General features: G+C 42.0%; 2 protein-coding genes across 2 annotated transcripts; both read left to right on the forward strand.

Annotated features, from left to right (window-relative positions):
- The first annotated feature begins 48,798 nt into the window (after positions 1-48,798).
- Positions 48,799-93,385, forward strand: LOC145505242 (uncharacterized). Its single transcript, XM_081486999.1, has 6 exons — positions 48,799-48,936; positions 49,696-51,960; positions 81,061-81,167; positions 86,280-86,353; positions 87,921-88,087; positions 88,681-93,385. The coding sequence occupies exons 1-6, from the start codon at positions 48,799-48,801 to the stop codon at positions 92,356-92,358; spliced, it is 6,429 nt and encodes a 2,142-aa protein (XP_081343125.1). The 3' UTR covers positions 92,359-93,385.
- A 17,455-nt stretch (positions 93,386-110,840) lies between these two features.
- Positions 110,841-117,239, forward strand: TCHHL1 (trichohyalin like 1). Its single transcript, XM_081495202.1, has 2 exons — positions 110,841-110,993; positions 111,700-117,239. The coding sequence occupies exons 1-2, from the start codon at positions 110,856-110,858 to the stop codon at positions 114,193-114,195; spliced, it is 2,634 nt and encodes an 877-aa protein (XP_081351328.1). The 5' UTR covers positions 110,841-110,855; the 3' UTR covers positions 114,196-117,239.
- The last annotated feature ends 4,657 nt before the right edge of the window (positions 117,240-121,896 follow it).

Below are 121,896 nucleotides of genomic sequence, written 5' to 3' on the forward strand. Positions count from 1 at the left end.
AGTATGGACCTACATATGGTGAATCTGGGCCCAATATAAGAAGACATGGATTCAGCAACAGTCAGTTTAAGAGAGTAGATACTTCTGGATACTTCTCACAGACAGTCCTCAACCTCTGCAATCTAGATTCAGTACAAACAAACAGTAGAGATCTAATTTTACTCAGTCCAGTGATAATGAAGGACAATAAAGAGACTGGATAGACTATTCCCAAAGCCCACCTGAATATAGGCATGTACAGTCTGGATCTAGCACAAGAAGAAGATGGCTCTAGCCATGGACAGTTAAAAGATAGGCCAAGAACTCATCAAAGATGGGTATCCACTCAACCACTCAAACTTTGTTCAACATATGCGAAAGAAATGGATCCGCTTGTGGACAATCAACAGGCAGCACCAGAACTTCACGGTCAGCTCACAGACAGGCACCATGAACATATCCCAGATCCACCTGGTGCAGACGTCAGCGGACAGTTATACTCAGACCAATTATGATGAAATACAATCTGAAGATATAGTAAAAGTCAGAATAAACCCACTGGCAGTCAGTATAGACAAAGATAGTTGGACTCAAACACAAGAGAAAAACTAAGATTCAGTCTTAGAAACTGAAGAGATAACACTATAAGCCCTATAGACTCTAGGGTTAGACAGACATCCATTAGTGGTCAGTCTGGCTATACAAGTGGATGGTCAGGATCCAACACTAGAAAGAGAAAAACAGCTTAAACAGACATGAGACAGCTCTGGGCAATCAATATCTCCTCATAGCCACACATAAATCATGGACAGTTTAAGTCTAATCATGGAGAAGCTAAATCCAGTAAAACAGAAAGACACAGAAACACCTATGAACACCTGGAAGATAGTGCTAAATGCTTAGAGTCCGCTCCTAGATAATCACCACTAACACAGTCTGGAACTAATACAAATAGACAAGAATCTGATTATAGTCACCCTCAGCTGGTGGAGGTGAGTGACAATCAGGAGACTCAGATGGAGACCCAGCATTAATCCCTAAAAAATCTAGATCCAGCAGGAAAAAAAGAGCCACAGACAGTCAAGAGAAGGCAATGGACATTCAAGGACTACATCCACACAGCCTGCTGTCAGTATTAGCAGAAAATAGGCATCCAGTTATAGTCAATTTAGTGATAGTGGTGGACAATCAGGAGATTGACTAGACAGCTTCCACTAGTGGTCAATCTGAGTGTAGTCATGAGCAATCTTGGTCCAACACAAGAGGAAGACAAGGTTCCAGCCATGGAGAATTAGAAGACAGGTCTAGACATTCAGGATGTCAACACAGCCAGACAGCAATTCAAGGACATTCTGGGTCCACCCAAGGATAATATGGTGCAGTATAACAGAAAGACATGGCTATGGACGGACAATCAGGAGATGTCTCTAGAGACTCTTATAGACAATCTGCACATACAAGGTCTGGATCAAGTTAAGGCAATGTCTACTGAGAGTCCAGTTACAGTACTCACAACACACAATCAGGAGACATACAGAAAGTCAACATCAGTCTGTGCATGGTCTGAGTATGATTATGAACAGTTGAGAAACAGGAAGTCAGAAGACTAGAGATCTAGACACTCAGAGTCTCACCAAGAACATAAAAGCACTGGAAGTCAGTTTGGACTTACTCATGAACAGCCCAGATCCAAAAGTAAACAATTTAGCCATGGGCAAACAAGACATAGCTGTGGACATTCAAGATATACTCATACACAATCATCATTTACTCAGTCTTAATAATTAAATCATCAATTATTGAGTCCATTATCAATAGACAAGGAGCATCCAGTTATAGTCAGAGATACTGAAGGGCAGTCAGAAAACAGGGAAAGACACTATTCCCCTTCCCATGATGTGTCTGAGAAATGGCCATAGGAATCTGGGTCTAGCACAAGAGAAAGAGATTACTCTAGCTGTAGGAAATCTGGAAATAGGCCTGTATTTTATCAAGAGTGGACATTTATTCATAGGTGAGCAAGGTCTACCAAGGTGATTAGGTTTCATCACAAGATAAAGACAAGGATCTATTTATGGACAAATTGGGTTGTATCATAGGCAATCATCATTTACACAGATTAGATTCAGAACAAGAAAACATCAGGGATCCAGTATTGGTCAGGCCAGCGATAATGAAGGGCAGTCTAAGACTCAGAGATGCAGTCAGAATAAACCCATGGATGGTCCAAATCCAGTTTAAGAAATGAATATGAATCCACTTATGGCCAGTCACTCAGCAGTTTATACATTCAGGGTCTCATCAAGGTCAGACACCTCAATGGACAGCATAGACAATTCTCTTGGCAAAGTCAACTTAGGGACAGTGCAAGGTACAGATGAAGATGTTCATCAAAGTGGCAGTTCTGAGACAACAAGTAACAGTGGAAGCAAACAAACAAAAAGTTTTTATTATAGCCACACTCCAGTATATAAATAGAGCCATGTGCAAAGGAACCATTATCATCATGACCAAGAAAACACCTAACTCTTAAAAAAAAAAAGTGAAGGCATGAAGAACAAAAATCATGGAATTTACTGTGAAAAACTTCTTTTTGAGGACATAGCTATTTACCTCTATCCTTTTCTTTAATAGTACAATTCCACTTTAATCCTTCCACTAAGTGTTAATCTTATTTAAAAGGACAGTATATACTTGTCTTCCTCAGTTAGCATCTGATAATAGTATAAGTTAAAAATTTTAATGATTTTATTTAAAATTTTTGATTTGTGGGGTTAACTAGAGTTAAATATGAGCACTCATTTTGATATTTGTGCCAAATTTGATATTACACATGACTCTTAAAGGTGATGTATTAAAGGTGATGTATTATAGCATCAACCAGATCACTGTGACTGCAATACCTTGAATTTATAGACAGAGCCTTCAAGTGTTTGGTTAGAAGGTCAGAAAGGAAACTGAGACCCAATCAGCTTTACACTCATTACATTCATTACATTCCCTCTTTTTCCAGTCCCTCTTCCCTTCTGCCTGCCCCCTCCTTTCATTCTCTCTCTCTCTCTCACACACACACACACAAACACACACACACACACACACACACACAATAAATGTTAAAGGTTCTGGATCTGACTTGCACCAACCAAGGTCTCAGCTTACCCCTCCCATATCTGAAGCTCCAACATCCTTTCTGCTCTTTCCCATACTAGTAGGTCTTTTGTACCACCTCTGTAACACCTGGAGGATCCCTAAAAATACACCTGGAGCACTCCCATCTCTTCATTTTGACAGACCAGGTCTGCATGCAGAAAGCCTAATGTAGTTGCTCAGTCATGTCCAACTCTTCGCAACGCCATTGACTGTAGCCCTCCAGGCTCCTCAGTCCGTGGGGATTCTCCAAGCAAGAATACTGGAGTCGGTTGCCATGCCCTCCTCCAAGGAATCTCCCCAACCCAGGAATTGAACCGGGGTCTCTTGCATTGCAAGCAGATTCTTTACCAGCTGAGCTACAAGGGAAGCCAGGAACTAAGGGACACAGGCTATAAATGGCCATGTCAGTAAGAGAATCATACAGCAAGTTAAGGAAATGGAAACACACCAGTGAAAGACATTGACAGAATGCTGCTGCTGCTAAGTCGCTTCAGTCGTGTCCAACTCTGTGCGACCCCATAGACGGCAGCCCACCAGGCTCCTCCGTCCCTGGGATTCTCCAGGCAAGAACACTGGAGTGGGTTGCCATTGCTTTCTCTGATTGACAGAATAAGAGGATACAAATAAGAATGAGCTCTGGAGTCCAACTAACTAGGGCATTTGTGAGAACTTGAAGGAAAAAAACAGAGAGAACTAAGACAAGGAAGCAACTGAATAGGAAGGAAGGTCCTTAAGCAGTTATTTCAGGGCCTGAGTCTGGAGCTGAATGATAGATCATGGTGCCTGGCCCAACTCCTAAATAAACCATGATAGACTGTAAAGTTATATCAGATCCATTTTTATTATTTTGAGGTAGAAAAAATGACCCTTACACCTTAAGAGAAGGATATGAGGAGAAAGGCTTCTTGGCCAGTTTTATATTACAGCTGACTTCTTTTGACTCCATTTATATTTTTCCAGTAGTCATGTATGGATGTGAGAGTTGGACTATAAAGAAAGCTGAGCGCCAAAGAATTGATGCTTTTGAACGGTGGTGTTGGAGAAGACTCTTGAGAGTCCCTTGGACTACAAGGAGAGCCAACCAGTCCATCCTAAAAGAGATCAGTCCTGGGGTCCTGGGTGTTCATTGGAAAGACAGATGTTGAAGCTGGCCAATACTTTGGCCACCTGATGCGAAGAGCTGACTCATTTGAAAAGACTCTGATGCTGGGAAAGATTGAGGGCAGGAGAAGGGGATGACAGAGGATGAGATGGTTGGATGGCATCACCGACTCAATGGACATGAGTTTGGGTAAACTCCAGGAGTTGATGATGGACAGGGAGGCCTGGAATGCTGTGGTTCATGGGGTCGCAAAGAGTCAGACATGACTGAGCGACTGAACTGAACTGAATACCCCAATCATGACCAGCAACACTCTCTGCTTGTTCTGTCTCTATTTTTACAGTTTCCTCATTCATAGATTCTAAACTACAAAGAGCTCTCAGAAACTTCATGAGGAGATGGGGAAAAAGGAGAGGAAAGGACAAGCAGAGATACGTTCCCTAGCATATTTCAGACCCAGCTGATGGCGAGAACAGTGTACCTTGCAGACAAGAGTGAGTATGTGAACAGGGGTGGGAAGAAAACTCACTGTTTATCCTCACCAGTCTTATTTGTTTCTTGGTAACTTTTTTTTAAGTCAAAATTAGAATCCTCATGAACTGTCCCCCAAACCCTTCCTTACCCAAGACAGGAAGAGTTCCCCATTCCCTAGTTATTCTTAGAAAGAAACAGATTTGAATCTTCCTTCTCCACTTAACAACTGGGTGACTAAAAACAAGTTTCATATTTTCTCTTATTGTGAGGATTAATAGAATGATGTACATAAGGGCACCGAGCACTGTGCTTGGCATAAAGGGGAACATAATTTCCTTTCTTCTACCAACATATAAGGCACTGAAAAACCTAGAACGTGTCACATATCTTAAGAAATCTCTTCTCCTGAACCCTGTCACCTTCAAGGGGAAAACCAGCAACCAAACCAATGGCAGACTCGGGAGGGGGATTTCATGCCCACCCTGTCAATGTGGAGAACTTACTCTGATAAAACCATGAATCTCGGTTTTCCAAAGGACTTCTGTGACAATCTACAACAATTCTTACATTAGTAATTCTCATAAAGTAGACAAAAGGCCAAAAGGCCCATTCAACATACCTGTTTTTTCATGACACAAACTGAGAAATAAAGCTCAGCAAACAATGGTTGTTGATTTTGGAGGAAAATCAGAAAATAAAGCAGTGAAAGGATTAAAACTGCTTACATAATACATGAAAGTTCCTTTAATACCCCCTGACAAAAAATTCAACTACTATGCAAAGACTTCATTGAATTTTCAGCCAACTTCCCAAAGAGCTCACTGCATTTTCAGCTAACACAAACATTGAAATTTTCTTCCTTTAACCAAGTCAAACTTTACCTCCCTTCCATGATCACTTGTTCCCTTTCCTGTAACCTCATATACACTAACTTTCACAGACACACATGCATTTCTCTCCCAACAGTTACTGGTCTGATGTCCCACACAGCCCAGCCCTTCTCCTCCCTCTAAATTCTCCTCACCTGTGAATCTTCCTGACAAGCAAATAAAGAGGGCCAGCAGATGGCAAACTACAGCCCATAGGCCCTATCTAGGGCATCATTAGTTTTTATACAACCTATAAGCTAAAAATGTTTTCCACATTTTAAGTTGAAAAAAACTTGTGATGTGAAATTATGAAATTCAAGGGTCAGGTCAATCAACAGGTTATACTGAAATACAGCAGTGCTCACCTGTTTATACAGTCCTTTAATGCTGTAAGAGTAGAGGTGAGTAGCCCATCTGGTCTGCTGCTGCTGCTAAGTCGCTTCAGTCATATCCGACTCTGTGCGACCCCATAGACGGCAGCCCACCAGGCTTCCCCATCCCTGGGATTCTGTGCAGTCGTGTCTTCTTTCAAACTTGAATTCAGTATACATCCAGAGTTCTCAGGGCCAAAGGCTGAGAGAAAGAACTCAGGCTCAGAGGGGCAGTTCAAGGGAACCAAGAAGAGTCTCCAAGTCCACAAGCCTACATATCAGTGTCCAAGAAGCATAATTTCCAAACAGGAAGACATAAAATCTCCAATCAAGAGATTGGAGAGATTTCTAAAACTGTGAATATAGGTGGCAAGGAGACAGTTCTGGGTGAAGGACTAAAAGTCTTGGTGGGGTATGTAATCAAAGCCAAGGAGTAGAGGATAAAGCATAAGCCTGGTCTCACAGACCTGGTCCGGAAACAGGCTACAGGGAGTGCAGACTTGTGACTGGGGGATAACCAGGGACATCATGCATCAACTGGCAACAAAAGGAACATATATATCAAGACTGGGTGACTAAGTCTGATAACCTGACTCAGCTGTAAGGTTAAGCTGTAGGTACAGATCATCAGTGGGCTTGTTTGGGGAAAGCATCAATACTAGATGAAAGAAAAGAAATAAAGGTCAAAAATGTTCATGGATAGGTTATTAGTCCCTTAGGTACAGGAACCATGCCTCAGTTCTATCCTCCACAGCATGAAGCAAATACATATTTATTGATTACATAAAAAAGAAAGATCACAGAGAAGTTTGGTATTACCCAATTGGGGAAATACACCAAGCCAAACTAAGTCATCACTTAAGCAAGCTATGCTTGCTTTAAAAAAAAAAAATCTACTTTTATACAGAGTACAGAAAAGACTGACAAACAGGGATAACGAGGAGTTGGAGGAAAGACATAATTGCAGGTTTACAGGAAATCTCCAACACCCTGGAAAACAAAGAGTGGTAAAGGAAGATGCAGCTAGAAATTGGGAGGGGTAACTGAAGTTGAACGGTTCTATGAAGACCTACAAGACCTTCTAGAATTAACACCCAGAAAAGATGTCCTTTTCATTATAGGGGACTGGAATGCAAAAGTAGGAAGTCAAGAAACACCTGGCGTAACAGGCAAGTTTGGCCTTGGAGTACAGAATGAAGCAGGGCAAAGGCTAATAGAGTTTTGCCACGAGAACACACTGGTAATAGCAAACACCCTATTGCAACAACACAAGAGAAGACTCTACACGTGGACATCACCAGATGGTCAACACCGAAATCAGATTGACTATATTCTTTGCAGCCAAAGATGGAGAAGCTCTATACAGTCAGCAAAAACAAGACCGGGAGCAGACTGTGGCTCAGATCATGAACTGCTTATTGCCAAATTCAGACTTAAATTGAAGAAAGTAGGGAAAACCACTAGTCCATTCAGGTATGACCTAGATCAAATCCCTTATGAGTATACACTGGAAGTGACAAATAGATTTAAGGGACTAGACCTGATAGACAGAGTGCCTGATGAACTATGGACAGAGGTTCGTGACATTGTACAGGAGACAGGGATCAAGAAAATCCCCATGGAAAAGAAATGCAAAAAAGCAAAATGGCTGTCTGAGGAAGCCTTACAGATAGCTGGGAAGAGAAGAGAAGCAAAAAGCAAAGGAGAGAAGGAAAGATATTCCCATCTGAATGCAGAGTTCCAAAGAATAGCAAGGAGAGATAAGAAAGCCTTCCTCAGCAATCAGTGCAAAGAAATAGAGGAAAACAACAGATTGGGAAAGACTAGAGATCTCTTCAAGAAAATTAGAGATACCAAAGGAACATTTCATGCAAAGATAGGCTCGATAAAGGACAGAAATGGTATGGACCTAACAGAAGCAGAAGATATTAAGAAGAGGTGGCAAGAATACACAGAAGAACTGTACAAAAAAGATCTTCATGACCCAGATAATCACAATGGGGTGATCACTCACCTAGAGCCAGACATCCTGGAATGTGAAGTCAAGTGGGCCTTAGAAAGCATCACTACGAACAAAGCTAGTGGAGGTGATGGAATTCCAGTTGAGCTATTTCAAATCCTCAAAGGTGATGCTGTGAAAGTGCTGCACTCAATATGCCAGCAAACCTGGAAAACTCAGCAGTGGCCACAGGACTGGAAAAGGTCAGTTTTCGTTCCAATCCCAAAGAAAGACAATGCCAAAGAATGCTCAACTACCGCACAATTGCACTCATCTCACCCGCTAGTAAAGTAATGCTCAAAATTCTCTAAGCCAGGCTTCAGCAATACGTGAACCGTGAACTTCCAGATGTTCAAGCTGGTTTTAGAAAAGGCAGAGGAACCAGAGATCAAATTGCCAATATCCGCTGGATCATCGAAAAAGCAAGAGAGTTCCAGAAAAACATCTATTTCTGCTTTATTGACTATGCCAAAGCCTTTGACTGTGTGGATCACAAGAAACTGTGGAAAATTCTGAAAGAGATGGGAATACCAGACCATCTGACCTGCCTCTTGAGAAACCTGTATGCAGGTCAGGAAGCAACAGTTAGAACTGGACATGGAACAATAGACTGGTTCCAAATAGGAAAAGGAGTATGTCAAGGCTATATGTTGTCACCCTGCTTATTTAACTTATATGCAGAGTATATCATGAGAAACGCTGGGCTGGAAGAAACACAAGCTGGAAACAAGATTGCCGGGAGAAATATCAATAACCTCAGATATGCAGATGACACTACCCTTATGGCAGAAAGTGAAGAAGAACTAAAGAGCCTCTTGATGAAGGTGAAAGAGGAGAGTCAAAAAGTTGGCTTAAACCTCAATGCTCAGAAAACTAAGATCATGGCAACTGGTCCCATCGCTTCATGGGAAATAGATGGGGAAACAGTGGAAACAGTGTCAGACTTTGTTTTTTGGGGCTCCAGAATCACTGCTGATGGTGATTGCAGCCATGAAATTAAAAGACGCTTATTCCTTGGAAGGAAGGTTATGACCAACCTAGATAGCATATTTAAAAGCAGAGACATTACTTTGCCAACAAAAGTCCGTCTAGTCAAGGCTATGGTTTTTCCAGTGGTCATGTATGGATGTGAGAGTTGGACGGTGAAGAAAGCTGAGCACCACAGAATTGATGCTTTTGAACTGTGGTGTTGGAGAAGACTCTTGAGAGTCCCTTGGACTGCAAGGAGATCGAATCAATCCATCCTAAAAGAGATCAATCCTGGGTGTTCATTGGAAGGTCTGCTGTTGAAGCTGAAACTCCAATACTTTGGCCACCTCATGCGAAGGGTTGACTCATTGGAAAAGACCCTAATGCTGGGTAGGATTGGGGGCGGGAGGAGAAGGGGACGACAAAGGATGAGATGGTTGGATGGCATAACCGACTCGATGGACATGGGTTTGGGTAGACTCCGGGAGTTGGTGATGAACAGAGAGGCCTGGCGTGCTGCAATTCATGGGGTCGCAAAGAGTCGGACATGACTGAGCGACTGAACTGAACTGAACTATACCACCTTTGTAAGCAGCCTCAGCTTTGTACAACCTCAGTCATGTCATTTCACTTCTCTGAGCCTCAGTTAGGGTAAATGTCACTGCTCCAGGGAATTTCCAAGTGGTACTATGGTAAAGAACCTGCCAGCCAGTGCAGAAGATGCAAGATACTCAGGTTCTATCCCTGGGTTGGAAAGATTCCCAGAGGAAGGCATGGCAACCCACTCCAGTATTCTTGCCTGGAGAATCCCATGGACAGAGGAGCCTAGTGGGCTATAGTCCATAGGGTTGCAAAGAGTTGGACTCAACGGAACTGACTTAGCATGCACACATGTAACTGCTTCAAATAAAAACACACTTACTTTTTACCCAGATCTCTGCTTAGCTAACTTCATTTCTTTTGACTCTGATCAAATCTCACCTCCCTAATGAGCCCTATCCTAGACACCTTATTCAATACTGCAACCAGCCTATTTCAACAACCTCACCCACACACACTCTGATTTACACTTTTCCATAACATTTCTAACATACTGTATCATTTATCTATTACCTTTACTGCTGCCTGCTAGAATGTAAGTTCCATGACAGCAAGGCTCTTTCTCTGTTCCAGTTCATTGATATATATCAAGTCTATGAATAGCATCTGGAACAGAATAAGCATCCAATAGATATTTGAAGAATGAATCAAATAAAGGCCAAAATTTGATGAAAGGAAAAAACTACGGTAAGAAATCTCCTGCCCACACCCTCAAACATCCCTAAATTAAACCCCAAAAGGCAAACGCAACCGCGGTTTACTAGCGCCATCTGCTGGCAATCCTACTTAGTAGCTACCTCAGCAATCAGTGGCACCCCATTCCAGTACTCTTGCCTGGAAAATCCCATGGACGGAGGAGCCTGGTAGGCTACAGTCCATGGGGTCGCTCAGAGTCGGACACGACTGAGCGACTTCACTTTCACTTTTCCCTTTCATGCACTGGAGAAAGAAATGGCAACCCACTCCAGTATTCTTGCCTGGAGAATCCTAGGGACGGCAGAGCCTGGTGAGCTGCCGTCTATGGGGTCGCACAGAGTCGGACACGACTGAAGCGACTTAGCATAGCATAGCAGCAATCAACCTGACGAATTTCCAGTGGGGAATGGAGTTGCAGGGAACTTCTCCTTTCAGCAAGTGAGGACACTCAGGCTACCCATAAAAAAAGAAGAAAGCTAGACTGCCCATCAGCAGCTTCCAAAAGTTTCTGGAATGGTGGTGAAAGTCACTCAGTCATGTCCAACTTTCTGTGACCCCATGGGCTGTAGCCCGCCAGTCTCCTCTGTCCCTGGAATTCTCCAGGCAAGAATATTGGAGTGGGTTGCCATTCCCTTCTCCAGGGTATCTTCGCAACCCAGGGATCAAACCCAGGTCTCCCTCATTGCAGGCAGATCCTTTACAGTCTGAGCCATCAGGGAAGTTTCTGGAAGAGAGTTAAAACCTCCTCTGAAGGACTATATGCCCCAGTGTTTCCTAATCAGTACCACATACTGAGTTCTTAAGTGTCAGGTACTGTTTAAAGAACTTTCATCTATTAATATGTTTTATTCGTACATCAGTTGACACAAATACCATGACTACCATTTTATAGTTGAAGAAAGTTTCCTTTTAAAATAAATGTTTTCGCTTAAGTAGTGAAACCATTTAAATTAACATACTGATAAGAGAAATCAAGACGCGTGTGCTCACGGAACCTGGGGAGCCCTAGGGCATCTGTGACAGGTGTGACTGACCAACCATCCCTCCTCTCAAGCCAGGCGCGACCTCAGTCTTGGGCTCTGGATCCCAACGCCTCCCAGTTCATCCTGGCCACCTCAGAAGAAGGTGGACGTTCCCCAGAAGGCCATGTGACCCTAGGATGCTCCCAACAGCCTCACTTGGCTGAGTCAGCCAGACCCTGACCCTCTTTCCGGAAGTAGCCTTCTCTACTTTCCCCGGGTCAGACAAGGCCACGCGCACCAGTGTCTCTGAGGCATATAACTGAAGCAGGGCCTCTCGCACTTTCCAAACACACCCCCAGTGCACGAGGCAGCTGGGCTGCCTGACCAGCCCCGCTCGCTCCCACCTCCTCGGTTAAGAGGGCTCTGCTTCTAGGATCCTCCGCATCTTGGAGGGCGCCGTGCCAGAGTCCCGGCCTTACCTCCCTTACGAACCCCAGCAGCCCTTTCAGGATAACGAGCGGCCTTGGCACCCCAGGGCTCAGCTCTGGGCCTCTCACGGCGCCCGGGTCTGGGAGCACCGCGTCAGCCCTCCAGGGGAAGGGGCACAGCACCAAACAGTAGGATAAAAGCCCGGGGCTTCTGGGACGGCGGGCAAGTATGCCCCCTAGTGGTCATGCGGGGCGTCAGGCTCGTTCCTTAATTGCAGCTCTGTTGACACTGTTTCCCAAAAGGAGGATGCAAGATGGTTTTAGGTGCCACGTAAGCTTTTTGGAAATGCTTGAATTATTTACTCTTGAGTGTTTTAAAAAGAAATTACTAGTATAACAACCCCTTTTCTAGAATATTATTTTGCTTTGAGACTTTTTTAAGTGAGAGATTAACATTGGTTTAAAGGAAATAATTGAATAAATATTACATGGATGTTTCATTAAAGGGCTTCCCCTGATAACTTAGTTGGTAAAGAATCCGCCTGCAATGCAGGAGACCCCGTTCGATTCCTGGGTCAGAAAGATCCTCTGGAGAAGGGATAGACTACCCACTCCAGTATTCTTGGGCTTCCCTGACGGCTCAGCTGGTAAAGAATCCGCCCGCAATGAGGGAGACCTGGGTTCGATCCCTGGGTTGGAAAGATCCCCTGGAGAAGGGAAAGGCTACCCACTCCAGTATTCTGGCCTGGAGAATTCCACGGACTGTATAGTCCATGGGTCACAAAGAGCCGGACTCGACTGAGTGACTTTCACTTTCAACATTTAAATCAGTGCACTTTGAATACAGCAGGTTGCTATGCATAACATCAGTAGATCTTATCCAATCAACTGAAAGCGTAAAAAGAATAAAAACACCCACCAACCTGAGTCAAAGAGCCAACTCATTGGAAAAGACCCTGATGCTGGGGAAGATTGAGGGCAGAAGGAGAAGGGGGTAACAGAGGATGAGATGGTTGGATGGCATCACCGACTCAATGGACATGAATTTAAGAAAACTCGGGGAGATAGTGAAGTACAGGGAAGCCTGGCATGCTGCAGTTTGTATGGTCCCAAAGAGTCAGCCATGACTGAATGATTGAACAACAACGACGATGACCTGAGCAAGAGGGAATTCTCCAGTGGAATGCCTTCAGACTTCATCTGTACCACGGGATCTCCTGGGTCTCCAGACTGAAGACGCTGGGCTTTCCTGCCTCCATAGTTGCCTGAGCCAATATCTTATAATAAAACTTTTCCCACATACATATGAATGCTACTGGCTCTGTTTCACTGAAGAATCCTAATAGAGTTCAGTTCAGTCGTCCAGTCAGGTCCAACTCTTTACCACCCCATGGACTGCAGCACATCAGGCTTCCCTGTCCATCACCAAGTCTGTCACTGTTTCCATTGTTTCACCATCTTTTTGCCATGAAGTGATGGGACCAGACGCCATAATCTTAGTTTTCTGAATGTTGAGTTTTAAGCCAACTTTTCACTCTCCTCTTTCACTTTCATCAAGAGGCTCTTTAGTTCTTCTTGGCTTTCTGCCATAAGGGTGGTGTCATCTGCATATCTGAGGTTATTGATATTTTTCCCAGAAATCTTGATTCCAGCTTGTGCTTCTTCCAGCCCAGCGTTTCTCATGATGTACTCTGTATATAAGTTAAATAAGCAGGGTGACAATATACAGCCTTGACGTACTCTTCTCTCAACTTGGAACCTAATAGAGTAAGTCATCTCAAATAGTTTTTCCAGCTTCCACCAAGGTGGAACTGTGAGGAGGACAGCAGGGGAAAGAAAGTTTGACTCCAATATTTGATGCTCTGAAGTGCTGAGGGGGTCACTCTATTCTCTGTTCACAAGGCACATTCACCCTGGCTTCATGGCTTCCATCCTCCTTCCCTTCCCACCAGGGCCCTTGCACACCTGGTCTTAGAGCACTCCCACTGATCACTCTTCCTGGAGGAGAACTAAATAGTAAAAAGTAGGTGGAGTCTGGACCAGGTAAGGATACATAGTTTCCTGGCTCTGCTCTCTGATGACCTTGTAACATTTGCTTATCAGAGTCCTTTCCCTCCATGGAATTCTGTTGTATCTGTAGGAAAAGAGGGCAAGACAACAAGATGTCTAAGATCTCTGGAGTCCTTTCCCTCCATGGAATTCTGTTGTATCTGTAGGAAAAGAGGGCAAGACAACAAGATTTCTAAGGTCTCTGGAGGATGTGAGTGCCTTTCCCCATGTCTGGCCCCTTTCCATCCTTTTTGTCTTTGCCCCTGAAATGGTAGAAAGACTTGTCTGATTGGTAAAATAGTAAGGGTAATTGGCTCAGGTCTGCCATCCTTTTACTGGGAGCTACAGAGATCCTCCATGGCATAGCAGGGACCTACATAAGTTCAAGGAAGCCTGCCCAAGCCCAGGACTGCCATTAGGTGGGTAACTCTGCCTAACCATGGGATCTACCGTGAGTCATGAATAATCCCCAGCAACTGATCTAGAGCCACAGCCTATAACTGAATGACTATCAGTAAGAAAGTGGCATTCTGGCTACTGTATTTTCTTCCTGCTTAATATTCCAATACTGTTCAGAAATAGAGCAGGAGGAGGTAGGATGTGATTTATTGACGTTCTGTGGCAGAATGCAACAATTCCTTCTAGCCTCTCTACCACTTTTATTCAATAAGACAATGAAAATATCCAGTGAATAAATTCTCTCTAATGTCACCCTTCATAAGTACTATAAGAAATTGGAAATGCTTGATGGTAAACATTATACAACTATACACCCTCAATGGAAAACATATATTGGAGTAAGACAGAGTACCTGAAGAACTATGGACGGAGGTTTGTGACATTGTACAGAAGGCAGTGATCAAGACAATTCCCAAGAAAAAGAAATCCAAAAAGGCAAAATGGTTGTCTGAGGAGGCCTTACAAATAGCTGTGAAAAGACGAGAAGCTAAAGCCAAAGGAGAAAAGGAAAGATATGCTCATTTGAATGCAGAGTTCCAAAGAATAGCAAGGAGAGATAAGAAAGCCTTCCTCAGTGATCAATGCAAAGAAACAGAGGAAAACAATAGAATGGGAAAGACTAGGGATCTCTTCAAGAAAATTAGATACCAAGGGAAATTTTCATGCAAAGCTGGGCATGATAAAAGACAGAAATGGTATGGACCTAACAGAAGCAGATGATATCAAGAGGAGGTGGCAAGAATACACAGAAGAACTATACAAGAAAGATCTTCATGACCCAAATAACCAAGATGGTGTGATCATTCACCTAGAGCCAGACATCCTGAAATGCAAAGTCAAGTGGGCCTTAGGAAGCATCACTACGAACAAATCTAGTGGAGGTGATCAAATTCCAGTTTAGCTATTTAAAATTCTAAAAGATGATGCTGTGAAAGTGCTGCATCAATATGCCAGCAAATTTGGAAAACTCAGCAGTGGCCACAGGACTGGAAGAGATCAGTTTTCATTCCAGTCCCAAAGGAAGGCAATGCCAAAGAATGTTCAAACTACCACACAATTACACTCATCTCACACGCTAGCAAAGTAATGCACAAAATTCTCCTAGCCAGGCCTCAACAGCACATGAACCGTGAACTTCCAGATATTCAAGCTGGATTTAGAAAAGGCAGAGGAACCAGAGATCAAATTGCCAGCATCCGTTGGATCATTGAAAAAGCAAGAGAGTTCCAGAAAAACATTTACTTCTGTTTTATTGACTATGCCAAAGCCTTTGACTGTGTGGGTTACAACAAACTGTGGAAAATTTTTAAAGAGATGGGAATACCAGACCACCTGACCTGCCTCCTGAGAAATCCGTATGCAGGTCAAGAAGCAACAGTTAGAACTGGACATGGAACAACAGACTGGTTCTAGATTGGGAAAGGAGTATGTCAAGGCTGTATATTGTCACCCTGCTTATTTAACTTATATGCAGAGTACATCATGCAAAATGCTGGGCTGGATAAAGCACAAGCTGGAATCAAGATTGCCGGGAGAAATATCAATAACCTCAGATATGCAGATGACACCAGCCTTATGACAGAAAGTGAAGAAGAACTAAAGAGCCTCTTGATGAAAGTGAAAGAGGAGAGTGAAAAAGCTGGCTTAAAGCTCAACATTCAGAAAACTAAGATCATGGCATCTGGTCCCATCACTTCATGGCAAATAGATGGGGAAACAATGGAAACAGAGACAGACTTTATTTTGGGGGGCTTCAAATCACTGCAGATGGTGACTGCAGCCATGAAATTAAAGACACTTGCTCCTTGGAAGAAAAGTTATGGCCAATCTAGACAGCATATTAAAAAACAGAGACATTACTTTGCCAACAAACTAGCCTAGTCAAAGCTATGGTTTTTCCAGTAGTCATGTATGGATGTGAGAGTTGACCTATAAAGAAAGCTGAGCATTGAAGAATTGATACTTTTGAACTGTGGTGTTAGAGAAGACTCTTGAGAGTCCCTTGGACTGCAAGGAGATCCAACTAGTCCATCCTAAAGGAAATCAGTCCTGAATATTCATTCATCAGAAGGACTGATGCTGAAGCTGAAATTCCAATAATTTGGCCACCTGATACGAAGAACTGACTCATCGGAAAAGACCCTGATGCTGGGAAAGATTGAAGGCAGGAGGAGAAGGGGACAACAGAGGATGAGATGGTTGGATGGCATCACCGACTCGATGGACATGAGTTTGAGTAAACTCCAGGAGTTGGTGATGGACAGGGAAGCCTGGCGTGCTGTAGTCCATGGGGTCGCAAAGAGTCGGACACGACTGAGTGACTGAACTGACTGACTGAAGAGCTTTTTCAAGATCCCTCAAGAAACGTACATGAATGTCAAAGCATCAGTGGTTTATTCAAACTTAAAGGTAGGGATCTGTAGTAGACCATTTTGGTTCAAATCCACTCCCTCTCTGTGACTAGCTATGTGACTTCAGGTAGGTCATTTAACCTCTCTCCATGCCTCAGTTTTTATCTATAAAATGAGGATGATAATAGGAACTTGAAAGTCTTGCTAAGCACCATAATAATTCTGGTATATTTAACACGCTGAGTTAGTCCCAGATCCACAAGCATTTTACCTCTAGAATAAAATCTGTGGGACCAAGAAAGGAAATTGTTCACAGAAGTCCTGTGTGCTCAGTTGTGTCCAACTCTTTGTGGTCTCATGGACTGTAGCCCACCAGGCCCCTCTGCCCATGGAATTTTCTAGGCAAGAATACTGGAGAGTAGGGTGCCATTTCCTACTCCAGGGGATCTTCCTGATTCAGGAATCAAACCTGTGTCTCTTGTGCCTCCTGCATTGGCAGGTGGATTCTTTACCACTAGCCCCACCTGGGAAGAAGTCATGGGAATAGTCAAACTAAAACAAATGTGAGCTTTTGTGCCAGCAACAAGGATAAGTTTCTAGACAAATCTGAATTATAAAACAGGACTATCTTCCCAGGATGAAACCCTCAGACTGCTATCAGAATGACTAACTTAGCTTCCAAACCAAGGCAGTGCTTTGGGACACATGACACATTTCTGTGCAATGAACACAGAGCTGCGCTCTCTGATGACCTGGCTTTAATTCCTCTAAACTGCCACCAGGTGTCCACAGACACTCATACATCCCCTCTTTGGCTCGTGAGTCAACAGAAGTGGAAGCTGGAACAGAGAGGGGAGTACTTAGCCCAAGGACGCATGGTTTGGCAGTGGACAGTAGAAGACTCTGTAGTGGAACCCAGGTTTGAGTGGCTGGTTAGTGCTCAGCCCAGCTCGAAAGTGCTCCATGGCTAGGAGGACAAACAGATTTCAAAGCAAGAATTCAAGGCCTAGCAAGAACCTAAAACTTCATCATATCACCATCACTCTGACTTTTATTCTCTTCCAAACTTTCTGGGTCTATTCATTTTGGCCTTGATCTTAAGCTATTTCAACCTTATAACCCTCTACCTCTCTAATAACCAGGTCACACTCCAAAGCCAGGTCTGCAGTCCTTCGGGTAAGAAGGAACATTAGGGGTGGGCCCATGCTCCCAAGCCCACTATGTAGGAAATGGGTTGAAATTCATCTCCTTTCAACTCAGACTGAGAGGCCATTCAGCCTTCTCAACCCAATGTGTCTCATCCTCTTCAAAGTCAGAATCCTGCCACCAGCTCCAGCTCCAGCTCTGTCACCTGGGGGAGGCCTTACTCTTCAGGTCTGGCTCTTTCATAATGCCCTCTAGTTTCTTCTGACTTGGATGAGCTCCCAGGCCCAGGGTGTCTGTAGAGATGAAACTCCTCTTTAGATTTTTCATGATCAGAACAATCAGTACACAAAAATAAAAACAATAATGAAACATGAGCAACAAGACAAAAAATAATACTGTTATCAGTTGGTCTCTTGCTATTCATGAGCCTGGGGAAGGAGATCAAGTTTCTATTTCACTACTGCCATGCAGTCTGTGCCCGGGCTGTCACTACTCTAAGGCTGGCAGGAGGAGTCACACTGACCTGCACTATCGGCTGCCACAGTGGACATCCAGAGCTCTAAGAATCAGCCAGTGGGCCAGCCTTGGACAACTGAGACAGCCTTGGTTCAAGCTGGTGCTCAAGGCCAGGGAAGACATTAAAGAGAAATGTAGTTTCACTGCTATGAAGGGAAGACCTTGATAGCTGTGAAAAACTGCCACCCAGACATTGCATTCCCCACAACTGGCTAAGCCAACAGAGCCCTGCCTCAAAACTCATCCAGAGCCTTCCCCAACACTCTTTTCGTGAAACTTTGGCCTGTCTCTGCCTGTGTCTTCCTCAAAGAGAAGAAAATGGGGTGCAATAGGCAGACTGGAGGTGAGAGAATGAGTTTGATTATTTGATAATTAAATTAATCAGCACCACAAAGCCATGAACTGGATCTGATCTTGTATCCCCCAGACATGTGCCCAGGACTCAGCATAGAGCAAGCCCACATAAATGTCTGTTAAATAGACAAACATAAATGAATGTGACCAATCAGTTCTGAGTGCCAGCTTTATGAGAGGAGTTGACAAATTATAATGTAACCAGAGCTGGCAGCCAGGATTGTAAGTGTTCTGGAGATCCTGTCATATACACAAAGTTAAAAGAACAAAAGAGATAGAGTCAAGGAAGAGGAGCTACAAGAGGAAGGCTGGACAACTGTTTTCTGAAATCACCTGAAGGAAGAATCCGATGGACCCTGATTTACATTGTTCCAGAAGGCAGAATAGAAGCCAAGGAACAGAGTTCCCAGGTAGCTTTATAGCTCCAAGTAGATGGATATTCCCCATAGCTGTAACTACCCAGGTGTGGGTAGTTCCCAGGGCCTCCTCCATCAGAGGGAATGACCACACAGAGGCTGGACACCACCATGGAGAAGGGCACCAGGACAGGCCTCACCTGGTAAGAGGTTCAGACAACAGACCAACGGCTGAGATTGCCTGTAAGAGTCCAGATTCATTTCTTCTTCCCCCAGGAGGAGAACAAGTTTTCATGTGACATGAGTCCTATGGGGCTCCAAGTGAAACTATGAAAAGGGAAAACCTAAATTCAGCATCCCTCACTTACCTTTTCAGAACCCTTATCATCTCTGCTTATAAAACTCCTAACACAAACACTCTTGTCTTAGATGTGAGTAAACAAAGAAAAGAACTTAAGAGTGTTAATGTCTTGAATTCCCTGGTGGTCCAGTGGTTAAGACTCTTCTTTCACTGCCAAAGGCCCAGTTTTGATCCGTGGTCAGGGAACTATGATCTCACAAGCCACATGCATGGCATGGCAAAAAAAAAAAAAAAAAAGTCTTAAAAAAAAAAGAGTGTTAAAGCTTTAATATGCCAATTCGTGTTTTGAAAGAGGGTGCCTCAAGAAGGCAATGAGCAAAACTAACCCTGGGTTTGCAGCTTAGTATCATTTGAATGGGGAAGTCCTCTGGAGACCTTCTGATCAATCAGCATGTCCAGCATAGTGCTAGTCAGAGGGCAAAGGAATTGCACTGGGAGGCAGAGTCCTTGGTTTTTAAGTCCTCACTCCACCTTATACTGACTATGTCAGTTAAGTTTCTGGTTACCTACTTAGCTTCTCTGAGCTTCATTTTCCTCATCTGTAAAAAAGTGTTACTGCCCTCCTTCTTGAACACAAATATGCAAAGAGCAAACAAAAGAGGTCTGAAGGAAGACAGAAGTTATCAACTCTGACCCAGGGATAGGGCTGAGCTGAGCTAAAGGCCACGCCTGATCCCTGCCTTGAGCCCAGGGTTCTGTCCCCACTCAGGAGGCCCCTCTGTTCTCTTTCAACATCCCAGGTATGCCCAAAACCTCTGAACTTACTCCCTTCCACAACCACGTCAAGCACTCCAGAGATTTCCTCAACCTCTGCCTTTTCCATCCCTAGAGGCATTTGTCTGCTTCAGAGGGCGATGATTCCCATAAACCAAAAACCAACTGAGCCAATTCAGGCCACTAAAGCTTTGGGTTTCTTTATTGAAGTGCTTGGGCTTCCTTATTGCAAATAAAGAGCTTCATTACTCTGTTGCCAAGAACTGACTCAGAACAAATTAAAACTGATTCCCACAATGACCTGATGACCTTGCTGATGATGTGACAGCACAAAAAGAAATCAGATAAATTTCAGAACTAAAGACTTTCAAAAATTGAAACATAGTTGACTTACAATATTATTTTACTTTCATGTGTACAACATAGTGATTCAACATTTTTATAGATTATGATCCACATAAAGTCATTATAAAATATTGGCTATATTCCTTGTGCTGTACATTACGTCCTTGTAACTTATTTATTTTATACCTAATAGTCTGTACCTCTTAATCCCCTTCACCTACTTTGCTCCTCCCTACCCTTCTTCTCTCTGATAACAAACAGTTTGTCCTCTGTATCTTTCAGTCTGTTTCTGTTTTGTTACGTTCATCCCACTAAGGATTTAAGTATTAACTGAGATTCAAGAAAACAGGATCTTTGGTTATTGTCTGTCTGCTTGTTCGTCTTGTCCCTGGACAGTTCCAGTATAAATTAAATTAGGGGTGGGCTAACACTTTCTATAAAATCCAGATAATAAATATTTTAGGCATTTGTGGACTAAAAGTATATCACATACTTTCTTATATATAACAAGAGGGAAAACAAATTTCTACAATCTTTTGATAAAATTCAAAATATAAAAAATAATAATTGAATACAATTTTTTGTAATATAGGTCTACTACTACTGTGTGTGTGCTCAGTCATGTCCGACTCTTTGCAACCTCATGGACTGTAGCCAGTCAGGCTATTCTGTCCATAGGATTATCCTGGCAAGAATACTGGAGTGGGTTGGCATTTCCTCCTCCAGGAGATCTTCCTGACCCAGGGATCAAACCCATGTTTTCTATGTCTCCTTCACTGGCAGGTGGAATCTTTACCAATGAGCCACCTGGGAAAACCAATGAGAAAAATTGCAATTCCTATTTAAGGAATAATATTTCATTTAATTGAAGCTCAAAGTTATTTTTTCCCATCACCCAAAATCAATTGCAAATATTCATCTCCTGTTACTGACATGTAATGAGAGTTTATATATTTTAAAATGTCTTCTCACATGGATACATATTGCCAAATACTGATATCAATCTACAAATATCAATTGAGCAATTCACCTTTTTTAGAAGGTATTAATAGACTTCTACTAGATTGTCACCCTGCTTATTTAACTTATATGCAGAGTACATCATGAGAAACGCTGGGCTGGAAGAAACACAAGCCAGAATTAAGATTGCCGGGAGAAATAACAATAACCTCAGATATGCAGATGACACCTGCCTTATGGCAGAAAGCAAAGAAAAACTAAAGAGCCTCTTGATGAAAGTGAAAGAGGAGAGTGAAAAAGTTGGCTTAAAGCTCAACGTTCAGAAAACTAAGATCATGGCATCTGGTCCCATCACTTCATGGGAAGTAGATGGGGAAACAGTGGAAACAGTGTCAGACTTTATTTCTTTGGGCTCCCAAATCACTGCTGATGGTGATTGCAGCCATGAAATTAAAAGACGCTTACTCCTTGGAAGGAAGGTTATGACCAACCTAGATAGCATATTTAAAAGCAGAGACATTACTTTGCCAACAAAGGTCCGTCTAGTCAAGGCTATGGTTTTTCCAGCGGTCATGTATGGATGTGAGAGTTGGACGGTGAAGAAAGATGAGCACCGAAGAAGTGATGCTTTTGAACTGTGGTGTTGGAGAAGACTCTTGAGAGTCCCTTGGACTGCAAGGAGATCCAACCAGTCCATCCTAAAGGAGATCAGTCCTGGTTGTTCATTGGAAGGACTGATGTTGAAGCTGAAACTCCAATACTTTGGCCACCTCATGTGAAGAGTTGACTCACTGGAAAAGACTCTAATGCTGGGAAGGATTGGGGGCAGGAGGAGAAGGGGACGTCAGAGGATGAGACGGCTGGATGGCATCACCGACTCGATGGACATGGGTTTGAGTAGACTCTGGGAGTTGGTGATGGACAGGGAGGCCTGGCGTGCTGCGATTGATGGGGTCGCAAAGAATCGGACATGACTGAGCAACTGAACTGAACTGAACTAGATTCATTTCTTGATATTTGCCACGACTGAGTGACTGAACTGAACTGAACTGATAATGTTTCTTAATGAATTTAATCTAAAGTTACAAGGGAAAACAGTGCTTAGCTGTGAAACTTATGCTGCAGTGAAGTTATTCAAAGACAACTAACAATGTTTGAATCATAAGTAATGTCATACTGTTTTGTGGACTTCCTGTTCTGTCCAAAGTTTAAATAAGAAATTGCATTTTCATTGCCACACACATTAGTAACAGATATTTTCTGAGTTCAAACTACATTTTCAGCAGTGTTTTCCTGGACCTCAGTGCAATTGTAAAGGAAATTTCTGTTTTTCAAAATCCATTTAACTGTGCAATTCAAAAGCTTTCTCCTTAATCTTCAACTGATAGGAGTTACTCTTTAATATGATGCCATGTTTTAAGGCAAATATCAAGAAATGAATCTAGTTCAGTTCAGTTCAGTTCAGTCGCTCAGTCATGTCCGACTCTCTGCAACCCCATGAATCGCAGCACGCCAGGCCTCCCTGTCCATCACCAACTCCCAGAGTCTACTCAAACCCGTGTCCATCAAGTCGGTGATGCCATCCAGCCATCTCATCCTCTGTCGTCCCCTTCTCCTCCTGCCCCCAATCCTTCCCAGCATTAGAGTCTTTTCCAATGAGTCAACTCTTCGCATGAGGTGGCCAAAGTATTGGAGTTTCAGCTTCAACATCAGTCCTTCCAATGAACAACAGGACTGATCTCCTTTAGGATGGACTGGTTGGATCTCCTTGCAGTCCAAGGGACTCTCAAGAGTCTTCTCCAACACCACAGTTCAAAAGCATCACTTCTTCGGCGCTCAGCTTTCTTCACTGTCCAACTCTCACATCCATACATGACCACTGGAAAAACCATAGCCTTGACTAGACGGACCTTTGTTGGCAAAGTAATGTCTCTGCCTTTAAATATGCTATCTAGGTTGGTCATAACCTTCCTTCCAAGGAGTAAGCGTCTTTTAATTTCATGGCTGCAATCACCATCTGCAGTGATTTGTGAGCCCAAAGAAATAAAGTCTGACACTGTTTCCACTGTTTTCCCATCTACTTCCCACGAAGTGATGGGACCAGATGCCATGATCTTAGTTTTCTGAACGTTGAGCTTTAAGCCACCTTTTTCACTCTCCTCTTTCACTTTCATCAAGAGGCTCTTTAGTTCTTCTTCGCTTTCTGCCATAAGGCAGGTGTAATCTGAATATCTGAGGTTATTGATATTTCTCCTGGAAATCTTGATTCCAGCTTGTGCTTCTTCCAGCCCAGCATTTCTCATGATGTACTCTGCATATAAGTTAAATAAGCAGGGTGACAATATACAGCCTTGATGTACTCCTTTTCCTATTTGGAACCAGTCTGTTGTTCCATGTCCAGTTCTAACTGTTGCTTCCTGACCTGCATACAGGTTTCTCAAGAGACAGGTCAGGTGGTCTGGTATGCCCATCTCTTTCAGAATTTTCCAGTTTATTGTGATCCACACAGTCAAAGGCTTTGGCATAGTCAATAAAGCAGAAATAGATGTTTTTCTGGAACTCTCTTGCTTTTTCGGTGATCCAGCGGATATTGGCAATTTGATCTCTGGTTCCTCTGCCTTTTCTAAAACCAGCTTGAACATCTGGAAGTTCACGGTTCACGTATTGCTGAAGCCTGGCTTGGAGAATTTTGAGCATTACTTTACTAGCGGGTGAGATGAGTGCAATTGTGCGGTAGTTTGAGCATTCTTTGGCATTGTCTTTCTTTGGGATTGGAATGAAAACTCACCTTTTCCAGTCCTGTGGTCACTGCTGAGTTTTCCAGGTTTGCTGGCATATTGAGTGCAACACTTTCACAGCATCATCTTTCAGGATTTGAAATAGCTCAACTGGAATTCCATCACCTCCACTGGCTTTGTTTGTAGTGATGCTTTCTAAGGCCCACTTGACTTTGCATTTCAGGATGTCTGGCTCTAGGTGAGTGATCACACCATCATCAAGTCTGCCACAAAAGCTAATTTCCAAAGCCTTTTGTGTTCAAAAACAGTGGATGAAGATGATTCTTCTCATTCAATAAAAATTTTAATCTCAGCCTGAACCCAAAACATCACAATGAAATATGGCCACTTCTAAGCCACTGAACTGTTGTGTGGTAGGGCAAGTGAAGGTATTCAGCTTCTGTTTCTGACCCCAAAATCCCAGAAGTGAGCATGACTAAGCTTATAAGAGCAAATGAAGTTCACCATTGACACCACTGGTTTCATAATGTGAAAGATTCAAAATTTTCAGAGTATCTGCTGATGAATAACACCATAATTAATCACAGGCTTTAATTATACATTTTCACAAGCTTGAAAATTTTTCTAACTCAGCCCTTTTCTTCTCCACATGTATTTTTACCATCAGTTGTCACATAGTTTAGCAGATTCCACTTCAGGAATTAGTATTTTCTTTACTTTGAAAAGATCCTTGCAGGTAGTTGTTCCACAGACTATTCACAGAGGGTAATTCTTGAGTCACTTCAAACTCAGTATTTACTCCTCAAAGAAACAATTGAGCAGCATCAGAAACATCCATCAACTCTCAAGAATAACAGAAAAGCATTCAAAATTATTTGCTTTGTTTTTAACTGAATATTAATATTATTTCCTCAATCTTTTCCAAAAGCCTAGTCTTCTCAAGCAAGTTTATTTTCTCTGGACATATTTCTTTACCTGCTTCAATTGAATATGATTTAATTAAGTTAACATAGGTAAACAGCTTTCCTCACTTGACTAACAGATGAGCCACTCAGAAATTTACTTTGGATGCTGTTCTTCTTTCATTTTTTGTTGAGAAATTCTGCTGTGAAAAAATATTTCATTTTAAATCCTAATTTTTCTACTTGCTGCCTTCTATAAGTTAGGAACACTATGATGAATATTTAGTCTGATCACATCAAAATATATCGTATTGTTTTAGCATAGCTATTGTGTCACTGCATAATAAATGAAATGCTTTACCCTCTAATCCTATAGCAAGTCCAAAAGTAAAACCCTACCCTTCACTTAGGTGCGTGCATGCTCAGTTGTGTCCGACTCTTTGCAACCCTGTGGACTGTAGCCCGCCAGGTTCCTCTGTCCATGGGATTTTCCAAACAAGAATATGGGAGTGGGTTGCCATTTCCTCCTCCAGGGGATCTTCCCAACCTAGGGATGGAACTCACATCTCCTGTGTTTCCTGCATTGGCAGGCTGATTCTTTATCACTGAGCCACTGGGGAAACTTAAAAGTGCCTTAAAAATGTGACATTTGAAGACTACTTTTCTCTCCCTTTTTGCTTTAACATGATGGGTGTGCATTGGTAATAAAAAATAAAATAAAATGTTACAGTATAATGGTAAGCGTGGCGCTGGAGACACTGTCAAGTTGTAACCACGCTACTGCAATTGGTAGCATATCCAGCAAGGGTGTGACGCTGCCACAGCACAACTGCAACCATAAACAACATGTAACAAATGAGCATCACTATGTTCCAACAAGCTATTTCAGTTCAGTTCAGTTGCTCAGTCGTGTCCGACTCTTTCCATGAATTGCAGCACACCAGGCCTCCCTGTCCATCACCAACTCCCGGAGTTTACCCAAACCCATGTCCATCGAGTCAGTGATGCCATCCAACCATCTCATCCTCTGTCATCCCCTTCTCCTCCTGCCCCCAATCCTACCAAGCATTAGGGTCGTTTCCAATGAGTCAACCCTTCGCATGAGGTGGCCAAAGTATTGGAGTTTCAGCTTCAACATCAGTCCTTCCAATGAACACCCAAGACTTATCTCCTTTAGGATGGATTGATTGGCTCTCCTTGCAGTCCAAGGGACTCTCAAGAGTCTTCTCCAACACCACAGTTCAAAAGCATCAATTCTGCGGTGCTCAGCTTTCTTCACCGTCCAACTCTCACATCCATACATGACCACTGGAAAAACCATAGCCTTGACTAGACGGACTTTTGTTGGCAAAGTAATGTCTCTGCTTTTAAATATGCTATCTAGGTTGGTCATAACCTTCCTTCCAAGGAGTAAGCGTCTTTTAATTTCATGGCTGCAATCACCATCAGCAGTGATTTGGGAGCCCAAAGAAATAAAGTCTGACACTGTTTCCACTGTTTCCCCATCTATTTCCCATGAAGTGATGGGACCAGATGCCATGATCTTTGTTTTCTGAACGTTGAGCTTTAAGCCAACTTTTTCACTCTCCTCTTTCACTTTCATCAAGAGGCTCTTTAGTTTTTCTTCGCTTTCTGCCATAAGGGTAGTGTCATCTGCATATCTGAGGTTATTGGTATTTCTCCCAGCAATCTTGATTCCAGCTTGTGCTTCTTCCAGCCCAGCGTTTCTCATGATGTACTCTGCATATAAGTTAAATAAGCAGGGTGACAATATACAGACTTGATGTACTCCTTTTCCTACTTGGAACCAGTCTGTTGTTCCATGTCCAGTTCTAACTGTTGCTTCCTGACCTGCATACAGGTTTCTCAAGAGACAGGTCAGATGGTCTGGTATTCCCATCTTTTTCAGAATTTTCCACAGTTTATTGTGATCCACACAGTCAAAGGCTTTGGCATCTATTTCTATTTCAGAAACAAGCTATTTATGTACCTAAAACTTAATTTCACATGATTTTTATGTGTTACAAAATAGTATTCTACTTTTGATTGTTTTGTAATCAGTAATATAAAAATCAGTTTTGGGTCCCGGGTCTTGCAGAAATAGGCAGCAGTCATTGATTGGCCCACTACTACAGTTTGCCAACCCCTAAATTAGATGATGGTATTTCCTAAAATGCTATCATTGTAGTCAGGGCTGCTTGGGGTCAGGTAAAATGGACCCGAAAATGTCTAACTTCCCCACTGATCTGAGGATGCACCTCATGTGTCCCAGACTGTGGACGCTGTAAGGCAATCAAGTTCATGAGTCGGGTGAGCATCTGAACCCAGCATCCTGCTAAGCATGTGAATGAGGTGGGGAAGGAAGGTGGGAATAGAAGAGAAGCAGGAAATGGGAGCTGCTCTCAAGGGGGTGCAGTCAAATTTTGAGGATTATACTGACACATACAGACACTAAGAGGATGAGGACTGTTAACATATGCTCTTAACAGTGACAAAGGTCTTTTGAATGTAGTTGGTGCCTAATAAATATTTGGAGAAGGCATCAATGAGTAAATAATACATAATATGACCAGCTCTAAACTAATCGGAGCTCACTATGGCTGCAATGTTAAGCCTATAGGTTCTGGGGTCTGACTGCCTGGGTTAAATCTTGCTCTGGTTATTTACTACCTCTACAACTTCATATAGATTATTCAACTACTTTTAGCCTTACTTCCCTGTCTGTAAAATGAAAGCAATAATATTATCTATCTCATAAGCTTGTTGTGAGCATCAGATGAGATAATGGATATAAAGCACTTAGTGTGGAGTTTAAAAAGCTCAATAAATAATACCTTAAAGTATTATTATTAGAGAAGGAACATTACTTGGAGCCTTACGGAATTAGAGCAGCTACCTGGAAGAGGTGGATGTTAAAAGAACATGGATGAGGAAGAGGAGAAAGGTAAGTGCAGGCATGGGGTCAAGGACACAGCTTGGAAGCTGGGTTTGTCAGGCAGTGTTTACAGCCTTGGGTTTCCTGTTGAGTCACTTTCAGGCCAGTGCTCAAAAGAGGAGGAATAAGGGCAGAGTTGCCTCATGTTTACCCAATAGACAACCAAAAGCACAGCTTGGGGAGAAATAACACCCCTTTGAGATGCCTTGCCTGGACTTATGGCCCATCGACTTCCAAAAGCACAGCACTAGAGAGGCCAGAGCCAGGGAAGCCAGCGAGTGGCTCTCACGAACAGGTGTACCTCATCTTTATCATCCATGGCAACAGCGGCCAATATTTGTTGAGCATCTGTGAGCAGGGCATGGTGCCAGAAAACAAGGAGGTAAAAGACATTTTATGATTTCAAAGAGACTATAACTTACTTTAGACAGTATAGCAGAGCACAACATACTCCAATAATACTTTCTGATAATAGGAACCATAGGCCTCAGGGGCCCGGGGTTCTGACACCAGCACTACCAAGATGTGCATCATCATGTACACAATGGGCCTCCATTTCCACACTATAAACAAATCAAATCTGATGCTGTGGTTTTCAGACTGACTTCAGATTCCCTTCCTCAAAGTAAAGCTTGTGTGTATACATGCTCACTCACTTCAGTTGTGTCCGACTCCTTGCAACCGTATGGACTATAGCCCGCCAGGCTCCTCTGTCCAAGGGACTCTCCAAGAATACTGGAGTGGATTGCCATGCCCTCTTCCAGGGGATCTTCCCAACCCAGGGAAGCTGGGATCGAAGCCGGGTCTCCTGACTTGGAAGCAGATTCTTTACTGCTGAGTCATTGGGGAAGCCCAAAGCAAAGCTTAGGATGTATTAAAGATAAAAGAAGTTTGTTGGATGGATATAAGCTGAAGGGTCTTTCCCATCAGGCTCCCTCACCTTAGCCCATGACAGGTTCTAGTAACACAATTTGAAAACCACTGCATTCAAGGTAGGCAGTGCTGGTCTGTCACAGCTTGAAGATTCTCTCCAGTGGTAGATGGTGCTCTGAACCAAAGGGCTGTGCAAAGGTGTGCCTCCCCCTGTGACCTCAGGGAGAGGTCAAGGAAGGATTCAAAGTGTGTTTCCTTGGGTGTGGATATTGAAGGATATGTACATTTCAAGAGATTGAGAAGAGAATGAAACAAAACAGGGCATCAGAATCCTGGCCCCTTGAGGCCTATGCTTCCTATTACCAGAAAGTATTACTGGAGTACTACTGTAAATACAGAAATTACAGAAAGTATTACTGGAGTGACAGACTTTATTTATTTATTTATTTATTTATTTATTCTGAAATCACTGCAGATGGTGACTGCAGCCATGAAATTAAAAGACGCTTGCTGCTTGGAAGAAAAGTTATGACCAACCTAGACAGCATATTAAAAAGCAGAGACATTACTTTGCCAACAAAGGTCCATCTAGTCAAAGCTATGGTTTTTCCAGTAGTCATGTATGGACGCGAGAGTTGACCTGTAAAGAAAGCTGTATATAAAGAAAGTAGTCATGTATGGATGTGAGAGTTGGACGGTGAAGAAACCTGAGTGCCGAAGAATTGATGCTTTGAACTGTGGTGTTGGAGAAGACTCTTGAGAGTCCCTTGGACTGCAAGGAGATCCAACCAGTCCATCCTGAAGGAAATCAGTCCTGGGTGTTCATTGGAAGGACTGATGCTGAAGCTGAAACTCCAATACTTTGGCCACCTGATGCAAAGAACTGACTTATTTGAAAAGACCCTGATGTTGGGAAAGATTGAAAACGGGAGGAGAAGGGAACGACAGAGGATGAGATGGTTGGATGGCATCACCGACTCAATGGACATGAGTTTGAGTAAACTCCAGGAGGTGGTGATGGACAGGGAGGCCTGGCGTGCTGCAGTCCATGGGGTCGCAGAGTCAGACACGACTGAGCTGAACTGAACTGAATTACTGGAGTATGTCATGCTCTGCTGTACGTCTAAAGTAAGTTATAATCTTTGAAATCATAAAATGTGTTTTACCTTCTTGTTTTCCGGCACCATGCCCTGCTCACAGATGCTCAACAAATAATGGCCACTGCTGTCATGGATGATAAAGATGAGGTACACCTGCAGAGAGCTCCTGAGTCACTCACTGGCTTCCTTGGCTCTTCTCTCAGGATTCACAACTGAGAAAAGGTGTGGAGATGGGCCCAGGGCTCAGCAAAAACACAACTTAACTATAGCAGGAGAGTTCTAAAGGGGAAAATGGAGTCGGAAATAGGAACTAGGTCAGGTTAAGAAGACCCATACCTAGGAAGGCCCCTTGCTGCAAGGCTGCACGCCCATCTGGCCAGTGAGGACCATGGTCAGGGGACACAGCGGCTATTGAGGCGCCTGCACTGTGTCTGCTGTGACTGAGGGTGGCCCTCAGCAAACTTCCCTGACACCTGCCACATCCCTTGCCACCATGTACCTGAGCTCTGTTGTTACAAGGCCCTATAAGGGGGTGGGGCCCAGGGACAGGGACTTAACACCCCAAGCAATTAGGCCCCAGATTTCCCAAATATGCCCAGCTTGAGCCTACAGAGAAACAGAAGTATCGCCATAGGGAAATTGGTGAGGCTTAACAATGCATTGTGTCAGGTAGATGCCCTAATTCAGGAGCTAAAAGCTTTTAAACTATCATGAAGTGTCCTTAATCCCCAAATGCTCTTAATCTTCTGAAACACCCTTGTATTCTTAAGAGCGTAAGGGTGGCAACAGCTATTATCCTCATTTAACTAGGAAATAGAGGCCAAGAAAGAATCAGTCATGAAGCCTAAGACAACAAGAAAGGTGAGATGGGGAGGAACTCGAAATCTGGGGAGACATTCAACAAAGAAAGGAACTGGCAGAAGGCCAGGATAGAGGACTGGAAATGAAGAGAAGGCACACTGACTCAGTCTCCCATCTCATCTGGAAAGCCTTCTCTCACACCCTCTGGAGAGGATGGTTCCCTGCTCTGTGCTGCCTCAGTGCCCTGAAAGTGTCCTAACACAGCATCCCTCACGTTATTGGGACTGAAAGGTCCACCAAGGCAGGGGTTCTATCCATCTCATTCACGGTGTGTCCCAAGTGCCTAAGCTTTACTGAATAAACTGGAAGGACTTGGAGGGGAAAGGAAACGCTATAACTGATGCACAGAGAAAAGAGAACTCAGAAGCATGTGGCTAAATGTCTGGCCTCTGACTGGGGCCAGACCAAAAACTTCAGGCCACTATCAAATGCAGCCTTCCCCAGCCACCTGATTACAAATCATAACCTGTCCCTGCCCCCACTCCACCATCCCAGCATGTCCCATCCCTTCTCTTTTTTTCATTTTTGTCCATAGTGTTGCTGTTGTTCAGTTGCCAAGTCATGTCCAACTCTTTGCGACCCTGTGGACTGCAGCACGTCAGGCCTCCCTGTCCCCCACCATCTCCCAGAGTTGTACTTGCCGTAGTACTTGGCACCAACCAACATACTACATATGTTATTTATGTGTTTATTATATTTCTTCCCATCCTAGAATGTACAAGATGTATGAGGACAGGAACTCACTGATGTAACCCTCATTTCTAGAACAGTGTCTGGTGCACAGTAGGTTATCAATAAATGTTGGTTCAATGAAAGAATCATGGAACAAATGAACTGCTCTCCAACCTATGGTTCATAGTAATCCCCAAACTTTTCAAATATGAACACTTCCTCCATGTTTTCTTCCCTGTGTCACATTCCAAAGGGCCCACGGGCAATGTAGATCTGGTGTTCCCCACTCTGTCTCTTTCTGACCCTCCCTTCATCCTCTTTGCTCTCAACAACACTTACTCCTTGCCTATTGCTTCTCTCTTTCATTGCACTGGCATATAGAATCATCTAAAACAGTCAATCAGAAACCAGCCCTGTGTGCATTTGCCCAAGATTCTACTTCTAACAGAGGCAGCAGGGGTGAAATGAAGTAAAAGTATGGAAACTTCTGCTGCCAGATGGCTAAGGACAGTATCAGAGCTTCCAGAAATCTATGAATGGATTCTTATTCTTCAGCTAGCATCATTTGTTGGAGCGAAGAGTCCCCTGAAATTACGGCCTGTTGTATAAAGCAGAACTTCTTTTTCTTTCTCTCACCTTTCTCAAGCCTTCAGGTATGGGGACTTCCTTATTCTATTAAGTGTTTGTGGAATGGCTATATTCATGTAATATAGGCCTTTCTTAACCTACGGTCTTCCATGTAACCCCTTCCCTGCTGTTATTCTCTCCAAATGAAGAGACTTAATTTTGCCATTCAATTATGTCAACAGTGATTTAGGGGACCCATCACATGACTGGCACTTTTCTAGACCCTAGGATTATAAGATTCTTACTTTCTAGTAAGGAGGAGAGACAATAACTGAGAAAATATGCAATAAACCAGGTGATAATTGCTAAGAAGAAAAATAAATCAGAGTAATGAAATAGAATTAGACGATGATGACTAGCAGGGTAGGGGTGGGGAGGGGTTCTACCATGCAACCAGGAAGCCTCCTTTGATAAGGTGACATTTGAGCAGAGACCTGAAAAAATGAAGAATCATACCATGTGACTATCTGTGGGAACAGGATTCCAACCAGTGGGAACAGCAAGTTCAGATGCCATGAGGTAGGAGGTTCTTTATTATTACCTCCTAGTCACCTTTTCTAAAATTTTCAAATTATTTCTTACTTAGAGTATGCAGGTGACACTAGTGGTAAAGAATCTGCCTGCCAATGCAGGAGACATGAGACATGGGTTCGATCCCTGGGAAGATTCCCTGGAGGATGAAATGGCAACCCACTCCAGTATTCTTGCCTGGAGAATCCCATGGACAGAGAAGCCTGGAGGGCTATAGTCCATAGGCTCCAAAGACTCAGACACAACTGAAGTTACTTAGAACATAGCATATAAGGTATACAGTCCAAAATTGCACTCAACTATTTCAGGGACTGGTCCACCAAAACCTCTTAATTATAATGATGATTTTAAAAAAACCACAGAGGTTACTGAGTGCTAACTATGGGCCAGTCACTGCCTGGTTCACCCAGCTCATAAGCACCAGAGCCAGCATTCAAACCCCAGGCCATCTGGCTCTGGCACCAGGGAGATTGAGGGTAGTCCTGTGGTTCATTTGCAGTACACATATCAGTGACATCCATCATTTGGGTCTCCTTTTTTATTTCATTTATCCTTAGGACATTCTCTGTGCTAGGCACTGTGCCATGAGGGAGGGACACAGAGAGGAATACGCCAGAGATGGAGCCCTTGAGCCCTTGGGAGGGTCACAGTTCAGCAGGGAGGAGAGGTGCAGACAGCTGGAGCGCCACACAGAGGCTGAGCACTGCAGATGTGGTGATGTAGTGCGAGAAGAGGAAGCCTCCAAACATGCCTGCATGGAGGCACAGCCTCAAGAAGCAGTGAAGGAGTTCCTGGGCCCCACTCCTGCATCATGTGAACAGCTCAGAGCCCGCTGCTCCCTATGGATAATTTGGGCTGGTTTTAGTAACAGTAATAACCATAACAATAGCCACTGGTGTCAAGTTGATCACACACCAAGGATTGTGCCAAGACTTTTACATACAGAAAAAAATATTGAAAGCAGCTAACATTCCTCCAGAGTCCACTCTGTCTTCACTACTCTCCATGCTGGGATGGAGACAAGACACCCTGCAAAGACCACAGCATCTGTATGTGCACATTCTAAACATCTACTGAGTGATAAGAGAAAAGATGTGTATGGGGTCTACTGAGATAAGCCTAGAATAAAAATATTGGCCTGCCATTATGGACCAACCTTCATGCTTTCTGGGAAGATCAAGGCAGAGGGACACTGACATAGATGGGGAGTTGATAACAAAAGCAAGCAAAGGTTGGTTTCCCAAAGGAAATGCTCCACGTGAAGAGGAGGTGCTCCCTTCTCCTGGTGTCTGAGACTGGGCCCCCCATGTGGGGAGGCATGGCCTGGTGGGGGAAATCCGAGAGGGTTACAAGGAAGGACTGAGTAACATCTGAATCAGCATGTGCAGATGAAGGGGGCTGAGAGTCTGCAGACCCAGGACTGGAAGCAAGATCTTCTGACATCAGGTCTGGCTTTTCTCCCCTACTGTGCAGTTTACAAGCTTCACACTTTAAATATTTTTCACTGAATGTTTTTTTTGCATTTGCCTACAAATGAATTTCATGTCACTTTCCAGTCCACTTTCTGGACTAAAGATATGGTCACTAAAGTCATATTAGTCACTGAGAGAATGACAGAAACAATCTGTCCTTGCTTCCCTCTCTCCTCCCACCTCCCATTCATGATCCTTCCATGGTGGAAACTGCCCCCCTCTTCTTTGCAAGATGCATTGCTCTCTACGAAGCATGAGCCTTACCAGGAATGCTAGGTGGCTACGGGAATGTATCATGAAGGAAGAGGTTATGGCAATGGTGCGAGTGTAGCTTAAAACAGATACTCTACAATGGTTTACTTTCCGTAGCCCATGCCGTCAAGATTCAAATTAATGGCACAGATCCTATTAGCCTCACAAAGTTCCTCCACTGCTTCTCAAATAGGGTAGTTTAAAGCAATATCTCACCATGTGGGTGGCTAATATATTAAATCATTGTAGTAATTAATCCTTGCCCATAAAGTACTTGAGCTCCTGACACATCCTGTAAATGGAGACCTAAATAAACTCAGGAGTGTACCCAAGTCAGTCAGGACCTCTGATGCCCAACGAGTTTCCAGAAGGTGATGATAAGAGCTGGGACGCTTCGGAAGGGAAGGAGAGCACCCACTGACCACATCCTTCCCTGTCCTGAGCGCTACATGAGACACTTTCACACTTGAGCTCATTTAATTCCTACAACAATCCTGAGCAGAATTGGGATTCCCAAACAGGCTTGAATTCCTTCCGCCTGGAACTGACTAGAGAAAAGAGCAGAACAAACAGTCTCAGAACAAGGAAGACTCCATGTTACACATATTAGAACACTGAGATTCTAACCATCACTTTACCACTGAATTTTTGTGAGACCTTATAAAAATCACATGGTCTCTCCCAGGCCTTAATATTTCCCTTTTCAAAGATAGAGAGGCTCCGGGTACTGGAAACGTCTTATTCTATGGAATCTGAGAGGCTTAGGAAGCAGGGGCTCCGATCCTTCCAGAAAGCAGGGAACCTTCCTGCACTCACCTTTGCCAACCTACCTCCTCACAGCAGAGTCAGGCTCCAGAGCCCCCTGTTGAGGGGGCTATAACCTCTCCTTTTACATACCAGTAGGAATGGCTGGCAGGCTGCACAGATTAATAGATGAGAGATGCTCAGATAGGCAGCCAGGCTTCGATTGACTTTGACCAGCCTAGGCAACATGTCACAACAAAATCCTCCTTCTGCTGCCACTTTTCCTCCCCTATCCCCTGAACTGTGGCCACCCTCCCCTCTGCTCCTGGGATAGGAAGGTGCTGCTGTTTCTGGATGCTGCAAGGAGCTAATGATTTCTTTCCTGCGGGGTGACTGGGGCCACGTAGAGCATCTGTGACCACAATAAAGAGGTTGGAGATGAAAGGGGCATGATTAGGCAGAACTCTAATGGCACAGTCGTGTGGTAATTGAGCCAAGTCATGGCTGGGGCACACAGAAGGGTGGGAGGCTGCTGGGGCATAGATGCTGAGCCAAGAGAGAGACAGAACTTGTCTGAGCTAATCCTGCTGCAGGGGAAGAATTTTTTTTTAATTTTTATTGGAGTACAGTTCATTTATAATACTGTGTTAGTTTCAAGTGTACAGCATAGTGAAAGGTTATACATATATTCACTCTTTTCTAGATTTTTTTTCCCCCATAGAGGTCATTACAGAGTATTGAGCAGAGTTCCCTATGCTCTACAGTAGGTCTTTATCAGTAACCTATCTGATATATAGTAGCGTGTATATGTCAATCCATATCTCTGTGGGAAGAATTAATTATGATAAAATGTTGCTCCTCTTCCAATCCTGGCCCCCAGCTCTGCCATAACCTCTCCTTAGAATCCTTTTTTATTGTTAATGGGTCTGTCTTCCTCACTGAACATTTGTCAAGATGATGAATGAATGAATCAGTCAATGAAGAAAATTCGAACTTGGCCTCTAACCCCTCCATCCTTCCTTCTTGTTTCCTAACTATGTTAAGAATTTGTTAGGTGGAAGTGACAGGTAGGTATATTATTCAAGTGTCAACTGCCCTCACTTTGGGGACTAAGTAATAAATCACAGTGGATTGGGGACAGCATCCCTCCCAACTTCCAAATAATTTCCACCAAAGAAAGCCCTAGGTCATCTGCTAGTGACCTCTAATACTCTTTCTGTGCTCTGCTGGCAAAAGCCTCATAAGGATTCGTCCCTTTACTGAAGCCTTTGCAATAAGTTCCTTCAACCACCTGCTTTTCTCCTCCCGCTCCCTCAGGACCCTGATCCAGCATTCTACAGCTCCCGACAGCTGAGGGAATGGGACTCAGGCATGAGTTTCTTGGAGACAGTGGGAAATCTGCCCCTCTAGGGAGCTTTAGGATTTGTACCTGCCAAGGATGACCTGGGCATTGACCACATGTGGCAAACATGCGGCAAGATGACTTCTGGAGGCCTGATGAATCTGACTCTCACGTAATACTGCTTTCAGCTTCCCTACTCCAGAACTCCCCATACACATGCTGCCCAGTGTCACAGATGCACTCATCTACTGGTGAGAGCTATGCTCCTGGGTTGTGCCTCAGACTGACCCCACCTGCCCAGCTGGAAACCACAGTATCCAGCTATTTCTAAAGAAACTAAAACTGTTCTTCTGTTCTCTCCCTGTCTAAGTCCTTTGCCATTTCCAGACCTTCTGATTTATCACAGCCCACCACTGTGGGCTTACAAACCCATCTACCTGCTCCATGCTCTGTAAGGAGCTATAATTCTCACAAAATATTCTCGTCACCCCAAAGAGTCAAACCACAAACAAGCTCTAAATCCCAAATCAGAACTCCCCATGGAGCACAGACTTGTAGAGATGGAAAGTCATCCATTCAGCCACACGTTGGGGTCTATCACTGTGGCAGGGCACATGGGAGGCATTGGAGGAAGGGAACCCAAGGTCTCTGACCTCAGAAATTCATTTTCTAATTCAGAGAGAAGAACTACACATGGGAAACAGCAGAAAGTGATAAAAGACCATGCTGAATTAGGGTTCAACTGTATGTTTCAAAATCCTACTCTACCAGGTGCACAGGAGCCAGAGAAAATCATCCAGTCTCATACTTAAACAACACCTCTCTTGTGATGGCAAAGCAGACTTTGTGGGAGACACACGAGGGATTACCAGGCCGTCTTGTCCCTCAAAGAGCTCAAAGTCTAATGAAATAGCAGACAGGGGCAAAGCCATCTACAGAATACCAAAGAGAACACTGTAGACACCCTGAAAGGGCAACAATGTGGGGGGAGGGGACAGAGAACAGAGAAGAGAGTGCTGATGAGGAAGACTTGGAAATTTTTTTTATAAAAAAGGTAAGTATTTAAATGTGTTTAAAATAGGCAGCACTTTGATAGATAGAAATAGAGAGCAGTGTGAATAAAAACAGAAAAAGGAAAAGTGCAGGATTTAGTGAGAGAACATCAAGAAGTCCCTTGTGGTTATAAAGAAGTCAGACTACGTGAAACCACAGAGATCTGCTTGCCGTGGAGAGCCTCCAACAGCATGTTAAGAATTTTGGATTTGATTCTGATGGAAAAATCATAACCATTTATTCTTTTGGAAAACTGTAAGCCTTCTTAGAACAGAAAATCACTCTAGGGATCATGTTAAAGAATAAATTAGAAAGGGAGGCTGAAGGCAAGAAGATGTGTTGATAGCTACACAACAGTCCTAGCAAACAGTAATGAGCTCTTCTCCTGAGCAGCGGCAGGAATGGAGGGAAAGAGGAGAGAGACAGGGAGTTGGGACAGATCTGAGACTGCAAAGAGACCTCAGGGAGCAGTCTCGCAGAGGTGGGAAGATATCCAGTTCACCCACTCATGGCTTCCAACCTTCCCACCTCTTTGTTTATAAATAAGGAAACTGAATCACCAAATGGAAACGTCTTTTCCAAGTTCATAGCAAAAGTGAGTATGGGGTGCTGATGAGAACCTTGGGCCTCCAATTCTCAGTCTAAGGGCTCACTGAGGCACCAAGGTGAGGGAACAGGAAAAGCTACAGGAAAAATAATTATTATGATTAGTGACATGTCAGACTGAGAAAGACAACTACTACATGTTATCAAATATATGTGAAATCTAAAAAAATAAATCTGGAAGAGATCTGACTGTTCTTCAAAGCAAAACAGGCAAATGCCTGAGTATTGATTTCTACATGCACAGGTTCTCCAAACTCATCTCTTCCCATCCTGATGGAGTTGACTCAAGGGGTGGAACGGTAGGGGTGGGGAACTGAAAACACTGAGGGGACCCCAAAGGAATTGCTAGTAATACCTAAAATATGATTGGCACTTAACAGAAAATATGTTTACCTACCTTCCCCACCCCATTTCCTCCACTCCCACTTTACCTCAGGACACATTCATTCTTTTGGTCAACAAATCTTTATCAGGTGTGTACTACTGTGGGTTCTTCGGTGGCTGCTGGGTTGCAAGGTTGCACAAGACACCTGGGAGTTATAGAGCCTTAGCAGTAACGTGAACCACCTGCCTCTGCCTAGGTGTACCTCAGCCAAGCTGGCTTATCCTGTTGGCATCTTCAAGACAAGACCTTTAAACCAACAATCTCTCTCTAGAAAGTTTTGTAAAAAGCACTCAAAATGGTTTGACAATTCCTCAAAAAGTTAAACATACAGTTATCATTTGACCCAGCAACTCCACCTTCAGATGCACACCCAAAAGAACTGAAAACACATGTCCACACAAACACCTTTACACAAAATGTTCACAGCAGCATTATTTATAATTGTCAAAAGGTAGAAACAACCTAGATGCCTATCAACAGATGGAAGGATAAACAAAATGCAGACTATCCATAGAGTGGAACATTAGCCTTAAAAAGGAATGAAGTACTGATTCATGTTCCAACATGGATGATACTTGAAAACATGCTAAGTGAAAGAAGCCAGTTATAAAAAGCCACATATTGTATGATTCCATTAATATGAAATTTCCAGAATAGACAAATCTGTAGAGATAGAAAGTAGATCAATGGGTGTCATGAGATGGAAGAGGGCAAAACAGGGAATGACTGCTAATGGACACAGTTTCTTAGGAGTAATGAAAATATTCTACAACTAGATTTTAGTGATGGTCGCAAGTACTAAAAAACATTGAGCTATACACTTTAAATAGGTAAATTGTATGGTGTGTGAATTGAATTACATCCTAATAAAGCTCTTCAATGAAAGGAAAAAAAAACAAAACCCTTAGAATCCTGACCTAAATGATCCAAATTCTGCCACATGTGGCCAACTTTGAAGACATCTGTTTTGGCCTGTGGCATTATTAAACATGACCTAGGAAGTACCTAAAATGCCATGGGTTGTGCTCAGCAATGGCTTCTGACACTTTCTAGCTCACTTCATTGGGGGGAAATATGGCCTGAGATATTGAATGATGGGATCTTACATCCAAAAACAAACCCTATAGTAAAAGAGAAAGCTAGGCTATTAGCTAGCTATGAAGAAGCCCATCTCCAGACTAAATCCTGTGCATTAGACCTCCAGGAACCCTAGAACTCCTTCCTTTGACTCATAACACATTTTCTGACGGTGGAAATATTGCTGAAGCTAGTGTTATCTTAAAAAACCACTGACTCTCACAGATGTCATTAATAGGGAAAATGGCCTGTAATTAACAGAAGGGTAATTCATCTGCCAGGAAAGATTTTTAAATGAGAACTTATTTATACAGATGATAATAAATGACTTTTCAATATCAAGAAATCTCAAAGAGTTTTACATCTATTAATTAGTCCCACTCCTCTCCATGGGGAGGTATTCATTTGCCCCATCTGCAGTTTGTCTACTGGCTTAATGCCAAAGGGCTAAGCAGGAATGGAGGGACCTTCCTTTGTAATATGAACAGTCATCCTCCAGATCCTGTAGATTTCATCTCATTAAATATGCACCCAACATCTCAGCAGAAGGAAAAAGGAAGTCTAAGAGTTCCATGATAATTATCCTTAATGATTTGATTAAAATAGGACAAGGAGACTCCCTGAAAAACTCTATTAGCTCAAAATAGTACCTGTCACACCCACTGGGCACTTCTGCATCCCAAAGAAATGGAAACGAAAGGCTTCCAATAGGGTCACAAGCCGTAGCAAAGGGGCAACTGGAGAAACTTCTTCAATCCCATTCTGTCCACTATAAAGGCAGAAGGATATTTTTTCTGTGTAGTATAAGCGTCCATCTTGTCTCCCCCAATAGATTACAAGCTCCTCCAGTGCAGAACCATTTAGGTACTGGAGAAGCATAGGAAAATAAATATTTGCCTGGTTAAGCATCAGGAGGTTCTCCTTTCAAGGCTGGATTCCTTCATAGCATGTCATTAAGAAGTTACTTTGTTCTTACTCACTTCAGCTTTTGTGGAAAGCTATGTCTCTCATTGGAGAGGAGATTGCCAACAAGAGCTTCGGAATCAAGAAGAAGCTGCATGACCTTAAGCAAATGATTTATCCCTCTCTGAACATCAGCTATCTTGTTTGAAAACTGATAATAATCCCTGCCTCATGGAGTTGTTGTGGAATTAAACAAGACATCATATATGAAATGCTTAACATAGAGCCTAGCACAATAAATTGCAGTTTAAAAGCATCTTGCCTTTGAGATGACATGTCAACATTCCAACATGAATTTAAATAAAAGAAGCAAAACACATTGATAAACAATGAATAAAAACAGCATTGGTCCTCATGCAATTTACAAATGCTAAGTAACAGAACACCATAATTTTCCTCTGGTTTCTCACAGAGGAAGACTGAGGAACACCAAGTTCCTAGCCCTTTATCACATTCATGAACAGAGTAAAGTTAAAATATAACCTCTGAAGCCCTTACTAATCCTAAAACTACAATCACAGCATCTTAGAATGCTAATGCCAAAAAAAGTTTAGAGATCAGTCCAACACTCTCCTCTAATAGACAAAGAAACTCAAGATCAAGAGATTAAGTGATTTGCCCCAAATGACCCAGTCTGTTCCATGATTTCTTCAAATATGTGCTATTTCTAGCTCCTGCATTCTTCTTTTTTCCCTCTAATTTACCTCTCTCAATACTCTTATCAATGACAGGAGCAATTTTACTACAAAGAAGGAGCCTGTGTTTCCCATCCTTCAGTGAGATTGAAAGTTCACTTAAGGACAAAGACTGTGTCTTTTATCTCATTGCCTACAAAACTGCCCTCCACATTCTCACAAATCCCCACTGATTAACTGATTGAGCAACATACACAGTTCTCTGCTTGTCTTATAAGGACTTCCTAAGTGTTAAGTGCGTGCAGACATAGCAGATCCTACTGTTAAGAACATAATCTTTCTCTCGACTACAACATCAAGCAGAGAACTCTTCATCTAACGTGAAGAAACAGTTCCTAGGGAGCCCTGGAAGACACCAATAGATAGGAGCCTCAACTTTGCCCCTTTCTGTCACAGTGGCTATTGTCTTTAACCCCTATTCACTTCACCTCTACTCCCTTTACTTATCTCTGGGATCACCAAAACTTCTCTGGGTTTTTGGTTCTAATAGACATATTAGAAGAGACATAACTCATAAGTTGAGACACAAAAGCAGAAGGAGAATATTTACATGACCCAGCTCTCAATATTAAAGTTGTGACCAGCACTGCAAGGACTCAAACAGCAGAGGATGCAGGTTGGAGGTAGGGTGACAGAACTTCACAAGGCAGAAACCCTGTGGAATGTCAGTGGAGGAACAGAATCTTCCACCTTGCTCGGCCCACTTGAGAAGTCACATTTCTGTAGTACACCCCAGTTCTCCCAGTTACACAGGCTTGAAGATTTGGAGCTCCCTATCCCCTGAGTTCTGCACCTTCCCTGCCCTTATCTAATGTCCCCAAATCCCATCTTTCCTTCTATCATCTGCTGCTGCTGTTGTTGTCATTGTTCAGTCGCCCAGTCATGTCTGACCCTTCGCAACCCCATGGACTGTAGCATGCCAGGCCTCTCTGTCCCTCACCATCTCCTGGAGTTTGCCCAAGTTCATGTCCAGTGCATCAGTGATGCCATCCAGCCATCTCATCCTCTAATGCCCTCTTCTCCTTCTTCTGCCCTCTTCTACTATCATCAGCTATCTCCCTATCATTTTGAACCTCTGCATCCAGGTCAAAGCCTTTATCACTTCCCACATGGGTCATACGATAAACTCCTAACTGGTCTCCCTTCTTAGATGTTCCTCTTTCCAATCCATCCTGGACAGCACAGTCTAGAGTAGTGGTGCCCAACGTTTTTGGCATCAGGGACCAGTTTCATGGAAGAAAATTTTTCCACAGACAGGGAGTGGGTTGGGGGTGGTTCAGACAGTAATGTGAGTGATGGGGAGCGGCAGATGAATCTTCACTCACTTGCCCATGGCTCATCTTCTGTTGTGCAGCCCAGTTTCTAACAGCCCATGGACCAGTACTGGTCTGCAGCTCGGGAGGTGGGGACCCCTGCTCTAGGGTGACCTACTTCACCCCAGGTTGCTCAGAACTCTCACAGTTTTGGCACTGCAAGTCTCATTTCCTGGGGAAACCCCACTAAAGCCAGGGGCAGAGGGGGCGTCTAGGAAGACAGCTGGCAACCTGATCACAGTCAGGTTAACTGACCACAGTCTTCCATCAAACAATGTTTTGATCATGTCACTTTCTTGACTAAAATGTTCCCTGCTCCCCATTCCTCATCAAAATAAACCTGAAAGCAGGCTCCAAAGCTGCCTTAGAGAATGTGTAAGAAAGCATATTGAGCTGGGTAAGGGAATGAGGATTCCAGGCCTGGCTTTAGCCAAAGCCCTGTGAGACCCTTGGCAAAGTCACTCAGTCTAGCTGGATCTCAGTTTCCTCATCTGTAAACTTAGGAGGCTAACAATATCACTGATGAACATAGATGCAAAAATCCTTAATAAAATTCTAGCAAACAGAATCCAACATCATATTAAAAAGATCATACATCATGACCAAGTGGGCTTTATCCCAGGAATGCAAGGTTTTTTTAACATCCGCAAATCAATCAATGTAATACACCACATTAACAAATTGAAAGAAAAAAACCATATGGTTATCTCAATAGATGCAGAAAAAGCCTTTGACAAAATTCAGCATCCATTTATGATTAAAACCCTCCAGAAAGCAGGAATAGAAGGAACATATCTCAACATAATAAAAGCTATATATGACAAACCCACAGCAAACATTATCCTCAATGGTGAAAAATTGAAAGCATTTCCCCTAAAGTCAGGAACAAGGCAAGGATGCCCACTCTCACCACTACTATTCAACATAGTTTTGGAAGTTTTGGCCACAGCAATCAGAGCTGAAAAAGAAATAAAAGGAATACAGATAGGAAAAGAAGAAGTAAAACTCTCACTGTTTGCAGATGACATGATCCTCTACATAGAAAACCCTAAAGACTCTACTAGAAAATTACTAGAGTTGATCAATGAATATAGTAAAGTTGCAGGATATAAAATTAACACACAGAAATCCCTTGCATTCCTATACTCCAATAATGAGAAAACAGAAAGAGAAATTAAGGAAACAATACCATTCACCATTGCAACAAAAAGAATAAAATACTTAGGAATATATCTACCTAAAGAAACAAAAGACCTATATATAGAAAACTATAAAACACTGATGAAAGAAATCAAAGAGGACACAAACAGATGGAGAAATATACCGTGTTCATGGATTGGAAGAATTAATATAGTGAAAATGAGTATACTACCCAAAGCAATCTATAGATTCAATGCAATCCCTATCAAGCTACCAATGGTATTTTTCACAGAACTAGAACAAATCATCTCACAATTTGTATGGAAATATAAGAAACCTCGAATAGCCAAAGCAATCTTGAGGAAGAAGAATGGAACTGGAGGAATCAACCTGCCTGACTTCAGGCTCTACTACAAAGCCACAGTCATCAAGACAGTATGGTACTGGCACAAAGATAGAAATATAGATCAATGGAACAAAATAGAAAGCCCAGAGATAAACCCACGCACATATGGACACCTTATCTTCGACAAAGGAGGCAAGAATATACAATGGAGAAAAGACAATCTCTTTAACAAGTGGTGCTGGGAAAACTGGTCAACCACTTGTAAAAGAATGAAACTAGAACACTTCCTAACACCGTACACAAAAATAAACTCAAAATGGATTAAAGATCTAAACGTAAGACCAGAAACTATAAAACTCCTAGAGGAAAACATAGGCAAAACACTCTCCGACATAAATCACAGCAGGATCCTCCATGACCCACCTCCCAGAATATTGGAAATAAAAGCAAAAATAAACAAATGGGACCTAATTAAAATTAAAAGCTTTTGCACAACAAAGGAAACTATAAGCAAGGTGAAAAGACAGCCTTCAGAATGGGAGAAAATAATAGCAAACGAAGCAACAGACAAACAATTAATCTCAAAAATATACAAGCAACTCCTGCAGCTGAATTCCAGAAAAATAAACGACCCAATCAAAAAATGGGCCAAAGAATTAAACAGACATCTCTCCAAAGAAGAAATACAGATGGCTAACAAACACATGAAAAGATGCTCAACATCACTCATTATTAGAGAAATGCAAATCAAAACCACAATGAGGTATCATTTCACACCAGTCAGAATGGCTGCTATCCAAAAGTCTACAAGCAATAAATGCTGGAGAGGGTGTGGAGAAAAGGGAACCCTCCTACACTGTTGGTGGGAATGCAAACTAGTACAGCCACTATGGAGAACAGTGTGGAGATTCCTTAAAAAAACTGGGAATAGAACTGCCATATGACCCAGCAATCCCACTGCTGGGCATACACACCGAGGAAACCAGAATTGAAAGAGACGCGTGTACCCCAATGTTCATCACAGCACTGTTTACAATAGCCAGGACATGGAAGCAACCTAGATGTCCATCAGCAGATGAATGGATAAAGAAGCTGTGGTACATATATACAATGGAATATTACTCAGCCATTAAAAAAAATACATTTGAATTGGTTCTACTGAGATGGATGAAACTGGAGCCCATTATACAGAGTGAAGTAAGCCAGAAAGAAAAACAACAATACAGTATACTAATGCATATATATGGAATTTGAAAGATGGTAACGATAACCCTATATGCGAGACAGAATAAGAGACACAGATGCATAGAACAGTCTTATGGGCTCTGAGGGAGAAGGTGAGGGTGGGACGTTCTGGGAGAATAGCATTGAAACATGTATATTATCATATGTGAAACAGAACACCATTCCATGTTCGATGCATGAGACAAGGGCTCAGGGCCGGGGCAATGGGATGACCCAGAGGGATGGGATGGGGAGGGAGGTGGGTGGGGGGTCCAGGAAGGGAAACACATGTAAACCCATGGCTGATTCATGTCAATGTATGGCAAAAACTATTACAATATTGTAAAGTAATTAGCCCCCAACTAAAATAAATAAATTTATAAAAAAAAAAATTAGGAGGCTAAGACTATATTTCCTTTCAGATACAAAATTCTGTAATTCTACTCTTCTGTATACCCTCTGCTCTAGCCAGACTCATCAACTCACTCTAATCCAAACACACCCTATGAATTCTCACCTTTGTACCTTTGGTCTTTCCCTTCTCCCACTAGGATTTCTCCATTTTCTCATGCCCACCTGAATCTTCAAGGAACAACATAAACCCCCACCTTCCAAGGGAAGGCTAGGCTCAGCCCATGACGATTCCATATGCTCCTGGGGTTTCTAACACTCAGCACTTATCCTGTCCTGTTCCTTGTGCTCAAAATCCTTCTGTATGTGAAGCTACTTTACTAGAAATGGACCAAAATATCTCTGTTCTTTTGTGATTCCTTTTCAGAATCCTGAGCACACAGTGAGTAATAGCAAGTGCCATCACTAAAAACTGACTGATGTACAAATACCTAGGAAAAAGTCCAACCAGGGATCTAGATGTAAGAAAGGAGAGGTAAATCTAGATTTTTTTTTTTGCACTTTACACAAGATTTTCAAATGCCTCCATAATTCAATAGTTCATTTACTCCATAAACATTTACTAAGAATGTCCTGTGTTGAGACATTGCTGGCATGTCACAGGTGCAGTGATGGAGAATAGAGACTCAGGTCTCTGACAAGTGGCTCTATTCACAGATATCATGAATTTCCACATCGTCCTTCAATTCTAACTTTTTAGCAAGAACTTAAAAGTCTCCAGTGGTGGCAGCTCCACCATCATCACACCCTTCCATTCCAAAATTGGTCATATATCTAATTCTCCCTCTAGCCTCCAGAGCCGTTAAATGAAAAATTTTAAAAAGGGAATACCCTGGTGGTCCAGTGGTTAAGAAGCCACCTGCCAGTGCATGGGACACAGGCTTGATCCCTGGTCCAGGAAGATCCCACATGCTGCAGAGCAACTAAGCCCATGTACCACAACTACCGAAGCCCAAGCACCCAGAGCCCATGGCTCCATAACAAGAGAAGCCACCGCAACGAGAAGCCAGGGCACCATAACAAAGAGAAGCCCCCACTTACAACAACTAGAGAAAGCCTACGCATGGCAACAAAGACCCCGCACAGTCAAAGATAAATAAATAGTTTTTTAAAAAAAGAAATGTAAAAAATATTAAAAATAGATCAACAGATTAAAATACACATATCCACTTTCACTGGGCTTCCCAGGTGGCACAGTGGTAAAGAATCTGCCTGCCAATGCAGGAGACATGGGTTCAATCCTTGGGTCAAGACGATCCCCTGGAGAAGAAGGATAACACTGTCTCCTGTATTCTAGCCTGGAAAATGCCATGGACAGAGAAGCCTGGCAGTTGAAAAGAGTCAGACATGACTGAGCATGCACACACACACACACATACCCCTACATTAGCAAAACAACCTGAAACAAATCTCTTCCAATAATTATGTCCTGGCTCTCTACCTAGAGTCTCTAGTCCCTGCTTTGACAGATTTTTGTGTCGTGACCTGATTAGTATCCTTCTTTGGTATGATTTGACTGTTGCCCTCCATTAGTCTTGATAAGTGACACATGCTAAGGATGTACTTGGCCCATGCCTCTGTCTTTTGGGACCCCTGCTGCAGGCATGATTGAAGAAGGAAATGGCAACTCACTCCAGTGTTCTTGCCTGGAGAATCCCAGGGACGGGGGAGCCTGGTGGGCTGCCATCTATGGGGTCGCACAGAGTTGGACACAACTTAGCAGCAGAAGCAGCAGCTACAGGCACGCATACACACATATTCCCCTAATTAAAAGGGGCCAGGACTTGAACAGTGTCACCTACTGTAATGACAACAGATTCCTGAGTAAATGGGAGAAGTAAATAAATCAAACGGTTTGCAGAGGGAGAGGTCAAGCTGGGCTGGGCCCAGAATGATTCAGGTCCTGCCACAGAATGGGTGTCTCCTGGGATAGTCTAGTAGGACAATTAAAACCCCTATAAATAGGCTGGGTTTGCAGGTGTCCAGTATCCTCTCCAGCTTCTGAATCTTCTGTTGATACCTCCTCAAGCAGGTAAGACATGCATGGGGAAGCAACAGCAGAATCCAAGAGCCTCTTGGTAGGGGCTGTGATGTGCTGGGCTGAGGAGGTCAAAGACTACTCCCTGTGGCCTTGGGTACCTTCCTGCTTCCTTTTTTGCCTCTATCTGAGAATACGATAGCTCATGGTTTTGGGGGGAGGGATGTACTTCTGAGTCTGTAAAATACACATGCCATTGTTTCTGTGTGTCCTAGGCATCCCAAAATGAAGGACTAGAACTCTTGGTGGATAAATTAGTCCCCCATAGCGGAGCATTTCCCTTTTGTGCAAGTTAGGCCAGACCCAAGAGTTTAGGGCTCATTAGGGCCAAGGCCCCAGACCATGGGACCACAATAATATTCAAGTCTCACTGCAGTGAAATGCCATAAGGGACTCTGCTTGTGCCCTGCAATTCATCATTTGCCGCTTATCCTTAGAGGCATCACTGCTTGCTTTTGGAAATCCAGTGCTTTGCAGTTAGGACTTCAGTCTAGAGGCCTGCAAACTCAGTAACTAGAATTTTTACATCATAGAAGAAATATTATTGAGATGGAAATCCCAAAAGACTCCAGCCTCCCAACACAGTTATGTAAACCTATCTGACTGTACATATTTCTTCTCATCTATGCAGTTAATTTAGCTGGCTATTTTTATCTATAAAAGCTTTTGTATCCACTTATTCTACTTGCAATATATTTATAATATTCCAACATGATTATCCAGGCCAGAAGCACTTGCTGGAATTTAGTCTCTCGGAAAGCTTCCTTGGCACATGGCAAGAGACCTCTAGCCTTCTTCCCCACCTAAGTGAAGCTCATTAGAAGACTGAGGCCTATTCAGAAGGATCTTTTGAGTGCCCTCTTCAGTATGATGGTCATTGGTAGAAAATTGTGGCTTATCATACTGGCTTCTGGCCCTACCTCTATGGCCTTCCTGATCTCCCTTCTTTTTTGTTCTAATATGGCGTTTCAATCAAGCAAGTCCCATATGAAGTAGAAGACAGAGCATATAAAATCCCTATAATATTTTGTATTCTAGGATATTGTCTCTTTTTATAGCAGGGGACACATAATTTTCACCTTTGTTCCATTGTACACATGATATTTGGAGTCTGACTGTGGGTCAAAGAGAGTGAAGAGTATAGCTAACAATGAGCTCTGTCATTTCTTAAACTTTTTTCCCTGACCAAGAGGGGCCACTTTTCCTCTGGAAATGCTGTTTCCTGGTCTTCATTGTAAATACAGACAAAACAGTGTTTCTTCTTTTAGGTTCCTCAATCTTTGCCAAAATGACCGAACTCCTAAACAGCATACTCACCGTGATCAAGGTGTTCCAGAAATATGCCAAAGAGAATGGGGACTCCACCTCACTATGCAAGGAGGAGTTGAAGCAGCTGCTCTTGGCTGAGTTTGGAGACATCCTCCAGGTAAGATGCTCAGACTCTCAGCCCCATGGAAACAAGTGTGAATTACACTGACACCTGCCTTTAGAACTTTATGCTTTTTATTTGTTCATGATCTACCCTGTAACTAAAAGAATTTCAGGCAGCTCCTTAGTAGTTCTCTTCCAGAACACACACACACACACACACACACACACACACACACACAGATACAGACCTCCTTGTATTTTAGTTCAAACAAGAGGGAGTACAGCTTCAGGCTGGAAATCATTTCTCAGGAGAAAATCTGAGATTTGTATCTTGATTTCTATATTTAAGTGCTGTCCACACATCTCAGTCATTCATTTGTTCAGTAAAGAGTCACTGAACATCTGCTACATACCAGCACCATTCTGGGCATTGGGGATGAATAAACAAACATGAATAAAACCAGCTTCCCCTCCCTCCAGGATCTCACAGAGTGGTTAGAAAAAACAGATGAACAAACAATTACAACATAGCACAGGATGGAATACGATAGCTTCCTCAAACGACTCAAAGTAATTATTAATGAAGCTGATTTTAAATAAGTGTATCTATCCCTACTGTCATGCTCCCATTTGTCCAGCAAGGGATGAGATTCTGATAACCAGCTTATCAAAGACTAGAACCAAGCATAGGCCACTTTAGAGTAGTGGTTTCGCAATCGAAGGTTTATGCAGGACTAAATGGACTGGGGCACAGATATTGACACTATCCATAGGAGAACATCTGATTTTTTTTGCTTGTTTTATCTTCACACAGAGACCAAATGACCCAGAGACTGTGGAAACCATCTTGAGCCTCTTGGATAGAAACAGAAACGAGCATGTTGATTTTCATGAATATCTCCTGATGGTGTTCCAGTTGGCCCAAGCCTGCTATCATAGGCTGGATAATGAATCACGTGGAGATAGAACCTCTCAGCAAGAAAGGAAGCAGGAGGGAACACAAGGCCATAAGTTTCCAAGAAATACAGGCAGAGAACACAGGAAGAGGGATGAGGGAGAAAGGCAGGATTCCCACCACAGTCAGTCTGAGAAACAAAGCCAGGATACCCACCAAGATCAATCTGAGAGAGAAGACAAGGACTCTCACTATGGTCAGTCTGAGGGACAAGACAGGTACTCTCACTATGGTCAGTCTGAGGGACAAGACAGGGACTCTCACTATGGTCAGTCTGAGAGACAAGACAGGGACTCTCACTATGGTCAGACTGAGAGACAGGATCAGGACTCCAGCTCTGGTCAAAGACTGAGTAATAAATCTGGCAGTGCCAATCCTGAAAGACAAGGCTATGTCTTTGCCCTAAATCACTATGAGAAACAACTTCAAGATTCTCATTATGGCCAATCTGATAGGTTTGGACAATGGTCAAGCTATGGCCAGTCTGGAAGACTTAGAGAGGATCCTCAGTATAGCCACACAAACCAACAGGAATCAGGCTCTTATAATGAACAGTCTGGAAGGCTGGGTCAGGAATCAGGCTGTGATCAGAGAAATAGGCAAGAACTGGATTCTCACTATGGCCAGACAGACAGACAAGGTATGAGCTCTCACTATAGCCAGACAAGGTCAGACAGACAAGGCCAGAGTTACCATTATGATAAGACAGACAGACAAGGCCAGAGCCCTCACTATGGTCAGACAGACAGACACGGCCTGAGCTCTCACTATGGTCAGACAGACAGACAAGGCCTGAGCTCTCAATATGGCCAGACAGACAGACAAGGCCTGAGCTCTCAATATGGCCAGACAGACAGACAAGGCCTGAGCTCTCACTATGGTCAGACAGACAGACAAGGCTTGAGCTCTCACGATGGTCAGACAGACAGACAAGGCCTGAGCTCTCACGATGGTCAGACAGACAGACAAGGCCTGAGCTCTCACGATGGTCAGACAGACAGACAAGGCCTGAGCTCTCACGATGGTCAGACAGACAGACAAGGCCAGGGTTCCCACTATGATGAGACAGACAGACAAGGCTTGAGCATGCAATATAGTCAGACAGACAGACAAAGTGTGAACTCTCAATACGATCAGTCAGAGACGGGGGAAACTAGGCAAAATAGGTGCTTCCAAGGGAGCGAGGGAACAAGCAGAGACTCACATGTTGAGCAATCAGGAAGGCCAGGAAGACCAAGTCAGCAGACTCAAGGACAGGAAGTAAACCAAAGTCAGGGACCGAGATTCCAGACTAGGGAAGGGCAGCAGAACAGTCACCAGGCATGGGAGTCTGAAGAGGATAGCCAACACAAACTAGTAGCACAAATTCAGCGAGAAAGGCCACCCTGTCACAAAGGGAGAGACTGGCAATCACACAGTAGCGAGCAGGGCCACAGACAGGTCCAGACCAGGCAGAGTCATGGTGAGAAGCAGAGCCACCAGGTAGAGGAAGAGCAGGGCCACCAAAGCTGCAGTAGACACAGTCATGAGAGTCAGGAAACTCCATGTGAGACACGGGACAGGGAAACCCGTGAAGATAAGCAGACTCATCAGAGACGAGACAGGCAAACCCATGAAGATGAGCAGATCTGTCAGAGACGAGACAGGCAGACTCGTGAGGATCAGCAGACCAGTCAGAGACAAGACAGGCAAACACATGAAGATGAGCAGACCCATCAGAGACGAGACAGGCAAACCCGTGAAGATGAGCAGACCCATCAGAGACGAGACAGGCAAACTCATGAGGATCAGCAGACCCATCAGAGACAAGACGGGCAAACCCATGAAGAGTATCGAAACTGTCAACGACAACAGGACAGGCAAACCCATAAGGATAAAGAGAGGTATCAAGAATCCCAGTATCAACAATCCCATGGGACCCAGAAAGGATGTGCCAACAGAGAAAAATTCCATATGAATGAAGATGGCCAGAGTCCAAGTTCCCAAGGAAGACGCAGTGACCTGGCCTTCCATCCAATCCAGAATGCTGGGAGGCCCCAAAGAAGAGAACAGGGTGGAAGTCACCCTATCAAGGCAACTATTGCTCCCAATCCACTCTATGACTATGTACAAGAGCAGAGAGGGGTTTGGCACTAGGCTGTGCATTTTACCAAGAGCTAAAGCAACACAAAGCCAAGGAAGAAATCTACACATCAAGTTCATTCTTACTTCTCCTTAAGAGATTGAAAATGTGTATCTTCATTCTCTCCTCTACTCTATCTAACCACAAGGATGCTTTTAGGAACTAGTATTCACTTCTAGGGTATTTCAGTTCTTTGATCAGCAATTCCAGGGTGCTCTGGTTGGGTAAAATCTGAGTGGTAAATTGGGTGAAGTAATAAGATCCCAATTTTGATTAGTTTGGGGATTTAAATCATTTCCCAGTTTGTTCTCTGTGTAGGTGGGACATGATTGGATCATGAAAAGGTAGGAATTTCACCCAAAAGTTCAGAAACAGGAAAGGCATTCCGAAGATATACATTATAACCTGAGGAGAGGACACCAGGATTTAGAGAGCTCTTGTGGCTAAACCATCAAGAATTGCAAGCCTCGTAGCCTACACTAAAATGAAATACAGTGAGAGGCTGCTAGATGTCCACAACACCCCCATGCCCATGTCTCTACCCCTCATCAGGACTGGCCACTAAGCTCCTATCATGAAAGCTGATTGGATTGATTCCAGTTTGATGCCTTTTAGTTTCTGATCACACGAAACAGAGAGAAAACATGTCATCTGTTGGCAGATTCCAACGAGCCAACACTGTTGATCCCTAGCTCCTGGAGCCTGAAAACCTTTCATGAGAAAGCCTATGGAATTGTATTAAAATACCCAATAAATGATCGGTGAGCATCAACCTCAGTGACTCTTTTCCTTCTTCACTATGGGGCCATTCTATCTTCATTTGTAGGCATTTTCCAAGGATAAGGACTCATTTCTCCACTTCTAAGATCTCTTTGTTCTTTGAGCTTCTGGGCACTTAAAAAAATAAGAATCAATATGAAACAAATAACAAGGAGTCAAAAGGAACTTATCTAAACATCATCTTCAGCTCCTTCCCCTGCAGAGGAGTCAAATTTGACCCCTTCCACTCATTCAGCTCCATATTCAAGTGATCATTGTGTGTACGTGTGCTTAGTTATTCAGTCGTGTCTGACTCTTTGAGACCCCATGAACTGTAGCCCACCAGGCTCCTCTGTCCATGGGATTCTCCAGGCAAGAATACTGGAGTGGGTTGCTACTTCCTTCTCTAAAGGATCTTCCTGACCCAGGGATTGGACTCAGGTCCCCTGCACTGTGGGCAGATTCTTTACCATCTGAGCCACCAGGGAAGCCCGCAAGTGATCATTAAGCCTTGCCAACTCTACATCCACCACACCTCTTAAATCTCTTCTCACTTCTCCATTTCCACCACCTTAACCTCCCTTCTCTTCAGTGACCTGAAAATAAAGTTCATACTCCTTAGCATGGCACACAGGACCTCCACAATCTAACCCAGATGACCTACCCAGCCTAATCTCATGAAAGACTCGTCCAAGGAGTATTTAATACTTTCTCTTAGTATATCATAGACTTTCAATAATTCATATTTTTAATATACAATTCCACAGCCTGGAATAGCTTCCCCCCTCTTTCAATCTGGCAAAAACCTCAGCATCCTCTGTGTCCCAACTAAAATATCACATCTATGGGCAGCCTCCCTGGATACTCCAAGCACTCCTTCCCCTGAATTTTTACTCATTCCTGCGATATCATTTGTTACACTATAGTAATTATTTCCCCTACCAAACTGGAAATAAGACTATATCTTACTCAAACTTGTACTACTTAGCACTTAGTGCCTCCACTGACGTTTAGTGGCCCTCATCATTTGTTGAATAGATAAGCAGATGGAGAAAATTTGTCTGACTTCAGAATAAATCCAACTGAATATTTATTAGGGCTTTCCTAATAGACAAGGGAAATTAACAAGACCCTTATTCAGTAAGTGAATGGAAAAATAACCTCTTTGGATATTTTAATCAAAAGAGGATTTAGTGCCCAGAATTATATGGGTTGAATCACTGAAAAATAGGAAGCAACTTCTGGAACTATTGGGTTCAATACATCACCAGTGCTGCAGTTAAGGAATGAGAAAGCTGGCTGGAATCCAGAAGTGGCCTCGCATTGCTGCCAAAATGGCCTATCAACATCCATGACTCCATAACCTTATTTGTCAAGAGAAATAGCCCAAATCACAATATCTTCCAAATATCATGAAAAATCACCTAACTGATAAATCGTAATTCACATCTAGAACTCTAGCATAAGGGAGTCTAAGAAACACAGAAGTAGATAAGAATGGATAGTGAGGACTATCAGATCATCTTCACCATAGGAAGGATGTAAAAACTCATAACAATTCCTTTCCTGAAGAAGATTCCTATCTAATAGCAAGAAATATGTGTACAGCAAAAAACCATTCAGTTCAGTTCAGTCGCTCAGTCGTGTCCAACTCTTTGAGACCCCATGAATTGCAGCACACCAGGCCTCTCTGTCTATCACCGGCTCCCGGAGTCCACCCAAACCCATGTCCATCGAGTCAGTGATGCCATCCAACCATCTCATCCTCTGTCGTCTCCTTCTCCTCCTGCCCCCAGTCCTACCCAGCATTAGGGTCTTTTCCAATGAGTCAACTCTTCGCATGAGGTGGCCAAAGTATTGGAGTTTCAGCTTCAACATCAGTCCTTCCAACGAACATCCAGGACTGATCTCCTTTAGGATGGATTGATTGGATCTCCTTGCAGTCCAAGGGACTCTCAAGAGTCTTCTCCAACACCACAGTTCAAAAGCATCAATTCTGTGGTGCTCAGCTTTCTTCACCGTCCAATCATTAAATAAGACAAAATGTCCTAAGCACAAGAAAATTGCTATCATGACACCAAGAAGGGAGTAGCTCTGCTTGGAAAGCTTTTTAAAAGGCTTTATAAGGAAAGCATCTAAACTAGGGCCATGATCCTACAAAAGAGGGGATGGGAAAGGTCACAGCTTGTCCTGGGCCTTAGGCTCAATGGGGAGGTCCATATGCTGGCTGCTGTTTAAATGGCATAATTGTTCATAGGTAAGATGGGTCTCCTTCACAAATGTTCTCCACAACTTAGACTCGCTCCAGAAAGCTAAACCAGAGGGTGGAGAATAAACCAGGGTGAATGGTCTCAAAGTGTGGAAGCTACTCAGGGGTCATGGAGGCTCTCAGTGGGTCAGCCAGGCAGTAAAGAATGGGAGCAATTAAGGCAACCAGGCTGGGAAACAGCACAAGTAAATACAACAGAGGAAAGCCCAGGAAAGTTTGATGAAGCAAAAGGTACACACCTAGACACTAAAAAGAGTCAAAGCTGAAAGGGCAAAGTGAGCTACATCATGGAGGACCTCAAAATCTACCATGAAGCCTTTCTATCTGGGATTTTTTCTTTCTGTTAGTAGTAGGAGCCACAAAGTTTTCTTAGCAGGAAATGAGAGGAAAACTGGCAGGACAGATGTTTGGGATGGAGAGAAACAGCTAATATAAGGACAGAGTTAGATGTAGCCCTCATAGTCGACAAAAGAGTCCAAAATGCAGTACTTGGGTGCAATCTCAAAAACAACAGAATGGTCTCTGTTCGTTTCCAAGGCAAACCATTCAATATCACAGTAATCCAAGTCTATGCCCCAACCAGTAATACTGAAGATGCTGAAGTTGAACAGTTCTATAAAGACCTACAAGACCTTCTAGAACTAACACCCAAAAGAGATGTCCTTTTCATTATAGGGGACTGGAATGCAAAAGCAGGAAGTAAAGAAACACCTAGAGTAACAGGCAAATTTGGCCTTGGAGTACAGAATGAAGCAGGGCAAAGGCTAACAAGAGTTTTTGCCAAGAGAACACACTTGTCATAGTAAACACCCTCTTCCAACAACATGAGAGAAGACTCTACACATGGACATCACCAGATGGTCAATATCGAAATCAGATTGATTACACTCTTTGCAGCCAAAGATGGAGAAGCTCTATACAGTCAGCAAAAAAACAAGACCAGGAATTGACTGTGGCTGAGATCGTGAACTGAACTCCTTATTGCCAAATTCAGACGTAAATTGAAGAAACTAGGGAAACTACTGGACTATCCAGGTATGACCTAAATCAAATCCCTTACGATTATACAGTGGAAGTGACAAATAGATTCAAGGGATTAGATCTGATAGACAGAGTACCTGAAGAACTATGGACAGCAATTCATGACATTGTACAGGAGACAAGGATCAAGATCATCTCCAAGAAAAAGAAATTCAAAAAGGCAAAATGGTTGTCTGAGGAGGCCTTACAAATAGCTGTGAAAAGAAGAGAACTAAAAAGCAAAGGAGAGAAGGAAAGATATACCCATTTGAATGCAGAGTTCCAAAGAATAGCAAAGAGAGATAAGAAAGCCTTCTTCAGTGATCAATGCAAAGAAATAGAGGAAAACAATTGAATGAGAAAGACTAGAGATCTCTTCAAGAAAATCACGGATACCAAGGGAACTTTCCATGGAAAGATGGGCACAATAAAGGACAGAAATGGTATGAACCTAACAGAAGCAGAAGATATTAAGAAGAGGTGGAAAGAACACACAGAAGAACTATACAAAAAAGATCTTCACGATGCAGATCATCACGATGGTGTGATCACTCACCTAGAGCCAGACATCCTGAAATGTGAAATCAAGTGGGCCTTAGGCAGCATCACTATGAACAAAGCTAGTGGAGGTGATAGAATTCCAGTTGAGCTATTTCAAATCCTAAAAGATGATGCTGTGAAAGTGCTGCACTCAATATGCCAACAAATTTGGAAAACTCAACAGTGGCCACAGGACTGGAAAAGGTCCATTTTCATTCCAATCGCAAAGAAAGGCAATGCCAAAGAATGCTCAAACTACCGCACAATTGCACTCATCTCACATGCTAGTAAAGTAATGCTCAAAATTCTCCAAGCCAGGCTTCAACAGTATGTCAACTGAGAACTTCCAGATGTTCAAGCTGGATTTCAAAAAGGCAGAGGAACCAGAGATCAAATTGCCAACATTCACGGGATCATTGAAAAAGCAAAAGAGTTCCACAAAAACATCTACTTCTACTTTACTGACTATGCCAAAGCCTTTGCCTGTGTGAATAACAACAAACTGTGAAAAATTCTCAAAGAGATGGGAATACCAGACCACTTGATCTGCCTCCTGAGAAATCTGTATGCAGGTCAAGAAGTAACAGTTAGAAGTGGACATGGAACAACAGACTGGTTCCAAATTGGGAAAGGAGTATGCCAAGGCTGTATATTGTCACCCTGCTTATTTAACTTATATGCAGAATACATCATGAGAAATGCTGGGCTGGATGAAGCACAAGCTGGAATCAAGATTGCCAAAAGAAATATCAATAGCCTCAGATACGTAGATGACACCACCCTTATGGCAGAAAGCAAAGAAGAACTAAAGAGCCTCTTGATGAAAGTGAAAAAGGAGAGTGAAAAAGTTGGCTTAAAACTCAACACTCAGAAAACTAAGATCATGGCATCTGGTCCCATCACTTTATCGTAAATAGATGGAGAAACAATGGAAACAGTGCCAGACTTTATTTTGGGGGGCTCCAAATCATTGCAGATGGTGACTGCAGCCATGAAATTAAAAGATGCTTGCTCCTTGGAAGAAAAGCTATGACCAACCTAGACAGCATATTAAAAAGCAGAGACATTACTTTGCCAACAAAGATCCATCTAGTCAAAGTTATGGTTTTTCCAGTAGTCATGTATGGATGTGAGAGTTGGACTATAAAGAAAGCTGAGCACTGAAGTATTGATGCTTTGGAACTGTGGTGTTGGAGAAAACTCTTGAGAGTCCCTTGGACGGCAAGGAGATCAAACCAGTCAATCCTAAAGGAAATCAGTCCTGAATATTCATTGGAAGGACTGATGCTGAAGCTGAAATTCCAATATTTTGGCCACCTGATGCGAAGAACTGACTCATTGGAAAAGACCCTGATGCTGGGAAAGATTGAAGGCAGGAGGAGAAGGGGATGACAGAGGATGAGATGGTTGGATGGCATCACCAACTTGATGGACATGAGTTTGAGCAAGCTCCAAGAGTTGGTGATGGACAGGAAAGCCTGTCATGCTGCAGTCCATGGGGTCTCAAAGAGTCAGAAAAGACCGAGCAACTGAATTGAACTAGGTGAACTTGATCTGTATAACTTCCCCATTACAGGTACAACCTAAGCCCATGCAGACCTTGGAACATGGCAGACTGGGGGGCTATCTAAGCTAAGCCCAACAGCCAAAGATGAGAAGTGGGGGTCTGCCCTTAAGAGGGTGTGAAAAGAGGAAGGAGAAACATTTTAATGTGTTACAGGCTAACCAGAAGTAGGCTCTGCCGCCAGCAAAAAAAAAACAAAACAGCTCCCTGGATCTAAACCATAGAGCAACCTTCCAAATTTTCTCAACTGAAAATGAAGACTGTCCCTCTTAAGCACCATCTATTCTCAAACTCTGAGAGAATCATGAAAACTGTGAAGATAACTCCCAGCACTTCCTCCAAATGTACCTAAATTAGAAAGGGACATCATTCCCCTGAAGAAAACTGTTCTTTATTTCACTGCACCCCAACTTTCTTCCCCTTGGGACTGACTCCTGAGCTGTTTTCTCCTCTAACTATGGGCTATTTTATCCTGCCCTTTGGCTTTAAATGTGTCAGTATTTCTGAGGCTCTCCAGTCTTCATCTCTAACGTCTTTCCTAAACTCCAGGCTCACATATTCTCCAATAATCTACTTGGCATTTCCACTTGGATATCTAAATAGCATATCAGTCTTAGCATTTCCACACAGAACTCTCGATTTAACTTGTTTCTCCTTTAATGTCCCCCATTTTAGCAAGTCAGTAGCACCATCCACAATGCTCAGGCAAAAACCTAAGGTATATACTTTGTTGTAATCATTCCTTCCTCCCAAATCAAACTCATCATCAAGTCCTTTTGTTTCTGTCTCAAAATACAGTGTGGCCCAAATTCACCATCACTGCCATGTCTAGTCCTAACACCCCCATCACCGCCATCTCTCTCCTGGAATACAGCAATAGCTTCCTGATGGAGGTCCTTACTCCTCTGTGAAATGTAAACCACATCATGTCACTTCCCTGCTTAAAATTCTTGACAGTTTCTCACCACACTGACGATAAAATTCAACATTCTTCCCAGGGCTTTTCTACATTGGATCTCTTCCAGACCTCATCTTTCAACACTCTCTTGTACAGTCACCAACCATTCTGGCCTTCTTTCTTTGATTCTGGTAGGATAAGCTGATTCCTATCTAAAGCAGCTAATTTTTTTTTTTTTTTTGATCTGGAATGGGCATCTCCCTGATTTATGTGGCTGCCTTCTTATTTCATCTAGGTATCAGCTAAAGAGTATACCTCCTCAGAGAAGCTTTCTCTAACATTTAATCTAAAAGAACAGTATTCCAATCACTCTCAATTACATCCTCTTCTTTTTGTTGCTATTGTCAGCACTTTTCATATCTGGTACTTTGTTTTTATATTACTTGTTTATAGTTATTTCCCCTCAATTGGAACTTAAGGCCCACAAGAACAAGGATTTTGTTTGTCTTGTTTGCCACTGTACCCTCTACATCAAAAACAGTGGCTGCTTCAAAATGATTTTAGACTCTACCCTTCTCCTTTACCATATAAGGCAATGAGACAGAAGCAAGTTTCTAACATACAAGTCTTGAAGATGATGGAACAACAAAGATGCTTCTGAATAAAGTGTGTATATGGCAGGGGAGGGGGCCAAGAACTCAGGGTTTGCAGCCCTTTATAGTAAAGCATAATAAAGCACCCATAGTGGGGTGGCACAGACAGTGCCAATCTGATTTGATTTTTCACATGGTATTTTTTATTTATCACATAGTACTTTGAAATGAAATTTGTTACCTGCATTCCCTGATTTCTCTCTGTAACATTTAGAAAGGTAGGCACGCATGCAGGCGCGCACACAAACACACACACACACACACACACACACACACACACACACAAACTGGCTGATCATGGTGCATGCCCAATAAGTGTATGTGTCGACTGAATGCTCAAAGAAGCCCTCTGTGATCTGGCTGTAGTCTACATTTGTAACTTGGTTGCCAACAACACCCCAATATACCACCTAGACTCCAACTTAACTAGACAACTTCACACCATTTACACTTTGGAAGCAAATTGGAGAAATTATATTATCATATGGGGTTCTACGGAGAAGGCCACGGCAACCCACTCCAGGACTCTTGCCTGGACAATCCCATGGACGGAGGAGCCTGGTAGGCTGCAGTCCATGGGGTCGCTAAGAGTCAGACACAACTGAGCGACTTCACTTTCACTTTTCACTTGCATGCATTGGAGAAGGAAATGGCAACCCACTCCAGTGTTCTTGCCTGGAGAATCCCAGGGAGATTCCCACGGAGCCTGGTGGGCTGCCTTATATGGGGGTTGCACAGAGTCGGACACAACTGAAGCGACTTAGCAGCAGCAGCAGCAGCATGGGGTTCTAGCACCACCTACTGATCACTGGATTCCCTGTGTCCTTGCTGCTGTTTAGTTGCTAAGCAGTGTCTGACTCTTCCAGACCCCATGCACTGTAGACGGTGAGGCTCCTCTGTCCAGGGGATTTCCCTGTGTTCTTAGATGGCTAGAAAAAAATGACAAATGCTAATCAGGTCACAGTTTGGCACTCTCTGCCCAGTGAACAAGTAAGACTCTTGTCAAAGGTACTGGTCACCAGTTTCTACTACAGCAGCTATCACCCCTCACTGTGCAGTGCATCATATAGTGGCCTACTCAGTTAAGAGCAGCAGTTTGGGAGTCCAGTAGAAGTGAGTTCCAATTTTTATCCAACTACTCAACTTTTGTATTACTTGATCCTCAGTTTCTTCATTTAAAAATTCTGATAATAATATCTTCTTCATAGGGTGGCTATAAGGATCTACAGAGTACCTGACATGGTACGTGGCACATTCTAGGCACTGCTGCTGCTGCTAAGACGCTTCAGTCATGTCCAACTCTGTGCGACCCCATAGATGGCAGCTTACCAGGCTCCTCCATCCCTGGGATTCTCCAGGCAAGAATACTGGAGTGGGCTGCCATTTCCTTCTCCATTCTAGGCACTAGAGAACTGCAAAGATACAACCCTTGCCTTAAAAGAGCTTGGACTAGTCAGGGTTAGAGCAAAGGCTGAGCTATGGATATAAGTAAAGACGCTATAATTCAATGTACAAAATTTTTTGATCACTTCATGCAGATCAAGTACTGTAACTGCAGGTGGTAAGATGATAAGAAAGAAAGCACCATGGATGCTCAAAAGAGGGACAGATATATGCAGGTGGGACAAAACAAGTATCTTCAGGGTAGAGAAAGTATCTGTCTTGGACTTCAGTGAATGATTAGGATTTAAACAAGCAGGTAGATTTATTTAACCAAGATTGTACTCATTCTTAAAACCTCACTTCAAATGTCATCTTCATAAAGCCATCCCCCACACCTACCTTAGTCATTAATTTTTCCACTCCACCTGTCTGCTCCTACTATTATCAATCCTCTTGTGGCATTCTCATTCATTCTGCTTATTTTAAAGTTCATAATTTACAAGTCTGTCTTTCACACTGTCTTCCACACACTTCCCTAAAGCCAAGTAAATCATTGATAGTATTCATTTATAAGACCCCACAGTGCGATGCCTACTAATAACAGTAATATTTACATACATATAAGGTGGGAGTTGCAGTTCAAAAGTCTCAGATTCATTCATTCACCCAATAAACACTGATGACTTAAGTTTGCTGGACACTGTTCTAGGCACTGGGGGATACAGAGGTAGGGTGTATGTCATCAAGAATTCATGGTCTTTGCAGCAGGAAGACAATCACAACACCTTGTGATGGGTCTAAGAGAACAAACAATTGTTTGCAGATACAGGTAAAAAAAAAAATAGCCATCACTAACTCTCCCTGAGCACATCACTAGCTTCCCTTAAGTGTGTGTCCGGGACAATGCTGAGTGCTCATATGTCTTATTCCATGGAATCCTCTCACAAACTCTAGTAAATTTGGTACTTTTCATCTTGTCCACTTTATAGATGAGAAAGCCAAGCCACGGAGAGATTAAGGAACTTCCTCCAAAGTCATGTATCTTGTGACTGACAAGAACAAAATTCAAATCCAGATCTGACCTCTAAAAACCATGTTTTAAATAATTTTATTACTTTCCACCCCAATGAAAAGAGCCTACTCAATGAGTACTGTAATTTGTGGAACAGAAGCTGGCATGTAACTGCTATGTCAACCAGTCTGGGCTAGAACTGCTAAACACAAGGCACTGTAGAGGGCAGAAATATGCAAAATTATCCCTGCCCCTGAGGAGCTCACAGTCTACTGAGAGATGTAATGTATATAAATCAGTACGCTTAATCCATAGAACACTCTGACAGGCCTGTAATCAAGCACAAGGACCAAGAGGAGAAAAAAAACTCTATCCAAGTGGGGAATGCTAGATAGAGGGTTTCTTGCTGGAAGAATCACTTGGCCTGGCCTTTAAGGGTAATTCAAGGGATTAGATCTGATAGACAGAGTGCCTGAAGAATTATGGACAGAGGTTTGTGACACTGTACAGGAGACAAGGGATCAAGACGATCTCCAAGAAAAAGAAATCCAAAAAGGCAAAATGGTTGTCTGAGGAGGCCTTACAAATGGCTGTGAAAAGAAGAGAACTGAAAAGCAAAGGAGAAAAGGAAAGATATGCTCATTTGAATGCAGAGTTCCAAAGAATAGCAAAGAGAGATAAGAAAGCCTTCCTCAGTGATCAATGCAAATAGAGGAAAACAATTGAATGAGAAAGACTAGAGATCTCTTCAAGAAAATTACAGATACCAAGGGAACTTTTCATGGAAAGATGGGCATGATAAAGGACAGAAATGGTATGGACCTAACAGAAGCAGAAGATATTAAGAAGAGGTGGCAAGAATACACAGAAGAACTACGCAAAAAAGATCTTCACGACGCAGATCATCACGATGGTGTGATCACTCACCTAGAGCCAGACATCCTGGAATGCGAAGTCAAGTGGGCCTGAGGAAGCATCACTATGAACAAAGCTAGTGGAGGTGATAGAATTCCAGTTGAGCTATTTCAAATCCTAAAAAATGATGCTGCACTCAATATGTCAGTAAATTTGGAAAACTCAACAGTGGCCACAGGACTGGAAAAGGTCAGTTTTCACTCCAATCTTAAAGAAAGGTAATGCCAAAGAATGCTCAAACTACCACACAATTGCACTCATCTCACACGCTAGCAAAGTAATGCTCAAAATTCTCCAAGCCAAGCTTCAACATGTGAACTGGTATGTGAACCGTTAACTTCCAGATGTTCAAGCTGTATTTAGAAAAGGCAGAGGAATCAGAGATCAAATTGCCAACATTCACTGGAGCATCAAAAAAGCGAGAAATTTCCAGAAAAACATCTACTTCTGCTTTACTGACTATGTCAAAGCCTTTGACTGTGTGGATCACAACAAACTGTGAAAAATTCTTAAAGAGATGGGAATACCAGACCACCTGATCTGCCTCCTGAGAAATCTGTATGCAGGTCAGGAAGCAACAGTTAGAACTGGACATGGAACAACAGACTGGTTCCAAATAGGGAAAGGAGTACGTCAAGGTTGTATATTGTCACTCTGCTTATTTAACTTATATACAGAATACATCATGAGAAATGCTGGACTGGAAGAAACACAAGCTGGAATCAAGATTGCCAAAAGAAATATCAATAGCCTCAGATACGCAGATGACACCATCCTTGTGGCAGAAAGCAAAGAAGAACTAAAGAGCCTCTTGATGAAAGTGAAAGAGGAGAGTGAAAAAGTTGGCTTAAAACTCAACATTCAGAAAACTAAGATCATGGCATCCATCACTTCATGGGAAATAGAAGGGGAAACAATGGAAACAGTGACAGACTTTATTTTTGGGGGCTCCAAAATCACTGTAGATGGTGACTGCAGCCATGAAATTAAAAGACGCTTGCTCCTTGGAAGAAAAGCTATGACAAACCTAGATAGCATATTAAAAAGCAGAGACGTTACTTTGCCAACAAAGGTCCATTTAGTCAAAGCTATGGTTTTTCCAGTAGTCATGTATGGATGTGAGAGTTGGACTATAAAGAAAGCTGAATGCCAAAGAATTGATGCTTTGGAGCTGTGGTGTTGGAGAAGACTCTTGAGAGTCCCTTGGACTGCAAGGAGATCCAATCAGTCCATCCCAAAAGAAATCAGTCCCGAATATTTATTGGAAGGACTGATGCTGAAGCTGAAACTCCAATATTTTGGCCACCTGATGCAAAGAACTGACTCACTGGAAAAGGCCCTGATGCTTTGGGAATGACTGAAGACGGGAGGAGAAGGGAACAACAGAGGATGAGACGGTTGGATGGCATCACCCACTCAATGAACATGAGTTTGAGTAAGCTCCGGGAGTTGGTGATGGACAGGGAAGCCTGACATACTGCAGTCCATGGGGTCCCAAAGAGTCAGACACGACTGAGCGACTGAACTCAACTGAATTGAACTGAACTGAACTGAAAGGTGAGTAGACTTTAGAGAAGCAAATGTTGAAAAGGTAGAATGAAGGTCCCCAGGCTTAACAGCATTAGCCATAACAGATCTGATCAGGGCTTTTCATTGATTGTAATCATAACAGGAGAGCAGGAAACTGATTGCTTTAAGATAAAACAGTCTAAAGTATGACACCAAAAGCAAAGGCAAGAAGAGTAAAAATAGATAAATTGTACTACCTGAATATTCAAAAACTTCTGCACATTAAAGGATACAATCAACAGAGTGAAAAGACAACCCACAGAATGGGAGAAGATATTTGCAAATCATATATCTGATAAGAGATTAATATCTAGAATATATAAAAATAATTCCTAAAAATCAACAACAAAAAACTCAAACAATCCAATGTAAAAGTATATGATAAAAAACAAACTAATAGTGTTTCCCTGGTGGGTCAATGGTTAAGAATCCGCCTGCCAGTGCAGATGACACGGGTTCGATCCCTGGTCCTAGAAGATCCCATATGCCATGAGGCAATTAAGCCCGTGCAGCACAACTACTGAGCCTGCACTCTGTAGCCCAGGAGCCTGCAACTACTGAGTCCATGCACCCTAGATCTTGTGCTCCACCAAAGAAACCACTACAATGAGAAGCCAGTGAACAGTGACTAAAGAGTAACTCCCTCTTCTCACTACTAGAGAAAGCTCTCATGCAGCAATGAAGATCCGGTGCAGCCAAAAAATAAATAAAAATATATGGGTACCAATGGGAAAAGGTGAGGGGAGGGATAAACTAGGAACTTGGGATCAACAGATACACACCACTATATACAAAACAGGTAAATGACAAGGTCCTACTGTACAGCATAAGGAGTTATATTCAATACTTGCTTTAACATACAGTGGAAAAGAATCTGAAAAAGATTTGGAAAAGAACCTGAAAAAGAGTATGTCTATATACATAGCTGTGGAGAAGGCAATGGCACCCCACTCCAGTACTCTTGCCTGGAAAATCCCATGGACGGAGGAGCCAGGTGGGCTGCCATCTATGGGGTCACACAGAGTCAGACACGACTGAAGCAACTTAGCAGCAGCAGCATATACGTAGCTAAATCACTTTGCTGTACACCAGAAACTAACACAGCACTGTAAATCAACTATATTTCAATTTTAAAAGTGTGTGAAAGACTTGAAGAGACATTTCTCCAAAGAAGGTATACAAACAGCCAACAAGCACATAAAAAGATGCTCAACCTCACTAGTCATTAGAGAAATACAAATCAAAAGCACCTATGACTGATTCATGTTGATGTATGACAGAAATCAACAAAATATTGTAAAGCAAGTATTCTTCAATTAAAAATAAATATTAAAAAAAAAAAGCACAATGAGGACATCCCTGGTGGTGCAGTGGATACGAATCTGTCTGCCAAGGCAGGGAACATGGGTCCAATCCCTGGTCAGAGAAGATTCCACATGCCACTGAGCAACTAAGCTCGTGCATCACAACTACTGAGCCCATGCTCTAGAGCCTGAGAGCCGCAACTGAGCCCCTGTGCTGCAACTACTGAAGCCTGTGCACCTAGAGCCTATGCTCTGCAACAAGAGAAGCCACTGCAGTGAGAAGCCCATGCACGACTAGAGAGTAGCCTCCTCTCTCCAAAACTAGAAAAAGCCCACATGCAGCAATGAAAAACCAGGGCAGCCAAAAATAAATATATAAATATAGTGGTGTGTACATGTCAAACAATAAATTAAAAACATTTTTTTAAAAAGCGCAACGAGATACCACCTCATATCCATTAGGATGGCTACTATAAAAAATAAAATTTAAATTAAAAAAAAACAGAAAACAACAAGTATTGGCAAGGATGTGGGGAAATTGGGACCATGTGCAATATCAATGTGTAGGTAAAACTGAGAAACAATTATGAAAAACAGTATGGCAGTTCCTCAAAAAAATAAAAATAGAATTATCATATAATCCGGCAATTGCACTTCTGGGTTTATATCCAAAAGAATTGAAAACAAGGTCTGGAAGAAATAACTACACACTAGTATTATAGAAACATTATTCACATTTGCCAAAAGATAAAAACAATCCAAGTATTCATGGATGGATGAATGCATAAATGATGGAATATTATTCAGCCTTAGAAAGGAGGGAAATTCTGACACAGGCTAAAACATGGATGAAACTTAAGGACACTGAAAGTGAAAGTGAAGTCACTCAGTCGTGTCCAACTCTTCGCAACCCCTGTAGCCTACCAGGCTTCTCCGACCATGGATTTTCCAGGCAAGAGTACCAGAGTGGGTTGCCATTTCCTTCTCCGGGGATCTTCCCAACCCAGGGATAGAACACAGGTCTCCCACATTTCAGGCAGACGCTTTACCCTCTGAGCCACCAAGGAAGACCTTACAGACACCATGCTAAGTGAAATAAGCCAGTCACAGAAAGATGAATACTGTGTGCTTCCACTCATATAAAATACCTGGAGTAGTCAAATTCATTGAAAAAGAAAGTAGAATAATGGCTTCCAGAATCCAGGGGGAGAATGAAGTGGGGGATTACACTTTAAAAGGGACAGAGTTTCAGTTTTCTAAGATGAAAAGAGTAGTAGAGATTGGTTGTACACAATGTGAATGTACTTAACACTACTGAACATTTAAAAATGATTAAGATGGCAATTTTATGTTACATGTATTTTATCACAAGTAAAATTTTTAAAATTTTAATTTTAAAAATGCCTTAAAGTATTTTAGGTTAAATTAATAGAGGGAAATAGAACTCACTGCCTTGCACTGCTCAGTCCAGACATTGACAGGCATTGCAATCTGGAGTTCTTCCACAGGAATGAAATGAAGACTTTTCTCCTAAAGAAGTCTTAAAGGATGTTAGCTATGTGCTGTGCTCAGATGCTGAGTCGTGTCCAACTGTTTGCAACCCCACGGACTATAGCCTGCCAGGCTCCTCTGACCATGGGATTCTCCAGGCAAGAATACTGGAATGTGTTGCCATTTCCTCCTTCACTAGATCTTCCCAACCCAGGGATCAATCCTACATCTCTTGGAGCTCCTGCATTGGCAGGCAGATTCTTTACCACTAGGGCCACCTCAGAAGCCCAAAGGATGTTAGAGGCATTGGCAACTATCTGAGTCTGCCACATAGAATAAGAGATAATTCTACACTGCTGGTGAGAGTAAGACTAGAGCCAATAGGCACAAGTTAAAAGGAAGGTAATTTTACCCAATTTAAAAAGAAATTCTCTTTCAATTTTAATAGTACCCAGAGTCCACTGCTTTAGGAGGTAGAACCCTTTTCATCACTAACCTTGCCTAAGAAAAGACTGCATGACCATTAGTCAGGATCACTGCAGATGAAGAACTTTTACAATAAATGAGATTTGAGTTAGATGATTTCCAAGTTGAACTAGATGATCCAAGTCTATGATTCTATAATGTAAGGGTGCAACCTCCCACATAACCCAGAAATCTCTACCTTGGTCTTCTTGCTGAGTGGTTTCACAGCCTCTGTCAGAACCTGGTTTAAAAAAAATAAAGCTCTGAGATATTGTCACTTCTGTGTCTTACTTTCACCTATGGTATAGCTGGATGACTTTGTGGTGAGTCAGACAAGATATAAAAGAAATCAAACCTCACATTCAATCCCTCCGTATGTCTGAGCACAGAACCAAAGGGCTTTAGAATCACATCACAGCTGCTCTCCTGAGTGGGATCAATGATTCATGCAGCCATGGTTGTATGCTTGCTCTGAAAAAAGTGGAGAGAGAGAATAGTGTCCACACACATTCAAATACCCCTTCACTAGTAGCTCATTGTGTTTCAGCTTCTGAAATTTCATCCAACTCTTTTAGAAAACCATCTGTACTTCCAACGCCATCAATCTCATCAGAGAGTTAAAGTGACATATATATAAACCATATTTTCCTAATTCTTCTCTCTTCACTTGTCTTTGAAGTTCAAAGGAAGGACTGGCTACTTTTAGAAAATTTCTTCCAGAAATTTCCAGAAGGAAATTTCCAGTAGTAGTAATTTCCAGAAGGCCAGGGGCCACATTCAGGAGATATAAGAGGAGAGAGCTTGAATTAAGATTCAGGAAACTCCTCTTTAGGATTTATTCCTTTTGAGAGAAAACTAACAAAAGCCAAAAGGCTAAAGAGCCATTGCCCCACAGGAATTAATAAGAGTTTTCATGATAATTTGATTAAATAAAATCTTATAAAGAAGCCAACAAGAAACTAGAGTAAGGAAAAAAAGCCAGATTCCTTGACTTAAATGAGTTTCTACCAGTTCAAAATATCTTGGCCATTGATAAGCAAAATTCATTCATTTCCTAATTGATTCATTCATCAACAAATACTGAGTACTTACCATGTTCTAAGAATCATCTAAGCACCATAGATACAGCAGTTTAAAAAACAGAAAACATGTAGAGTTTACATCCTAATGGAGAGACAATAGGAAATAAATTAGTAAAATTCATATTACATCAGATAATGACAGGTGATAACGTGGTGGGGGGAAGGAATGCAGGAAGATAAAGAATGTTGAGCATCAAAATTTTAAATAAGGTGATCAGGGTAGGTATCCTGAGAAAGTAACATTGGAGCATAGACCTAAATAAGGTAAGAGAAAGAAACCAATGAATATCTGGAGAAGAGCATTCCAGGCAGAGGGAACAGCAGCTGCAAAAGCTCTGAGGCAGCATGTTGCCAGGTATGTTCAGAGAGGGAACAGCAGCTGCAAAAGCTCTGAGGCAGCATGTTGCCAGGTATGTTCAGAGAATAGTAAAAGTGATTAGCAAAATAAGTAAGGGGAGCGTCACAGGAGATGAGGTCAGAGAGGTCATTCTGTAGAGTCACTAATCATGTCAGGTAGGCTGAAGGATTTGGGATTTTCCTCAGAGTAAGCTGGAGAGGGCCATCAGATGATTTTGCCTCAATCCTTTCCCATTTCCTGCACTCACCTAGACTTATCTCTTACGTGTTTGGAGCCTACAGATCTGGACCAGAAGATATCCCAAGTCTGTGCAGGCTGTCTTCTAACTCTTGGTCCCTGTGCAATGATCCTGAAGTTCTGTCACCTGGGAGCAACATTCTCAGGGATGTTGCACTTGGTTAACCAGCATGAGCCTACAAATGTGTGCTTGCCTCAGAATCTCAATATCCCACTAAGCCCCTTTTAGGGAGGCAGAAAAGAAACAAAACAGATGTTTTTAAAGTTAAAACTTTAAGGAGTTTATAATCCAGTTAGAAAATCAAACAAATACACACACACAGACTTTGGGGTGACTGCAAACCCAACTACTGACAAGTGTAAAATTTAATTATACTATCCTATACTATAACACATGTATAGCTCTCTTACATTCTCCCACATAAAACTTCTATCAATTTTTCAAAGTAATTATAACTTTGAATGCCTCACAGGTAGGGAAACTAATGAGCTCTAATTAGATCCCTGGAAAGTTCCAAACAATTAACTTGCAGCAGAGCCAGGACTTGAACCCAGAGCCATAGAGTCTAAGTCCAGGACTCTGCACTGCTCCACAGCTGGCCATCTTTGATAAACAACTAAATGCATAAGGGACTCTCTAAATAGGAATAATCAGAACCTTATAAAATTAACCAGATCTTTGGAGGAAGAGCTTTGAACCAAGTCTCATATTGATACATGGAATGGACGCGGACTGACATGAAATGGAAAAGGGCAGGAATCCTGGACATCAGGTATAGGTTGAATAGAGACACAGATAAGCATCTGTGCAACATTAAATGCAGGAGATAGGAAACAGATTAGGTACCTGTAGGAAGGCTTCCCAGGTGGCGCTAGTGGTAAAGAATCTGCCTGTCAATGCAGGAGACAGAAGAGATGTGGGTTCGACCCCTGGGTTGGGAAGATCTCCTGGAGAAGGGCATAGCAACCCACTCCAGTATTCATGCCTGGAGAATCCCATGGACAGAAGAACCTGGCAAGCTACAGTTCATAGGGTCGCAAAGAATCAGACACAACTGAGGCAACTTAGTACGCACATACCTAAGGAAAGGGCCACTTTAGGAAGTGACTGAAGATTATGTAGAAGAGGGGTACTCACTCCTTTCTTCTTGACCTCTCACACCCTAAGCATCCATAAGTCCCTTCTTTTCAGTTTCGCCTACTTCTCAGGAAAGTTCTTAGGCTCCCTCATGAGCTTCTCCTCCCTTCTCGTCACCTTTTCTCACTCTTCCTTCTTTATGCCAAGTGCTTCTCAACCTTAGTGGCCACTTTATCATCAAGAGAGTTCTAAAAAATCATTGGTGTCTAGAGTCCATTCCCAGAAATTCTAATTTTATAGGTCTATGTTGTGATCCCAGGCTATCTGGATTCTTGAAAGTTCCCTCAAGAAAAAGGAACCCTCCTAAACTGCTGGTGGGAATATATATTGGTGGAGCCACAGTGGAGTACAGTATGGAGGTTCTTTAAAAAATTAAAATAGTTACCATATGGTCCAGCAATCCCAAACCTGGGCATATATCTGAAGAAATATACATGTCAAAAATATATATGTAATGTATATAATTACATTGCTCATAGCAGCACTATTTACAATGGCTAAAACACGAAAGCAATCTACATGTCCCTAACAGAGGAATGGTTGAAGAAGATGTGCCATATAGACATAATGGAATATTACTCAACCTTAAAAAAGAATGAAATAATGCCATTCGCAGCAACATGGATGGACCTAGAGATTATCATACTAAGTGAAGTAAATCAGACAGAGAGAAACAAGTATCATATGATATTACTTACATGTGGAATATTTTAAATGATACAAATGAACTTATTTACAAAACAGAAACACTTATAGACATAGAAAACAAATTTATCGTTACCAAAGGGAAACAGAGGGATAGATAAACTTGGAGCTTGGGATTAAAATATACATACTACTGTATATAAAATAGATAAACAATAAGGACCTACTGTATAGCACAGGGAACTATACTCAGTATCTTATAATAACCTACAATGGAAAAGAATATAAAACAGTAATATAATACATATTACTATATCATTTTGTTGTATAGCTGAAACTAATACAGCATTGTAAAGCAATTATATTTCAATAAAAACGTTTTTTAAAAAAGTTCCTCCAGATAGTTTTAATGCACAGCCAAGGGTGAGGACCACTGTATCACACACTTCCCATGTCAGTCTCATCTCTTCTTGAGGGGACAGTCATCTCACTTCTGCCAGTGGCTTCCAAGTCTGTATCTTCAGCCGATCTCTCTCCTGAGTTCCAAACCTGTATGTCCTATCGCCTCTTGGACTTCTTTGTCTTGGTGTTTCACAGGCACCTCAAACTCCATGTGCTCAAAATGGAACTCTTCCTTTCACATCCCTCTCCCTGGAAACAGTCCCACTCTCTGTCCATCTGCTCAACCCAAAAACCCAGACCTTCTCATGATTCTTGCCTCTTCCTCACCTACTATATCCAATATGTCAGCAAGACTTATGGATTTCTACTTCTTAAAATCTTTCTGATTCAAATGTTTTCTTCAGCCCAACTATAAATACTTTTGGTCAGGCCTTCATTTCTCATCTAGTTTATTGTGGTGGATACTTAAATGACTTTGCTATCTCCTATCTAGCCCTCTTCCAATCTATTCTTAATGCTTCTGCCACAGTGACCTCTCTAAAATGCAAATCTGTCTATGTCATGATGTCATCTCCTGCCTAAAATCCGATAATGGTTCTCCGTAGTCCATGGGATAAAGTCTAAATTCCTTACCTTTGCCTACAGAGTCTTTCCTGATCTCCCCTGCTTAACTTTCCCAACCTCACCTCTATCCCTCCCTATCTCACACCCTATACCCAACTTGTCCCACAGGATTGGGCACAAGCTGCACCTTCTCTAAGCTGCCCTCCTTGAGCCCACTGTCTGGGTGAGGTGCCCCTTCCATGTGTTCCCATGACAACTCTTATCATAACCTTTATTATCCTGGATTAAAATAATGGGTTAACCTTCATGACTTCCTGACCACAAGGTAATGTCCTCAAGGGCCAGGCCATGTACTATTTCTCTTTGTATCCCCAGTTCTTTGCACATCACAAGTATATAATTAAGGCTTTTGAATGAATGATGGATGGATGGAGAAGGTCAGCTGGCAAGGAGAACTGAACAACTGACTGACAACTGTATATTTAGCAATAGGCAGCCACTATAAGCTGTTCAATCGGAAAAGTGCATAATGAAAATAGTATTTGAAGAAGAATATTTTGATAATAGATTATATAGTATAGATTGGCCATCGGATGGTGAGATATTGGGCAAATCACTAAACCTCATGAACATCAGCATCTTCATCTAAAAAACTGTAATATTATTACCTGTGGTGTCTATGTCATAAGGCTGTTTCAAGCATAAAACAAAATCAAATCTGTGAAAACTTTCTAAAGGCATAAATCACTATAAAATATAAGGAACTAAAATTATGTGAATATCAGAAAGTGTGACCACCAAAGAGTTTTTAGTAAAACCCAAAGGGGTAGGGCACAGTGGGACAGTACACTGTCATGTTACCTTGGGTCACTTGGCCTCTCTATGCCTTGTTTTCCTCACTTTCAAAATATGAATACCACACTCAAGGGTTTATTGTGTTATTTTTGTATCTAGTAGGTAGCATGACAAATGGAAGGCATTCCATAAATTATAGTTTCACCTCCTAACCATTCTGCACTTATCCCTGTAAGATGTTATCCCCAGGCTCTGACACAGGGACTAGAGCCCAGAGAAAAGGAGGTTAAGTGGAGAGCTGTACTTACAAAGACTTGTACTAGGACTTAAGTAGAAAAGAGAGAGGTGGGAAATTCTTTGCTACCAAGTGAGAACCACAGGAGATAATGGGCTAAATGGTGCCTTAGATAAACGAAATACATCAAAGATTCATAGTGGATGGGAGGAGGCAACAAAAAAGCTTTGGAACCCGATTTCCAAGCAGGCAACTGCATGGGAGGAAATGGGCTGGTGTAGGATCTGGAAGTGAGGTTAGGGGAGAAGAATCTCTCACTCACATCCCTCCAACTCCCTTGTGCTCATGAGTCACCCTGTGGCCTCTGGCCAGTCCTTCCAAGTTCTGCCTCCATCTGTCCTCAGGAAAAATGGGCACTGTAATAATAAAAGCACAGCAAAAAGCTGGAAAGGTTTGGACTCCTCACAGCAAAAGGCCACTGAGATGCCAGATCTGATGATCTCAGTAAAAGAACAGCTTAAGGCACCTGTCCTAGACTTCCTGAGCACACAGTTAAAAAAAAGCCAACCACAGGATGAATATCCAGCAAATGCGACTGAACTTCAGCAACCGGGTGTCTGACGAGGTTTAATGAAAAGATTTTACCTGAATCCTGACACATTGTAGAAATATATCAAATAATCAGACTGAATATCCCACAGTAACAAAAGCTGATTATCAATTGATAGATGAGGTACAAAAAGCACAAACCTCACAACATTTCACAGTGTTTTCAAGGAGGGCAATGTTCCACATAACACTTTGTGAAAACACTGGAGTCTGATGAAGGCCCCTGGGAAGTTCTACATACTGGGTAGTTCCACACACAGGGCTCTCTTCCTGATCTCACTCCTTTCTTCCTGGCTCTGCTCACAGGATTCTATATATTTAGATGTCAAGAGAAAGAAAAGAACATGGAGGTCCTTAAAAATTCTCTTGTTTTGTTTTTTTTTCTGTTAAGTTCAAAGCTCTTCACCATTTATGATCTCACTTTATCCCCAGGAAGGAGGGAGGAAGCAGGAGTCATTATCCTAATTTCATAGACAGACACCCAGGGCCCAGAGACTTTGACTCACCTAAGGTCATATAGAAGACCAGTGTCTGAGCTGGGCCCACAACAGGGACTCTCCACAGCTCCCAATTTATCATGTAAGCAGTGAGAATCTACCTAAAAATTAACTTTTCCTAAAGAAGACACTGGGGTTTCCCCAGTGGCTCAAGGGTAAAGAATCCACCTGCAATGTAGGAGATTCAGGAGATGAGGGTTCGATCCCTGGGTTGGGAAGATCCCCTGGAGAAGGGCATGGCAACCCACTCCAGTATTCTTGCAGGGAAAATCCCATGGACAGAGGAGCCTGACAGGCTACGGTCCATGGAGTCACAAGGAATCAGACACAACTGAAGCAAATGAGCACAAAGATAACACATTCTTACACTGTATGTACCAAAAAGATACAAATGCACAGTTGTGGAAAGAAATTTGGTAGAGATAACGAGGCTAAAAAATTATTGGTATAAATGATTTTAAGATATTGCTCATAATATCTACTTGATACAGTCTACTTGATCTACGCTCCCAAGACCTCTATAGTAACTATCATCCAAACATACAACCTATAATCAAAACTCCCTTATTACATTACAGGTGGCATATTGACCAGGGCCAAAGAGAAAAGTTCAGTTCAGAAGATGTCTGGTTCATTTCCTGGTCTTGGGTACAAGCTCACATCTAGAAGGGTTATGTGTTAAGGAAGACAGTTCACCTATTTCCCATGAGAATTCTGAAGGGAGCATGTCCTCTCCTCCCATAACTCCACAGGACAAAATGAACCCCCATGAAGAGCCACATAAAGAAGGAAGGGGATGTTGTGCTGCCTGTCTGAATGGAATATCCTGGAGAATCTCTCAGCTCGAGTTTCCTCAGGGATATTCTATGGAATGTCACCGCCAGAGGATAGGTCAAGGGGAAAAATTGGAGTTGATGGCCCATGAGTTTCAGGTATAGTTACACTGGAGTCCTCCTTTGGAAACTCACAATACACATGAGGCTTTGAGAAGCGCTGCTGTATAAGAATAATAAATAAATAACTTCTTTCAATTTGCTTAACCCCTGGTTCCTAAGTTTAGTTAATGATAGCACCTCAAGTACCTGAATACTTGAAACCAGTACTTTGACTAATCAAAAGGTATCATACTGCCATAATAAAGCAAAAAACAGCTATCTTGAGCTTTCTATGTGGGCTGTAATCAGCATGATCTTAACCACCTACCACCTGGACCCTTCTCTAACTGCCTGGAACTTGGAATCATGCATTTAAGACTAACTTCTTCTCATGGAGAACAGAAGAAAAGTTAACACATTAAAAAAGGGAGAGCCTCAGAAGGGGAACAGGAATGACTGAGCTCTTCTACTTTTGATTCATCAAATTCTGGCCACTAAAAACAAAATTCACACTGGAGACAAACCAAATTTCAAAGAATACCCTACTATCAATATCTTCCAGACCCCCAAGGTATTATTATTTCGTTAGCTCTAAATTTCCATGGTTCCCACATCAACAGATTGGCCCAAAGGAGCAGACCACATCTGGCCAAGCCCAGCTCAGTCACTGAGTGATGTCTGGCAGAGAACTTAACCTCACCATGGCCCTGTTTCTACATCTGGAAAGTGGAGACAGCAGCCCTTTCATCAGAATAGGCTGGTTGGGGGACACCTCATAAAAAGAAGATTGTAAAACCGTTTGCAATACATTCAGTGTCCTATAAAATCTTAATAATTATAATCAAGCTGTGTCTAGAAGTCTGCAAGGTCTGCACATGACAAGTAGTAGTCACTGCTCTGGTATCTGATAACAGGACATTCTCACCCCCAGTGCCTTCTTTAGCTGCACAAACTGGTCTCGGCCAAGTCTGGCTTCTTCATACCAAGTTGTCAAGTGAAAAACATGGTGGAAGCCAAGTCATCTTGGTCTAATCAGCATCACGTTTCACTGGAGACAAGATTTTCCCAGCATCCTATCAAAGATCATGAACTTTTGTATAACTATGGCTGAGGAGACTGCCTGCATGAAAACTGACCCCCACTTCAGAGGACTGCCCCACTGTACAGCATGTGTTGGTCCTAATCACATCACAGGGGACAAAGCATCAGCTGAACTACAATGGAGGCGGTAAAAAGATCTTTTAACTGGCACTTTCCATATCAAAGTACTGTCACCTCCACACTGGCAGCAAAGGACTAAAGGAATAGTACTGATGGTACAGAGTATGGGTATCCATACACAATCCAGATAGATCGGGATTCAAATTCCAGCTCTGCCACTTGCCAACTTCTTTGACCTCAGGTATGTCACCTAACATCTCAAAGTCTCAGTTTCCCCATCTGTAAAATGAAAATAATCAGGCTTACTACACGGATTGGTTAAGAACTAAATAACAGACAGCAGTTACTATCACATATGGTTTCCAGTGATGGTGACAGTGATGATGGTGATGATCACAAAAATGAAAACAGACTCTCAACATTCTGTCAGTGCCTCCACTAAAATTCCCTCCACTGAATTGGAGATGTAGGACAGAGGTATTATTACTTCATGTTTGTGTTCTCAGTACCTGGACCAATGCTTAATAAATTTGATTTAGACTTTTGTTTTTATTTTCATGACTCTTGGAGGTGGATCAAAAAAGATCTTACTACGATTTATGTCCAAGAGTGATCTGTCTATGTTTTCCTCTACAAGTGTTACAGTATTACATTTAGGCCTTACATTTAGGTTTTTAATCCCATTTTGAGTTTATTTTTGTGTCTGGTGTTAGGGAGTGTTCTTATTTCATTCTTTTACATGTAGCTCTATAATGGCATGGGGCTTCCCTTGTGGCTCAGCTGGTAAAGAATCTGCCTGCTATGCGGGAGACCTCGGTTGGGAAGATCCCCTGGAGAAGGGAAAGGCTACCCACTCCAGTATTCTGGCCTGGAGAATTCCAAGGACTATACAGTCCATGGGGTCACAAAGAGTCAGACAGGACTGAGGGACTTTCTCTCACTCACTCTATAATGGCATACATGGGGAAAAAATCTAAAGGAGAGTGGATATATGTATATGTAAAACTGATTCACTTTGCTGCACACCTGAAACTAACACAACATTGTAAATCAATTGTACTACAATAAAAAAAGATTGTTTTAAATCTTGATTAGACTGATTTGATTATATGATGCTGAATGCAGAAGATTAGGCTAAAAGATGACAGATGCTTGGATTAAAAAGATGAGACTTCCTTCATGAATTATTGTCTACATATGGGCAAAACCAGTCCACTTAGCCTGCCTAGGCTGGTGCCCCAGGGAGTTTTCCTCACTGAAGCAAATTCTGCTTGTTCAAGTCTTCGTTTGAATAATAATAGCAGAGGAAGCTCAAAGTGACTCAGGTGGTACTCTTGGAATTCCTTTTAAGATGTAGATATGAAACCAGTCCCTTGGCAAAAATAATTTCTTTTTCACAACCTTTGGTTTTAATCTTCAAAAGAAAGCACTGACCAGCCCAAGATAGGAAGAACTAGGATCTTCATTTTAATGTCACTACTCTTGCCCTCCTCATCCTTACTCCCACCACTTGTGTCCGGACAATCCAGCCACCTATTCCATACACAGAGCAAGGTTTAAAAAATAATAAAGTTGGTCCTTTCTCCTATCAACGGTCCATTGTGACTTCTCTCACATACTCCTTTTCTACCCACCCTCTTCTTCCTTATCTGCCATCAAAAAGTGACTTCTTCTGGACTCTTAAAGGATTATTTTCTGATCATGGAAATTTTATATAGTCTTATGTATAACATAAACGTAATTTATTCATTATTTCAATCAACAAATATTTCCTGAGTACTTGCTTCATATAAAGCACTGGGAATACAGCAACATACAAAACAGATATGTAGGTTCATGGAACCTACATCCTACTACAGTCAACTCCTTCCTCAATGAATTGATAGATGGATGGCTAAAACAAACATCTCTCTGTAAGGTCACTCCTTGAAAGGACCAAGGAGACACAGCCCTTTATCTCCACCATAGCGGAGAGTAATAAACTCTCCACTATAATCTGACAGATCAGCCATCTTTTCTTAAAATATACTTTGCCCATTTCTATTCCCCAGCTTTCCTCACACTGCCTGTAATGCCACCCCCTTGACCTGCCTGATATCCACTCAACTTATGCTGAATAAGCCCCATCTCCTCCCAGGACCCCTCTCAAACTGATTCTTTAGCCAGCAGTGGCATCTTCCTTCTTTAACCTGTAGAACACTTATGTATTATAACCAGACTTTACAATTACTTCATATTCTCTGAATGCCCAGGATGGTATCTTTGCCAGTGCTATAATGCTCCCTTTAACCTAATGTAGTACCTTCCATTTAACAGGAACTTTAGTGAAAGTTTTGATAAGCTGAATAGTAAGAGACTGTGGGGGGCTTTCTAGGTGGCATTAGTGGTAAAGAACCTGACTGCCAATGCAGGAAACAGAAGAGACGCGGGTTCCAAAAGATCCCCTGAAAGAGCACATAGCAACCCACTACAGTATTCTTGCCTGGAGAATCCCATGGACAGAGGAGCCTGACAGGCTATGGTCCATATTTGCAAAGAGTTGGACCCAACTGAAGCTACTTAGCACACATGCACACAAGACACTGTGGATATTCATGGGACAGGCTGGGGTACATAAATCACAATCACTATTCTAGGACTTGTAGTCAGAGACATTAAAAAATTTATGCACCCTGGAATGCACAAAAGGGACCCCAAAATCTAATTTTGAAATATACTGGAAATGAAAGAGGAGATTATATTAATGTCAGAAAAACTAACTTGTGCCCTATGAGAAGCTGTAACCATTCCACTTCTGTAACACCTATAGAGGAAGATCACTGCAGATGGTGACTGCAGCCATGAAATTAAAAGATACTTGCTCCTTGGAAGAAAAAGTATGACCAACCTAGACAGCATATTAAAAAGCAGAGACATTACTTTGCCAACAAAGGTCCATCTAGCCAAAGCTATGGTTTTTCCAGTAATCATGTATGGATGTAAGAGTTGGACTATAATGAAAGCTGAGCGCAGAAGAATTGATGCTTTTGAACTGTGGTGTTGGAGAAGACTCTCGAGAGTCCCTTGGACTGCAAGGAGATCCAACGAGTCTATCCTGAAGGAAATCAGTCCTAAATATTCACTGGAAGGATTGATGCTAAAGCTGAAGCTCCAATACTTGGTCACCTGATGCGAAGAACTGACTCATTGGAAAAGACCTTGATGCTGGGAAGGATGGAGGACAGGAGGAGAAGGGGACAACAGAGGATGAGACAGTTGGATGGCATCACCAACTCAATGGACATGAGTTTGAGCAAGCTCCGGGAGTTGGTGACAGACAGGGAAGCTTGGTATGCTGCAGTCCATGAGGTCGCAAAGAATCGGACACAACTGAGCAACTGAATTGATAGAGGAAGTGGTTCACTTCAAAGACCCAAGTTGTGCTGCCAGAAGCACTTTTCTTGTAATTTGGGAAATGCTCTCAAACAATGTGGTTATAGATGAGACTTTATTGAAGAACCCTCCGCTGAAAGCTGACAGCAAGTCAGCTAAGCCCAGGGGTAGATGGAGCTTAGTCAGTCATGCAGAGAAGCAGCATCCACTCTGCATCTGCAGATAAGGGAAAGCCTCAAAGAAAAATATTTGAAAATTTCCAATTACATTTGACAGAATAGCTAAAAAGCTTATGTACAACCACTTTAGTGAGTTTTAAGGCTTTAAAATTTCATTTAGTTTCACTGCACTTAAAAAAATTCTCTGAATATTCTGTCAGGGGGGCTTACCTGGTGGCTTAGACGATAAAGAATCCACCTGCAATGCAGAAGGCCCAGATTCGATCCCTGGGTCAGGAAGATCCCCTGGAGAAGGGAATGGCTACCCACTCCAGTATACTTGCCTGGAGAACCCCATGGACAGAGAAGCCTGGTGGGCTACAGCCCGTGGGGTCACAAACAGTCAGACACGACTGAGCAATAAGCATGCATGCATTCTGTCAGGTACAATATAAAATGAGTAAAGAAAATACACTCTTGTTTCTAGAAACATTGACTCCTAGAAGTTCTCCTATGTCTGCTCTTTTTTATCTTAGAATAAACTTTTAAATCTCTGCTATTATTCTGCTGTTTATCTTCTCTTTGTTTTGTCTCTTTTCTCTTGGAAGTAAACTTTTGTTTTTCTTTTTAATGTATTTACATTTTAAATAAGTAACACATTCACATGGCTCATATATCAAACTGTATAAGAAAATACACAGTAAAAAGACACTTCCCCACCTCTCTCCCTACAGGTAACCACTGTTATGTGGTTTGTATGTCCTTTGGAGAAAAATTTTTAGCATACAATAGCAAATACAAGCAAATATTGCCTCATCTTTGGAATTAAACCTTTCTTATCACAATATGTCCCACTCCATCAGGGGCAGGGTTGGAATACCTTCTGGTAGGAAGTGCCTTGCACCATGCCTGGCATAGAAGAGGGATGCTATTATATAGGAAGCACTCAGTAAATGTTTGTGGGCCTAAAGAGGCTACTGCAGGAAGAACAGAGAAATGCACACACACCCTGACTTCTGTTCCTCCACTAATGCTATTAACTCACTCAGATTCTCAGTTGAAGCAAAGGACAAGGACCTTGCCTTGTGCCCCCTCCCAAAGTCCCTTCAACATGATCTTATTTCTCTACCAGAGTGGTTTTGAGGATCGGATGGAGAAAATGAATTTTTTAAAGGAGAAGACACAAAGAAATGAGGAAAGGAAAGCAACTAAAAGAAGGATGCAAGAGAGGAATGGAAGGTGGAATCCAGAGAAGCATGAGCCCCTTTGAAAGGGAAGGGTCAGATGAAAGCCACTAAAAATTCTGATCATTACCTGAACCCCATTTCATCCCCATTCCATCGCCATCCTTCTGTCAGACATAAGGTGTGATTCAGGACACTGAAACACTCGAGATTAGGGCTCAATAAATTTATCATGACACAAGTGATTACTGAACATCAGCGCCTTGAGAAAACATTCCAAGCCAGACTGGCACATGCCTGCCTGTGCTGACAGTGCTCTTTCCCACGACCCAAAACATCTGTTGAGTATGAAGCCTCAGCTCCTAATCGCCTTTATGTTATGCTTTGCTGTCAGAAACAAAACCTCTCTCTCAAAATAATTTTTGAGATTTCTCTAGATTTATATCCTCTTATCTCATCCCAAAGAGCGACTTACCATTTTATTAGAAACAGATCTAAGTCCCAGAATAGAGAATGTCACATAGTACCTCTACCTTTGAGGAACTATGGCCCTTCTTTCACATGGTAGCTGTGAACATTTTTATAACAGATATCAGAAAGTCTCCCCAGTCCAATCAAAAACATCTGCTCCCTTCATGCAGAGTATGTTCACAATATTACAAAAATTAAGTTTGTATTTCCCATTCAGTGTGTCTTTTGACAAATTCCAAAGCTCTGCCCTACTGGTTAAGACAAAAATACAATTACAGAACAGAGAAAACAAATCACTTGCAATCTATGGCCAGCGTGATGACAAAGAAAGCCAGGAACCCTCCGCTCCTCTGGGTGCCATTAGGAGTGGGCCCAAGGTGGAACTGCTCTCTCTGAGCACTCATGCCCCGTCACCATGTAAGGCATGATGTAAGATGAAAGCATCTGCTGACTCTCAGAAGTATAATTATCACCAGGGTGGGGGTATAATTAAAGTACGGATAATTTACCTTGAAGAAGATAAAAATTAAGAATTATTAATGATCATAATTAGCCCTGTTATATCTAAGAATCACAAAATGCTTTACAAGCTGTAATTATCACAGCTCCCACTCTGAGGAAGGGATTCATATCAGCTTCTTGTTTACCAGAGGGGTGAAGTGATGGGCACGGGGGGGAAGGCTGAAAGGGGTGGAGTCATGCTTCTCTGTCATCTGTCCTGTAAAGTGGCGAAACTAGAGAGGGGCCCCAGAAGGGCTGACTCCCATTATGGTGTATGCCCTCATCCCCAAGCCACCACCCCAGCTGACAGAACTCCATCTCAAATCAAGCCACTCATCTCATTCAGACTTGTTGGCCATTTAAACTGCTGTAATGCAATAAAACTGTTCCATATCAGCAAGGATTTTACTAAACACTTAGTAGAAATAATAGATACAGCATTGCCTTCAAGGAACTTAAAACCTAATGAAGGAGACAAAACAAGCACCCATTAAATTAGAGAAAAGTATGGAAATTACACATTAACTAGTGCTAGGTTGTATGATGCTGACTAAGCATGCTCTGGAAAAAATTTTCAATTGTAAGATCATTATGTATAAAGGTCAAGCAAGGTTTTGGGAGTAGATGGAACTTGTGTGGGGCCTCAAAGAAAATATGTTAGGTTTTGGACTGGCAGAGGTAGGGTTCCAGGGGATAGGTCATTGAATAAAAAGAAACAACAGGAAAATTTGAAAGGCTTAACATATAATTTTAAAGAAAAAGTCTTCATTGAAGAAAGGTTTAGAGAACTTACCAATGAAACTTACTTTCTTTAAAGCCATCTAAAATCATTATACTTAGATATTTTCCCAGAATCCACATCATGGCTCACACTGGGTTTTGGAGAAGCCCATTAGGCTGAGGATGACAGTGGAATTTTCACTGTTTTATCTAAATTTTCATTTTAGTGGTTTTTCCAATAAGGCCAAGACAGATCCTGGTTCTGCTAGAATGCCACAGAATGTCAAGTATATTATCTACTTTTTCTGGGTTCTGAGAAAAGAAAATGGGTTCTGTGGTCTCTATCTCTGGAAAAACCTAAGACCATCTCAGTTTTCTGTCTGTTACTCCAACAGAGCTCCACACCCAAAGATTTCAGCATAGATGAGGCTTCATGATTGATCTAATAATTATAAAGCATCTGAGTGATATAAATTTTATAATCTCTTTTCAATTCCTCTTAAAGAGTTCAAATCTCAAAGCCAAGAAACAGTACAACACTGCAGCTGTGCTCTGAACTCACCATCATTAACCCTTGATAAAGAGGAACATTTTTGCAGAATTGAGCACAGGCACTTGGATCATTCTTGGGCCAGTCAGTGACATTCTCTGACCTCTCAGTCTCCAGTCTATAAAATAAATATAAAGAGACTTTTTGTCTACAAAGAATATAGAGATCTTCAGGTGATTAAAAAAAAAAAAAACATTTTTTAATGAACCACAATGAGTGACACTGCCACATTTCAAGGATTCCAAGTTGGTCTTTAAAAAAAAATAGAATGAATGAATAAGTTAGGAATTGATAATTTTCTACGTTCTCTGACATTTACCAACCTTTTAAGGAATGATAAAGCAAAGAAAATAATTTCCTACCTAAGCATTATGTCAGGAGGTCCTTTTAAAATAATATTGTAAACTAATGGCACTGTTAAATACATGAACATTATATAACAGTGTAATATGATGAAGTGAAGGGTCACTTCATTAAGAATATCAAATCTGATTTTACAATTTAGCATTTGAACCTGCTTACAGTGTTTCTGATAATGGACCAAGAACAGCAAGGAAGAGAGTCTAGTTCTCTTAGGTTTGTTCAGGTTTTTAAACATTTTCTCTCACATTGTACTGACTTTAAACAAAGTGGTTAAGAGGGCCACTGAACTGAGAAGGGAATGGCAGTCCACTCCAGTATGTTTTCCTGGAGTATCCCATGGACAGAGGAGCCTGCCGGGCTATAGTCCATGGGGGTCACAAAGAGTCGGACATGACTGAGCGACTGAACCGAACTGAAGAGAGCCACCACTGAATTTAAGATTTAGATTCATTCAGAGTGGTGAAGGGTTTTTTCTGTTACTGTGAATGCAATTGCAGCAACTTTCTCAAGGATGTTCAGAAGCATCTTCCTTTTGGGTTTGCTTCTATATTTGTTTCTGCTTGTTCAACTATTTTAGATGATTGATGTGTATGTGTTTAGTTGCTCAGTCATGTCCGACTCTTTGTGACCCCACAGATTATATAGCCCGCTAGGCTCCTCTGTCTATGGGATTCTCCAGGCAAGAATACTGGAGTGGATTGCCATTCCCTTCTCCAGAGGATCTTCCTGACCCAGGGATAAAACCCGGGTCTCTTGCATTGCAAGCATATTCTTTACCCTCTGAGCTACAGGGAAGATCCACTAGATGATTAATATTTTCCCTTTATTCTCTTAGAACCTAATGAATGTCAGTCCTTTTTTGAGTGTATTGACTATAGAAGTGTAATGATATCATACAAATGCATCCCACCACCTGGGCTGAGGTCCCGTAACAGATCACACAGGTAGATAAAAACAGAATCAGACATAAGGCAAGGTTTGTTGAGGGAATTCCTTGAAAGGCACCCATAAAAAGGGCTATTACCCTCTGTGAGATATAGAGGTTCTGTGATGGTTTGTGGTTACAGTGTATATAGTGCTCATGATGATTCCATCTTAGAATTCAAAGATTAAGAGAACTCTATAAAACCCTAAATAGAAGGCAAAAAGAGAAATCTTTATTCTTCACTAAGGAGTTGCTACATCAAGTTTGCTGAGTCCAAGAAATGGTGACAGTTCTAAGAGAACCCTTAGATCACAAACATTGATGCTGAAGTCCTTAAGGATGAAGAATTGAGCAAGGCTTACAATTGTCTTCCCATTGCCAATCAATTCCACTTTCCTCTTCAACCCACTTCCAGGATAGCAACAAGGGAAGGGATGAATAGAATTCAAGATCACTATCATTCAGACCACCTTGAACATTAAAATACAGCCATCAGGACTTAGGTCCCAAATGTTCATACTCCATTGGAGGATCCTACAGAGTCTCATCAAAATTCAAAAAACCTATACTTGCTTCTGTTGGACAAAGGAAGAGAGAGAAATGCCAAAAATCACTGAATCATTTAATAGTCTCCATAAACCTATTACAAACCAAAGTTTCATACTGGCAGAAATGTAAGGGTGAGAGTCAACCAGGGATAAAATCCAGGTCCTTACAATAAAACAATGCTGATATTTGCAAATGATCACCAGAGTTGAGAAAGCCCTGACAAACATAATGGGTCAGAATGACTGATTACCTTAATGTGCTCCCATGAGAACCAGACTCAAGTGTTTAGGTGTCATAATCATCAGTAACTGGGGCTGAACAAGATGATTATATCTACAATAATGCATTACACCAGCTCTTTTCTTCCAGGGGCATCAATATGCTAATGAGAAAAGAAATGAGCAAATTTCATTTAGATAGACTATCACTAATAAAATCTCACAGATTTCAAGCTCTCTTATGAACAATTTGATGAAAACATATTTTTAAGTACCCTTCAAAATTATTTACTAAGGACATGATCTCCAATCTGTAGGAAAATCATCATAAGACCAAAGAATATAGATGCAAATGTTTTCCCACCAGCATTTTTAGAGAAGAAATTAAAACTAGTTCCTTACAAACTCTTTTTGACCTAGAATGGCCTCAGGCAGTTCCCCATGGACTGTCACATCCCAGAAAGAAATCATCTGGGCCTCATTAGTTTATGCCAAAATTTCTGGTTAACCTCAGCCTAGAATTTATCTTTTATAAAGTAAATGGTTTACAGGTCACTACTTTGTAATGAAATTGCAATTAACTAAGATTCTGAACATGAGTTTCTTTATTTAATTTTAACAATTAAGGAAAATTAGAGATTCTGCCAAATATTCTATCCTTTCATGTTAGGTGGAGCCAGTACTCAGTCAGGAGGAAAGGTCTGTGAACCTCGTGCCAAAGAGCTACGTGAGCAAATAGCAAGATAAACAAGTCATTCGTGGAGACAGAGGTGGAGCTGGGCTTGCATAGGAATGAATCAGGCCATCCCACAGAGTGGGTGTCTCCTTCCTAAGTTGCTCTTCAGGGCACAATTAAAACCTCTATAAAAGGCCCAGCTCCCAGCTATTCAGTACACCTGCCAGCAGTGTCAGCGAGCACTTGACCTCTTCCTCTGGTGAAGTGGGTAAGTCCCATTCGGTGGGATCATGTTCTTCTGTATGATTTTTCATTTTCCAGCTGTTGTAGATGTTGGGGGGGGAGTTAAGGAGGGTCTATGTGACAGATGGCATCAGTATCTTACAGATATACCTAATTCCTACTAACTCCATGCCATCTTTCTATGGAGCACTTAACTCTGTAAGTTTGTTTGCATATCAGGGGATGGAGGATGGTCATATGACTGATGTGGCTCAACTTCCTAAAAACTGCTCTCTCAAAAGTTTGCCAGCCCTCAGTTCTCTTTTTTATATTGCTTCTACCCAATATGGACTATGTTCGTGTGGTTATGGCACCTGAGGTATTTAAGTTGAGAAGCCACTAAAGAAGCCAGCTTTCCAGGTTCAGATTGACTCACCGAATCTGGCAGCCAGTCACAAAGCACCTAACAGAAACTTACAATGATTGAATACTTGTCATACATATGAATTAAGGCTAACAACATGAACTTTGTTTTCTGCATTGCTGCCAAGTCGCTTTAGTCATGCCCAACTCTGTGTGACCCCATAGACGGCAGCCCACCAGGCTCCGACGTCCCTGGGATTCTCCAGGCAAGAATACTGGAGTGGGTTGCTATTTCCTTCTCCGTTGCATAAAAGGGAAAAGTCAAAGTGAAGTCGCTCAGTCGTCCGACTCTTAGCAACCCCGTGGACTGTAGCCTACCAGACTCCTCCGTCCATGGGATTTTCCAGGCAAGAGTACTGGAGTGGGGTGCCATTGCCTTCTCCGTGTTTCCTGCATTAATATATCTAAATATTACAATACCACCTTTGACTAGGAAGTAGTACTTAAGAGCTGGTGACTTACGAATTATACTTCTAGATCTCTAAAGGACTATATAAAGTCAGGAAATAATCCACATTCCCTTTTTATTGTTCCAGTTACCACCAAATGTTTTGCTGGTACAATTAGGTTTACTTATCCATTTTAAGATCCTTCACCTTTTGGTTTTCACCTAGCCTCTTTGCTCAATTTTAGAGGAAAATTCTTATGAGTAGCAACATACCAAATCTAAATTCTACAATCGTCACTGTCTGATTTGAAAAATACTAGGGAATAGGAAGAAAGAGAAAGGATATGGATAATACAAACTGTGTAGAAAATCAAAAGCTAACTACAGGATAGCCTGAAGATACGTCCCTGGATTGAAATTTTTCAGGATCTCTCTTCCCTTTTATAAGCACTACGTGAAAGTGAAAGTCAGTCACACAGTCGTGTCCGAAGCCTTGTGATCCCATGGACTGCAGCCTGCCTGGCTCCTTAGTCCATGTAATTCTCCAGGCAAGAGTACTGGAGTGGGTTGCCATTTCCTTCTCCAGGGGATCTTCCCCACCCAGGGATCGAACCAGGGTCTCCTGTGTTGCAGGCAGATTCTTTACCAACTGAGCCATAGTCAAAGATAAAATGCTTTGAAAGCCCCAGCTGAAAATACTTTGGTAAAGTCAAATTATTTAGGGATCTGCCTGAAACTATGGAGAAAGCCTCCCCAAGATCAAAAACAGAGTTTGATTCTGAATCCTATTTTATTGTTCTAGGTTTACTTGAACTTGAAAAAAGAAAAAAAATGTCTCCACTTCTGAGGAGCATCTTTAATATCACTAAAATTTTCAATCAATATGCCTCACATGATTGTGATGGGACAACACTAAGCAAGAAAGACCTGAAGAATCTCCTTGAGAGGGAATTTGGAGATATCCTTCGGGTAAGAAATAACAAGAAAAGGAAATTTCTCTACTGATTTAGAGCTATGAAATTTCTTCTTAGGAGACCAGAGCAAGGAATGGTGACTTTATATTCATTTATTGCCATGACAGTTCTATACCATATTTCCCATTCATTTCTGAGTCTGAAGGTAATTAATTTGTTACTTAATTATTTAATCAGGCTCTTCTCTAGTAAAATGGCATTTCTGCAAATGTTTTGTTCTGTTTTCAAACATGGGTAAAAATCAAATCGGCATACTGGCTATTTCAGACAGAAATGGCTGCTGCAAATCCTCATAAATTTCCACTGCCTTCTCTCTTGAGGATGAATTCATTCTTATTTACCCAGCTATAACTTGTGCTCTTTTGATCAGCATTAAATTATACGATGCAAAAATTTCCAACGAATGTATACTTTAAAATTAGGTTGTTCACGTTTTACATGCGGACAAGGCTCCATACACACTGAGTGTTTTTCTAATTGTTCTTAATGTCTTTTGAGTACCAGTATATTATAAAACATACAGTGTGTGTGTGTGGAAGTTTACTACCTGTAAATAGTACATTGCAAAAGTTTTGATTTCTTTTTCAGAGACCACACGACCCAGAAACGGTAGACCTGGTCCTGGAACTTCAGGATCGCGACCGTGACGGGCTAATCGATTTCCATGAATTCCTCGCGATCGTTTTCAAAGTGGCTGCAGCTTGTTATTACGCTCTCGGCCAGGCCTCGGGGCTAAATGAGAAGGAAGCCAAGTGTGAGGGAAAGGGAACCCCGTTACAAGATCGCAGGAGGGAAGACCAAAGGAGATTCGAGCAACAGGACAGAAAACTAGAAGAACGCAGGCTGAAGAGGCAGGAACTGGAGGAGCTCGCTGAGGAAGAGGAGCTGAGGGAGAAGCAAGAAAGACTTGAGCAGAGGCTGCAAAGGCGAGAACAAGAAAAGTGTGGTGAAAAGGAAGAGCTGCAGCAAAGGTCCAAGGGTCGGGGGCCGGAGGAGCTTCTGAACCGAGAGCAAAGGCTCGAGAGGCAAGAGCAACGGGAGCGACAGCGCCTCCAGGTCGAACAGCAACAGCGGCAAAGAGGAGAGCTGCGTGAGCGCCAGGAAGAAGGGCAGCTCCAAAGGCGGGAGACTCAGGAGCTCAAGAGGGAGCGTCTGGAGGAAGAGCAGCAGCTGCAAAGGCAGAGGCGCGAGCGAGAGGAGCGGCTCTTGGAGCAGGAGAGGCGGGAGCAGGAGCTGCGGCGCGAGGAGCAGGAAAAACGGGAGCAGCAGCTAAGGCGCGAGCAAGAGGAGGCGGCGCAGGAAGAGAGCAGTGAGCGGGGCGAGAGCCGCACCCCGAGGTGTCAGTGGCAGCTAGAAAGTGAGGCCGACGCCCGTCAGTGCAAAGTCTACTCCAGGCCCCGCAAGCAAGAGCAGCAGAGGCGCCGCCAGGAGCAGGAGCTGCTCGAGAGGCAGCAGGAGCAGCAGATCCGCGAGGAGGTGCAGAGCCTCCAAGAAGATCAGGAGAGGCAACGACGCAAGGAAGAGGAGCGCTACGACCAAAACTGGAGGTGGCAACTAGAGGAGGAAAGCCAGAGACGCCGCTACACACTGTACGCCAAGCCAGCTCAACGGGAGCAGGTGAGAGAGGAAGGGCAGCTGCGGCTTGAAGAGGAGCAGCTGCTGAGGGAGAAGAGGCGCCAGGAGCGAGAAAGGCAGTATCGCGAAGTGGAGCTGCAGCGGGAGGAAGAGCGACTACAGCGGGAGGAGGAGAGGGTGCAGAGGGAGGAACGCGAGAACAGAAGGCGCCAGGAGCGAGAGAAGCAATATCTAGAAAAAGTGGAGCTGCGGGAGGAAGAGCAGCTGCAGAGAGAGGAACGCGAGAAGAGGCGCCAGGAGCGCGAGAGGCAATATCTCGAGAAGGAGGAGCTGCAGCGGGAGGAAGAGCGACTGCAGGAAGAGGAGCAGCTGCTGAGGGAGGAACGCGAGAAGAGGCGCCAGAAGCGCGAGAAGCAATATCTAGAGAAAGTGGAGCTGCGGGAGGAGGAGCAGTTGCAGAGAGAGGAGCAGCTGCAGAGAGAGGAACGTGAGAAGAGGCGCCAGGAGCACGAGAGGCAGTATCTTGAGAAGGAGGAGCTGCAGCGGCAGGAAGAGGGACTGCAGAGAGAGAAGCAGCTGCTGAGAGAGGAACGCGAGAAGAGGCTTCAGGGGCGCGAGAGACAGTATCTAGAGAAGGTGGAGCTGCAACGGGAGAAGGAGCAGCTGCAGAGAGAGAAGAGGCGCCAAGAGCGGGAAAGACAATATCGGGAAGAGGAGCTGCTGCGGGAGGAAGAGCGACTGCACAGAGAGGAGCAGCAGCTGCAGAGAGAGGAATATGAGAAGAAGAGGCGCCAGGAGCTCGAGAGACAGCTAGAGGAGGAGGAGCTGCAGCGCCTGGACAGGAAGAGGCAATTCCGGGATGAGGATCAGCACCAAAATGAAGTTCGTAATAACAGGGTTTACTCCAAACACCAAGAGAACAAAGAAAAGAGCCGGCAACTGGATGATTCCCGGGTGCGGGAGAGTCAGTTCCAGCAGGATAGGCGGCCCCTGCAGGATGAACAAGAAGAGAAAAGAGAACTCGAGCAAGAGAGGAGGAGCCGGCAAAAGCGTGACAGGCAATTCCCAGCTGAACAACTGCTGGAGCGAGAGCAGCAAAAGGAAACCGAAAGGCGAGACAGGAAATTCCGAGAGGAAGAGCAGCTACTGAAAGGGGAAAGAGAGGAGAAAATACGCTATCCGGAAGAAGACAGAAAGTTCCGCGAAGAGGAACAGCAGCTGCGCCGCCTGGAACGCGAGCAACAGCTACGCCAGGAGCGAGACAGAAAATTCCGCGAAGAAGAACAGCTGAGCCGCCAGCAACGAGACAGAAAATTCCGTGAGGAAGAGCAGCTCCTGCAGGAAAGGGAAGAACAACTGCGCCGCCAGGAACGCGACAGAAAGTTCCGCGAAGAGGAACAGCAGCTGCGCCGCCTGGAACGCGAGCAACAGCTACGCCAGGAACGAAATAGAAAATTCCGCGAAGAACAGCTCCTGCGAGAAAGGGAAGAACAGCTGCGCCTCCAGGAGCGCGAGCCGCAGCTTCGCCAGGAACGCGACAGAAAGTTCCGTGAGGAAGAACAGCTCCTTCAGGAAAGAGAAGAACTGCGCCGCCAGGAGCGCGACAGAAAGTTCCTAGAGGAGGAACAGCTCCTGCAGGAAAGAGAAGAACTGCGCCGCCAGGAGCGCGAGCCACAACTTCGCCAGGAACGCGACAGAAAGTTCCGAGAGGAGGAACAGCTCCTGCAGGAAAGAGAAGAACTGCGCCGCCAGGAGCGCGAGCCACAACTTCGCCAGGAACGCGACAGAAAGTTCCGTGAGGAGGCACAGCTCCTGAAAGAAAGGGAAGAACAGCTGCGCCGCCAGGAACGCGACAGAAAGTTCCGTGAGGAGGAACAGCTCCTGCAGGAAAGAGAAGAACTGCGCCGCCAGGAACGCGACAGAAAGTTCCGTGAGGAGGAACAGCTCCTGAGAGAAAGGGCAGAACAGTTGCGTCGCCAGGAGCGCGAGCCACAACTTCGCCAGGAACGCGACAGAAAGTTCCGTGAGGAGGAACAGCTCCTGAAAGAAAGGGAAGAACAGCTGCGCCGCCAGGAGCGCGACAGGAAGTTCCATGAGGAACACCTCCTGCGAGAAAGGGAGGAACAGCTGCGCCGCCTGGAGCGCGAGCCGCAGCGTCGCCAGGAGCGCGACAGAAAGTTCCGAGAAGAGGAACAGCTCCTCCGAGAAAGGGAAGAACAGCAGCTGCGCCGTCAGGAACTTGAGGGGGCCTTCTCCCAGGAGGAACAACTGAGGCGCGCCGAGCAAGAGGAAGATCAGAGACGTCAGAGGCAGAGAGACAGGAAGTTCCTCGAGGAAGAGCAGAGCCTCCAGCGCGAGCGAGAGGAAGAAAAGCGCCGCGTCCAGGAGCAGGAAAGGAAGTTCCTCGAGCAAGAAGAGCAGCTGCACCGTGAGGAGCAGGAAGAGCTGAGGCGCCGGCAGGAGCGGGAGAGGAAATTCCGGGAAGAAGAACAGCTCCACCGCCAGCAGCAGGAGGAGCAGAGGCGTCGCCAAGAGCGCGACGTGCAGCAGAGTCGCCGCCAAGTGTGGGAGGAAGACAAGGGCCGCCGGCAGGTCCTGGAGGCTGGCAAGCGGCAGTTTGCCAGTGTCCCAGTGCGCTCCAGCCCGCTCTACGAGTACATCCAAGAGCAGAGATCTCAGTACCGCCCTTAAGAGATGCTGCCAAATCCCGACACCTGCGGAAGCTTCGAGCAATGGAAAATGAGAATCATTGAATACCAAATGACTCTGGTTGTGGGGAAACTCTGGTGTTAGAATAACTCTTTTTTACAAAATCTTAAACTATACTTTTTCATGTGCCTTGTACTTCTGCCTTTTATTCTTCCTTAAATAGTGCTTTAGGGTGTCTTTGCTCTCTGGTGCAGATGTGGTGTGCATTTTTTAAAAACACAAAAGCCATTTAATTTGTTTAAGGAATTTTGTTTGGGGAACACGTTCATTCATTGCTTTCAGAAGTAACAAAAATATTGTGTCCATTTGAGATTCAAAAGAATGGGTCAGCTTTTTTATTTGTTGACCCATCTTGTAGAGAGCTCAGATATTTTTTATGTTCAAGTTGATATTTCTTCCTGGGCCTAAATTATGTTAATATTTATCTCCAAATAGCCTCCCACTTTTTGTGGCATAATTAGCACAGATTCTGCAAGGGGACTGAATTTTTCCAAGAACCCCTGAATGGTGCAGGAGGAATGGCTTCTCCAGAAACCGTCACTGTGAATTCAGCCCATAATTGGAAGAAATATCTGTAAGACTTGGAATTTGAATTAATTTCTTTTACACTTAACTCCATAAATATTTAAAATATCATGAAGCAAAAGCAAGGTGTTTCTCAAACAACTCCAGAGCTCAAACTTTAAAACCATGTCTGCTGTAGTCTGTAGCATTCAGTTCCTTTCCCCCAGCCTTGGATGCTCTTGAGAATGTTACTGCCTTTGTTAATTTTAGCTGAGAAGGGACCTGCTCAGCATTCTGTAAACATCTGTCTTGCTCTAGAGCCAACAAAAGATCACAGAGCATTTGGGGGTGGAGAAAAGGGAAGTTTTGTGGACAGAGGGGCAAGTCCCTAGAGGCCCTTTGACAAGCCCTGTCAGCCCACAATCCTTTGAGGCCTACTGATACTACCTTGGAGACATGTTAATTGGACTGTGTAAAAAATTAATAATAAATATTTTGGCAATTATTTTTGTCTGTTTTAACTGTGCATCAAACCATAACTCAAGATTTAATGGTCTGGGAACTGACATAACTTTCCAGTCATTTAAGGGTATTTGGTTACTATTATTGATGTCTACTTGTGAAAAAGAAAAAAAAAAAAAAAAACTATTCTCCACAACCATTTTTTCTCTATTAGAGTGAATGCTATATTATTTCTAACCCCAAGTTAGGATTCTTTTTCCAAGTATTTTTATTCTTGACTCTGCAGCTGTCTTTGTCCTTTTGAAATGGAGCAGGGCCCTATGGCCCTTCACCCCATATCTTTCCTTTTGTCTGTGGAAAACTTTAGTCAAAGAAGTTTAATCAGAGAAATGAGAACACATAGAAACAAAGGACAACAGTCAAAGGAGACCAAATAATAATAAGGTAGTCATTAGGTCAGTTTTCATTCCAATCCCAAAGAAAGGTAATGCCAAAGAATGTTCAGACTACTGCACAATTGCACTCATCTCACATGCCAGCAAAGTAATGCACAAAATCCTCCAAGCCAGGCTTCAAAAGTACCTGAACCAAGAACTTCCAGATGTTCAAGGTGGATTTAGAAAAGGCAGAGGAATCAGAGATCAAATTGCCAACATCCACTGAATCATAGAAAAAGCAAGAGAGTTCCAGAAAAACATCTACTTCTGCTTTATTGACTATGCCAAAGCCTTTGACTGTGTGGATCACAACAAACTGTGGAAAATTCTTAAAAAGATGGGAATGCCAGACCACCTGACCTGCCTCCTGAGAAATCTGTATGGAGGTCAAGAAGCAACAGTTAGAACTGGACATGGAACAACAGACTGCTTCCAAATCCAGAAAGGAGTACGTCAAGGCTGTGTATTGTCACCCTGCTTATTTAACTTGATGCAGAGTACATCATGAGAAACACTGGGCTAGATGAAGCACAAGCTGGAATCAAGGTTGCCAGGAGAAATATCAATAACTGCAGATATGCAGATGACACCACCCTTATGGCAGAAATCGAAGAAGAACTAAAGAGCCTCTTGATGAAAGTGAAAGAGGAGAGTGAAAAAGTTGGCTTAAAACTAACATTCAGAAAACTAAGATCATGGCATCTGGTCCCATCACTTCATCGCAAATAGATGGGGAAACAATGGAAACAGTAAGAGACTTTATTTTCTTGGGCTCCAAAATCATTGCAGATGGTGACTGAGACCATGAAATTAAAAGATGCTTGCTCCTTGGAAGAAAAGTTATGACCAACCTAGATAGCATATTAAAAAGCAGAGACATTACTTTGCCAACAAAGGTCTGTCTAGTCAAAGCTATGATTTTTCCAGTAGTCATGTATGGATGTGAGAGTTGGACTATAAAAAAAGCTGAGCGCCAAAGAATTAATGCTTTTGAACTCTGGTGTTGAAGAAGACTCTTGAGAGTCACTTGGACTGCAGGGAGATCAAACCAATCCATCCTAAAGGAAGTCAGTCCTGAATATTCATTGGAACGACTGGTGCTGAAGCTGAAGCTCCAATACTTTGGCCACTTGATGCGAAGAACTGACTCACTGGAAAAGACCCTGATGCTGGGAAAGACTGAAGGTGGGAGGAAAATGGCAGAGGATGAGATGGTTGGATGGCATCACTCACTGGATGAACATAAGTTTGAGTAACCTCCAGGAGTTGGTGATGGACCGGGAAGCCTGGCATGCTACAGTCCATGGGGTCACAAAGAGTCAGACACAACTGAGTGACTGAACTGAAGAATAGTCAAGACCTTTAATTCCTTCTCAAGGGCTTTAGAAAATATTCTGAGCCATATCTTGCAAGCTGTCTTATAGATACCAAAATCCCCACCAGGTGGAGAGGTTAACTACATGATGACCAGACTTTAGCCATGACATAAGCTGCCACAATTCTGACAACTGGCCTCAAAGAAATGGAAACAAACGGATCCTGGAATTAAAGATAACTATATCTAAAACAACCAGCATGATGCTGGTCAGACCATCAATGTCAATTTGAAGATAACTGTCAGAGATAACTGTGCTGTTCTGCATATACTCCCCTCACCCCTCACTTCTGTCTATAAAAGTTCTTGCCCCAGTGGTTGCCAGTGGGGGCAGTCGGCCATTGGACAGATGTCCACCACCCCCACCCCCAGTTGCCAGAATCTGAAAAAAAGCAAACTTTGCTTTCTACCAACCTGGCCTGTTTATTGGCTTTTAAGCAGCAAGTGGCCAGATCTCACATACCTTTTAGTAACACTTTCTGGTGGTGACTCACTGCTCATGACAAATAATGGTGCTTCCAGTACTTGTTAATATTTCCTTCTAAGAACACAGCAGCTTCTTGGTCTCTAACGTCTGATGAGCCAATAGAAGAAAATGGCCTGAAACTTCAGCTCGGCAATACAAAAATTAAATGACCTCTTGATTTAAGCAACACAATCCATGAGGTGACTAAGTCAGAAGGTGCTTAATAATAATCAGGCCAAAAGCATCAGACTATCAACTAAAGATCCAAACACCCCTGTTCCACCTGCTGGAATCTATATTTAATATTCACACCTTGGTAACTAGGAATAAATCTAAGGCGCTGATGTAAGATAGTATCAGTTCTAATTTTGAGGGTCATGGTTGAGAGGATTGCCTAAGATAGACACAACATTTTGGTCAATGGTGGAGACAAGAAAGCTAAGCCTATGGCTCCTGAGTATCATTCTGATAGAGTAAGGTGGCAATTTTTTCAAGGAGCAGGAGCTTCTCTCTCACTTTAACACAAATAGCAGATGCCCACTAAAGACAAATCTTGGGAATCCCCTGGTACTATCTTGGAGCTCCGTCTCTTTCAAATGATTTCTAACTGCAAAAGTACTTTCCTCTTAAGTGTATGCTTTTACTTACTAAGAATCTTCACAGAAACCCTGGAAAGAGCCTCACTGGCTTTCCCCAGGGTCCTCTCAGTGGACACTCATTCCAGAGCCTCCTTATAATCCCAATCCCAGGATACTTCTGAAATATACACTCATCATCTAAGTGACAGTTCAACATAATAACCATGATAAAAATAATCCAAGTCCTTCACACTTCTTGCAGCACTTCACAAGATGAGGAAAGAGCCAATTTCCAAAGAAGAAAGTATTGTTTCATCACAATTATAATAGCATGTACTTTAAAAGAAATCATTCAGCCTATGCCCTATGGCTCTTATTTTAGCATGCTGGCAGGAGAACATGCTGGCAGGCAACCCTCCTGCTTCACCAGGATAATGTATATGCCTTGAGGCTTTTGGGAAACTGGCTGCTTAACTGATAGTTTAAGGTGAACAGCTTTGGATTTGTGAACTCCGAAGAAGATTTAACTTCGGGACCAGGGACCAGGGACCAGGCTTGATCACTCAAGAGCTTTTGTATAGCAAAGTTGTATTAAAGTATAAAAAGGGACGGAGAAAGCTTCTGACATAGACATCAGAAGGGAGATGGAGAATGCCCCCCTTGCTAGTGTTAGCTAAGGGAGTTATATACTTCTTAATTAGTTATTACAATAAATCAAAAGAATGTCTCAAGGTTGTAAAGATCTTACTAGACCCACTCCTATAATTACATTTCAAGACAACAGGATTAGCCAGAAAGTTTTCAGGAAGGAGAAACTGTCCTCAAGCAGGATACATTGTTTTTACATAATCCTTAGTACAGAGTTTAAACTGAGTTGTTTGTTGTGTAATCATCAGTTCCTGGCTTAAAGAAAAAAAACGTTTTATGTGACTAGACTAAGGAATGTAGAGAAAAAGAGATGTTTGTCCTTGCCTCCTCCATGAGAATTCCAGACCCCTATCTCTGCTTCGAGAGCCCCAGACCCCTTTCTCCTCCTGAGGGACCCTGGACTTCTTATCAACGTGCCTAGGAATTGACTCTCTTATTAACTATGAACTGGGAGCTCTATTAACATCACCTTGGCTGATGCTGGAAAACGGGGTTGAGGGTTTATTATGCTGTGTGATGGAAAAACTGGTCTCCATGTGTTATGAATTATGTCCCCCCCGCCAAAGGTTGGAATGATGCAGTCCTAAACTTCAGTGCCTTAGAATGTAACCATATTTGGATATATAGTATTTAAATGGTAATCAAATTAAAATGATTTCAATAGGTGGGGCCTTAATCCAACATGAATATTGAGTGTCCTATAAGATGGGGAAAAATGGACATAGACAAAGGGAAAATTATGTAAAGACATAGGAAGAAGATAGCCATCTACAAGCCAAGGATAGAAATAAGGAACAGATCCTTCCCTTATGGGTCTCAGAAGAAATCAACTCTACTAACACCTTAACTTTTTACTTCTAGCTTCCATAACTTTGAAAAAATAAATTTCTGTTGGTTAAGCCACCCAGTCTTTGGCACTTTGTGATAATAGCCCTAGAAAACTAACATACCATGGAAAGTGAGATTATGTTTCTAGGGAAATCTACCTATATTGTGATAATCTTTATCCTTTGACATTGTACAGGTACAACTAGGTCCCAGTTGCTCAAAGACACTCTTTTTAAAGTAAATCTGCCATAGTTTCTATGGTATAGTGGAAGATTGCTACAAGGAATCAGAAGCCTGGGGTTCGTTCAGTTATTCATTGGACAAATATTTAGCGAGCATTTCCTATGTGCCAGGCATCCTAAGCAATATGCATACAGTGGTGAAGTAGTCATTCTGGTCTGTTTCTTCACTTTACTATCCACGTGTTCTCTTGCAAGCCACTTAAGTTGTCTGGGCCTCCACTGTTTCATATTCCAAATTATGAGACTGAAATAGCCACCAGGAAGGTTATTCTCAGGACTAAAAAAATTACTTTTATTCTAACATTTGGCTTATTCAGCTGTAACTCTCAAAGCAACTCAAATAATCCCTCATCCCAACATCTACCTTTAGCTAACAGAAAACACGGAAAAGAATTAGCTGATGAAGGTGATCAACAGACCCTAATTTCAGCATCAAAGTTCTTTTCTTTCTAGCCAGTCTGAACTGATCTCTCATTTGTTTCCCATATTCCTCCAGAGCACCTTCTTATCGTCCCAGGTTTATTCAATGAGGGAGAAGACCTTAAACCTACCCCCATTTTCTGTGACCCTAGTACTACCACCCAAAATTATTGCCCCTCTCGTTTATGAAATTTACATATGCATTTAATTAATCCCACTCTTTTCTGAGGAAACAAAGTCCTGGAACTTGGCTCCATTCAAACTAAAAGTCAGTGGCCATTAGTTAAATATAAACCCATCTGTGCTCCATCTTTTGCACTAACTACACATTGCTAATATTTTCATTCAGTCATATTAATTATGAGTTTGTTCAGCAAGTGTACTGGGACTGTAATCTGCTGAAGATAGTGATCTGTGTAATATGTAATAAGCACTTGTTTACTTGTTAGTAAAAGAGCTGACAGTCACATGCAATAATCTGGAACTAACCCAAGAGATAGATTTCTGAGTAGGTTATCATTTTCTGAACCCTCAGGATATCAATGGCAAGCACTCAAATCACCAAAATTATTAAAAGTCTGATTTCCGTTTGTCATCACTCCCCGTTTTTAAAAAAATTGACATTTTCTGAAAGATAAAGTCTGAGGTCTTCAGCTTGGCCTTAAGGCTCTCCACATTCTAGAGATAAGCCACCTTTTATATTCTGACCCCCACAACACTCCAAGAGCTAACCATGTGTTAAACCAGACTAGACTATTTGTCATAATTAGGACATCCTATAACTGTCCTTACTTTAGAGACTTATTAGCATAATTTTATCTATTTGGAATGCCTGTCTTCTTTCTGTCTACCTGGATAATTTCTACTCAGTTTAAAACAATTTAGATAATTTCTACTCAGGTTTAGTCCCACCTTTTCCCTAAATCTTTCCTAATCTCCCCAATCTCTTCATTGATTATAAGACTTTTTATATTTACTCCTCATTTATTGATTATAATATTCTACCTTAGTTGGCTTTATACTTGCTTCATCTGCCATATTGAAAATATCTTGAAAACAGAGACTACAATTTGGAATTCTTTATTTTATATATTCTTTCAATAACAAACAAAGAGTGATACAGTTCTATGATATGCTGACGAAATATGTGAACTGTCTTGCTAGAAAAATAAACACCCTCAAAATTTTGCCTAGAATTTCAAAAGTTTCTGGGGCCTATGAAGCCTTCTGAACTGCGTGCAAAGAAACCTGGCTCAAGGAGCTGTGAGAACTAGATGTGTAATGTAGGCATTCAATAACTATTTGGTAAATGAATGAATTAATATAACCCTAATAGCCCTTTTTGTCCGAGGCCTCTTATCCCCATCTAACATGCCATCTCTTCCTTCTGAATATTGAAGCCCTAAGTCCTTTCTTATATATTGAAAATTCCTCAATGTTGGGCATTATAGAATTTCATGATTCTTCCCCCTCAATTTTTTCTGATTTTGTTTAGTAATTGGAGTAAGCTCTAGTTTTAGTATCTGTCAGTGACCCTAGTAGGGTAAGAATGCATGGGTAGGTCAAGCGAAAGGCGGATTGTGGTCTCATGGTGCTGGGGGTGGGGTAGGGGGATGTAGTAAAGAGCAGTGGTGAGATTCGCATTCCAGGCTGTGGCTGGTTTTCTCATAAGCATCTGAATTCAAATACAACTCATCAGCATAAGGATTATTTTCATTTTGAAAGCCTCCTTCTCTGGTATATGAATCAACTTTATTCCTCCTATTACCATTACTTTGAATCTATTTCTTATCAAACAATAACCCTGATCTTATTATGCTGAGTGCCTGTACCTCCCTTTTTCCCTGGAGCACCTTACAAAATGTCCTCACATTAGCTTTCATGAGTTGGTCATGACCAAGCCAATCCCCAGATTTCATTTCTGACCATGGGTGACGAGAGAGGACGGTTAAAAGTGGGAGAAGGAAACAAGTGTCAGACATTCTGCTCTAAGTGCTAAGGTCAGAAAAGCACACTTTATGAGAACAGCAATATCTTCTTACTCTGTTTAACAGGATCAATAAAAGCTTTCCCAAGGGAACTGATGTTAAAGCTGGAACTTGAGAATAGTTAGGAATCTACCGCACAAAGAGGAAAAGAAATAGCTTTCCAGATAGAGTGAAATTCTTATTCAAAGACTGGAGGCAAGAGAGAGTACTATGAGTTCAAGGAAGTCAAATTAAATCTGACTAGAACTTAGAATATCAGGGATAAATGGTAAGAGATAAGGCTAGAAAGGTTACAAGGGCTTGGTAAGCCATATTTTATTTATCTTGAGAACAACAAAATATTATTGTCTTTTTGAGCAGGGGAATGATGAACCAGGTTGACAGTTTATAAGGATCATTCTGGCTCACATCTTTTCAACCCCAGTCCCATTCCTCATAGAAAAAAGTCTCTTCAGTATATTTTTAAGATTTTTCTGGCAGTAACCTCTTGCATAAAATTTATCAGTTTTAAATGATATTTCCACTATGAGAAGTGATGATTTAAATCATTTGCACTATCTTTCTTCTCCTCTCCCTTAGTCATTATTTAATATTTTCATTATTCTAATGCCTGTTACCTTTCCAATAAAAGTATGTTTCTTTTTCTAGCAACTTTTGACAGTATCACTTACACTTTTACATTTCTGGTGTTGGTGGTGTTAGTCGCTCAGTCATGTCCAACTCTTTGCGACCCCATGTACTATAGCCCACCAGGCTTCTCTGTCCATGGGTTCTCCAAGCAAGAATGCTGGACTGGGTTGCCATTTCCTTCTCCAGGGGATCTTCCGGACGCAAGGATCAAACTCGGTTCTCCTGCATTGCAGGCAGATTCTTTACCGTCTGAGCCACCAGGAAAGCCCACCCTTAACAATAACTGGGTCTACTAACCACAACCAAATATACCATGCTTCTTACATGTACAGACTCTAACACTTGGGAATGTCTACATTGTTATGTTAAGCACACAGGCATAGTAGCAAGTTTCCCTGAAAGCAAAAACTGGGTTTACCACTTACTAGCTTCTTAGCCTTGGGCAAGATACTGGACCTTTCTTTTCCTCCTCCTTGGTGTTCTAAAATTTTCAAGGATATATGTAGATGAATATTTTGTGGCTCTTTTAAGATCTGAAGTCTCTACAAAATCTATTCATTCCTTGACACATTAATCTTTTTTTATGTCTTATCTTTCTGAAGTTCCTATTAGTTGATAGTGGGATCTCCTGAGTTGATTATGTATATTTCTTTTCTCCCACTGTTTACATTTCTTTTTTTATTTCCATGCTTTATATTCTAAAACTGTATTGTACAATATGGTAGTCATGAGCCAAATGTGACCATTTGTGTTTAAATTTAAAATTATGAAATAAAATCTAATATTTAGTTTCCCAGTCACACTAGTCATATTCGAGCTACATATAACTAGTGGCTATCAGATTGGACAGTGCAAATATCTAAAGTTCTGTTAGATGATGCTATTCTAGAAGTTTTTGTCAACTTGGGTTCTTTCTTTAATTCTATTGCTTTTTGTTCATCTAAAGAGTTATAATTAATCTAAAATACTTTTTATTCTCTTACTTTTATTTTCTGATTGATATTCAGAACATCCTAATCTTGTTTCATTTAATCTCTTAAGAGATATTAATTAGCATTTTTAACTTTTCACTTCCTGAATTGTTATCTATTTCCTCTGGGGTCAGTTTGTCTGTTTATTTCTTTCTTTCTCTTTTGTGCTACTGATTTATTCATGGCTTCCCTTATGGCAAACCACTCCAGTATTCTTGCCTGGAGAATCCCATGGACGGAGGAGCCTGGTAGGCTACAGTCCATGGGGTCGCAAAGAGTCGGACACGACTGAGCGACTTCCCTTCCCTTTCTCTTGTAGCTCAGCTGGTAAAGAATTCACCTGCAATGTGGGATACCTGGGTTCAATCCCTGGGTTGGAAAGATCCCCTGGAAAAGGTAATGGGATTTATTCATATGCCTAAATATTCTTACTTACCCCTTTATATCAATAAATTCTTCTGATTTGCATAAGTAGGTCTGTTTACACACCAGCTCTCTTCCTTGAATGGAAATTTATGGCAGGATAGAGGAGAAGTCTATCAATTTGCAAGTAAATGGCATCAGGCTGCACTCACTCCCACCCCTCAATATGAATGACAAGGTTTTCTTGGAGCATTAATTTTTGTACTAGACACTTTAGCTTTCAGTCCATTGAGTCAACAGATATGGACAAAGCATCTACTATAGTCCAGATACTCTTACAGCTTCTAGAGATAAAGTGGAAAAGTAGATATAGAGTCTTGCCCTCAAGGAGTCTACATTTATGGAAGTTTGTTCAGTTTCTTTAGAGACCAGTCATGTAGGGTTTTGCTAGGAAGATAAGGCAATATATGACCAGATGTCTATGCTCTATGTTCTAAATTGGAGGAAGGGTATAGGAATGACTGCTGAGACATAAGTTCCTTACATAAACATTCAATTGCTTTCCTGTTTAAAGCCCTACTTCTTACTCCCAGCTCCTTTATTCCTACTAATTCCAAGTGCAGAGCTTCCCCAGGTTCAGAGAGTCAGATTTGCCTTCACCTCCATCACTGCTTCAAAACACATTCTGGGGAAGGAGAGAGGCCAAGATGGTGGAATAGGAAGACCCTGAGCTCATCATGGTCAACAAAAGAGTCCAAAATGCAGTACTTGGATGCAATCTCAAAAATGACAGAATGATCTCTGTTCATTTCCAAGGCAAACCATTCAATATCATGGTAATCCAAGTCTATGCCCCAACCAGTAACACTGAAGAAGGTGAGGTTGAATGGTTCTATGAAGACCTACAAGACCTTCTAGAACTAACACCCCAAAAAGATGTCCTTTTCATTATAGGGGACCGGAATGCAAAAGTAGTAAGTCAAGAAACACCTGGAGTAATAGGCAAATTTGGCCTTGGAGCACAGAAGGAAGCAGGGCAAACGCTAATAAGAGTTCTGCCAAGAGAACGCACTGGTCATAGCAAACACCCTCTTCTAACAACACAAGAGAAGATTCTACACATGGACATCACCACATGGTCAGCACTGTAATCAGACTGATTATATTCTTTGCAGCCAAAGATGGAGAAGCTCTATACAGTCAGCAAAAACAAGACCGGGAGCTGACTATGGCTTAGATCATGAACTCCTTGTTGCCAAATTTAGACTTAAATTGAAGAAAGTAGGGAAAACCACTAGACCATTCAGGTATGACCTAAATCAAATCCCTTATGATTATACAGTGGAAGTGAGAAATAGATTTAAGGGGCTAGATCTGATAGACAGAGGGCCTGATGAACTATGGACGGAGGTTCATGACATTATACAGGAGACAGGGATCAAGACCATCCCCATGGAAAAGAAATGCAAAAAAGCAAAATGGCTGTCTGAGGAAGCTTTACAAATAGCTATGAAAAGAAGAGAAGTGAAAAGCAAAGGAGAAAAGGAAAGATATTCCCATATGAATGCAGAGTTCCAAAGAATAGCAAGGAGAGATAAGAAAGCCTTCCTCAAATATCAATGCAAAGAAACAGGAAAACAACAGAATGGGAAAGACTAGAGATCTCTTCAAGAAAATTAGAGATACCAAGGGAATATTTCATGCAAAGATGGGCTCGATAAAGGACAGAAATGGTATGGACCTAACAGAAGCAGAAGATATTAAGAAGAAGTGGCGAGAATACACAGAAGAACTGTACAAAAAAGATCTTCACGACCCAGATAATCACGATGGTGTGATCACTCACCTAGAGCCAGACATCCTGGAATGTGAAGTCAAGTGGGCCTTAGAAAGCATCACTACGAACAAAGCTAGTGGAGGTGATGGAATTCCAGTTGAGCTATTTCAAATCCTGAAAGATGATGCTGTGAAAGTGCTGCACTCAATATGCCAGCAAATTTGGAAAACTCAACAGTGGCCACAGGACTGGAAAAGGTCAGTTTTCATTCCAATCCCAAAGAAAGGCAATTCCAAAGAATGCTCAAACTACCACACAATTGCACTCATCTCACACGCTAGTAAAGTAATGCTCAAAATTCTCCAAGCCAGGCTTCAGCAATACATGAACCGTGAACTTCCAGATGTTCAAGCTGGTTTTAGAAAAGGCAGAGGAACCAGAGATCAAATTGCCAACATCCCCTGGATCATTGAAAAAGCAAGAGAGTTCCAGAAAAACATCTATTTCTGCTTTATTGACTATGCCAAAGCCTTTGACTGTGTGGATCACAATAAACTGGAAAATTCTGAAAGAGATGGGCATACCAGACCATCTGACCTGCCTCTTGAGAAACCTGTATGCAGGTCAGGAAGCAACAGTTAGAACTGGACATGGAACAACAGACTGGTTCCAAATAGGAAAAGGAGTACGTCAAGGCTGTATATTGTCACCCTGCTTATTTAACTTATATGCAGAGTACATCATGAGAAATGCTGGGCTGGAAGAAACACAAGCTGGAATCAAGATTGCCGGGAGAAATATCAATAACCTCAGATATGCAGATGACACCACCTTTATGGCAGAAAGTGAAGAAGAACTAAAGAGCCGCTTGATGAAAGTGAAAGAGGAGAGTGAAAAAGTTGGCTTAAAGCTAAACATTCAGAAAACAAAGATCATGGCATCTGGTCCCATCACTTCATGGGAAATAGATGGGGAAACAGTGGAAACAGTGTCAGACTTTATTTTTCTGGGCTCCAAAATCACTGCAGATGGTGATTGCAGCCATAAAATTAAAAGACGCTTACTCCTTGGAAGGAAAGTTATGACCAACCTAGATAGCCTATTGAAAAGCAGAGACATTACTTTGCCAACAAAGGTCCGTCTAGTCACAGCTATGGTTTTTCCAGTAGTCATGTATGGATGGGAGAGTTGGACTGTTAAGAAAGCTGAGCGCCAAAGAATTGATGTTTTTGAACTGTGGTGTTGGAGAAGACTCTTGAGAGTCCCTTGGACTGCAAGGAGATCCAACCAGTCCATCCTAAAGGAGATCAGTCCTGGGTGTTCAATGGAAGGACTGATGTTGAAGCTGAAACTCCAATACTTTGGCCACCTCATGCAAAGGGTTGACTCATTGGAAAAGACCCTAATGCTGGGAAGGATTGGGGGCAGGAGGAGAAGGGGACGACAGAGGATGAGATGGCTGTATGGCATCACCGACTCGATGCACATGAGTTTGGGTAAACTCCGGGAGTTGGTGATGGACCGGGAGGCCTGGCGTGCTGCAGTCCATGGGGTCGCAAAGAGTCGGACACGACTGAGCAACTGAACTGAACTGAGCTCACTTCTTTCCACTGGCACACCAAAATTGCAACTATTTATAGAACAATTATTGATGAGAATGACAGGGTAAGCAATCGACAAACAGGAGGATAATCAGAACTGCAGAGGTTCTCTCCAAGGAGCAAATGATCTCAGCCCCATGTCAGGCTTCCTTGCCCCAGATCCTGAATCAGGGAAATGAGCCCCCAGAGCATAGGGCTGTAAGACTAGCAGGGCTTACTTTCAAGAGAGCCAGACAACTGTGAGAGATAGATAATTCACTGCTAATAACCACATCCCCAATTTTACATGCTCTAGGACCCACAGCCGAAGCAGTAATTTGAAATGACCCTGGATCAGACCCTCCTGCTGGTCTTAGAGAGCCTCCCAGAGAGGCAGGAGGCAACAGGAGCACAGCCTGGGGACATAGACACTGGCAGCAGCCATTTTCCAAAATGGCTGCTGCCAGTGTCTATGTCCCCAGGCTGTGCTATGGGGTCACACAGAGTCGGACACGACTGAGGTGACTTAGCAGTAGCAGTAGCAGTTCTAACACAGAGACACTGGTGCTGAGAAGCACTATCTGGAATCCTCTGTCTAGCTTATTAGCTCTGAGATCCAGCCCCACTCATCAGCCTGTTGGCACCAGTGCTGGGACCTGTTGGCCAGCCTCATTTGTCAGTGGGCCAGCACTAGCTCTGGAACATCCTGACCCAACAGCCAGGATGGTCTCAGGAACCGGCCCCGCTCACCAGCAAGCTGCTGACACTGGATCTAGGAACCCTGGCCCCACAACTACCCACTTCAGAACCTGGCTGTAACAACCAGTGGGTTCTATAGTCAACTGCCTCATGATACCCTTCCAACCAGCTTATGGCAGCCTTCACACAAGGCAGGGCCAACCAGACCAAGGACCTGCCACAGCTACCAGACCACCCATAGCAGTCAGCCTGTCACACCAGAAGGATCCATGCAGCCCACACAGGGACACCCCTGAGCACACAGCTCTGATGACCAGAGGGGAGTGTGCCTCTGAACACATAGGACATTTCCTACAAAAGGCTGCTTCTCCAACATCAGGAAACATAACCAACCTACCAAACACATAGAGACAAAAACAACAAATTAGACAAAATGAGGCAACAGAAGAATATATTTCCAATGAAGGAACAAGATAAAACCTTAGAAGAAGAACTAAGTGAAGTAGAGATAAAGAGTTCAAGTAATGATCATAAAGATGTTCACAGAACTTGGGAGAAGACTAGATAAACACAGTGAGAAGTTAGAGGTTTTTAACAAAGAGTTAAAAAATATAAAGAAGAACAAGGATGAAGAATACAATAACTGATCATCTCTGTTTGCATCCACATTGCTGAAAATGGCATTATTTTGTTCTTATCAACTATACTTCAATAAAAAAATTTAAATTCAATAACTAAAATAAAAAATACACTAGAAGGAGTCAACAGTAGATTAAATGATACAGAAGAACAGATGAGTGAACTGGAAGACAGAGCACTGAAAATCGCTAAACAGAAGGAAAGAATAAAAAGCAAAAAGAAATGAGGACAGTTTAAGAGACCTCAGGGACAACATCAAGCATACTAATGTTCACATGTAGGGGTCCCAGAAGGAAAAGAGAGAGAAAGGGGCAGAAAAATTATATGAAGACAAAATAGTTAAAACTTTCCTAACTTGGGAAAAGAAAACAGACATCCAGGTCCAAGGAAGCACAGACAGTGCCAGACACAATCAACCCAAAGAGGATCACATCAAGAGAAGGCAGATCCAATCTTGATTTTCTAAATAGAAACTGTAACCTAAAACCATAGACATTTAGAGTTGGAAGAGTTCTGTGTCCTTCACTGTAAGCCACTTCAGCCTCACCTCTTCCTTTAGCAGGATTTCTCCTAAAACTTGGTCAGTGGATTATGATAATACCTCTATTTAAATAGGTCTAGTGACAGCAATCTTATTATTTCATAGGCAGCCTACACCATTGTCAGACAACTACCCCTTAAAAAGTTCTTAAGAATTAAGTCTGCTTTTTCTAAGTGTTATTTTATATTGCAGTATAGTTGATTAGGGGCTTTCCTGGTGGCGCAGTGCTAAAGAATCTGCCTGCTATTCAGGAGACCTGGGTTTGATCCCTGGGTCAGGAAGATCCCCTGGAGGAGGGCATGGCAACCCACTTCAGTACTCTTGCCTAGGGAATCCCATGAACAGAGCAGCCTGGTTGGCTGTAGTCCACAGGGTCACACAGAGTCCAACACAACTGAAGCGACTAAGCAGCAGGAGCAGCGTAGTTGATTAACAGTGTTGTGTAAGTTTCAGGTGTACAGCAAATTGATTCAGTTATACATATATATGTATTTATTCTTTCTCAAATTCTTTTCCATTTAGGTTACTTCAGAACATAAAGCAGATTTCCCTGTCCTATACAGTAGGTCCTTGTTGGCTATCCATTTTAAATACAGCAGTGTGTACATGTCAATACAGTCTACTTTGTAGAAAGTTTCAACCACTGATTCTAGTTCTATTCCCTGGCATTACACAGAATAAGGAACTCAAGATAATGGAGACAGCACAGGCTCAGAGAAATTTAGTCTAGAAGGGCTTCAACTCTGATTCAGGCTTTGCAATTTACTTGGTACGTGACCATATGCAAGCTACTTAACAACTAAGAATTTAACTTCCTTATCTGTTAAAAGAGGATAATGACTACCCAAAAGGACAATGAGGATTACGTAAGACAGCCCGTGTAAGCACCTGACAGGTCATAAGTGTTCAATGAACATTAGTTCCTTTCTGTCCCTCCCCATTCCTCATCCCTATGGAAATTCTTCAAATATTTCAAAACAGTTATACTTCCTCCCCCAAGTCTTCAATCCAGCCTTGAACATACTCAGTTTCCTTGAATCCTTTCTCATGAGGCTGGCTCCTGAACTCCAGGACAGGGAGATAAAACTTACTCAACTTAAAATACCCCAGTGGCTGGCATAGTGTCTGAGAAACAGTTGGTACTCAGGGGATGTTGACTGATCAGAATTAAGATGACCTTTGCATGACATCCCAATTCTCAGTAGAATTCTTCTCCCTTTTAGGGGAAAATGCTAAGAAATACCTTTCATAGGTAGAAACTATCAGCGTGGATTTTTTTCACCCCAACATTCTTGCCTTGTTTATCTTGTTTGCCATGTTTATGTTTAACATTCTCCCTTGTACTTGCCTTGTTTATCAAGAAAATCAAAACAAGGTTTTGCTCAATATCAATGCTTGCCTTAGCCTCAATCTTCTCTTATAATTATCTATATCCCCACCTTTCCATTATCTTGGTCTTTGTCCTTTACACTTGTTTACATGAATCTATTTCTAAAATCCTTTTGTAAGCAGAAAAGAATGTTTTAAAACATCCTCTATTCTCTTTTTAAGTATCAAAAAAGCTGAACCCAATTCTCCTGTTAATTAAGTATTCTCCACTAAGAGGGATGCAGATCTAGGAGGTAATACCAAATTTGCCAGCTTAGCATCTTAGGCTCTCTCCTACATGTCCTCAACTTGATGGTTTCTGTCTCCCTTTCCCTTTAACAGAAAGAACACAGTAATATGGATGCTCATTTCTAAGTTCCTTGGATTGTAAAAGTGCCTTTAAAGAGTAGATATCAATCACATTTTTAAAATAGCACATCTTAGGTAAGCAAAATTCTGCACACTCAGATTTTTTTCTAATGCTGCCTTTGGGCAAGGAGAGCAGAACATCGAAACATCTGATTCAACTGGTATCTCCACTTTTGTCATGTGGTGAACTGGAGCCTCTATTTTTAAACACATGATTGACACTCATATGTCCAGGCTAGGTCAAATACAGTCCATCCTGTGGGCAGAAAGAAGAATCATGACTTCTGAGGTCCCTGTCAGCCCTGTGATTTGTCAAACAGAAATGTAATTGTGTCTTTAGGTTAAGAAAAATAAAAAAAAAAAAAAAAGAAAAATAGCCAACAACCACCCCAAAGATTCCCCCAAACTATAACCTGCAAAAGTCAATAAATGAAACAAGATAATGCCCTTTCCTCTTCCTTCGGATGAGTCTAAAACCATTACTTAACTGAAGATGCCTAAAGAAGAAAGTAAAAATAAAACAAGCCGAGAGTAGAGAAGGAGGGGAGACTGGGTTTGGTGGTGATAAATCAGGGCTTTAGACCCAGAGGGTGTCTCCTTCCTAACTGTGCAATTAGAGACTCAATAAAAGGTTTGAGCACCTCCTGTCAGCTCACAGCTGCTGCCCCACATTCCACTTGCTCTCACTCGAGAACAAGGTAAGTCTCAGAGACTATCTGCTTGACCATATTTAGAATCTCGGCTGCTATTCTTGTATGAGATTGTATGAGAATGTATGAGAATTTCAGAAGAAACACACTCTTAACTCCAGGTTGACGATTATTAATAATAAACTGAGAGCTCCAGACACCCAAATGCATTCCTTGCCTCAGGAACTTCATAGATCATTTTCTTTTTAAAAAACTATAAACTATTTGTATGACATAGGCATGGATACAATTTAATAAGACACGGGACTCAGACCTATATTAAAATGAAAATATAGGGTCATTTAAATGATGGGTAATGACTAAGGGGTCGAGACTCTGTTTTACCAGTGAGTTCATGGAGCCACATCTTCTTGGTAAAAACATGTTGCTTGGCCTGCATAAATGGAGGCTGATTTTCTGTGTTACTTCTCTTTCCTCTGGAAGTTTTTCCTAACTTAAAAGTTATACTTTCCTACAATGAGGAGCTAGATTAAGCCAAGGTGGGAGGAAAACAGGTGGCCAGTCTCAGATGATGCTGAAATGATTAGTACCACTCTGTTGGCTTCATTTGTACATTTTAGTACTTACATTTGAGTTCTTTTTCTACTCTCCTTTTACAATAAAGCTTTCTTTGAACACATGAGTGTCTCCATTTTCTGCAGGGTAGGGAGAAGTATCTCTTCTAATACTTATCTGTGCAAAAATCCTATCTCACCACATTATCTAGTACAAATTTTTTTTTTATATATCTGGTACAAATTTTAAGATAAAGAATAGAACAGATGATGTCAGTGGAGCTGGGGGAGGGACAGAAGGAAGGGCGATCTGGTATCTCTTTCCTGAAGGACCTATCCTAGGAAGTGAGTTTTGTTTGTTCCTTCTTACAGTCTCCTGAGTTTGTAAAGATGCCTCAGCTCCTAAGAGACATCCTCTGTGTAATTGAGACATTCCACAAGTACGCCAGGGAGGATGGTGATGCAGCAACACTGACCTGCAGAGAGCTGAAACAGCTCATCCAGAGCGAATTTGAGGACGTTTTTCAGGTGAAATGCTCATGGAGCTATGGAAATTCTTCTCCACTTGCCATTTCTCCAAAATACAAGCAAGATTGGACATAAGTGATCCCTCCCCATTTTACATTTGGTTACCAGCTCTCAGTACTCATTGACTTTTGAACAATTTTTTTTTCAATCTCATTTCCCTACTCTGCAATTGCTTGGTTATTAATTCTAGGGGGAAATGAGGTTTTCATCACTGGGACTATTGCTTCTGTAAAGTAGGCATCTGAGAGGAGTCATGAGCTTGGATGCATCTAAATGCAACTCACAATTGATATGAATGCTCCTTCTTAATGATAGTTCTCTGATCAAAAATGGTAACCAGAATCAACAAATTCTTACTGTCTGGGGAGGGTCTTCCCAGGTGGTGCTAGAGGTAAAGAATCCACCTGCCAATGCAGGAAACACAAGGGATGTGGGTTCAATCCCTGGGTAAGAAAGATCCCCTGGAGTAGGAAATGGCACCTCCCTCCAGTATTCTTGCCTGGAAAATTCCAAAGGAGCCTGGCTACAGTCCACGGCATTACAAAGAATCAGACATGACTGAGCACACACACACACACATTTGGAGGAAATTTCCCAAGTTCATGAGGAATAGAATCAAAAAAGAGGGCTCTTGGAAAACATGCAGACACTCAGGGCATTTGACCACACAAAAATAGTCTGATTTTTTCACTGTGTTTTCATGCAGCCATGTGCCATCCATGCTGTGGAGAGAAACTTGAATCTTCTGAATATTGACAGTAATGGCGCCATCAGCTTTGATGAATTCATTCTTGCAATCTTCAGCTTTTTGAATTTCTGTTACCTTGACATACGGTCATTACTAAACTCAGAACCAAGACAAGTATCTAAACCAGAGGAGATGCCACATGATATGGGTCTTCAGGTGATGAATGGAACTGACCAGTGGACAGAAGGAGCTTCACAAACTCAAGACAAAGTGGTGGTTCCTTCAGGAAAGCCATCATCAACTCATCTCAGCCTTAAAGAAGAGAGAGCAGTTGAACACAATCGGGTGGACCCACAGGGACATACCACAGCTCACAAACTACCAGTAGAAACGTCTGAACACAGTGATTCTAAGAACCAACATCTGAAAGGAGATGAACAGAGCCAGAAAGCAGCCCAAGAAGTACCAGCAACAGGTGACAGTAGAACCCAACCTGAGAGAAGTAAGCCAATGGCAGCATCAGAACAGATCAGCAGTCTCACAAAGGGGGAGGGACAGAATAAGGAGATTCTCCAGAAGGGAGATACACTAGCCAGGAAACAAAGTGGCACTGAGACAGGAGAATGGTTTGGAGAACAGGAAGGGAGCTTGGGACCCCTAAGTTCTCCACTGGAAGAAACCACACAGAGGCCATCTGAGGATCAGGAAGTTGCAGGAGAGAAGGGTGTTAAGGAACATCCTAAAGCACAAGAACCATCAGTACAGGGAAAAGATAAGCCCAGTTCAGAACATGGTGACCTGCCAAAACAAGCTGCTGCTGGGAAACCATTTCAGACACAGAAATCACCTGCTTCCGAGGATGACAGTAGAACAGCTGAGACTCCAGAACCACCCGTACAAGACAAAGATTATGAAACAAGGGACTTGTCAGTCCAAGGTGATAACAGAAATGTTTCAGAAACACCCATGGTTAGAGTTGAAAGGAAAGATGTAAGAGGTCCAGAGGTCCATCAAACAGCAGGGCAGAAACAAACTGAGGAAAAAACTCAGCCACCAGCTCTGGAAGAGCCAACAGAAGATAAGAAGTATCATGAACTCCAGGAAGCATCGAAAGAAAAGAATGCTGGAGAAGATTCTGAGACACATGAGTTAAACTCAGAAGGAGGAGAACAGAAAGATTCTGAAATTGAAGGAGCCATAAGCCCAGGAAAAGAGGCAAGACATGCTGAGGAAGGCACAGCAGAAGCACTTGTGAACAGTAAAAATGCCCCTGAAGCAGAAGGGACACCAGGAACAAGAGAAAGAACATGGGAGTTGACAGCACCTGAGAACCAATCTGGAACAAAAAATAAGATGATCACCAAGATTCATGACAAGCTGGTCAAGGAAGATGACGGCTACCAGGGGGAAGGTCCTGAGCCAGTGGCCACACAGAATGATGACAGGTCTCCTGAAACCCCCAACAGCCTGACTGCAGAGGGTGGTGACAGCAATTCAGAGACAAGTGATCTGTTTGTGCAAGGGGATTCCCAAAGTCAAACAAACCCATTCAGAGGGTATGTGCAAGGAAGTTACAGTAATAACCGAGAAACTCAGAAACACTTAGCACTGAGTGAGGAAAACAGAATTCAGGAGGCAGCAGTGCTGGCAGTCAGAGGAGAGGATGAGCAGTTCACGGAGGAACATGCACAAGAGCGCAAGAGTCAGGGCTCAGGGACCAAAGGCCTAGGCCCAGCTGTGGAGCCCAGTGGACACCCCGACACACTGGTGTTCATAGTGAGAGATGAAAACAGAAAGTTCCTGGAGCCAGAGATCCCAGGTGCCCCAAATGCAGGCTTCACTAACCAGCTTTCCATAAGGCAATTCCCTACAAAGAAAAACAGTAGAAAAGAGATAAAGGTCCAGAGCCCAAGTACCAAAGAAGAGGAAGATGGAGCCCTAGAGGCCCAGGAGGATTTAGTAAAAAGTCTGGATGAGAACAGTGCAGTCTCCCAAAAGACACGCCCTGAAACAGAAGAACCTGCAACATTGGAGGAGGAGATTGAAAGCCCCCAACAGCTGGCAGGAGAACAAAATCTATCTATGAAAGAACATGATCCTTCAGTCTCTGAGACAGGCCTTGAAGAGAGGATGCAGAGGGACCCAGAGCTCTGTTTGGTGGAGAGAAGTGCAGACCATTCCAGTCCCCTGTATGAGGCCCTGCAGGAGAAGATGCTGCAGCAAACAGATGTAACCCAAGGGGAGCATCAAAGTCAAGCTCAGAGAGCCAGTGTATCAAGCCCAGAGATCCGCAGAAACCAGTTGAGTGCATCCCTCACCAGTGACAGCTCAGATTGTCTTGTCTTTTTTATTGACAGACAAGCACTACAAAAGTACATCAGGGAGTTTCTGCCTGATGAGGATCCTACTGGTGCACAGCAAATATCAGCTCCCCAGGCCTTGGAAGATAAGCAGGGTCGTTCTCAAAGAGAGGAACTAGAACCACAAAAGGAAGCAAGCACTCCAAAGCAATGAATCATCATCATCCCAGGAGAAGTTCCAAGGAACCTCATACATCTAAACATGCCCCAAACTTCTTCCCTCCCAGTCATTCTCAATGCTCATACTCACACATTCAGATGAAGATTAATAATCCCTTAAATCCCCTTCCTAAATTTCTGCTGTTGTTGTTGTTTAGTCTCTAAGTCATGTCCAACTCTTTTGCGAACCCATGGACTGTAGCCTGCAAGGCTCCTCTGTCCATGGGATTCTCCAGGCAGGAATATTGCAGTGGGTTGCCATTTCCTTCTCCAGGAGATCTTCCCGACCCAGGGACTGAACCCAAGTCTCCTGTACTGGCAGGTGGATTCTTTACCACTGTGCCACCAGGGAAGCCCTCCTAAATTTCTACAAGAGAAAATAATAAAATATTCATCAGCAGAAGCTACCAGCAAAGAAATGTCATACCAAACAAACATTGTACCACGTGAAGCTACTTCCAAGTGCAAAAACAGACTTTCTCATGAAAACATTTATTACAATTTACCTGTTTACTAAAAATAGAAAAATCTTTTCCAAATCTTTAATAAATGTCAAGTTCTTCAATTGATTCACTGATTTTTTATAATGTGACAGTAGAAAGTATAAGGCTGCACTACTGTCTTATAATCATAAAATATCTTTAATTCATAGATGTATTATTGTGCATCATGACATTTTCTACATAAATTTCAAGCTTATCTAAAAATTTTACCCCTCAAAATAATCCTTTATCACCATAACTTAAAATAATTATAATTCCCTAACACCCAGTTAAACTAGATTGCTGACTCTTTGCTCATGTCCAAGTGCAACTAAATCTATGCCATAGATTCACTCATTCATTTACTTATTGAGCAAATTCAATAAATTCTATGCCTCAACATATCCTTTTCATAGTTTCTGGCTCAAATAAGCAATCAGAATAATTATGAAGAAGAGAGAGAATACAAATCCAAAATATACTTGATTGTGTAAGATGTTCTTGTAACCAACCATGCACTAATTTTACAAAATGCTTATCCATATGGTTTTCTGAGGGCATTGTATTAAAATTAACAATTAAATAACCAGATGAGCAATATCTTTTGTTGGTTCATTTTTTTCTTTCATTCTCCACCTAGCCTTGGAGGCACTGATCAGAAACAAAAACAATCTTAGTGATTTCTGTTTTTTTAAATGACTAATTAAAGGATTATGCTCACAGAGCTTAGTAATGACCTAAAAAAAGGAATAAAATAGTCATCATGTAACATTTCCTGTGGCAATAATACCCCATCTCCATTGCATTCCACTTCTTCAAGGCTTAATTTTCTTGCATTTCAACTCATACTTCTTCTGGAATCTATAATTCCCTTAAACTTCCCCTTTCAACATTTTCAGATCTTTTCATTCTACCTTCAAACATGAATGAATATCCCTACCTGAAAAAATATCCCTTAAATGAAAAACAGACTCGAGACAATTCACAAAAATGAAAAATGTATCCTAGAGCATAAAGTAATCAGCTCTTTTGGCAAGCAACTTGGCAATATACATCTGGGACCATGAAAAAGACAAAGGTCATGAATAATATATTAATCAAAGACACTATACTGATGACCAATAAATATATGAAATCTTCACTAGACTGCAAAAAAATGTAAATTTAATAGTTTTTTTGCTTATCATATTAGTATAGGTTGCTTGTCTGTTTATTTGTTTGTTTGTTTTTAATAACCACATAGTGAAACTGAGAGTGTGGGGAAACAGAAACTCTGAAATACAAATGATAGATGTATAAATAAGTACAACCTTCCCAGAAAGAAATTCAATAATATGCATAAAATATTTTAAATATGTCTCAGATAGCATTGTAAGGAAATAATCAGATAGGTCAATAAAAATTTATCTACAAAGATATGTCATAGCATATTTTGTATGTGTGTGTGTGTTTAGTCACTCAGTCATGTCTAACTCTTTGCAACCCCAGCCCAATAGGCTTTTCTGTCCATGGAATTTTTCAGGCAAGAATACTGGAGCAAGTTGCTATTTCCTACTCCCAGGTATCTCCCCAACCTAGGGATTGAACCTGCATCTCTTGCAACTCCTGCATTGGCAGGAGGATTCTTTACCACTGCACCACCTATAGCAAAAACCAGAAACAACCTAAATATCCATCATTAGAAGAATGATAAATTAACTTATGGTTACTAGATACTGTGGAATGCCAAAAACCATTAATAATTATGAGGTAACATATTATTTAATTAAATGAGGATGGATTCATAAGATACTAAACTTTCAATGATTACAAAATACTAGATAATGATTCCATTCAAAGATTAATAAATGAATGAATGGGCAGAGCATGAGACCAATATTTTAACAGTAGTTATCTTTAAGTAAGACAGCAACAAACAATGTTTATTTTCTGTTTTGATGTTTTCTTCATTTTCCAAGTTTTTTATAATGAAAATATACTACATTTACAATCAGAAAAATAAGATAGCCAATTAATAATCTTTAATTATTAAATCTATTGTTTTTATTATTTTCTCTTTTTGTTCTTTTTTCTTTTTTTTTAAGCCTCAAGAAAAAATTTAAAATAGAAAAAAATTTCCTCACAAAGATGTTCACAACACCATTGTTTACAATAATAAAAAGTAGAGAAAATCAAATTTCTAATAATAGGGGGGTAGGTTATATAAATTACTAAATATCCCCTTGATGGTTATTACATAGCCTCTAAAATGTGCATTTATGAAGCATCTGAATTCATACAGAGAACTCCTCATGTAGAAAAACATGACAACATCTGTGCTTTCAGTATAATATCAACTATATTTAAAGATAGTTATATAAGATGGAGAGGAAATATATCTAGATATCTACAATGCTCATCTCTTGCTGACAGTTATAATTTATTTTCTTCCCTTCTTTCTAATTTCTCTATTTTTGAATGTTTTATGTACTAGCATATTTTATTTATTCTCCTAATTGAAAAAAATCAAAAAACTAATAACAGCTTTTAAACATCCTCTTTTTATTCTAGCAACCATCCATTTATCTCTCTCTATTTCTGACCTCCATTCTATTCCTAACACAGGGCATTTTTTTTTCTACCATCCTATATCCTTTGAAGATGATATTGCTCTTAACCCAACAAGCCTAAAGACCTCTAACCTCCATGTTTTTGGCAGTTGACACTGATGATTGCCCCCCTGAAATGCTCACTTCACTGGTCCTTCCTTCCTCTCTTATGGGTCTTTCTCATCCAGATTGCAGATTCTTTATATAAATAAGATATTTCTATTCCTGGACTTTCTCCCTCTAAGAACATATCCTTGACCCAAGTTACTATTATCTCTTAGACACTGATAAGTCTCAGTTCACCATGTTCAGATTTGACTGCACTCCAACCCAATCTATGCAAGTGCTCACAAGATATATTGCTTGAGATTGCCAACCACTCCCCAATAACCTGGCTTGTCTTCCAGGCAGCATACTTCCACTACAGTATCTCAATAGAGCCTTCCTTAAACCTTGGTGAATGGAACAGGCATGGGCCCTGCCCTCCTGAAAGATACAGTCCTGCATAAGACAACTAAATTATAAAGTCCTGCAAAGTATTATTCAAAGGCAAGGTGTCTAAGTGAAGTAAGTCAGACAGAGAAAGACAAATATCATGTGATATCCTTATATATGGAATCTAAAAAAAAGATACAGATGAATTTACTTACAAAACAGAATAGACTCACAGATGTAGAAAACAAGTTTATGGTTACCAAAGAAGAAAGAGGGGAGGGATAAATTTGGAATTTGAGATTAAGATACACACTATATATATATATATATATATATATATATATAATAGATAAACAACAAGGAACTACTGTATAGCACAGGGAACTATGTTCAATATCTTATAATAACCTATAATGGAAAAAATATGAAAAAGAATATATTTATAACTGAATAACTTTGCTGTACACCTTAAACATTGTGAATCAACTATACTTCAATAATATTAATTAATTATAATTGGGCTCCCCTGGTGGCTCAGATGGTAAGGAGTCTGCCTGCTATGCAGGAGAGCTGGGTTTGATCTCTGGGTTGGGAAGATCCCCTGAGAAGGGACGGCTACCCACTCTAGTATTCTTTCCTGGAGAGTTCCATGAATAGAGGAGCCTGGCAGGCTGTAGCGAGGCTACAATTAATTAACGTAAAAGTTAGTTAATTTTTAAAATCAAAGGCAAGGTGTTGGTCATATTATCATTTCTATCTCTGTGCCTCTGCTGTTGTGGTTTACCTTTCCTGAAACACATTTTCATTTTCTCTCTATTCCTCAATCATACCTGTCCTTGAAATCCTAGACTAAACCTTGCCTCTACCACTGATCCTTTAACTACTGTATCACTCATGGCCTGCAAGACCCAGATTAATATTTTAATACTTACTGGCTAGTATTATTAATTGTTCTCTGAGTGTTACTTCCCTAACTAAATAAATTATAAGCCACTGGAGATAAAGAAGAATTCTCCTACTCTAATACTCCACGTGTCCCTGGACAAGATATTCAATCTCTTGACCTCAGTATATGCCTGTGTAAGATGTCATTATGCCAACTCACAAAGCTGTTGTGAGGAATTTTTTTTAAAAAAAGAGCATAATTTTGTCAATAAGTAGCAAACAACCTAATTTCTTTTCTAAAAAAATGATGCAAAATGTAAACAGTTACTTCAGAAAAGAAGATATAAAAAAAGCCAGTGAAGAGGTATTGAATCTCATTAGAGTACCAGGTAAGTGAAGGTTAAACCACAGTGAAAACCACTCACACATGCCAATGTCTGAGATTAAAAAGTGATGATATCAGGTGCATGCAGAAAGACAGAGCAACTAGAATTCTCACATTGGTAGCAGGAGCATAAATAAATATAACAATCATTTTGGAGAACTGTAGGGAATACTGACTAAAGCTGAACATATGCAAACCCTCTGGCCAAGTAATTCCATCCCAAGTATACAACTGAACAGAAATGCACCAAAAGTCAAATTCAAAAGTATTCACACTAGCATCATTTTAACAGCCTCAAAGAGAAGATAAACCAAAGATCCACCAACTAAGAATGAACCAGTAATTTGCACTATATTCACATAAAGGATTATTATACAGCAAGAATGCTAAAAGAACTACAGCCAGTAATGTGCAACATAGTAACTATAGTTAATAATACAGTACTGTACATTTGAAAGTTGCTTAGATAGTATATCTTAAAAGTTCTCATCACAAGAAAAAAATTTTGTAATTATGTGTGGTGATGGGACTTACGGTGATCAGTTCAGTTTAGTTCAGTCACTCAGTCATGTCCAACTCTTTGCGACCTCATGAATCGCAGCACACCAGGCCTCCTTGTCCATCACAAACTCCAAGAGTCCACCTGAACCCATGTCCATTGAGTTGGTGATGCCATCCAACTATCTCATCCTCTGTCGTCCTCTTCTCCTCCTGCCTTCAATCTTTCCCAGCATCAGGGTCTTTTCCAGTGAGTCAGCTCTTTGCATCAGGTGGCCAAAGTATTGGAGTTTCAGCTTCAACATCAGTCCTTCCAATGAACACCCAGGATTGATCTCCATTAGGATGGACTGGTTGGATCTCCTTGCAGTCCAAGGGACTCTCAAGAGTCGTCTCCAACACCACAGTTCAAAAGCATCAATTCTTCGGCACTCAGCTCTCTTTATAGTCCAACTCTCACATCCATACATGACCATTGGAAAAACCATAGCCTTGACTAGACGGATCTTTGTTGGCAAAGTAATGTCTCTGCTTTTTAATATGCTGTTTAGGTCGGTTATAACTTTCCTTCCAAAGAGTAAGCGTCTTTTAATTTCAAGGCTGCAATCACCATCTGCAGTGATTTTGGAGCCCAGAAAAATAAAGTCTGACACTGTTTCCACTGTTTCCCCATCTATTTGCCATGAAGTGATGGGACCAGATGCCATGATCTTAGTTTTCTGAATGTTGAGCTTTAAGCCAACTTTTTCACTCTCCTCTTTCACTTTCATCAAGCGGCTCTTTAGTTCTTCTTCACTTTCTGCCATAAAGGTGGTGTCATCTGGATGTCTGACGTTATTGATATTTCTCCCGGCAATCTTGATTCCAGCTTGTGCTTCTTCCAGCCCAGCGTTTCTCATGATGTACTCTACATATACGTTAAATAAGCAGGGTGACAATATACAGCCTTGACATACTCCTTTTCCTATTTGGAACCAGTCTGTTGTTCCATGTCCAGTTCTAAATGTTGCTTCCTGACCTGCATACAGGTTTCTCAAGAGGCAGGTCATTTTACAATATACAAACATTAAGTCATTATGTTGTATATATGGAACTAATATAAGAAACTAATATAATGCTATGTATCAATTATATCTCAACAACAAAAAATTATGGCAACAGCATAGAATTTCTTTTCTTAAGTTTGGTAATTTTTAATATATATATTTTATTGAAGTATAGTTGATTAACAATGTTACAGGTGTACAGCAAAGTAAGTCAGTTATACATACACACATATATTATCTTTCAGATTATTTCCCATTATAGGTTACTACAAGGTATTGAATACAATCCCCCATGCTATACAGTAAGCCCATGTTGCTTGTTGTGTATCTATTTTATATTTAGTAGTATTTTTCTGTTAATCTCATACTCCTAATTTATCTCTATCCACTCTTTCCCCTTTGGTAGCCACAAGGTTGCTTTCTATGTTACTAAGTCTATTTCTGTTTTATAAATAAGTTCCCTTGTATCATTACTTTAGATTCCACATATAAGTGATATCATATGCTATTTATCTTTCTCTGTGGGACTTACTTCACTCAGTATGATCTCTAGGTCTATTCATGTTGCTGCAAATCACATTATTTCATTCTTTTTTATGGCTAAGTAATATTCCATTATATATATATATTACCACATCTTCTTTATCCATTCATCTGTCCATGGACATCTAGGTTGCTTCCATGTTTTGGCTATTTTAAATAGTGCTGCAATGAACATTGGGATGCATGCAGTTTTTTGAATTAGTTTTAGTCTTTTTCTGAATATATGCCCAGGAATGAGGTTGCTGGATCACATCTATTTTCAGTTTTTAAAGGAACCTCCCTATGGTTCTCCATAGTGGCTACACCAATTTATATTCCCACCAATAGTGTAGGAGGATTCCCAAGCGTAGAAGAATTTTATAAGCATGATGTCAAGTAAAATAAGGCCAGACACAAAAAATTCATACTAAATGACTGTATTTACATAAAGCTCAAACAGTAGGAAAACTAACCTAAGGTATTAGAAGTCAGGATAATGGTATCGCTAGAGAGAGGGGTTGAATATGGGCAAGAGAGTGACTTCTAGGGCTCTGCGTGTGCTCGGTCACTCAGTTTGTCCATCTCTTTGTGGCCCCATGTCTGTAACCCACAAGGCTCATCTGTCCATGGAACTTTCTAGTCAAGACTACTGGAGTGGCTGCCACTTCTCACTCCAGTCTAAGGCAATGGTTATGCTCTATTTCTTGATTTGGGCGGTGGTTACATGGGAGTGTCTACTTGTGATAATTCATCAAGCACACACTTATGACTTACATGTTATACTTCAGTGAGAAGGTTTGTTTGAAAAGCATAAGTGGAATAATATGCATGAAAGTGCCCAGCAAACTACCTGCC

The sequence above is a fragment of the Giraffa tippelskirchi genome, chromosome 5 (genome assembly GCF_054371585.1).
Source record: "Giraffa tippelskirchi isolate mGirTip1 chromosome 5, T2T-mGirTip1v1.2.pri, whole genome shotgun sequence".
Taxonomy (NCBI): Eukaryota; Metazoa; Chordata; class Mammalia; order Artiodactyla; family Giraffidae; genus Giraffa; species Giraffa tippelskirchi.

Bases quoted from the DNA above. Each gene is read 5' to 3' on its own strand.
- LOC145505242 (XM_081486999.1), top strand. From the start codon at position 48,799: ATGACCGAACTCCTAAACAGCATACTCACCGTGATCAAGGTGTTCCAG. The intron at 48,937-49,695 runs GTAAGATGCTCA...ATCTTCACACAG, and splicing joins AGTTTGGAGACATCCTCCAG to AGACCAAATGACCCAGAGAC. The intron at 81,168-86,279 runs GTGGAATCCAGA...CCTCTATAAAAG, and splicing joins ATGCAAGAGAGGAATGGAAG to GCCCAGCTCCCAGCTATTCA.
- TCHHL1 (XM_081495202.1), top strand. From the start codon at position 110,856: ATGCCTCAGCTCCTAAGAGACATCCTCTGTGTAATTGAGACATTCCAC. The intron at 110,994-111,699 runs GTGAAATGCTCA...GTTTTCATGCAG, and splicing joins AATTTGAGGACGTTTTTCAG to CCATGTGCCATCCATGCTGT.